Source organism: Aedes aegypti, chromosome 3, assembly GCF_002204515.2.
Source record: "Aedes aegypti strain LVP_AGWG chromosome 3, AaegL5.0 Primary Assembly, whole genome shotgun sequence".
NCBI classification, from domain to species: domain Eukaryota; kingdom Metazoa; phylum Arthropoda; class Insecta; order Diptera; family Culicidae; genus Aedes; species Aedes aegypti.
In genome coordinates this window covers 373,934,692-374,071,942 of record NC_035109.1, presented here as the reverse complement: position 1 = coordinate 374,071,942, position 137,251 = coordinate 373,934,692, and the positions used below count along the sequence as shown (strand labels likewise).

At 38.9% G+C, this 137,251-nt stretch overlaps 3 protein-coding genes and 2 long non-coding RNA genes across 6 annotated transcripts in view; 3 read left to right on the top strand and 2 right to left on the bottom strand.

Annotated features, from left to right (window-relative positions):
* The window catches only part of LOC5574198, a 17,031-nt gene extending 2,272 nt beyond the window's left edge, over positions 1 to 14,759 (top strand). For both annotated transcript variants that reach the window (XM_021851908.1, XM_001661205.2), the window contains 2 exons: positions 2,947 to 3,244; positions 13,340 to 14,759. In XM_021851908.1, the coding sequence (XP_021707600.1) occupies positions 2,947 to 3,244; positions 13,340 to 14,684 (1,643 nt within the window). In that variant the 3' untranslated portion in view covers positions 14,685 to 14,759. The remainder of the gene's footprint in view (positions 1 to 2,946; positions 3,245 to 13,339) is intronic.
* A 4,643-nt stretch (positions 14,760 to 19,402) lies between these two features.
* On the bottom strand, positions 19,403 to 29,316 carry LOC5574200. The gene is made up of 4 exons (XM_001661207.2): positions 29,050 to 29,316; positions 28,539 to 28,990; positions 19,737 to 21,088; positions 19,403 to 19,668 (listed from the first exon to the last, which is right to left on the bottom strand). Exons 1-4 carry the CDS (start codon positions 29,200 to 29,202, stop codon positions 19,634 to 19,636), a joined length of 1,992 nt encoding a protein of 663 aa, XP_001661257.2. The 5' UTR covers positions 29,203 to 29,316; the 3' UTR covers positions 19,403 to 19,633.
* Positions 29,317 to 31,145: 1,829 nt separating this feature from the next.
* Positions 31,146 to 76,440, top strand: LOC5574201 (titin). Its single transcript, XM_021851618.1, has 4 exons — positions 31,146 to 31,390; positions 31,529 to 31,696; positions 51,295 to 56,284; positions 75,875 to 76,440. The coding sequence occupies exons 1-4, from the start codon at positions 31,348 to 31,350 to the stop codon at positions 76,101 to 76,103; spliced, it is 5,430 nt and encodes a 1,809-aa protein (XP_021707310.1). The 5' UTR covers positions 31,146 to 31,347; the 3' UTR covers positions 76,104 to 76,440.
* On the bottom strand, positions 45,834 to 46,359 carry LOC110678583. Its single transcript, XR_002501757.1, has 2 exons — positions 46,100 to 46,359; positions 45,834 to 46,041 (listed from the first exon to the last, which is right to left on the bottom strand). It is a non-coding gene; the product is annotated as an uncharacterized LOC110678583 (long non-coding RNA).
* On the top strand, positions 68,887 to 69,511 carry LOC5574202. Its single transcript, XR_002501756.1, has 2 exons — positions 68,887 to 69,012; positions 69,090 to 69,511. It is a non-coding gene; the product is annotated as an uncharacterized LOC5574202 (long non-coding RNA).
* Positions 76,441 to 137,251: the final 60,811 nt, after the last annotated feature.

The following is a 137,251-nucleotide window of genomic DNA, read 5'->3' as shown; positions in this document are numbered from 1 at the left end:
GTTCTTTAAGTTTTGCTTTTACTCTAGACTTCCCCTACACGTATGAATGATGCAAGGTCGAAAGAACATGAATCAGTCATACATATAACGGTAGTGAAGTGTTTTGCCTAAGGATATGTGAAAGGAGGGATTTTGTGTGGTGTTTTGTAAATCGCTCTGTGGAACAAATTTGTTATTAGTTAAATAATAAGTTCATTTGATTTACCTTTCAATTAGTATTCAATGATTTCAGAAACTTTATACTTAACAAAGGCGTGGAGTGCAGCAAGCTAGGTAGGCGGATCAAGTGCGTATCGATTTGGCGAGCGTAGGGCAGAACCGATGATGGAGAGATGCGACCGCAAACCGACGTTTTCTCGGCCATTACGCTGCCATGATAAGGATGCCTTTCCTCTTCGATGAATTATTCCTCGAAGCGGGTTAGATATGAAAACAAGGATAAAGAGTGACTGTTAGTGATTGTTACATGCTTTATGGCAGTATTGGCGTACATTGAAGTCATACAAAATTCGCTCTTTGGATTCCCACGATAACAATCCCTGAAACTAATGATAAACAACAACAAAATGAATCCGAAAGAGCGAGAACCTTGATGTTTCAATGTATGACAATCCAGCTTTATTGCATGTGAGAAGTTCTTGGTGATATTCTCACAACGGCCATTCAGAATGGTTCGATGGATGTAGATAAAAGATCATTATGATAAAATTAACGCGACGACATGTTAGTAAGCTCAAAACGATTATTATATTTGCAACTGTTAATTTAAATAGTTAAGCTAAGGGTAGGTTATTGCATATAACTTTATAGATAAGCAGAAGTAAAGCACGAACGTGAATCCATCCCATCTTCAAATGCACAACACTTCATTCTGGAACTTTAGAACGTCCATGTTGTAACTTGTTCACACAAGAAATCTGCCTCGACCGAGTTGGCAGAACGCGCCCATACCCCTTTCTGAACCAAAGGACAGGGAACTAACTATGATACCTTAACTACAAATACAAAAGCTACTTCTATGTTATTTCCACTACTACGCTCGCGATAATTATGTTATGATCGTTAGAATAAAAACGATAGAGGTTACTACTACATAACAGAAATACTACCCAAAGAACGCTAATGTCGCCAGTGTTGGTGTAATGAATGCAAAGTAGTGCAAAAATGCGTAGAGAATTAAATAAGGTGTAAATTACAGCATTTTGTTCAATAATATTATATTATATTATAAAAGATATTTAAAAATGAAACATTTCAGTAACAACAGCGTCATCAGTTTTCTAATTATTATACATATATCAGTAACACTACTAAACTATCTCTAATACCGCTACAACCTACCTTGCTAAATAACGCAATACCGTAAAATGCCGTAATTCAAAACCTAATATTTTTACCTTCAAAACTTATTCAAAACCTAATAATATTGGAATATTTCTCAAAAATCGTAAATTATTGTTAATGATAATTTTAATTGGAATTATGATGCATTACCAGCATATACAAATAGCGGTATGGGCAAATTTCAAAATTGTTCTTAAATTTTGACTAATTTTGGACCAAATACGCGGATTTAGGCGATGCGCTGAATTGCGGCACTTTACGGTATTACTAAGGTAATAATTACTACATTGTTAGTAAACCTTACATAAATGTCTATTTTCAATGACCTGTGAGACGCAGAGACCACCCGCACCCACTCTTGCGCCTCGTGGTCTACTCAAAAAGATTTATGTATATTGAACTAATACTACTATTAGAAATAGTGCTACTGAAGAAGGTGATCGTTGGTTTCCCAGTCTTGTTAGTGATTTGAGTGTTAGTAGAGACTGATAGTAGGCCCTGCCGGTCCCTCCAGCATTACGCGTAGTTATCTGGTGTTAGATCATGCGACAGTAACTAAACTCATGCTGAAGGTGTGATAAATCAAGTGTAAAATATATTTAAGCATTGAAACACAGCTCATTATTTAACTTAAAACTATTCGACTAGCTTACATTTCATAAGTTATAATTACGATTATTTTCGCGATCAATATATTAGCATTAGAGTAATTTTTCACAACATCAACAATATGTAATCGCTTGATAAATCACCGTCAATCCCATCACCTAAGGGCAGGGGAAATTGTAGCAACAAGTTTTTAATAACAATATTTTTAATAAAAATGTACCTATGCGGGGTGACTTGCAACACTTTATTTCCAAGCAATTTAGAGTTTTATAAAAGTGAAAAACTTTTGTGTTAGGTCTACTTTATAATCAAAAGAGTAATAATTCATCAATCAGCAACAAACACTCATTAAAAATATTATTCAGTTAAGGTATTCGACCTTGATGATTTAACACATATTTTTCCCATACAAAAGTAGCTCAATTATTTTCTTACAAAAAGTTATTCAAAATGCTGTTGTACTGTTTCCAATGCTTTAAATACATGAATAACAATACTTAACAAGTGTGACAAATAAAAAATACAAACATTTTGTTGGCAAAGAGTAAATTAGCATTGAGTGTTGCAAGTCACCCCGCATAAGGACATTTAAAAAAATTCACCTTTTTGATGACTTTTGATCTGACAAAATAATTCGATTCAATCTTCTGTCATCCCATTCTGTAGGTGGGCCGGCCATTAAAAGTTCTAAAAGGAATTCATATTTTTATATGATGTTTAGATCATGGTTTTGGTTGATTGAAGTTGAAAAGTGTTGCAAGTCACCCCGTTTGACGGTACTAGGCTGATTTATTTTTTTTTTCTCTTTGGCAAAGTATATGACACATAAAGAAGCTACGCAATCCTAAGCATCTCTGTTGGTCATGAAATTTAAGAAAATTAATCAGAAATCCGCAAAAATCGCGATTTTCAGGATGTGTCATCCGCAAGAGCCAGATTTTGTGTAACTTTATTTAAGAGAGAATATTAGTTTGAATCACTGTATTTCGACAGCTAATAACGATAACGTGGAAATCATTGAAGAACAGCGCGCACAACCGGACAGTGCCTCGACCGCCTGCGACAAGTTCGGCGGCATATTCGATATAATGACATACTGCGAGGACAGTGTGGCGCCAGGGGAGCATCGGATGTTTTTCGATGGATACGTCTACCGGTGTGAAAGTCTACTCGTTTGGCGCTGCGAACTGGCCATCTGTCCGTGTCAGTTGATCGTGCAACACGATTACAGGCATTTCATCGTCTACAGAACTCACAGCCATGGAAAAATTCCCCTGGATAATGACAAGCGGTAAGTGTGGATGTTACGACTTAATTTCTTATTCGCACAGGACATTGTTTTCACATGAAGTTGGTAAAAAACTATCAAATCACCCAAAGATTCTAAATTATTTTATCAATAACTAAGGCCATAGGTGTCATCTAATATTCGACAATCACAAACGCTTTCTAGTTAGGTATTTTCATCTTTAGAATTAAAAAGTATTAAACTTGTGTCCAATGAATATTGGACCGATTGATTTTTTTTTCTAAAAGTTGTCAAATTTTATTTTTACAACAACCTTTCTTACCAATCTTACCATGGGGGGAGGGAGGATTGAAAAACACCGAAAATTGGTTTTCCACAAGATCGCGGACTCGCATTTGGATTTTATCAAGGCAAAGGCTTCACCAAAAGCAATCTGGCCTACATTGGAGCGAATCATCGAGAAGAAAGGTGTTGCTGGTATATTCTATTATACGTGGCGCGAAAAATTCTTGCGCCGACTATCTTAAAAAAACGCTTGTAGATCGCCGCAGGTACTTCCAATCGTTTTGGTGTCTTCTGCGCGATCATGCCTTAGACAATCAGGAATAATTGCGTAGAAGACACCAAAACGATTTGTAGTACCTGCGGCACACATTTTAAGAAGTTTTCAAGTTCACCGTCGCGATAAACAATCGCGCAATGCACAGTATCTATTGAAGCAAATGTCGGTCATGAGGTACGATGAATCTCGCCCCCTGGAAAAAACATGTCGTTGCCTTCGAGAAGAACGTTCGTGACTTGGAGTCGGTTTGTGTTAAATTCGACGAGAAGGTACACTGAGGCAAAAAAAAACTTAATAATTTCTTAAGTAATAATTATAATTTGGCGCCACAACGATTCTTGTTAAAATTTTTAGGTTTTACTTATGATTTTGGTGAAGAATTTCAGTAATAAAATTCATAAGTCAATCAATGAAAAACGGTAATAAGCGCAATGATAATATCTCAATTCGAATTATCAATCGATAACATTGTTCGCCTTTTATTTCAGGCGAGCTCAAAAATTGACATGTTCTGATAACATGTGATCTGCTTTCGATTAAGTTTTACCCAACATCGAAAGCGGAGTAGTTCTTCTAGCGATTGCTATGATCATTATTTCAAGTAATTGTTGTTAAAGAATTCAAAGCTCTCACTTATGAAACTTATGATCCCATTTTCGAAATGTTTAACCGTGCAATGAAACCATAATTTGGCTGGTTCGTAAGTCAAGATTTATGGAAAACCTAAGTATTTTTGCCTCAGTGTAATAGTCTTCAACCTGCTGTAATCGATGCCCAAGTCCTACGAGCAGCTGATAACGGTGCTGGAGACCTTGTCAGTGGAACAATGTTCTTTGGAATTTGTGAAGACAAGACTACTGAGTGAAGGTATCAAGCGACAACTGGTTGAAGTACGTTCGGAATCCGACAGGGCGTTTTCTGAACAAAAAAAAAACGGAAAATTTAATTTCAATGGATCATTGAAGGTAGTTTTCGCGGTCATGCACAAATTACGTCACGCTCCGAGGGGGGGAAGGGGGTCAAGCCAAGCGTGACAAGCTTTACAAAAAAATTGGAGGACTCATACAAAAAACGTGACAAAGGGGGGGGGGGGAGGGGGTCAAAATAGTTGAAATTTAGCGTGACATAATTTTTGTACCATCCCCAAGTGCTCACCGCATCAACACAAAGGCGCCACTGTATATGGGATTTAACATTGTGACAGCATTGCTGTTCTGTCAAACACACAAGACTACGGTGGCGCTATCTATGCTTTCCATAGCGGCCGTTTTGGTTAGGGATGGTACACAAATTATGTCACGCTAAATTTCAACTTTTTTGACCTTTTTCATACCTGGGATTTGATAGATCTTCCAGATAGATACCGAGCAATGCCGTGTAAATGGGTGTTCAAGATCAAATACAACGACGATAATTCGATTAGCCGATACAAAGCACGGCTGGTCGCAAAACGCTGCTCGCAGCGATACGGAATGGACTATCGGGAAACATATGCTCCGGTGGTTCGAATGAGTACCGTCCGTTGCTGTTCAAAGGAATTTGCATCTACACCAAATGGACGTACGAACTGCATTTTTGAACGGTAACTTGAAGGAAACTGTTTTTATGAAGCAACCGCCAGGAAGAAGGGGAAGATGGTCTGCAAACTCAACAAATCGCTATACGGTTTGGCGCCTCGGAGCTGGAATGAGCGGGTCCACAAATTTATGGTGAAACTTGGATTTCAACGTTCGAAGTACGATAGCTGCCTCTACACGTATACCGGAGAAAAAGTCCGCATCTACGTTGTTCTATACGTGGATGATATTATTCTGGCATCCCATTCCTTGGAACAGTTATCATACATCAAGAAGAGCTTGGCCACTGAATTCGACATGGTTGATTTTCAAGATCTGAATCATTTTTTGGGTCTGCGCATTGAACACAACAGAAACCATGGTACCGTGCCAGTACCATATTATAGACAGCGCCATATTCTGAACGGTCCGTTCCTTATGTTGAACATTCATTGTTTTTACATCCAAAATAGTAAACTGTCAGTTCGAAACATGATTCATTGTAACATTTCAAAACTAAAATACATGGTTAAGTTGTTTTTTCAACAAATATTCTACATAAAGTTCGTTTGCTGTTCATAATAAGGAGCAATGTGTGTTCATAATTAGGACCATTGATGTATATGGCGTCCATAATTAGGAACATGCATGCGTCAGACTAACATATGATTTTTTAAATAATTGATAATTGATGGACGTTTTGTTTTAATCTATACGTTTAGTTAGATATTAGACAAATCCAACGGCAAGACAAACCAATATCCCAGCTGTTGAAATCTTTAATAATTTTAGTTATTCAAATTGTATTTTCTTAACTGTTCAGAATATGGTGCTTGCACGGTACATTATGCATCAATCAAACTAAATATGTTTTCGATCTGTTGAAGCGATTTGGGATGGAATCATGCAAACCGGTTTCTTCGCCGCTGGAGCCAAATGCCAAGATGATACAGCTGCAAGGTGATCAGGAATCATACAGATGTCCCTATCGAAAATTGACGGGTTGCCTTACGAACCTAATGTTGTCATTGCGTCCAAATATATGTGCGGCGGTGAATGTCCTCAGTCGTTTCCAGAATACACCATCAGAAGAACATTGAAAAGCCCTCAAACGAGTTGTACGATACCTTCAAGGAACGAAAGACATCTCGTTCGTCTACCATCGGAGCAAGGACGTCCCACTCATTGGATTTGCGGATGCAGATTGGGGCAGCGATGTAAATAACAGAAGATCAACATCTGGTTTCTGCTTCAAAATGTCAGGCAACGCAATAACATTGGTTACACGCAAGCAATCAACGGTGTCGCTATCCTCAACCGAGGCTATCCTCACTGAGCCAAGCAACATGTGAAGCGGTTTGACTTCGTATTCTCGTTACGGAGTTTGGAGTTCAGCTGGATTCGCCTTTAATCATCTACGAAGTCTACAACCAGTCCTGTATTCAAATAGCAAAAGAATAAAGGGACCAGAAACGACTCAAGCACATTGTCATTCGTTATAACTTCGAGGTGCTGTACATTCCAACCGGGGACCATGTCGCCGATCTATTTACCAAAGGTTTACCGACGGATGTATTCAAGAAGCATCGCCATACACTAGGTTTGGAAGGGGGTGTTAAGAAGCAAACCCTAGATTAGTAGGCTATGAATAAGCTAGTTAGTTAATAAAAGCTATGTTCTGTTATCACTTGCCAATAAACCGTTGAACCATTAACATCACTCTGCTCATCGCTAATCCCAACGGATCGTAGATGCTCATAACCAAGCGCAGCATTTCCTTTTTAGTTGGACTCATGGCCTCCTCCAGCAGGTTATGCACTTTCTACCAACCTGTAGAGAAAATGTGAATACATCATCTTCTTGCATCCACGCCATACCCAGCACTCGCTCAAATGCCACTTGAACTTCCTATGAAGTATCAAAACTATAATCATCAACGTAGTATCGTTTTTTGATTGTCACTGCACCTCGTGAAAATTCCGCTTCTTGTTCGTCAGCATTCAGATTCTTGATATAGCGCGTGAGCGGGTGAGCGCCTTGCTCCGAATATCGCCACGTCGGATACCATGGTGCTCATCAGCAGCTCTGGAGAGTCCCTGTATGGAAACAGCAGCGCACCGGATCAATATTTGTAGAAATATTTAACTGATGTCTGCGGAAATTGCTACTTGTCGCTCCCGGTACAGAAACAGAATGGACATTAGCGGCGTTAGAAGGGGCCTATGCATTGTACACTTTGGCAGACTGCCACTCACCGTCCATCCAATTCGTGTCTTAGTCACAATAGTATCACTCAATTTGCACTCACGCAGCTTCAACGTGCGAATTACTGCCCAATCAAGATTCCCGGTACAGCGGAGCGGAAACTCTTCACTGGCAGTTTGCCGAGGTGTGCAAATCGCGTTGAAAGCTCAGCGTAATCCGTAGTCTGTTGTGGAAAGCCAAGATTGTCTACTCTGACAACCTATACTTTTTTCTGCCTCCTGCTTTGGAAGTCTCTATCATGACGACTTCTATCCCAGCAAATGTTCTGGTTACTGCCTCCAGTCCATTCGATACGCAACGTCTCCATGTCTCCTCTGGCTCCAAGAGCATCTGTAATTGACTGTTCCACGAGAATCACCGACGATCCATCATCTAGGAAGGCGTAGGTATCCAGCTGCCCTTTGCATCCATACAAAGTGACTGGAAGAATACGAAAAAGAGTTGACGATGAACTGTTATAACCGCATTGGTCGTCTTAGCCGCCACTGGTGGATCGAAATTGAGTAGACGGTGATGTCGCTTTGGGCAGTTGTTGATTACACAAACCTCCCCTTTGTAGGGCCAACGTGCGCGTGATGTAAGGCATCGAGCACATAGTCTATGCGACTTCACTGCTTTCCATTTCCCATCCAAATCTAGACCTTTGAACGATGTGCAGCTCTCGATCCGGTGATTGTCGACGTTCAAAACGGCGTACGAAATACTGTTGCTTTTGTTGGATTCGCCAGATGCCGCTCTAGACCAACTGGTTTCAGGTACTCACAAAGATTTTGGACTACTAGTCCAAAGCTGAACAGTGCTTCCTACCCGAACCTTTGCGATCATGTTTTTCACGATCTGTTAAGGGCAGCCGTACAGTTGCTGCAATGTAGACCTGACCTGGGGTACTGCTGACGGGTGGAGTAAAAAGCTGCTGACGAAGTCCTTCGCACTACTTCTAAGACTGCGCTGCAGCCGCAAAAGTTTCTCCGAGTTGCTGTACCCACAAGTTTCCGTTGAATGTGTTGTTAGCTACTTATAAACAGCGGCCAATCGATCGGATCCCCAGAGATAATTAAAAGCTCTTTGGTCACCACCTGTTGAGATTTAATTTATTTATTCTAATTTATTTATTTGGAGCAGGGAAAAGCCCTTGGGAGTGAAGATCAAGTGTATCCACATATATATATATAACTTTCGGATGGTGGGTAAAGAATACGCGTCCGCAACTTGAATAAATTTAAATAAATCAAAACGTGTGGCCTTTTCATGATTCTTATTCCGGACGCTCCCTCACTTTTGCCTCATATTCCGGACGCTTTGATTCGAATTACGGACAGCTCATGATAATCATTAATGAAACAGTCAAATCATCAATTGAAATCGTTCAACGACTTAAGAGACGTCTAAGGTAGTTGGGCATTATTAATTTGCAATGATATTCATGGAAAAAAACCTAATAAAACGAGCCTCGAAAATGAGAACTTTTGGACGGCGAAAATTGAAACATTTCGTGTGAAATGTTTCCCATACAAACGAGAGTGTCCGGAATTTGAAGCTGTCCGTAATATGAATTAAAACGGTATAAACTTTATATAAATTGAATTAGGTAGGATGAGCTGTTGACTATGTGCCGTTGAAATGATGTCTCGCTGATAACGAGTGTGGAGGGAGTGTCAGAGACTGACGTAAGGGTCCTAAATTACTCCCCTGAGAAACTCCAACTGTAATTTCTCTCTTAGAACTAGTTGCACCATTGACTGATACGTATTGTGGTCTTGCGGTTAGATAGCTCCTGAACAATGCGTTAGCAGTACCACGAATTCCATAGTACTCTAATTTTCTCAATAGTACGTCATGGTCAATGGTATCGAAGGCTTTTTTCAAATCCAGGAACAAGACTCCGGCAATACAACGACTATCCATTGCCCGATAGATATCTTCAACAAGCTCACTCGCAGCCGTCCAGGTACTTGAACCAGCTCTAAAACCGAATTGGTGATCGTAGATTACCCTTTGTTCGTCCAAAAAACTGGAAACTCTGTTGGCTAAGAGTTGCTCGAGAAGTTTACTTAAAACCGATAGGATCGATATCGGTCGATAGTTATTTACTTCCGATTCATTGCCTGATTTGTGAATTGGAACAACACGTGCAACCTTCAGATGTTCGGGGAAAATTCCTGAGGAAATAGATTCGTTGAACGTGTCTGCTACTAAAGAAGCAAATATGGCGTGGTGCGTCTTTATGAAGGAGGCTGGGATCTCGTCATGGCCGGGACTTTTATTGATATTTAATTTGATAATCTTGACGATTACTTCTTGTATTGAGGTGGGCCGAAAAAAAATAGACTGCCTGACTGTTTGTAATGTTCCAAACTTGTTAATATCGCGGTTACTGGAAATAGAGGAGGCAAGCTGGGGTCCGATCGCACTGAAGAATTAGTTTAACTTGTCTGCAACCGTAGATTCGTGACTCGTCAAATCGCCGTCAACAGTCAGTTTTATGCAGTCATTAATTCCTTGTTTACGGCCTAACACTTGATCGAGGTTTCGCCATACGCTTTTTTGGTTCGAGTTCTCGAATAATCTAGTGTAATAGAAGCTTTTAGAACGATGCTTCTCCAGTTGAACTTTACTTGAGATTCAACAAGTGCGAGCAGTTCCCTTAATCGTACATCATCTGGTCTTCTCCGGCTTCTCCTTAGGACATTATTTTTTATTCGCATCAACTTCCAGAGATCAAAGCTCATCCATGGACATTGACCATTAACCCGAGCATTGATTGATATGACCTTAGAAAAACGTTGCTTATACGTACGGTATGATTCCACAGCATAATTCATTTTTTCACGAGCCGAATCACCAACAGGATTTTGCATGGCCATTAAGAACGCCTCATTGAGTCTTGTGTGATTCACAATGGTTTTCTGAAGCTGAATAAGTTGTATTGGATGGTCGAGTCGGAATGTAGAAAGAATAGCACAATGATCTCTGATTTCCCACGGCATTGTTTCGTTGACTACACAGTCCATTGTATTTTCCGAGCAAACTACGTGATCCAAAATGTTAGCGCTAGCAGGTCTCGTTGGAATTGTATTTGTTACTGCGAAGTTATAACAATTCAGTAAGTCCAAGTATTCGCGTACGACTCTGGATTCGGTTTGATTGGCTGGATTTTTTACGTCCCCTACAATAACGCAAGAACTATCATTCTTTATACACGAGCAAATTCCTTCCAGCTTTTCGTTGAACAGAGATTGTTGAAAACAGGGTGGTCTGTATACAGCATGCACATCAAACGCAGAACTCCGCAGGTTTAGACAAACATGAATATGATAGAAACCGCATTCATTGGTGTTGGTCAATACTTCGGCGTTGATCCCGTTCCGAACATATACGGCCAATCCACCGCCGGCCATGTCATCACGGCAGGAAAACGTTGCACTGTACCCCTCTAGCCAAAACAGTTGTATCCGATCCGCCTTCAACCAAGTTTCTCCAATTACCAACACATCAATAGGCCCCGTGTACAAATCAATAAATTCCTTCAAAGAATCGAACTTGTTGGGATTGTTCATCCCCCTTATATTAAATTGCAATATTCGCAAGGAACAATAATTATTCATTCGACCATAGTTTTTATTTAAAAATTCAACGTTATCAACATATAAATTCTCCATTTCATTAATTATAAATCAGGATACAAATAATGGAAATTCACTTTGAACGAGTGCGTTTATTGAATTGCTGAATCTGCGGCGACGTCCGAGGTGAAGCCAATGGCGAAGAATCCATTGAGTGCACTCCGCCAATTGAAGCATCGAGCGGGTGTTTTGAAGATGTGCTTGTAAGCAGTTTTAGATCTTGCTTGGTTCCAATTTGCTCTACTTTGCCCCCATCCTGACGTCTAATGAGCACCTTGCCATTTCTTCCAGGCCAAACGTACTTGAAGCCCAGCGACAATTGAACCTCTTTGGTGTAACGCAGTAGCTCACGTCCGAAAGCAGTCATTTCATCCCGAACCGATACTCGATTAGTCGACCCTTTGAACGCTTCTGAAACAATCGATGCTTCCAGTACTCCGTGTTTCCGTTTATGGTCGAAAAAATCCTGCTTCAGCTTTTCTTCACGAAATGTTACCAGTATGGGAGCACCTTCTTTGTTCGCGGAATTTCCCGAGAGCCTCCTAGCTGCTGTAACTGCCGTGTCCTCGAGTGAGAATCCAATAGCACGACATACTTGGAAGATAAGTCCTCTGGTATTCTCACATTCCATTGAAGGGAGACCTAATACGACAGCATTCTTGGCCAACAGTTGTCGATTAGCTTTGTCTAGTTCCAGCTCTAAATCAGCTTCTTTGCCATTCGCCGACTTCGTTCTCTGTCTTAATCGTGTCCATATCCAACTTGAATTGACGAAAGTCAGACTGAAGGGTGTCGAATTGATTCGATAAAAACTGCTGGGATTCTTCAATTTTTCCGCTGGTCTTCACCAAGGCTGCTAGCTGTAACCGAGATTGCTCCACAACGTATCGCAACTGAGATGCCTCTTTCTTCGACTCACTCATTCCTTGCAATTCCTCAGCAACAACAGCATCAAAACTTACAGTTTTCTGATTGGTATGCGAGTTCATCTCCGAGCATTCAACAGAGCATAAGTAAGGATTTTTCTTCACTTTGGTAATCACATTCCCAAATAGCTTCTTGCATCGAAAATGCGCAAACCTTCCACAGTATGCACAACTTATGAGACGAGCCAGGTTTGGCTCCACTTTCTCACAAACATAACAAACAGCTTCATTCTCCAACTCTGACATCGTATTACTGTAGATATAAACAACGTAGAGATAATATTCTCAATCAAGACCACAAGTCAGCTCAGGTAGGACCAATCGAACGACCGTTAGCACCAGTCATTTAGAGACTTATAACACCACTACACGAATGATTTGGATGTGGGTTAAAAGATGTCGATAGCCTCCTTCGATTGTGAACTCATAAAATGCGTATAAATAATGTTATACTTATGCTTCCGGTGCGATCAAGTCACAGACCCGAGCGAAATTTATTGCCATCCAAAGTATCACTGGTATTAACTTTTTAGATGTAATTTTACAACCAATAAACAGATAATTAGAACGGAGCTTAACCACCTAGTTTTGGCTGATACAGTATTTCCAGAAACTGATAACTACTGAGGCGAAGGGCCGAGGCTGCTTGTATAAGGAAGCACCACAAACTGAGACGACAGTTGCGAAGGCATATTTCTCGCATACTCTGAGATAACGCCCTAAAAGCCATTGGTAGCCACGTGTGTAGCTTGTTGTTTCTGAGCAAAAGAAAGAATAAGCATCCAAACCAACTTCACGGGCAGGTAGATAATGATCCTTTCTTCCCCATAGCGTTGCTAAATAGCATGAAAATCCATTCAAATGCTCAGAAACAACGAGCTACACACATGGTTACCAATGGCTTTTAGGGCGAGATCAGAAGTTATGCGAGATTTGACCCTGAAGGAAACATATTTGAACCACTAGTGGAAGATATTTCTGTGCCCAGCGTGTTTGGTTCCAACCACGACGCTGGGGACAGAAGTAACGAACCCACTGTCCGTTGACCGTAAATAATTCAAAAGAATAATGTATGACACCCATGTCTTTTGTTATTGATAAAGTAGATTTAAATTTCAAAATTGAATGATATAATAGATTTTTTAGCAACTTGTGGTTACAAGGCTTGTTTGAAGATATTGAGAATTTTCTACGTCAATTTATAGGAAGTACGAGAAGATGAATCAACGAATCTGTGCGTTTCTGAACAAACTGAGCGCTCAAATTGATGGTTCTAGTGAGAAAAGTTTGGAAGCAGGTCCAGCATCATCCAGCGGTCATTCAAAGTCCCTCTCAAACGCATGTGCACCTGTTCGCCCGACGCAGAACAGAGCCAACATTTACTACTCTACAAAGGGCGACCGACCTTCAATCGTTGTCAATGGCTATCGATTTCATAAGGAAAAAGCCTTGAGCGTTACTTTTCCATCGCAAATTTATTGGCGTTGCAGCGCAAAGAATTGTCTTGGAATGATCGTAACTACAGCTGATTTGCATCGCTTCCGGATGCACAAAAACCATAATCATGGATCGACTGTTAAGGAACCTCCGGAGGAAGACTTTTCCTTGATGGTAATTGCTTTGCCAATGATGGATCAAACTCCACAAATTGTGTCTAATGCTCCCAAACCAGCGCTGCCTAACAAGCTCAACATCGCCAATATGCAAGTTTCACTTGAGTCAATTCCTACACAGTTTTCAGTTATGCCTGTGAGCTCTTCTTCGGAGCGAGGAGATCCATCTGAAGCATCAAAAACGAACGGAATCATCACAATGGATCCATACCCTCCAGCTCAACTACCGCTAATCACAATGGTGACCTCAGGGTCGTCAAACATAAACGCCTTGACAAACACTCAAACATCTAAGGAACATTCACCTCAAGTGATCAAAATAAGGCCGCTACTAGACAAACCTAAAACTTCTAATTCAGCTCTACTTAACACAACTTCAAGTGTCCCATCTGCATCAGCCAAGGATCCTCCCGTGGCATCAATCGTACCGGTGGTAACCTCTACAGAGAATGCTGTTCCTAGCCGCGCCACACCGACCAAACGAAAAGCGAATCCGTCCGGATCGCCTAAACCGAAGCAAAAACCGAAGAAACCCCCAAAAACGCCCACTTTCTACAAGCCACCGCTTATGTCACAAATCGGATTTTATCGGTGTCCAAACACCGACGGAATCTGTTTGATCCATAAAGAGTTCGTTTACAGCTCACGCCCCACCATCAGATACATCACCTGGCAGTGCAAAACAGCAAAATGTGGCGCCCGGGTTCGCAGCGGATGGCAGCTCGAGTACCTGGCAATGTATACCGACCACAACCACGAACCGTCCGGGGAGGTCGTTGTCGACGTGGAACAACATCTCTCGGTACCGGATGCTCTCAGTGCTCTAACCGAACTGAAGACATCGGTTGATCGATGGCCAAAGTCCAGGGGAAAAGAACGTGCAAAATCTATCTCTCGTTCGACCCACCCGATGCTGGGACCGTTTCCATCAGATTGATACCACTTTTTAATATCAAACGTTATTGTTAATCTTTATCTTTTTATGTCTGAAATCAATAAATAATTTTGGTAAGTTGTTGATTTATGCAAATAACAAATGGTATTTTGTTGGGAAAAATGAAAGAAATTACTATTCACAGAAATGATATATTAAGTGGCGAACTCGCCAAGGGCGAAAAGCCACTCAAATAAAGATAAATAATAGAAATGATATTAGGTACCTACCTACGCTTTTTTTACATTTCCTACTCGATAATTGCACAAGGCGCGCATTTTGTTCCAATCAATGCATTCTTACATTTTCTATTTTCTTCCTAATGGTCAATTCGTTTCGTCTCTGACGGATCAAATTTCAGCAACATTCAATTTCTAAGATAAAGAACCTTTCGTAAAATTTTGATATCTGCCGTCGTTATTGTATGACCCTCTGTAAATACATGTTCTGCTACCTTAGATTTGAAATCGTGATTCATCCCCTTGTTTAACGTCATCTAAACTTTTCCTGTTTCCGCTAAGTGTTCCTTGAATCTAACATCGAGAGACCGTTTCGTTTGACCAACGTAGACCTTGCTGCAGGGAGAACAACTGCTTTTGTAAACGCCAGCCTGGTTCAGTGTGTCAACCGGATCCTTGGTAGAGCCTAACAAAATTTTAAGTTGGTTGTCTCTGCTGAAAAACCCAAATCGATTCCGAAATTCCTTCGCTTTGAGCGGAGCTGATTGCTGATGTGTCTGTCGAATGCCCAATGATCGGGCTCCATATAAAGGGGCGGCCAAAACTACCAAAACTTTTTTGAGATTTTTATGATTTTTTCTATTTTAAAATACACCTCATGTGTTACATTATTATGATCCTTAATTGAAATTGATCTAAAATTCAAATTTATATGACTTTTATGACGGCAAACTGGCTGAAGTCATAAAATTGAAAAATGTAACAATAAAATAAAGCACCAAATTTATAATTTCGGAATGCAATATTTCCCCAAAGTTACCCACTATCTGAAAACTTATGGTTCAACACTTGTATCGAGCATGACGATGGAAAAAAATATTTGGTTGAAGTTTTAATACTATTCAATATTACACTTTAGTAATTTTGATGATTTTGAACATGAAAAACAACTCTTGTCGCGTCATGTCGCCGCCGTTTTGAATATTGCACATCATAAAACATCCTTAGATCTTACAAAAAACCTTTAAATTTTTTGCAGAAATTTGCTGATTTGCAAGTTAGAGCCATTTGAATAATTCAATATTATATGTAGCTCCAGAGGAACTTCGGAAGAATAACTAGCAGAACTCCGAAAGAATGTATAGAAAAATTCCTGGAGAAACTCTGGAGGAATTTCCAGATCAATTCTGGAGGAATGGATCTTTAAAATAAACACAATTAACCAAACTTCGAGTGGTTCTTCAAGGAATATTATCAGACATTTTTCCATCGTGTCTATTGGAGATTTTTTCAAGGATTCCTGGAATTCAATTTTTCCATCAACTCATTCTTCGATATCCTCATGAGATTTCTTGTTTCAAACATTTTTCAACACCTCTCTGAAGAATTTGTTGGATAATTTGAGAAGAATTGAATTGAAAATTACATGTATTCCTCTAAATATATCTGGATAAAATCCCGTTTGAATTTGTTGACGATTACCCTGGTTTTATAAGAGAACCTGAGAGATTCCTGTTGTAATCCCTAGATAAATTTCAACACGAATACCTCAGTAAATATCAGGATGAATTTTGTAAGCACTTTTAAATGAATTTCACTACAAATTTGGTGAGGGTTACCATGAACAATTTCTTAAAGAGCTGAAAAATTCATAGTAGAGTTTATTTGACAATTCCTCGGTGTAGACACTCAAAATGTCTGGATGGCATCCCTGAATTAATTTCTCGAGATATTCTTGAATAGTTAATAGGGCTGGGGAAACTTCCAGCAAAGTTTCTAGGTTATTTTTTAATGAATCATTAAACAATGTGATTCCTGGCGTTAACAGTTGAATGAGATTCACAGTAAAACAGGGACTGGGATACACTCAAAGCTTTTAAGTATCGTAAGCATGTTACTGCTTTCAAATGTTTAGCAGCATCCTTGCAGTCTTTGGAACATTGCACTGAGCCTTCAAATAAACTGATATGAATCAACCTGATAAACATTTTCTGAATGTTCAACGTTGTTTCATTAATACTGTTATGCAGTACTTTGAAACATTAACTCTACGAGCAATGACAATTATTGCTTACAATTCAGATCAATCATCAACAGAAAAATAACAAACCGATCAATGTTTTTCTACACTCCTTCAACATTTTGAAAAGTTGATTTCCATCGGACAAAAACGATTTATTTTAAGTTTCACACAGCATGCAAAAGAACGCACAGCAGCGTGTGCCTAATCATACGCGCCAAGCTGTTGTTGTTGTCTAAACCAACACAGTGGGGTGAAATGAACTGTTACCTGTTGCGTTTACGGACCAAATTTTATGACCCAAAGTGGTGTGTTCAAATCAAAATTGCAAGAGAACGCGTAGAGATAGCAGTTTGGTGTTAAAGAGCGAATTGTAGAGCAGCTTGAAGCACACAACTTTGCTTAAGACAAGCATGAAATTTATTACGCATTTTTTAAAGTAAACTGACAAAAACAAGAGAAAAATCACTACCTTTGAACTTATTTGCTCTTAAAAATGAATTTATTTGCAAAACCCATTAGATGTAAAGTTGTCAGTAGATTGGAAATTTAATTAGCTTTCAAATGGAAGTAAGATAATTGAGATTCGTTGAACTATTCCAAAGTTATAACCACTTAAAGACAAACATATCCTAAAACATTAAATGTTCAATAACTCGGTAACAGTTAAGAATTGACCATATCCGTAGAACGATTTTTTTCATCTAACATGGTCCTCTATCACCCCTTAATATGTCTGCACTCATGAACCTAACACCCTGTATTTTGACGATTTATTTCATACAAAGTTTATTTAAAATAAATTTTATCACTATTCATACACATTTTGATCAAATTCAATCAAATATAAACAAAACTTGTACTTTCAGCCCAGTTTGATAACAATTTTAATTTTAAAAAAATCTTTTTTTTTTTAAGTTACGTAATTTGTGAATAACCCCTTGTGAAACAACAAAAACGCCAAATAACATATTCAGATTACATATTTCATCGATTAAGGCGATAAAAATAGTTTTGACCAAACTTCACTTTTTTCCGACCATTGTGGAATGGGATGGAGATTGTCTTCATGGGTTCGGTGATAGGTGTGAGGGTTGTCAAAGCACTCTTATCGTCCTTTCCTTGTATCCGTTGATCTTTGCCGTCTCAAAAATAAAGTGCAGTTCTATAGTCTTTCCGTCTTCGCTGAGGGACAGAGTCTGCATCCTGTGGACCATGTGATGAAACGCTGCCATCTTATGTTGGAACGAATGATTCGATGTGTAGGGAATGACTCGCTGGGTGTTTGTAGGCTTCCTATAGATTTCGAAGTTGAACGATGAACTTTCTTCCCTGATGACAAGTAGAGCTTGAGCTTGAGCTTGAGCTTGATCGGCCACCCGTGGATGCTACTCCAGTATCGCCAGATCAGCTGCACTTACACAAGGAACCAACAATAGAAATATTAGTAGTAGAACGCTAATGGCACTGTTCTCACAAAACTGAATTAGTTTATTATCACCATTAACTGTATCTTTTCATTGTTTGTTCGATGCCATGTTGTAGTGGACGGTTTTAAAATTTATTTGACACTTTGAGGACCGGTACGCAAGCTGTCAGCGCGTGGCAAACTAGATGTTGGTAACACGAACAGCAGCGACATAAGCATTCTTAGGTTAATGCTTCTACTGAACCAACCGAATGACTGCTTGGGACTAACAGGCATCCTCAGTGTATAAGTGCTGGTGATCTGCTATTTTTAGACGACAATGGTGCCTGTCACGTCAGAATGCAGACCAATGTGGGGAAGGGGGAGGAATTGATGATGCATTATACTGGCTCCCACGTAGACCGTATATACCACTGCATCTACGCCAGTACATGCGAGAGTGTATGGATGGGGGGAAAGGCATGGCAGAGAGGTTTGCTTTTGTGGTTAGCAGACTGCCTATGAATCAGGCGTAAGGAAAGGCATGCGCGTGGAAGAACGGGAGAGTTAGGGAAATGGTTTCTTGTCCGTCACTGGTTCTAGCGTTTGCTATGAACGAATAGTTTGAGTGTGATAGATTTAGAATGGATGATAGAAGCAAGTGAGAGATATACAACTAAAAGTAGGAGGAAAGGGACGGGCTTGGGATTGAACCCATGACCTTCTGCTTATGAAGCAGAAGCGGTAGCCATCAGACCACCAACCCCGTCATCCCTGATGACAAGTAGATCCCACAAACGGTAGTTTTCCCTCCTTCTCATTGTTGATATCCTTGTGTATTCTATTAATTGTATCCAAAATCCTAGATAGATCTTACCGTTTGATAACGCTGAAAATGTCGTCTACGTATCTCCACTATTTATCCGGTAATAAGTCGTTTTTTTTCTTTGAATTTTTCTCAAGATTCGCAATGAGTACCTCGCACAAAAACGGGGAGAGAGGTCTGGAGAATCTGACAACAGTTCGCATTGAAAATCGATTTGTACGCTGCTAGAAATGCTCTTTAGGGTGAAATTACGTGAAAGTAGAGAATTAAATTGTACACTTTAACATATATGTTTGCATTGTCAATTTTATCTTTCAAGAGATAACGTAGTTTATTGAAAGCTCCTTTGTCTTAGAATAAATATTTTATAACTTTAATATATGAACTTAAAGATAATTCAACTGAACTTGTCAAGGCTTCTTACTGATCATAGTTAATAGAACCTTATCGATGACGATGAAATGTGATTCCAATGGACTAACAAATCGACAAGGGCGAGAAGTTTGCTTCGGGAGCTCGTTAGGTCTCAGTCGCTACACTTGACGAAGCATTGTCTGAAACGAAACCAATAAGATTTAGTATCAAAACAGGTTGTTATGTTTGTGATTGCTAGATTCGTTACCGCTCAGCAATGCAATAGAGGAGTTTTGAGACCTATTTTGGAGATCACTCAGTATCTGAAGGGCATCCTGGACCGTTATGCGATGCTCAGCATCAACGGTTTGCTCCGAAGGTGCGTCATGGTTGTGTATGGCTTTTGATACCAGATACTCTAATTCAATACCACTATGGATACAACCGGAACAGTTGGCAGTCTTACACTGCCAAATAAAGAAGGCAGAGGGTAAATGTCTCAGATGTAAACTGTAGGAGAATTTGTTGTACAGTAGACAAAGGCCATAGGTCGTGGGACACCGATAGAACTCAATGTCCGGAACGACGGGAAGGTTCTGCAATGCTTCCGATGACGTTACCAGTGTGAGGCGTTCCACATTGCCTCTGACTAGATCATGGTTGTGGCTCGAACCGGAAGAATGTGCCTTGTTAGCGAAAACCGTTATTGTTGCGGGACAACTCTTGATAATGCATCGCCAAAGGACGCCCAATCCAGGCGTGTTTTCAGTTCGGGAAACGTCTTTGAAGTAGAAACGTTGTCGGTATCGCATATAGTAGGTATCGGTATGGTTGCTGTAGAAAACCATGGCAGAACTGGACGAAGCCTTTGCACTGGAAGACGGTGTCGGATTGACCGATATTGTAGCAGTCATTTTCGGTTTCTTGTTGTTTGCTTTGAGCGGTTTGGCCTTATGTTTTCTTGATTCTTTCTTCGGTTGTTTAGCACTTTTGGTAGATGTTACCATCGATGAAGCGTCGTCTTGTGGAGAATCACATGTTGGAGTGGATTGAAGGTTCAACAAAGCTTTGTGTAAAATTGGTGGTGGTTGAGTTGGACAGGATCCCTTTGAATCCATCCAATTTAGTCCAGTCTTCTGTTGCAACGTAGAATTATTCGGAGCGACAGATAGCTGTGGAGGTTTGGGCTCTTGCATATCTGCTATGATAATAGGTTTTAGCGCCGTAGAGACGGAATCCGGAATCCGGCTCATCAAAGCCAAATCAGCTACTCGCACGAAGTTGCGATCCGATTTCAGTGCATGGTTATGGCTCTTGAGCATCCTGGAACCGCGGAGATCACTCGCAGTTGTAACCAATCCCAGACAGTTTTTCTCGCTGCACCGCCAGTGGATTTGTGATGGCTTGGATATGTTCGTAGTTGCTTCCTTGTAGTACCATTGACCATTCATAAGAATTATAGGTCGATCTCGTTCAGTGTAATATAGAATGTTGGCTGCATCCAGCTGTTGTCCGTTTGACGATCCCCATACTGCCGATCCTTGCTCATTTGTTCGTACAACTTGATCACGTAATTTGGTCAAAAAATCATAAATGCTTCGATTCATTTTTTCAAATTTCCTGTAATACGTGTCCCGGAATTCTTAATACATTCTACAGAAATATTCCTGATATACCTACTCCCGTGTAAAAGTTTAGGGTCAATCAAAAAAGAAAGCATGCCAGAGTCATTTGTCTACCATCTCTATGATTACACGTCTGATTGAAACCTTTTATGGCTCATTGGAAAGGTTATCAGTTGACCTATTTCGTAGGTATTTTGATCGAAATATTTTAGAAACTATTGCATAGAAATCATCTGATTCGGGTTGTCTGAATTAATGGAGGCTTTTAATACTGAAATTAATAAAATCGATTCGTGCCCGGCAACGCCTTTTGAATGAATATTCTAAAAATTTCGTATGAGCCATAACACCGGGAGGACACCTACCCACCCGCTTCAGCGTTATGAAATTAGTGAACAAGCCCTAATGTGGCATTATTGGAATCGTCTTTTTGCAGTGTCTTGCAAAACGGACTAACCACAATCGGAGTTTATTGGAGTACGAGTTTGTAGAGCTCCCATTCAGAAAGGTTTGACCAGAAATAGGAAAAAAAAAACTACGTGGACTCTTCCATGATTTAGCTCGGCATGGGGAGTTTTTCTCGATCGAATTGCCTGAAGCTAAGGGGGCTTGGTGGTATTATGGCTTTTACATCTGTTTGGTATGCAGAAGATAAGGGGTTCAATCCCAGGCCAGTAGGTAGACTACTTTGTAAAAGTGCTTTTTAGTCTGATAGTGATATAGGCAAAATATACCGGAGTGTGTCCATATAGCATAAGGTCATTTAGCATAGAGTTGTTTGGAATAAACAAATTTGACATAATGCATTGAATTATCCAATGTACTCAGTGTTTTTTTTTTGTTTTTACAAGGGGAAAATCTGCAAACAGATCCCCTGAGAAGGTAACTCAGGGAATGCTGGGAATAACGCACCACCGACGACTCGCTAAAACCAGCCCAAGCACTGTACTTGAGAAATTCTTTTAGAATTGCTCAAGTGGTGTACAGTGCATTGACATTACCCTTGGCCTCAGATCTCCCCGGAACCACCTTACGGTATTTCTTCGGGGAGAAGCCAGTGCATATAACACAACACGAGTAGCAGAAGTAGCCTTGGCAAACTGCTTCTCCTAGCCGACTTAAACAATGTTACAAGGGACCAGCCTCGGCAGGGGTAATCCTTTGCAGCCAACTCTTGGTCGGCGAGCCATAGGCGCTGCCATCCTAACATAATGTGAGTGACAGCCGTGGTTACTGCATGCCAGCACTCGGCATCCGTACACATTCCCTCTATAATATTGTCGAGGGACGTATCCTCTCCGCATGTAGCAACCATGCGACCTCTCACAACAATGAAACTAGGGCAATCGAACACGACATGCTCCACTGTTTCCTTCACATCAGCACAATTGGAGCACGCAGGAGATTCTGAGCGCCGAACCTATGCAGGTACTGTCTATAGCAACCATGTCCTGACAGAAACTGCGTCAGGTGGAAATTCACTTCCCCATGGTTTCTTCCATACCAATCTGACACATTTGGTATTAGCTGATGATACTCTTCTGATACCTCTTTGGTTGAAGCATTGAACATCTTCCTTGATGATTCAAGGATGTCGATGGGTGTCATCCCGACTATGATGCATACGGCCTCTTTAGATACCGTCCGGTATACACTTGCTACTCTTAAGCACATTATTCTGTACGTGCTTTCCAAATGCTTTAGGTTTCTGCTCGTTCTAAGCGCTTTTGACCAGATTGGTCCTCCATACCTTAGTATGAATAGCGCCACGCTTGCCAGGAGCTTGCGTTTGCAGAGCTGTTAGACATCATCCTCGAAAGCGTCGCTATAGCCGTAGATGCCCTTATACATGTATATTAAACGTCGCTAGCGAAGCTGAGCTTGTCATCAATCATTACCCCAAGATGCCGCTTGGACTCTATGGTGCAATCACCTACCGAGACAAGCGCCCGTTGCTCGAACTTGCGGTTGTTGACCACCACCACCTCAGTCTTGTGACGGGCCAGTCCTAGTTTCCTAGACTCATTCCTCAACAATGGAAATAGAGTGCGCTGCTGTCAACTCTCCTTCCTCTATCGATTCACCATAGACCACTAGGATGATATCGTCGGCGAAGCCATCAATCTTAAGGTGAAACATATCGGAATCCAAAGATGGCCGTCTTGTGACCCTACTCGCGTTTTCAAAGGCACAAAACTGGAGAAATAGTAGACAAACGTTCCTGATCTTCTTATTTTAAGCTTTTTGCTAGTTCACAAAGCCAAAATAAAAAGTTCTCTCTTGTTGTCCTTCGCGAGTTTAGTGCCTTAGAAGTTTTAGTGCAATCTTAGAAATTGATTCCTAACTGTTTCACCTTAACACCCGTCGGAAGGGACAGCCTTAGTACGCATTCCAAAACAGCGGACCCAGGATTGAACCTTGAGGTACTCCCGCGGTAACATACAGTGTCATACAGTAGAATCCTACCATCAAAATAGCTTTTATGAAGCTTACCAGGCTTCCGAATTCTCACTCACTCTTGAGGCGGTGAAGTGCGTGTGCTATTGCTTCCCAGCTTGCGCTGTTGAACGCAATCTTCACATCCAGAGTGACAACCACGCAGTAACGGATGCCGCTCCTTTCATGCTCGATTGCCACCTCAGCTGTCTGAACGACTGTCTGGATAGCGTCCAGAGTATATTTACCTTTACTGAATTCAAACTGGTTCATGGACAGGCCGTCCGCACCTTCCGTGTACGGTACTAGCCTGTTGAGGATCAACCTCTCCAATAACTTGCCTGTCGTATCTAGTAGAAAGAGAGGTCTATATGCCGACGAGTCACCTGGTAGCACCAATGTCTGTCGCTTCCATACATCCGGGAATATTCCTTGGTCTATGCAGGGTTGCATCGTGGTTCTGAACATCTCCGAATCCGCATTTACTGCCGCTTTTAAGGCGACATTAGGGATACCATCGGGTCCCGGTGCCTTGTTTGACGCGAATGATTTCACGACTTCTGCCAGCTCTTCGTTCGTCACTTTCGCCACTTCTTCTCCTTCATCTGCCGCATACGGCGCTGGTAGCCATGGGCTTGTGGGATGGTGCGGGAAGAATACATCGATTATCGATAGCAGCAACTCGGGCGACTTCTCTTGGGGCGCTATGGCACCTTTGGTCTTAGCTATTACTACTCTGTAGGCGTCACCCCATGGACTCGAATTAGCACTCTCGCAATAGACTATCAAAGCATGCCCGTTTTCGACGCTCGATTTCCTTTTTGAGAGCCAACTTTGCCTCTCTGAATGCTGCACCGCGTTCTTCTCTTTGTGCTTCTTGTGCAGATTGCTCGAAGATTTGCAACTGATTCGCACCACCAGTACACCGACGGCCTGTTCTCTCTAGGAGGGGCTCTTCTCGGCATGGAAGCATCACACGCTCGTGATATCACAGCAACTAGCTCTTCACCGTTTAGGACCAGAGTGTTCCGTTCGCGTCTCAGGGCTTCAGTGAATACTTCGCCGTCGAAGCGCGCTGTTTTCCAACCTCGGGCTTGGGTCAAGTTACATTGCGCTGCGTTCCGCCCGCCTGGTATTATACTATAGCGAATCGATTGATGATCGCTTTGAGTATAACCGTCATCAACGCGCCAGTTCATGGTACCTAAAAGGTTAGGACTACAAAACGTCACGTCGATAATCGATTCTGCACCATTTCTGCGGAAGGTACTCACTGTACCCACATTTGCAAGCTCTACATTTAATGCGGCCAGGGATCCCAACAATAGCTGGCCTCTTTGGTTGGTGCAGCGGCTACCCCACTCCACTGACCATGCATCAAAGTCACCAGCTATCACTACTGGCTGTCGATTAGCTAGTTCTGCTATCATCATGTCGACCATGTGGGAAAATTCCTCAATCGACCACCTTGGGGGCGCATAACAACTGCAATAGAACACGCCGTTGATTTTTGCTATCGCAAAACCGTCATTTGAGCTAGAGACTACTTCTTGGATTGGGTATCGTCGTGTCGTCCCTATAGCTGCTAGCTGTTGAGACCAATCCGCCACCCAGTTCCCGTTGTTGGCTGGTATGCGGTATAGGTCCGATAGTAACACCACGTCAGACTTCGTTTCCGAGACTGACTACCAAAACAGCTGCTGGGCTGCATAACAGTGGTTCAAATTTAACTGTGTTACTTCTTACTTGGCTGCTTTGAAACTCCGCTTGTGTGTTGTCTGCTCTGTCGACACATATTAGGCACTTAGCGATTTGCTTACAATCGCGCATTTCTGCACATCTTACTTTTGGCGGGACCATTGAAATTTCACGACTTATGACCCTTCCCGAAACACTGGAGGCAAACTTCAGGAGGCTGTTGTATTCTCAGCCGGCAAACCGACCAGCCTACCTTGAATATGCCCAAGTTCTTCGCTTTGTTGGCCTCTGCGACCGGCAGTCTGCTGGACCTTTTTTGAGGTGGATGGCCTCACTGGTTACGTCGATGTCACAGTGCTCTTTGAGAGCAGCCGAGATCTCCGCTGCGTCGGTGACCTCATCCAGATTTTTACACTGGAGAGTCGCTTCCGCAGTAAGGGATCTTACATCAACCTCGTCGCCAACACTGAACGAAAACTCCGGTCGCACATTGAATGATTTGTAATTCACAGGATCATAAAACTTCATATTCCTCATTTTGAATGACTTTGAAGGAATATGATGTATCCACTGTATGTTGAACAAAAATCATCCAATTCAGAGATGAACTTTAGATCATAATAGAATGGTATTAGGCAGCTAATTGAACAATGGTAACACGAATGAATAGTATGCAACTTATGACGGATTTTAATATCTCCCTTGTCCCAAACCGAAAATCATTCAATTACTGTCTGAAGTATCAGATGAAAAGGGGATGGTCAAATGTCAAAACAATCTTCCAAATCTAAACGTAAACATGGTGACGGCAGCGTGGTTTTCCAAGCGTTTCTGGGTGAATTTTACAGGTAATTGCACTTGGAATCCTACATTAGCATCTTTTGTATCATTTATTTAACACTTCTTAATGGTATCTACCAATCACAGGTCGCAAATCTACAAGTATTTGGAGTTCATACAATGTATTCGGTAGGTTGGCATCTGTTCCTGAAGACTGGTAAATAATATATTTGATAACCTCGTTAAGGAAATAAATAACAATGTACATTCACCAACAATGCTCTGAAGTTGTTTATTTTTTATTTGAATTCTTTTAAATTATTAACTACAATGGAATAGGGTTGCTTACATGCATGTATGATGATCATTCAATTTGAGGCATCTATTCGAAGGATAAAAATCATTCCAAGACTGGATGATTTTTATTCGGAGTGATTTGTAAACAGATGATTTTCGCGCAGATGAAAATCATCTTGATTGTGTTTGAAAATAGGTATGGGGCTCGGATGAGTCAATGATCATTCAATGTGCGACCGGAGTTTTCGTTCAGTGAAGTACTTTTTGTGCCAGTTGCTTATAGACTGCACCCTTTTTTAAGACTAGGATCATTTCACATCGCCTTCAGAACCTCGGTACTTCGCCTCCACCGTTTTGATAACGAGGGCTTCGCCTAAATTCCTACGTTTCGCTGTTTTCGGTTTAGCGCTCTCCTTGGGCTCCGTTTTCGGTTTCCTCTGTTTTTTCTTATTTCCAACTCGTATCTACCAGTTGCTGTTGCTTTGCGCTCGTGGTTCCTGTGGATGCGCTGCCTGATTCGGGTTATCTCGTGGCTTCTTTTTCGTGGCTTTCTTGGCCTTAGGTTTGGTGTTGTCCTCTTCTTTGTTGCCATGTCCTCTTGATCGCGGAGTTTGGCTCGTGCCAGCTTTTCCGCTCTGGAGGACGACCGCGTAGGTCACTTTTCCCTTAGCAACCATACGTCTTTTCGCCACGTATTCATCCTCGGAAGGTCCCCTCTTTCGCATGGCGTATCGAATAATATCATCAGATATATTCGCGTTGCTTGTGAAGGAAAACACTTCGGTCTGACACGACTTAGTGTTTCGTTTGCCTTCTACCTTGCCAAGTTGTTCCTTGGCTTTCTCATATTCCTGCTTTGCATCTAGGACTGATTGTCGCAATTTCAGTAGACTTGTTTTCAAGTCTTTGCTGATATTGCTTTTGGTCTTAACAAACTCGATGATGACATCAGCAAGCTGCATTTTAGGGAGGTACTCCCTATTGCGATCCATGGGCTCGATCAGTCCTGAGCCATCGGTCACCTCACATATTGCACTGGAGCGGCCAGTTCCTGCCGTCGTCACAGTGTCTAGGCGTTTGCACCCACTGTTCTAACTTAAGTTGATGTTGGTCGCCTGCTTTCTTGGCGGGAACCTTAGCCAATTACTGATAGGTCCAGAAGCCTCTCCTTCACATTCCGCTAGTTGTTTGTTCATCTTTTATGGGTCCTCCTAAGAGCCGCTATCCAACTGGAATAGTCGCCTTTATGATCCCATGGTTATCTATGCAAGCAGGGAGGCCATGCTAGGGTTGACATAGTCCTTTATGGGGTACTATGTTCAGAGCCGGATCTGCGTAAGTTAGGTAATGGCATCTGAGCCTACTCCTGCCCAGTTGGAACAACCAGGCAACGGATTTGGAACGTACTATAAGGCCTGCCACGGTTTTACGGGACGGGGCAGCCTGCGCCATTAGCCCCGCCGTTTCGGGCCAGTGTCACCCGACCCTACTAAGGGAGTAGAATGTCGCCGCTGTCAGCCTCAACGCATATTATCCAGTACATATACCGTTACTTATCCTTAGCCGTGCGCTGCCAGCAGGGCTGCCAGATGTACAGATTTCTCTGTATTACACAGATATTTTTATTCTCACACAGATTCAATTTGTATGGAACACAGATTTTCTTTCAACAATTTTTGTATGGACACAAATTTTTTTGTATGGGACACAGATTTTTTAACCTCGTGGATACAGATTTTCTATCAAACCTTCTGGCAGCTCTGGCTGCCAGTATACATAATTGGGGCCGTACTAACGTTGGTCCCAATGTGCCCGAAGCACTCCTACTCGTAATTCCATTCCGTTAAGCGCCAGCACTTTCGTCTATGCTGCCACGACAGTTAATAACTGTGGAAGTGCTCATTGAGCACTAAGTTGAGAAGCTTTGTCCCAGTTCGCAGTGATGACGTAATGCCAAGAAGAAGACTTTGGTTAAATGAATGAATAAATTGCAAATTACAAATCGATCCAGTGCTGAGAAAAGAAGCTGTTTTCTAGTACAAGCTTTAGAATATGCCATATTCTTAAGTAAAAATTAGGTAAACAAAATTAAAAAAATACTTCGATCTACGAAGTAAGATCAAGTCATAGACTTTCCATCAAACGCGTTTTACCGATATATAGACAAAAAGAATCTTTGCTTTGTTTTAAAGGGTGACCCCAAACTATTGCACGGGAGTTTAAGTTATACTTACCGATCTTCTCTATTGAGAGGTATTTGGTCATGATTATGCGTGTCGTAGATCCAGAACTTGCCGTAGTCCTGCTGCACTAGCAGCTGACACGGACAGAAGGCCACTTCACATCGCCATACCAGTAAACTTTCCCTTCTATAAACGCATCCATCGAATAGCAATCGATACTCCCCCGGAACGGCTAGATCTGCGCAGTATTCCATTGAATCAAAACTACCACCAAACTCAGGACTGGCTGTGTCGACACTTACTTCATCTTGGACATCAAGGCAAGAATCCTCAGTCACTTGAACGATTCCCGCCGATTGGTACGCTTGATTTTGGCGGGAAGCTCGAATCTGCCGAATCTGTTCGTCGCTATCTTTGCAACGCTGTCGGAAGGAATCAAAGTCTTCCAGCTGATGTAGGCACCGGGAGCAAATGTGGGAGTTCAGCTCTTCCATTGGGACAATCTGTAACGATCACCCGTTAGAACGTATCTCAAATAAGGCGCAGACCGTAAAGCACTTACAATGATTTCCGCCAGCAAACAGATCTTGGTGAGGAGCATCGAATTGTCCTCAGGAGCTTCTGTCGGGAAAAGCGCGTGCAGCTCGTAAACGCTGCACATGCACAACCGGCAGAAGTCCTCCTGCTCAAAGCGAGATGACACTTCGAAATTCATCTTTTTGTCCGCAGTGATATGAATAACGGAATAAATCACAATTTTCTCCGATAAAAAAAACTACGCCACCAAGCAAGAGCGGACAGAATGCAACAAAACAAACAGTTTGTTTTGTTTTCTCGCTAAATGCACACGGTGGTTCGCGAATACCCTTTAATGGGTGAAAATTTACCCATTTTTAAATAGCACACACTTCTGTCAAAAAACGGGTAAATTCAAAAATGAAAAACGGGTAAATAAACACCCATTATGTTTTGGCCATTGCAGTTTAAAAATGGGTATTTAAAAACTCATTTATGGGTGAAAAAATAGTTAAAGCAAACATTCCATAAATGCAGCTGTGTTGTGTGAAGTTGCGAAGATTAAGTATAATTATAAATCTTTAAGTTCATCTTTCTTTTATTTTGTAAATACAGCCTTCAAAGAAGAGGTAAGTTTTTGACTTATATAGTAATGTAAAATGTATATTGATCTCAAACTACACAGACATTTCAGATTTCCCTGTTATTCCTGCCTCGGTTCCAGCCGGCTGCAGCAACATTCCAACAATTGACAGATTAATTCAGCTCATGTGTGAACAATGTTGAATGTTCTTATTAATTATACATATAAAATAATGATTATTGTTTGTAATAAAGAAGTATTTATATTGCAATTTCATTTCAAAATCCATTATTAAAGTTGAGGTTATGTTAATTTGCATTCCCCTTCTAAAAATGGGTAAATTTTTACCCTTTTTATGCCGCAAGCGAAATTTACAAAAAGGGTAAAAATTTACCCATCATGTGACAGAAACCGCTTTTACCCGTTAAAGAGTAAACCGTGTTTACTCTTTAAATGTGGAGAGGCACTTCTAGCGGAAATGGGTAAATTTTTACCCATTAAAGGGTATTCTCAAACGACCGTGCAAGGTATTATGACAAAAGGTGCTACATTGTGTCAAAAGGCCTTTTTATGAAATGTTTCATATGATGGGGGTTAATAATTCGAGAGGGATTCGCGGTAAGGGCCTATCTGACAAATCAATAACAATGAGAAAATAACCAATGAAATTTTCATGTGCAATTTTTAATCCCAATTGGAGAAAATATACTCCAAATTTAACTATTTCACTTTAATACACATTTCATAAACCTAGTTTCAAAATCCTCTTCAATACTATACACATCTCCTTCAATTTTCTTAGCTATTTCGTAATAATAATTTTTTATACCTTCAACCGCAAATCTATTGGTATTCTCTTTGTTCATCACGAATTTAGAAAGAGCTGCATCTAATCCAACGGGGGTACTATGGCCAGCTATGGCCCAATAGGCCAAATTTCGGTAAAGGGTTTATTCACAAATTTCATAACGCCAAAAATGGCCATTTTAGACACCCACCCACCCCCTCATAACACTTTTTGTTTGAACATTTTACAAATTTTGCATGAGCCGTAACAGCACGAGGACACCCACCCACCCCCTTCAGCGTTATGAAATTTGTGAATGGGCCCAAAAATGTGCAAAAACTTGACTAAGCATTACTCAAACAACAAACAACGCTTGTAACTTTGACAAAATCTTTGCAGTGTCAAACATTTGTTTGGTTCTGTAGACAAATATTTGTCACAGTGTACTGATAGGTTAACTGGTTGACCGGGTTCCCGGTCCCCCCCCAACCAGTCAGCAAGTTTCGATAGCGATCGATACCGATTCGTTTCGAATCGTTGGCGATCGTCATCGTTGGACAAAGATCTATAAATAAATCGGAGGACTGGTTGGTCGGGTTCGAACAAGCTCCATTTTCCTGCGTGCATGCACCACATCAAGTTCTACCTTAAAAGCCCCTTCAGAAAGCGCTCTCTTTCGGACCTGATGGAAACACGGACACCCCTAAGCGCGTCCCTTTCGCGCGCAAACACTCGCCGCCTGACAGCTGGTCGTTGTTTGTCTCGCAAAGGGCACTCAATCCATTTTGGATGGCATTTCGTAAACAACACCGCGAGAAGCTCGCGTTTGTTTTCGCATCAGCGATTATTATTTTGGCAAATTCCCCCTGAAAATCGGTAAAATTTCGCGGAAAACGACGATAATGTGAACCGCAATTGTCGGAGGATTGTGAGGAGCGTAAAAATTGCCGCTGCAGCTACCAAATAGTGAGACAATGGAGATTATTCCCAACTCGTACATTGCTCGCGTCGTTTTGGGTGAGTATTTTTAATTAGGCGGGCGTAACATTGGAAAAGATCCTGCAATTGGAATGTGATGGAATTCGAAGAGGGTTTTTTTTTATTTTGGTTTTCCAATTGGCGAGGTTTGTTAATCGGTTTGTTTCCTTATTGCAGCCTATCTATACGAGGAGAAGTTGAATCAGGCGGCGATCGAGTTTTGCAAGGCTAGTCCTTATCTGCGGGAGGAACGAGATTTCGTAAAACGAGGATTTCGTCCGGCCACTTGTATCAGCTTGAAGCTGACGGCGCTTTTCCGGGAGTATGGCGAGATTCAGCAAAAAGGTGAGGATTTTCGTTTCAGGGGGAAAGGCCCAGGGCCGCAGGTCTCTTAGAAAAATAGAAAAAAAAAAAAAATTAATGCTATTCTAAGAAGTCTCAATTTTTAGTTAAAGTTTTTACATTAATCAAGATGGTCTCCGAAGGGGTTTTTTAAGCTATTGTGAGGAATAGCTTCAGGAATTCTGCCTTAGTGATTTCTTTAGAGATTTCTTCTGGCACACCTTCAAAGACTCCTTCAGAGATTTCTCCAATAAAAAAAAAACGGAAGTTTGCCTCTGTCGGGGATTATTCTGAACAGCCATCGCTATGGGAATTTTCCCAAACATTCTAACCAGATTTTTTCAGTGATTTCCTCTAGTCATTCTACTTTGCAGTTTTTAGGGGGTCCTTGGTTTATACTAGGGAAGCCACCAGAAATTCTTCCTGGAATTCTACCAGGATTTTTGCCAATAATTCCTCTAGAAATTTATCTACACATTCATCCAGAAATTCCTCCGGAGCAAATCATCTAGAATACCTCCTGGAATCCATCCAGGCATTCTTCCAGAGATTCCTTCAAAGGTTTCTCTAAACATAATTTAGGATTTTCTCCATTGATTTCTTCGAAGATCAATCCAAAAAGTTCCTCAAGTGATTTCTTCAGTAATTAAGTAATACATTTATTCCAAGGTTGGCTTCAAGAATTCCTCCAGAGATTTCTTCAAAGATTTCTTCAGGAATTTATCTAGAACTTAGTTCCAGGATCCCATCAAGAATTACTCCAGGAATAACACCACACCATCAATTCTTTCAGAAACTTACCCAGGGATTCCTTAAGAAATTCATCACTAGAAATTCCCCAGCTATTTTCCCCGGATGTTGTTAATGGCTTTTTCCAGAGCTCCCTTCTTAAATTCCACCAGGAATTCAATCAGAAATTCTACCAAGAACTTCTGCAGCATTTATTTTTAGCAATTTCTCTACATATATTTCTAATGCTTCCTTCGATAATTTCACAAAAAAAACCTCTAGAGATTTATTTAAGATTTCCTCCAGCGATAACTTCAAGAATTCCTTAACTGATTCTTTCGAGATTCTTTTTCTGCGATTCCACTAGAAATTGCTAAAATGGGATCCCTCTTTCAAGAAACTACAACAGGGATTTTAGATTTTTTTTTCTTATCAAAAATCTTCCAGTGGTTTTTCTAGTTATTCTCCTACGGATTCCCTTCAGATTTCTCCAGAAAACCTTTCAGCGATTTACACAAGCATTCTTCCAGGGATTACCACCAGAGACTACAAACGGATTTCTATAGAAATTCCTCAAGAAATACCTGCGGAGATTTATTCCAGGAATTCTTACAGTGATTCTACTCAGAATTTCTCCAATGATTAATCAAGGAATTCCTGCATGAATTCCATCGAGAATTCCTCTAAGGATTTCACTAGGAAGCCTTCAGGGATTACACAAGAATTTACCAAAACTTCCTCCTTGGGATTCCACTAGGAATCCATTTAGAGATTCGGCTTGCAATTCTTTGAGATTCTTCTAGGGAATCTTCAATAAATTCTTTTATAAATTTCTCAGGAGTTTTCTCCAAAAATTTCTCCTGGTGTGCCTGAAGAAACCCTACAAGGCATTAATCCTGGAATTTCTTCAGGAATTATTTCAAGAATCTACCAGAAATTCATCTGAAAATTCCTAAAGGAATTCATCCATAAATTCCTCCAGGAATTCCTTTTTAATCCCTGGAGGAGTTCCAAGTGGAATCTCCGAAGAAACTTCTGTAATATCTAGAGGAACTCCTTATGAAATCACTGGAAGAATTCATGACAAAAATCCTAATGGAACTCCTGATGGAATCCCCGGAGGAACTCCTTATAACATCCCTAGAAGAAATTTCGATTGAATTCCTTGAGGAACTCCTAATATTATTTCTGGAGGAACTCCTAATATAATCTCTGGAGGAATTCTAGGTGTAATCCCTGAAAGAACTCATGCTGGAATGCCTGGATAAACTCCTGATGAAATCCCCAGAAGAACTCCTGCTGAAATCCCTACTGATAGAATTCTTATGCGAATTCCTCATGGAATCCTTGAAGGAATTGCTACATATATTCCTGATGGAACTCCCAATGAAATCCCTAGAGGAATGCCTGATGGAATCCCCTGGAAAAATTCCATGTGGAACACCTAATTGAATTCCACGAGAAACTTCTGATGGGATTGCTAGAGGAACTCCTGGTGGAATCCCTAGGGCAGTTCCAGGTGGAATCCCTGTAGGAACTTCTGGTGTAATCCCCAGAATTACTCTTGATGGAATCCTTAGAGGAACTCCCGATGTAATCCGTAGAGGGACTCCTGATCGAAACCCTGAAAGAACTTCTAATGGAATCATTCGTGGAATTCATGATAGAATCTTTAAAAATACTCGTGATGGAATTCCTTGTCGAACTGGTGTTAAATCCTTAGAATAACTCCTGATTTCTAGAGGAACTACTGATGGAATCCTTGCAGGAATTCCTGATAGAATCCTTGAAGGAACTTTTGATTGAGTTCCTGGTGGAATCTCTGAATCCTTACAAGAACGTTTGACAGAAGCTTTTAAAATTTTCCTGATGGAATCTCTGGAAGAACTCTTAAAGGAATCTTTAGAGGAACTTCTAATGGAATCCCTTAGGAAACTCCAGATGGAACCTCATGAGGAATTCCAGGTGAAATTTAGGAAGAAATTCCTAACGGATTCCTTACATGAATTCGTAGTTAAATCACGGAACAAAATTTTGATTAAACTTCTGGGGGAACATCTAGTGAATTAAGGGTGGAATTACCAATAAAATCAATGAAGAAATTTTGATAGAATTGCTGAAGAAATTCCTGGAGCATTACCTGGAGTAATTCCTAGTGAAATTTCTGATGAAATCTCAGTAGGAATTCCTGGTACAATCCCAGTAGAAATTCCTTGTTGAACTTTTGATGGAATCACAGGTATCCTTGCGTTTGAAAAAAGTTCTGTCACGAATTCTTCGAAGTGTCTTGAGATAACAGATACGTTTTGAGTTTCAGATGATTGACAGATTCTTCGAAAGATCTATTGTGAAATGTTTAAAAAACCTTCGAATGATTTCTGATAAGATCTTTGGTAGTGGTCTGATTTTTAATTGGGCTCTTAAACATTGTCCAAAAAGATTATCTTGACAAAATGTTCACCTTTGTAGCAATAACTTTAAATATGTTTGCATCTGAGTTCTTTCTGCATATACCCATGCTTTTTGGTTCTCCTTCAGAGATATGTATGAATGCATGTATGTATGTATTGTGATTTAGAGCCACCACCAGTGCAGGGCTTGCCATGTCGTACGGTTCCTCTTAATTGATATGAAGATTTCCGTCTGGTGGTTTCACTTTCAGATGATCGCCGTGGGCTGTTGGGGAAGAATGAATGAAAGATATCGGTTTATACGGATTGTACAACAAGATACATACCTACAAAGTATTCCAACTACGGACGGAGCCTGGGATTGAACCCATGACCTTCTGTTTACCAAGCAGAAGCGGTAGCCACTGAGCTTCCTTATTTTGGGTCTTCTTCAGAGATATCTCCAGAAATTCCTCAAGTGATTCCATCGCCGATTCTCCTATAAAATTCCTCGAACGATGTTTCAAGCGATGCCTAGAAATTTATTCAGAATTTGTTCCAGGAATTTCTCGAGCAATGCAACGTTGTAATTTCCCATAGATTATCTCTGGATTTCCTTTAGACATTTTATGACTAATTCTTCTACCGATTTCCTCAGTTATCATTACAGGAAATATTCCAAAGATTCCTACAGGAGTTCTTCCAAAAAAAAAAATCAAAAGGTTATTTCAGAGTTTTTGAAGAAATTCATTTTGGAGTTTTTACAGGAAGATCTACAAAAATTCCTAAGCTAATTTCTCCAGTTCTCATTTCAGGCATTTTCATAGGGTTTTCATCAAGAATTCATCCACATTTACTCCATGAATTACTCCAAAAATGCCTCCAGGGTTCATCCGAGGAAATTTATTTAATAAGCACTTTTCCAGAAATTCGTCAATAAATCCGACCTGGAATTCCTCATGATGTTCCTCCAGAACTTACTCTAGCGATTTTCCCAACATTTTTCGCGTAACAAATCTCTTATTGTTACATAGGTTCTTTTGAATAGTTATGCGAGATTACATTCAAATATTACTTCAGCATAGCAGTTCTTCCATACAGTCTGTCGATTGATTTCTAGGATAAAATCTCCATGGACTGCTAAAAAATTGAGGTTTGAGTTTTCACATCAGCTAATACTACAGTGATTCTTTCGAACATTTCTACACGAATTTCTTCGGGGTCTCGATCTTAATAAGAGTCTAAATAGTCTCTATTTTCAATGGAAGGTCTCTGAAGTATCTATTTTGTCTTCTGTAAGTCTATTTATAGCCTTCACCAAAGTAACTTGTTCCTCGATGTAATTGTTAAAATAAAAACAAAATAATCTCAAAGGCATGTTTACAAGGTTTAAAATACAGTTCTGGACAGAATAAAGTACGCATTGGCCGTTTTTCCATACAAAATGGTCAAGTTTGGAGATCTGAATCTCAGCTTTAAGTGGTCCGATTGATCCGAAATTTTCACCACAGCCTAGATATAACATAGATTTTACTCAATTAAAATATCACTGCATTTGAAACAAAATTATTGAAAATCTCTCAATTAGCGAAAAATTGTAAAATTTAATTTTGAAAATATTTTGAAAACAATCAGTTTTACCGAAAAATTATGTTCTGCAAACTTGTGTGTCTTATCAAATTGTACATTTTTACAGAAGGACATATTGCTCTTAGTATTTTCATTTAAACATTATTTTTACTTTAAAATTTTGTCATTTTTATCAAAATTTGAGATTTGCGATAACTTAAAAGTTCTTTAATGAAAAACTATGAATTTCTAGCCTTGCAAATTTGAGGTTACTTTCAAGCTACGGTGAAAATTTTAGGTAATTCGGACAACTAGAAACCGAGATATAATTGGAGTCTTGATCATTTTGTATGAAAAAACGACCAATGCGTACTTTTTTCTGTCCAGTACTGTATATGTCGGACTCGATTATCCGGAGTGTGAAAACTTCAAATATGCACTAAAAGAACTTAATGTTATCTTTTCTCGTTGTTTTATTTATATGTTGCAGTGGACTAGCCAGAAATTATATCTAGGAGCATTGGAGTTCTTGAGAAGAAAAAAATAATTTTGAAAACCCTTTTTCAAACCCAGAAACGGGGGTTTACGTACGTCCAAAACTTCTAAACAAATTAGCTCAAATTTATGCATAAAACTGAAAAACAAGAACATAACAAGCTCCGGATAATCGAGTCTAAAATTCCGGATCCCTGATAATCGAGTCCGACCTGGACTATCTTTGACAATTTTGCAACTCCAACAGCGTGTTGATAGTTCTGCTGAATTCTTGTAAGATACTTTGAATGATCTATTAGACAGTAACTACTGCGAAAATCGGTAGAAAACTGAAGTAATTCCTGATGGAATTTCAGAGGTAACTTCTGTGGTTATTGTTATCCTTAAAAAGATTTCTGAGAGCATCTAACACGAAACTCTTGAAGGGATTCTTTAGGAAGTTCGTAAAAGTTTATACCTTAATGAAAACAATAACACTCTAAAAAAGGTAGTTTTGAGATTTTTTGGGAAATCTCTGATCAGATTTCATGGGAAATCAAGCTGTTACTACTGATTCTTGCTACGTTTAATGTGTTATTTTTTGTTTTCTTGATTTTGGTCTATGTTTGTTATCTTTTCTGTTCGTGTTCGGTCTCTTTTTGTTTTTTTTTTACCAAGGTTGATGGTCGAATGACTATCGCTTCTGCTTTACATGCAGATGGTCATGGGTTCAATCCCAGTCCCGTGCCTTTCCTTGTACTCTCTAGTTGCATCTAACAATTGCTTCAGATGCGCGTCCACGTTTAGAACCATGAGTAGGACAAACGTTGGCAAATATTTTGTGCAACGCCGGAAAAAGAGACATAAAGGAAACCCTAACGAAGCCGAAATAATACCAAACAGGAATCAAGATAACAAAACGAAACCTAATAGGAGCCTGGAGATAAGATATTCATGATACCATCAGAGCAGATATTTATCGAAGATCTAACATATTTTTTTTAAGAATTCCTCGTGACAATACGACAAGTATTACTGTATGTGTTTTTTATGATCTTCTTTAGGAATTTTATCAGAAACGATTCCAGGTATGTTTAGAGGGTACTCTGGAAATTTCTAAAGTAGCATATTTAGTTATTATTTTCCAAGGATTTTGTTTAGTTGTTGGAAAATCCCCCAAGATTCTAGGTCAAACTATCTTCTACAATCAAATCAATAACTTCTTCAGAAATGCAACCAGGAATTCCTAGGGGTCTCCTATGCAATTATCTTTCAGGATTTATGTAGAGATTTCTCTGAAGCAATTACCTTCAGCAATTGCCCCAGACATTCCTATTAAAATTTCTACAAAATTTTCTCCACTTATTCTATAAGATTTTCTCAAGTAAAGGTTTTTCTTGATGATTTTTTTTTCAGGCATTCTTCTAGGAATGTTTCAGGGGAACGTAAAGATTTTTTTCTGTAAAATAAATCCATGGAGTATTTCTAAAAAATACTATGTAAATTTTGAAGTCATCCTTAATAAACAAGGATTTCTGAAAGAACACATGGACTTTCGAGGAAGTTTTTGAAGACTTCATACATAAATCGAATCTCGGGATAGTATACCGCAGGATTTGCTAAAGGAATTTCTCGGAAAATATTGGACAGAATCTTTGAAGAAATGTGTGCAGGAATGATCGGAGAAATTATTGAAAAATATGCTGTAATATTAACTGGGGTAAAACTTAAATAAACTTTTGAAGATCGCATGAGCATTACTTGAGAAACGTTTTAGGAAATGTTTGGAAAAACTGCAACAGTAATACTTGGATAAAATGCTAGAGAAATTCTCAGATTTGTTCGAAAAACCCCTCAAGGAATTTTGTGTATCTGGGAGTAAACGTGAATAATGAACTGGCAGACGAACTCTTGCAAAAAAAAAAAAAACCCTAAGCTATTTTTTCAAAAACTCTGTAATAAACCTTTGTGGATTTTATTGTGGGAAATTCTTCTAAGCATTTATTCTATTCTAGTGCTTGCACAGCCAATAATGAAAAGCATCCTCGAAATATCAGATTAAAATGGAATTAAAATGGACTAATGGAGTTGAAGATAATTCAAAAATTAACGGCAATCAGATTACTCACGTTAATCATGCTATTCATGCATGATTAACGAGATTTTTTGAATTTGGTGGCAGAAGAAACGGGGACAACCGCGCCAATCGCTTAAGTTTTGGGAAATGGGAATTTGCTTAAAGCACATTTCTTAAAGCTCACTCCAATGGGTCCGAATGTATTTTCTCTTAGGATCAGGCTTTGCAGAATTCGCTCTCATTTGAGTATGAAGCACGATCAAAGCAAGCAAAGAAAAACATCCCATCTGTTGCGGTCCACGATCGTCATTGTATCGCAAGGTGTAACAAGTCTGATAAATGGAAGCAGTGAGCGAGAGCCCCAAAGAGAGAGCGATGATAAAACCCATTTACTCGCTTGTTTACCGTTGGGGAATTTTAGACAAACATCCTTGAGGAATAGTTTGTTTTCGAGTATTGGTGCTTCGACTTTCGTTCCTTCCTTGGCCAACATGTCTGCAACATCATTACCGGCGAGCTGGATGTGGCTTGGTACCCACTGAATTGTAACTTTCCATCTTTTAGCTACCTGTAGTATTTCTGCGATAACTGTTTCTCCTTCACCACTATCTACTCCATTTTCGAGAATTTGGCAGGATGACCTAGAGTCGGTTAGTATAACGTAGTGCATCAGTTGATCTTTCTCAACTATTTGCATAGCCAGCCAGATAGCTGTGAGTTCTGCTGATGTGATGCTAGTGTTGTGTAGTAACCGATAGTAGTAGCGTGCTTTGTTGCCTTCTACGAATATTCCGATTCCGCATTTCTCTCCGTCTTTAGATGCATCAGTCCAAATTCTACCTCTGCCCCTGTATTTCCCGTTGATCATACCAAGGGAAAGCTGTTTCAGTTTTACTTGACTGACATGGTCTTTTTTAGGATTTTCGTCGTTCAAATATGGATTTATTTCAACTTCGTGTACATCTACAATCTGTTCGGTCTGCATAAGAACATCGAATGTAGTTCTATTTCGCAGATAGATTTGCTCCATGTAAGAGAACTTTTCCTGTCCATGTTCTTCCTCATCTTCTATATTTTTTAATTGTTTTCCAAGAACGTTATCTCTTGATAGACATCGAGCAATTTCCCGACAAGTGACCATCTCCTGTCTAAAATTCAATGGCGGTTGACCGCTAATCGCAGATAGAGTGTTTAGCGGCGTAGACTTTGTGGATCCAGTGACTTTCCTTAAGCTTTGATTGTTTATCACTTCTATGATCCTTCTTGTTGTTTTGCTAGCATTATTGTGTGCAGAACAACCATATTCCATAATACTCCGGATAAGGGCTTGGTATACTTTCAGCATTGTGTCTGGATGTGTTCCTGTCCTGGCGCCATTCAGAACCTTCAGCATGCATAATCTCTCCTGGACTTTTTCTCGAACAAGCCTAATATGAGCCCCAAATGTCAAGAACCGATCGATTGTGATCCCTAGATAATTTTGTTTCTGGACCATTTCAACCACATTGCCATTGATTTTAATATTCAGGGATCTGCTACTTGCACTCATCACCATTACGCTAGATTTTTCGGAGTTTATTTCAAAATTTAGCTCATTGCAGGTTTCCACGAATTTATCCATGTATTGCTGCGCTCTGATGCCCAGCGTTTCCCAGTTGTTAGCTGTCACGATAATCTCAAAGTCATCCGCATATTGGACCAATGTCACTCATTCTATGCGTATACTGTGTAATACTGCGGTGTAGATATTGAACAACGTTGGGGATAAAACATCTCCTTGTGGTAGCCCATTTGAGATTCTTCTTGAAATTGAACCGTTGCGTTGATTCAAAACTATCCTCCTGTTCTTAAGGAATGACGATATCCACGTTACGACCTCTACAGTAACTCTCATACGAGCTAACGTTTCTACCAGAATGTCCGTACGAACAGCATTGAACGCATTGGACAAATCCACGCAAATCAATGCCGTTAATAGTTTTTCTCTTTTATTTCTTTTTATTTCGTTTATTACAAAACAAATCGCTGTCGAGGTTGAAGTACCCCTCCTAAAACCAAAAGATTTTTCTGGTAGGATTTGGTTTTGATGAAGATGGCTTTGAAGGATGTCTAACACCGCTGTATTCATAATCTTGGTCATTGTGGGTACAAGAGAAATCGGTCTTTTTCCTTCTGGCGATGATTGATTTCTACCTGGCTTAGGTATCGCAACTATTTTAATAGTTTTGAGTTCATCTGTGAGCGAACCACGAATCCACATCCTGTTGAGATCCTCCAACACATTCCGTATCACTACTGGACTCAGTTGTCGTAGGGCTTCATATGTAATACCGTCTTCCCCTGGTGCAGATCTTTTCTTCTTTTTACCAATGATTGCTTCCCATTTTGAAAAATCTAGTAAATTATACGATGCTACTGGTACTGGTTCGATCCAGTCCTCTGCGTCATTCGGCCCAAAGTGCTTGTCCAGAAATTGGTTTGCTGCATTGGAGTCATCTAATAGCGTGTTGTTTTCGATACGTTTTATTCTCTTTCCAGTGAGTCTACCTACTTTGTTCCACAATTCTTTGGAACTAGTTTGTGGTCCAATTTCAGAAGAAAACTCTTCAAATTGGTTTCTAATTTCTGCACGCTTCAATTTCTGGAAGATGGCCGCTTTACGTTTGAATTCAATTAGATTTTCAACAGAGGATTCTCTGTTGAAAACCCGCCTTGCCTCCGTTTTTTCCTTCCATGCTTGGTCAACAGTATCCGACCACCAAAACTTAGGTGTTCTATTGTCTTTCCTCCTATTACACTTTCTAATACGGTTCAATGCTGACTTTGAATCCTCTACATTGCGTATTTTTGTCGGCTCCAGATTTGCAATTGAAGTCGCAATTTTTTTGTTATCATAGCAATACTTCGGACGTTCATCTAGTTTGTTGCTTATTGTAATCTCGATCGCCAAGTGGTGACTGCCAATTCCGTACGCTAATGTTCGCCACTGAGCCTTTGAATGAATCTGCGGGGAACACATGGTCAAGTCAATTGCGGAAGACCTACATCCTAACCGTACTGGAACAAATGTAGCGGATCCATCATTCAAAAGAAGGCAGCTCGAGTCATTAATCATGTCCGCAAGTATGTCTCCTTTCCTGTCCATATTTTCATCTCCCCAGTCTCCGTGATGGGCATTAAAATCCCCTCCTATAATTACGTTCTCAAACTGTCTCACAGTGTCGAACAAAATCTGCAGATCTTCCTTGAAGTCGGGTACGCTGATCGATGGGCTCACATACACAGAAAACAAGACTAATTTCATCGATAACACTGAAATCGCTACAGCTTGTGTTTTATTGGACAGGGCGGGTAGATTTATTTTAGTATAGCTATGGTTGTTCCGCAAGAGGATTGCGCTACCTCCGTAGCCATCATCTCTTGAACAGGCAATTAGGTGGCATCCAGCGATACGATATTTTTTAGAAGTTTCAAGAGTTGCATTTGTCCATGTCTCTGATAAGAAACTTGCATCGAAGCCTTCACCGAAAAAAACCCTGTGGATCTCTGCCTTATTTTTATCGAGACTCTGCACGTTACACTGTAATATTTTTATTTTACTTAACTCCCCGAATTTTAAATTGGTATGAGGTAGAGGCTAATTTTATTTATTTTCATCTTGTACTGGTTAAGAGCTATCATAATGAAGAAGTGCTTACCTTATTTTGTGTCGCAGTGGTGTATTACTGACTTTGCTAAGTTGAAGTGCCTTTTGGTGCACGTCATAAATTTTTCTTTGGTGGTTTCGTCATTATCCAACTGAGCGATAAAGTCTGCGTAGAAAGTCATCAGAAGATTATGCTGCTCCTTCTGCACTCGTTCCATGATTTGCCTTGACATGTTCTCCCATCTTTCCTTTTCGTCGACGCGGTGATTGTTGATTAGAGCCACTCCGTTTGTAGCCGCAGCTGCTTCCTTTCCAAGGATGTGATTTCGCTTCTCGGTTGTCTTGTCCGTGTTCGTGGTTGTTTTCCTCTTCCTGTTCGGCTGTTTGTCTGGGGACTTCCCAATGTTCACTGCAGCTTGCATTTTTACCCTCTCGTTGTTGGCCTGCATCCATTGTTCTCGCAGCGGGTCCTTCCAACGGAAATTGCCGCGTGTCATATCCGCAAAGGATTCCGCCGGAGTCGGAAAATCCTCAGCATCATACAGGGTTTCGTACAAATTTTGATTTGCAATCGGAATCTGCTCTTTCGCTTCGGCGTATGTTAGGTTCCTCTTTGCCATCAGCTTTTTGATTTTATCCTGTCGTTTGATTTCGGGGCACTTCTTACCCTTTTCACATCTGTCGTACTCATGAATGTCATCGTGACGTTCTGAGCATCGCTGGCAGCGTTTAGCACTTCGACAATTTGCAGTGCGATGATTTGTACGAAGGCAGTTTAGGCAAATGACTACTTTTTGCACGAATGGTTGCACACGACTTGAGCAGCAGAACAATCTGACCTTGTCAGGTAGACTGTCCGTTCTGAACGTTACACTGCACTATGGTCCAGGAATCAGTTTTACGCGGAAAGATGCATTTTGAGCTTTAGAATGAAACATTAGACAAAAACGGCCTTCTACAAAGTTGTTTGTATTAGTTAAGCCCTTTGTTTGGTTTTATTGAAAATTAGGGTGGACCACATTTTCATAGAAATTGTGTAACTAACTTTCTTATTTGTAGAAATTATATTATACATGCTTCAGCAAAGCTGTAGACCATTCAATTTCAAGCAACTTTGCCAAAAAAAGTTATTTTCTCGTCAAAGCGGTCTATGAACGACTTTAAGAACTTAACAAAACGCAAATTTTCATGCAAAAATATTGATGATATCTATTTTAGTTCAAAAGTTATTGAAGTTTTTCTGCTTAAAATCCTTTGTTTTTCAAGGCATTTCATTAGAGTTACAAAAATAACACATCTGTAATTTTCTGATATAATATACAATTTTATTTTGTCTTTTGAATGCCGTTAAAAGATATTTTTTATGTTTGCCCCAATCAGAGATATTCACAGTCAAAGTAGGCATGTTTTTGAGAGAAAAACAACAATAACTCCTAAACGGAAGGAGATAGCGAGTTTCTTCACTCACCAAATTACGCATTTTTTAAAGCTCTAAAAGTGTTTCATAGACTACTTTGATGAGAAATTTGAATTGAAAACTCTAGAGCCAGAAAACCAGTTTTGCTCGGACCACCCTATGTCACCGTAGGAAAAAAGCTCTAAATCGGTCAATTTAAGAGATACAAAAAAACTTTTTTTGGCAAAGTTGCTTGAAATTGAATGGTCTACAACTTTGCTGAAGCATGTATAATATAATTTCTACAAATAAGAAAGTTAGTTACACAATTTTTATGAAAATGTGGTCCACCCTAATTTTCAATAAAACCAAACAAAGGGCTTAACTAATACAAACAACTTTGTAGAAGACCGTTTTTGTCTAATGTTTCATTCTAAAGCTCAAAATGCATCTTTCCGCGTAAAACTGATTCCTGGACCACTGTGCACTGACGCGATTGGTTGGAATCTTCACTCCATCGATGAATCGCGTGAGCCGGCGAACACCCACGATTGGCACATCACATTCCAAATCATCCTCGATTTGCTCGATCGGAATTTCTGCAGGGATCCCGGCGATAACACCTGTAACACATACGAGGTGTTGCGGAACGTACGCTGTTGGGAACCACTGGACCAACATAGTGATCAACCGATAGCTACCACCACTATCGCTACTATGCTCACTGGTAGCAGCTAGACTGCTACCCGTAGATGCGGGAATAGTAAACAACAACAACTGTGCAGCCATTGTTATAGTCCGCGCGCTTCCCGCGATTACATGTGTACTTTTAGTTAGTCATTTTAATAAAGTTTTTAGCATGTTATTCTTGTACGTTCGCGTCTAATTAATGTGTTAGTATGCACACGACCACCCCGCCGGCGCGTACGTAACATACGCTCTGTAGATACTGTTCGACTCGTTGATGCTTTTGACCAGTTGATTCGCTTTCACATAGCTGTTCAGGAAGACCAGGATTTTCTGTCTTCCTGCATACTTCATGTCGACGATGTGACGTTTGAACGTGTCGTTGCTACGCAGTGTTGAGCCCAGCCCAAACTTGTTGATTTTCTTCGCTCCATTTTCGTCATTCCTCAATTCAAAATACACTCTGTACGGTGCGGCGTCTCTGTGGGTGTAGATCACATCCTCTCGTTTTGCTTTGTTGTCATGTTGAATTCCGTTGCGTACTACGGCGGCTGCCGCCTCTCCGTCTTGTCCCCAGTCCAGTCGATTTGATGTACATCCCCCACCGTCTGGTGGGTCGTCCTCCGCTCCCATTCCGACGCTAACCTAACTTTTTCCTTCTACCGATGAGATCACAGATTTTTGGCTTTCTTTCGTAATATTCTCCACAAAACCACTTTTGTCCGGTAGTACTTAACTTTATTCTTGCTTTACACCGCTTGTTTGTAACTTTTTAACAATATTTGCACCGATATTTCAGTTTTTCACCAAGCCGAAAACGTGTCAACTTTCGCTCGCTTCAACGCGTCGCACTCCTCTCTGAATTTTACATCAGGATTCAAAACAAGCAGAATAAAAAAGACACCTGTCATTACACACTTAGAAAATATCACCGACTCCGGTAATTTTTTTACCGAAATATAAACCGCTGAGCGCTCGGTAATGCTTTCGGTAATGTTAAGAATTACCGAACAGTCTGTAATTTAAATCAAAACGCAGCTGTCAAAAAATTACAATATGTTCGTGAATTATTACCGAGCGAATTGTTTAATAAATTACTGAACGGATTGTTCGTAACAGCAGGCAGTCGGAATAGAATAAGATGATCGCAAAAAAAAAAACAATGAATCTTATCTTGATATCAAATTAATCGATTTTATTCGTGTTTCCATTTTTTAGTCGATAAGACATGTTTGAGAAGTGTTACTGCTTGCCTGTTGGTGAAACATCACCAACAACTCTAACGCGCGCTTAACTTATAAGAAGACAATCCTGGCTCATTTGCAGCTGTTCTCCACTCACGAACAAAACCGGAGCCAGCAATTCCCGTAATGGGTGATACTACAACGAAAACATTTTATTACATTTCAAAAATAAGCTTTCAATAGGTTGTACTTACGGAAAAGAAGTACCAGACGCTGATTCCCTGCTGCTGTAGTCTTTTTCAAAAACAGTGTTCACGGCCTCAAAAACAGAAAACCTATTAGACAGTATCGGATGCAATAAAATCGTGTTGACAAGCACTTCGAAACAAATATGGCGGCAACAGAAATTTCAAGTTACCATTTGTTCGGTAAAGCATTGTAGCCAGTCTTGGGAACTGTGACCACAATTCACCACAGTTCATCGATTCTGCCATTCCACCAAAACACAAAGCAGCAGCAGCATCAATACCATCAGGCGTTGCGCTGCCAACGGTTCACACACTGCTTGACTGTTTTTGTCTCTCCACTATGACCATTTTCGGGCAGCCATTCCAAGCTGAATGATTGAAAAAAGTGTTAAATCATTCAATCGCTAATATTTCGCTTGTGTTTAAAACTAATTAAAATCTATTAGCTCTAACAGAAAGACCACAATCATTCCGTTACGATACATATAAACAAGTTCAATTTCATACTGCCTTTATCGAGCAAAAATGCAAAACCCCGAAAACCGCAAAAATCGTGTCACCACTGTGCTCGAGTCATTTCGCATTCGGGGTTGAAAAACGTTAGGAAGAAGAAGATTACATTTTTTGAAGAGCCGTGACATTTTTTGTTTTGAACCGTCATGGTTTGCTTTGGATTTTGATGGTCGTGTAGAAAGATGTAAATGTAGAGGCGGTAAATGTTTGCTCCAGTACTTTTCTCATCCCTGATTGTAGCACTTTGAACTGAAGTACGGTAAAAAATTACAGTCTACGGCGATTCTAAACGATTTACCGTTTTTCGGTACATAAAACCACGATTTCGGTAAAAGTTGTTTTGAAATTTTAATTTTTTTAAGGTTGTTCGGTAAATCTCGTATGTAATACCGAAACATCAGTAAAATATTTATTTACAGTACGCTTCCGGTAAAATTAATTACCGAACAACGAGAAAAAATCTAAGTGTGTACTTCAACAATTCTCAAAAAAAAAAATCGTTCAGATCGTACAAGGTTGGTCGTAGATACCTATATTTAAGAAACCTTTCATTGATTCATTCAGAAATGCCATATGGGATTGCTCCATTTGTTTTCTAACGGTTAAAGAAGTTTCTTGTTAACAATTCTTACAGTTTCCTAAGGTTTTCACTACAAATATCATCAATCATTCTTCACACTAGTCAGAACTTTTTAGGGGTCATGCACAAACCATGCCACGCTTCTCTAGGCATAAGAAAACCATGAAAACCCTTATTAACGTGTATTCCAGTCATCAAGTTTGTATGTATATTGTACGGATTACTATTTATCAATAGTTTAATATTTTTTGCAAGCTTTCTGCTATCGTGGGTAGGACAATTCTCTAACTATCCTATCCAGGTACTTTTGTGCGTAGCACATGTCCTACCTACTTCCCGCGCCACTGAATTGCTTCTATCTTCCACTCTCAATCCTTTACTTGCACAATTCGTTCATAGAAATCGCTAGAACCAGAAGAGGCAAGAAACCGTTTCCACGCTTCCATTCTTCCATAATTATAGTACGCCTGATACATAGCCAGTCTGCTAACAAAAAGCAAGCCTCTCTGCCATACAATTACCTTACCCCCGAGTGCGGCTCAAACAGCGTCTGTTCTGGTATCCAGCGGCTGAGTAAGAAATGCTGAATCGCGCACAGCTAAATCCAAGGTGGTAGCCCCATCAGCGCGATCGCCCTAGTGTTAGTTGGGACGTTAAACAGAGCTGGCACGATGGCGCTCCGGCGAGACAGGAGTGTTGGCGTAGGCCCAATAAGCCACCCGTAAAAAACCTTATTGCGAATAACATAGGAGATAATACGACCCGGAACAATCGGCAAAGACCCACGCGACGAAATAAGGATTACGATTGGAAACTTGGAACATGGAACTGCAAGTCACTTGGTTTCGCAGGTTGCGACAGGATAATCTATGACGAACTACATCCCCGTAACTTCGATATCGTAGCGCTGCAGGAACTTTGTTGGACTGGACAGAAGGTGTGGAAAAGCGGGCATCGAGCGGCTACCTTCTACCAAAGCTGTGGCACCACAAATGAGCTAGGAACTGGCTTCATAGTGTTGGGCAAGATGCGACAACGCGTTATCGGGTGGCAGCCGATCAACGCAAGGATGTGCAAGATGAGGATAAAAGGCCGTTTCTTCAACTACAGCATCATCAACGTACACTGCCCACACGAAGGGAGACCCGACGACGAGAAGGAGACGTTTTACGCGCAGCTGGAGCAGATTTATGACGGATGCTCTCCGCGTGACGTGAAACTCGTTGTTGGTGACATGAACGCACAGGTAGGACGAGAGGAGATGTACAGACCGGTGATCGGGCGGAACAGTCTGCATGCCGTATCTAACGACAACGGCCAACGATGCGTCAACTTTGCAGCCTCTCGTGGTATGGTAGTCCGAAGCACCTTCTTCCTCCGCAAAGATATCCATAAGACCACCTGGAGATCACCCGATAACCTAACCGAGAACCAAATCGACCACGTTCTAATCGACGGAAAATTCTTCTCTGACATTACCAATGTTCGCACATACCGCAGTGCGAATATAGATTCGGATCACTATCTAGTTGCTGTATGTATGCGCTCAAAACTTTCGACGGTGAACAACTCGCGTCGAAGCCAAACGCTGCGGCTCAACATCGAGCGGCTACGGGACTCAGAAGTAGCCCAAGAATACGCGCAGCAGTTGGAAGTGGCCCTACCAACGGAAGAGCAGCTTGGCGCCGCCACTCTTGAAGATGGCTGGAGGCACATAAGATCCGCCATATGTAGCACCGCAACAGCAGCACTAGGTCCAGCGGCCCCGAATCAGAGAAACGACTGGTACGACGGCGAATGCGAGCAGTTGAAGAATGAGAAGAATGCAGCATGGGCGAGAATGCTGCAACACCGCACGAAAGCGAACGAGGCACGGTATAAACAGGCGCGCAACAGACAAAACTCGATCTTCCGAAGAAAAAAGCGCCATCTAGAAGAACGAGATCGCGAAGCGATGGAAGAGCTGTTCCGCGCTAAAGACACACGGAAGATCTACGAGAAGCTTAACCGTTCGCGCAAAGGCTTTGTGCCACAAGCCGACATGTGCAGAGACTTTGACGGAAATCTTCTCACGAACGAACGTGAGGTGGTCGAAAGGTGGCGGCAGCACTACGACGAGCACCTTAATGGTGATGTGGCCAGTACCGGAGGTTGCACGGAAATAACTTTGGGAGCACGCGCGGACGACGAAAGACTTCCGCCTCCAGATCTCCAAGAGGTAGAAACGGAGATTAGACGGTTGAAAAACAACAAAGCCGCTGGAGTGGACCAACTTCCTAGCGAGTTGCTAAAATACGGTGGTGATGCACTGGCAAGAGCGCTGCACTGGGTTATTTCCAAGATTTGGGAGGAGGAAGTATTGCCGGAGGAGTGGATGGAAGGTGTCGTGTGTCCCATCTACAAAAAGGGCGACAAGTTGGATTGCGCCAATTATCGTGCGATCACAATTTTGAGCGCCGCTTACAAGGTACTCTCCCAAATTCTATGCCGCCGTCTATCACCAATTGCTAGAGAATTCGTTGGACAATATCAGGCAGGATTTATGGGCGAACGAGCAACAACGGACCAGATATTCGCCATCCGCCAGGTGTTGCAGAAATGCCGCGAATACAATGTACCCACACATCATTTATTCATCGATTTTAAATCGGCCTATGATACAATCGATCGAGAACAGCTATGGCAGATTATGCACGAATACGGTTTCCCGGACAAACTGATAAGATTGATCAAGGCGACGATGGAGCGAGTGATGTGCGTAGTCCGAGTATCAGGGACACTCTCGAGTCCCTTCGAATCTCGCAGAGGGTTACGGCAAGGTGATGGCCTTTCGTGTTTACTGTTCAACATTGCTTTAGAGGGTGTGATAAGAAGAGCGGGGATAGACACGAGTGGCACGATTTTCAGAAAGTCCGTTCAGTTACTTGGTTTCGCCGACGACATTGATATTGTTGCACGCAACTTTGAGACGATGGCGGACACGTACATCCGACTAAGGGCTGAAGCTAGGCGAATCGGGCTGAACATCAATGTGTCAAAGACGAAGTACATGATAGCGAGGGGCTCAAGAGAAGACACGGCACGCCCCCCACCTCGAGTTCATATTGACGGTGATGAAATCGAGGTTGTCGAAGATTTCGTGTACTTGGGCTCACTGGTGACCGCCGACAACGACACCAGCAGAGAAATCCAGAGACGCATCGTTGCTGGAAATCGTGCCTACTTTGGACTCCGCAGAACGCTCCGATCGAGCAAAGTTCGTCATCGCACGAAGTTGACCACCTACAAGACGCTGATTAGACCGGTACTCCTCTATGGGCACGAAACATGGACCCTACGTGCAGAGGATCAACGCGCCCTTGGTGTTTTCGAACGGAAGGTGTTGCGGACCATCTACGGCGGAGTGCAGATGGAAGACGGAACGTGGAGAAGGCGGATGAACCATGAATTGCACCAGCTGCTGGGAGAACCAACCATTGTCCACCTCGCAAAAATTGGGAGGCTGCGGTGGGCCGGGCATGTCACCAGAATGTCGGATACCAACCCGGTGAAAATGGTTCTCGAAAACAATCCGACCGGCACAAGACGACGTGGTGCGCAGCGAGCAAGATGGGTCGATCAAGTTGAGGACGATCTGCGGACCCTTCGCAGAATGCGTGGCTGGCGACGGGCAGCCATGGACCGAGTCGAATGGAGACGTCTCCTACGTACAGCAGAGGCCACCCAGGCCTTAGCCTGACTGGTAAGGTAAGTAATACCTTCCCGCACGAACTGGCGTAGTTGGGGGGATATATCCGGTGTACATGGGCCAGTTTTTAATGCAACATCAATTCCTCTCCCTTCCACTCATTGGTCAGCAAGCAGGCGTCATTGTTGCCTACAAATAGAAGATCACCAACACTCATACACTGAAGGTGGCTGTTAGTCCCAAGCAGTCGCCTCGGTGGGTTTCTTGTGTAAGTGCAGCTGAATGGTACTGGAGTGGTATCCACGGGCGTCCAATCAAACTTAAGCTCAAGCTCACTTTTTGGTCTATTTTTTAAGCATAAGATCAGCCCTGAATTGGTGATTGATTGATATTGATTGATATGTTTTCTCTGTTTTCTAGTGGACAGCTTCGTGGAGAAGCACGGCGTGGAGTTGGACATCCAGCAGGACCTGCCGCTGGTGAAGAAGGTGGACGTGGTTTTGGCCCTTTTGAAGCAGTTACGCTTCCGAAGGAAAAGCGTTGATGATGTGGGAGTGAGTGTTACAAAGAAGGAAGTTAGGAAATCGGCAGTGGGTTGTAAGCGGAAAAGGGCAGCGCCTTCGCCTCATCCGTCGATGTCCAGCAGCACCCCGGAGGTGGGCGAACCCCAGAAGAAGCGAGTTTGTACCAATCCGGCTTCGTTCATAGTGTTGAATGATAGCGGGAGGAATTTATCGAATTTGTCGCATATTTCTCCGATCGGAGACGACAGTACGCAGGAATCGTGCCGGGAAGACTATGAAGGGGTGAACGAAGGCCAAGGAAAGGGGACGGAGGAAGATGATGAACCGCTGGACGTGAGGAAATTTCCTTCGATTGATTTGTTCTCTCAGACACTGCTGGAGAATGAGAATTATCCGGAAAAGATAGCGGATTTGATTAACAAGGGGCTGGAGTCATCGATGAGTACCCAAACTGACCCGAAGGAAGGTCCCAGTGGGATACGAGAGGAAACAATCAAAGAAGTGGTGACGGAAAGCGAGCCCAAGGCTCAAGATTGTCAATCGTTTAATTTTAACTTTGACGAGTTGATCTCGAATATAGTGAAAAGTGCCGTTAAGGATCCAGTCTTCGATGATATTCTGGACGATATCAGCAGTAAGGCAGTCAAAACCCAGAATGGTAATGAGGAGTACGAAACGACGACGACGCCTCCACCGGAAACGCCGTTGAAGGATAGGTTAAGAAAGACCGATCGGAAGAACTACAACCCGACATCGGTTAAGCGATCTACGAAGAAAGTTAAGGTCATTTCGGATGTTCCGTACTATGGAGGAATCCCGGAAGGGATCGACGTTGAGAAATCTCAGCCGGCTGCGATAACCGTTGTGAAAATGGAACCATCTGCGCCAGTTTCGGAAAGTTTGAATATACTGCCGGAAGGGACTGTTGTTCCTTCGGCTGTCTTGCCAACTCCCACAGCTGATCAACCGGTCCCTGTATCTACAACCCAGTTTTATGTGATTCAACCAGACAACACTACAAAGCTAGTAGACATCAATCAACTTCAGTTTCCCACCCAGCAATCAGCAATTAATTTAGCGGATCCTTACGGTACGGCGCCACCATCAAGTACTTTGGTTCCCATCACCGGAGCGGGCATTCCGGATAATACCTACTTCATTAATGTCCCGAATTGTTGTCTAGAGGCGAATAACCAGCTTCCGGTATATTACAACACTTACCCTCCTTCGGGACTTGAACAATCCGTGAGTAATGCGGCCATCACTGTTATACCCGAACCTAGTCCAGACAAGTTCCTTATTTTCCCATCCTCGACCTCTGGCACCTCAACCATCAGTACTACGGCTAATGCTTTCGCCACCACATCCGTCGTGAGTAGTTCCTGTACGCCAACCGTATCTGCCGCCGCCATCAACCGAATCTGTTCGCAATTCGTCCCTCTGGTTCCCAAATCGGAAGTCAAATCTACCACTCTTCAGAGCGCTGTTACAGAGGAAATCCCCAAAGTGGAAATCAGGTTTACCCCACAAGACGCTGTCGAGATGGTTCCCAAAGAAGAAGTCAAATCCACGCCGCAGAACTTCATTCTGAACACTAAAGTGCGCAGCAACTCAACTCCCAGCCGCAAAGCGTCGCACATCCGAATTCTCAACTTTCACACACCGGCAAAGCAGTCCCCCTTAGCAGCGGGCACTTCCGACAGGATACAAACTCCAGGCTCCGCCCCACCGTCTGTCGATCCGAGGCCCAGTCGTATCCCCACGCTGGTCGAACGGATGGAACCTATCATGGAGACCAGCATCAAACAGGAACCATCCAAGACCCCCGAGAAGCTTACCGACGAAATCGTACCCATTTCCGGTCCCGCCCTAAATCCGAACTCCGTCTCCAACACGCCCCGAGTCGCTAAAGATCCCCGCACTTGCGTCCGTGTGCTGTCCCGATCGACCAGCGAGGAAGCCGTCGTCGAGCCCCAGAAACCGATGGTCGAAATCCCTGCCAAAGCCATCGTCGAAGCCCCAAAACCTATGGTAGAAATCCCCGCCAAAGCCGTCGAGGAGGTCCAGAAGAAGATCCCCCCGCCAAGGATCCTGATCAACGATTCCGAAATGGAAGAATGGCGTCGGATCCGATCGGTGTCCAAGTCCAACTTCGACCAGCACCTGCGACTCATGGAGGAACAACGACTCAAGACCACCGCCCGGACACCGATGCTCAAGAAGCGCAAAAAACTCAACAAGAAGGCAGCTAAACGGAAGACACCCTCTGTGGCCGCTTCCCCGGAAGATCCGATCGAAACTCCGATCAAGGCGGACGATTCGCTGGAGTCGATGGACAGGACAGACAACAGCATTACCGACGTTCACGCCAAAATGCTGGAGGATGCTTTGGCCTCGGCGAAGAAACCGGAAAGCGAGAAATCATCAGGAAAAACTCCGCCCAAAGCCAAAACTCCGGCCAAGGAGCCGGAACCGGAACCAGAAGAAGAACAGGCGAGTAAAATCTACGTAAAAATCGCTACCCCTCGAAAGAAGACCCCGTTGAAGGCGAGTCCGAAACGGAGGCTATCCAAAGGCGACAAATCGGTGAAGAAACGGCGCACCAGTAGTCCCCGGAAGCGGGAGGTGGTTCAGAAGGTGGTCCAGGAAGTCCAACAAACGGAAGTGGTGACCGTGGTGGAGCAGAACGAGGTGGTGGTTGAAGTCGTTCAAAAAACCACGGTAGAGGTGAAGCAAAGCGAGGTGGCTGTGGTCGCGCCCGAACCGGAACCGGAAACACCAGTTAAGGTGGAAGAAAGTTCGTTATCGCAGGTGGAAGAGACGCCTCCTGAACCGCCAAAGCCAGTGAAGGATCACCCAAAACTGTTAGCCAAGAAATCGAGCGCGGAATATGTCCGCAAGGAGCAAGAGGAATCAGCATCTGCGGCCAACACAAGTTCCTGCAGTCAGGAAACTCCACCAGAAAAACCCCCCTCCGTTCCGATCGATTGCTCGTTTGGAACTTCCCTGTTCCTCGAAACCCCGTTCAAATCGGATTTGGGAAGCATTCCCATCACGCCTCGTTTTCTGATGCCGAATCAGATCGAGAACACGCCCATGTTGAAGTTAATCCGGGAGGGCATCGAGGCGAATTCCTCGATGAAAAAGTCCGGGGACATCCATACGCCCAATTTCCCGATCACCCCGGGGCTGGTCAGCACACCCAAATCGATCAATTCGGTAAGTCCGCACAGCGCGGGTGGAACCGGGGGCTTCAACTCTCGTCGAACGGATTACTCCTCCGGAAGTTCTTACTACAAACCGGATGAATCCGAAGATCTGGATAAGAATCTTGAGGCCATGCTGCTTGGCGAACGAACGAAGCGAAAGGTGGAACCAACCGGTGATCTCTCGCTGGAAAAGGAAACAGTCGATGAGCCACTTCCGCCACCGGAAGTCAATCCCATCCTCGAGACGAGCCCGCAAAAACCGGAAGAGTATCGGGGGAATATCAGTGCTTCTTCGTCCGATTCCTCCAGCACTTCCGGGTCGTCATCCTCCGGTTCCTCCAGCTCCAGTGACGCAAGCTCTCCGGAAAACACTCCGACCAAAGGACAGCAGGAACATCCTTTGCCTAGTCCAATAAAACCGTCCACGTTGTACATCAACGCCTTGGAAGCTCGGCGCCAGCAGCAGGCGGAACTAGAAGCCAAAAAGCAGCGAACAATCGCCCGTATGAAGAACGCAAAACCTGCTCCCTTGAAAAAGACGGAACGGAAGTTCATCGCTCCACCCGGTTTCAAGTCCCGGAAGGTGGTCGTCGCTCGGAAGGATCCCCCTCCGAAGGCAGCTCCACCTCCGATACCAACGACTCGCGTAGCCCCATCCGCTTCCTCCAAGCGCAAGAATCCCACCCCCCGCAAAGTGGTCCTCTTGGAAAAGATCCTCCCGGTAATCTCCAAAAAGCACTCTCCCAAACGGAGATCACAAGAAGCAAACCGGAAGTCGCCCCGTTCGTCGCTTCCAATCACCGAGCAGGACGTCAAACGGATCCTGACCCCTCGGAAAGATCAAATCATCGAGGGAACTTACGAAAATGAGAACCTGGCCCATCTTCGATGCACTCCGGACATTCCGGATCTGGAGACCGACAAGAAACCCGTGTACGCCTTCCAGAGCCCGGAACGGGTCGTCGTCGAACCGGACCAGTCCAAGGGAACACCCGACTCCAACAAGGAGAACCAATCTCTGGAAGAACCAAAAGCACCCACCTCCAAACCGGAAGTAACGGTTGAGAGCAGCGAGGAGGACGAAGACTTCGCTTACAACGAGTGTTCGTTAGGTTCCTGCTTCGATGACAGCGCGTGCAAATCGTACATCCGGTTGGTTCACAACGAGAAGAAGCCCACTGCCGTCGGTGTGCGTTCCGCGGAAATCCCACCCATCAAACGGATGAACATTGTGATGGATGGATACAAAATCTGCCTCGAATCGCAGGACCCAGTTGTGCTGTTTGAAAAATCACCCAAGAAGCTCCCAGCTTCGACCGTCACTCCCCACAAAAAGGATGGCCCCAGTAAGGCCAACCGAGGAGGCCCAACGAAAAAATCATCCAAACCAGTGGCGAAACCATCAAACCCGGTCCCGGTTCCGACCGGAAGCTCGACATCTTCCATAAAGGCGAAAATCACGTTGGTATCGGCCGTGCGGGAATCGTCCCTACCGAAAAGCAAGTTAAAGACGGCAGAACGGCTCCAGGCCGCAAAACAGCAACGTCGCCAGCAGGAAGTGCTGGCAGCTGCTTCGAAGAAGCAGAAACCTGATCCGCTTGCGGCGGATAAGGCCAGGACAAAGCAGCCTCCGGCACCGGTGGAGGATCTTAGCGTTGCTTCCAGCAAAGAACTACCGTAAGTTTGGCAACACTGTTAACCTTTGCGTACCCAACGTCTCTTTTTAGGGATTTCTAAATCTTTAATCAAGTAATTTTCCCACCGATTTTTTCTAAGTTAATGGCATCCGATTCAGATATCTCTATTTGCAAGGGTCACGTTATAAAACCGATTGACTCAACGGTTTCGGAGTTATTCCGAATTCGCTTGGGGCCCAAACCTGCTGAAATACGATTTGTCAAAAGATTGTGAATCTTTTAACTTAAGGCCCAAACGCAATGATAGCGGAACGGCAACGGAAAGCGGTACCGGTTTGCCAGCATGAATCACACCATTTCGACTGAGCTGTCAACAAATTAAAGTGAACCAACGCTGAGTCGACAAGCATGTTATATTTCATACTGGCGAACCGGTTCCGCTTTCCGTTGCCGTTTCGCTATCATTGCGTTTGGGGCTTTATTATATTCGATAATTTTACACTCAAAATAATCCAAGCGTCTTTGTTACGTGAAAACATACGTGTTTTTTTTCCATCGCACTTTTCACGTAGCTCTTACGTGAATCATAGGTAGCCCAGAATGAACGCATGAACTTTTGAACTTCGTCCATTCCGCCGGCGCTACTCGTAAGAGCTACGTGGATTTTCCGGTAGCCTTTACAAAGCGTTTCAATAGGACCTAGATGGTTTTGCTTTAAATTAACTAGAATAAAGACCAGCCTTATTTCTAATAGGCTTTGGAAGAAAACTAATTCCTAATTGAAAAATGTAAAGAAGCTTAAAATATGATGATATTTTTATATTCAATCTGAGCATTTTGAATCCTGTTTCGCAAATTTTGTGAGTTGGATCTGCCTTGTTGTAGCCTTCGCGTGCTATAATTGATAGAGGTTATAAATCAGTTATAAAACATGAAGCAATACAGGAATTCTTCGGTATTCAAAGCATATTTACCTTGAAATCAATCTTACACAGGGTTGAAAGTTCAGCAGCTACTGAATTTCTTCAAAAATCAAGCGGGCGCTATAGGCCTTTTCATGTGACAGATCCGTCTATGCATTTGTTTACATCGGTGGAGGACCGTTGCTAACACGGGCCTGTCATTTTCATAGAAGAACTGTCAAAGTGCTTCCCGATCAGCTGATTTGAGACGTCATGTGAATAGGCCTATCTTAGGATTTGAGCTTAAAGCCCCAAACACAATGTGAGCGGCAGCACGGTAAAACGGCAAAACGGCAAGCCCATCTTGAGCTACACTCTACTTGTCAAGTCAATGTTGAAAAGGATTTAATCAACATGGGATTGATAAGTAAAGTGTAGATCAAGATGGGCATGCCGTTTTGCCGTTGTACCGCGTTGCCGTTCACATTGTGCTAGGGGCTTAACACCGAATGTACGTACAATATAAAGATGTCAAAATGAACTTAGACACCTACGTGAATTTCACGTAAGTGTGATAGGTAACCTCAGTAACAATTACCGAGTCACTATTTGGTGGTTATGAATGGCTTAGTGATCTTTATCTTAAGGCCCAAACGCAATGATAGCGGAACGGCAACGGAATGCGGAACCGGTTCGCCAGCATGAACTACAACATGCTTGTCGACTTGGTGTTGATTCACTTTCATTCGTTGATGGGTCAGTCGAGATAGTGTGGTTCATGCTAGCGAACCGGTTCCGCATTCCGTTGCCGTTCCGCTATCATTGCGTTTGAGCCTTTAGTCACACTCAAAAAAATCCAAACGTCGTTACTACGTGAAAACATAAGTAGTTTATTTTTCATCGCACTTTTCACGTAGCACTTACGTGAATCGTAGGTGACCAAGAATGAACTAATGATCTTTCTCTCCGCCGCTGTTCTCCGTAATAGCTACGTGATTTTCCCGCACCTTTCATACATAGGGGTCGTAGAACTTAGATGAAGTTCCAGTGAACTTTATCGGAGCTTGCAATGAAGAGTACTTGAAATGACGATAATTTAGATCTGCAACTTTCATATACTTTATGTTTTTCGAAATAAGTTATTCCAAGAACGGAGATATTTCTTATATTAGCGTTTATTGTAAAATATGATTACACATTTTTTCAACTTCCGTAACTGGGATACCGCATAAATTCTGGTCAGAGAGTTGGTAAATCCTGTTGCTTGTGATTTCGGCATACGGAACTACCTATACGTAAGCAAGCCAAAGCGGTCAATGATTAAATATTTGACTCCAGTAGCATTCCAAATCCAAATAACACTGCGGCACTGTTAAAATGACAAAAATTAATATAATGTCATTATTTGACAAACGTGTTTACCTACCAATGTTTACCTTGAGAAAAGTGATGCTGAATTCCGTGTGACTTCAAGTATATATCGATTAGAGCCATATTCTTTGAATATTTAAAGTAATGAATGTTCCACGCAATATTTTGCTAGATCTGAATCCGAATCTGTACACATTTTGGCCTTTTGAACGCATAATAAACGCTGTAAAATGATTGGAAATGGTAGCACCCATTACACACGACACTGATGTATCACTCAATGAACTCCAACTGTAGCTGTCAAAATGAACTCGAGTAGGTACGGGATTTTCACGTCAGTGTTACGGGTTGGCGTGATGAATGCTACAAGCATTCTATTTCATATTTATCCATTGTCAGATAATTATTACCTTTGAAAGATAAATTCAAGTGAATGAACCTTTTTAGGGACCTACGTGATTTTCCACGTAGGAATGACGTGTGGATTATTTTGAGTGCAGGTGAAGTGGAGGTAAAATGAATTTGGAATGATCTACGTGATTTTTCACGTAGAAATATCGTTTGGATTATTGTGAGTGTACATATTAAACATTATCGATCATATAGAGATAAGTGTATGAACCTGTCCACAGAGGACATATTCTGTTTATTTGCACCTGAAATGTTCAGAGAGTTCCGAGAGAAGAATTCTTGCGACACTTAATCGCAAGGTTCTATTAGAATCGGTCATTTGGCAAATTTGAAACAGCAGATCTCGAAGTTTGTAGTTGTACCTCTTGCTTCTATTCTCCATTCTTAATTAGGGTGTCTACTATCTGAAAAAACCTGGAAAACCTGAAATTATCAGGGAATTTTATTCAACCTGGAATTCTAGGGAATTTCAATCACAATCAGGGAAATTATTTTGAGGCAGTAATTCATAATATAATATGTTCACGACAAAGGGTTTTTGGGTCATAACCCAGAGCTACCATTATTTGCCAGAAAACTCTCTTCATTCAAAAAAAAAAAAAAAATCGTCTGCACCGCTCTGAAAACACTATATGAGCTGTTCACTGAGGATCCTTTCAAGTATCATATTTTATCAGCTTACCAAACCATGATGATGTTTTTAATGTCTCTATATTTATTTAGTAAAGGATTAACATATCTAGGGCTGGTAGCAGGTTTGTTTCTAGAATTCTAGATACAATTTATATGCAGGTCTCTGAAAAGCAGCTTTTTTGATAAAAGGTTTTTGAAGTCTCTATTTTAATCAAAATAGTCTCTAAAGCAAATCTCGCGTAACAGTTCTAAAGGGCCAATGATCAAATTGTAAACAAATCGGGTTTTGATACCATTCGATAGCATCTCCCAACACCCACAAACTATGCAAACATTGTCAACATAATCATAAAACTTACCGTTATAAACTCGGTTTTCAAAGCGGCCAATAACCGCTTTTTTTCCAAATCATTCATTGGCCCCCACTCGAAAAGGCCAATGATTGGTTCTCGCTCCATCAAGAGGGCCTACAATCGGAAAATTTCGCAAACTGTCATTGGCCTTAGCATGGTGAGAGGCCAATGACTCTCTCTTGCTCATTCATTGAAAACCGAAAAGGCCTAGCCTTGGGCCAAGCACTCTAATAAAATTCTATTTTGGCCAATAAAAAAGGCCCATGCCTTGACGAAAACCGAAAATGGGCCAAGCATTTAAACTTATCATTTTTTCCACATTTTTGTCAGTTTTCAGAATACAATCAATTATTAGCATGTAGTAATAGTAAATCGTCACTCAACTAGCAAGAAATCACATTGATTGAATTGAATACTGAAAAATAGGAATTGAAAATGTGGTGAATAATATTCAAATCGAATTTTCTCAGAGTCAACGATCTGAGGATTGGCCCTTTTGAATTGTTACGCGAGAAATATATTATATTAACAGTATGGTTCACTTCCACTTATCCCGTACACAAATTTGGCGACCCGTTTAGCATTGCCAACAGCACCATCTGTTGACGAAAAAGGTGACTAAACCTTGCTTTGGTTAATTCCTTTTGATCGTGTACACTGGTTTGACGTCCCTCGGTGACATTTCTCATTGTTTTGATTTTAGACTTGCAGAGGTCGAGCCTAACATTTGAGAACGTACCGTAAAAACACCGTGCGCAACCAACATCATAAACGGAAATAAAAGATTGATTAAACTTATGATAACGTGAAAAGTAAGGCGCTTTATGTCTTTCAATTAGGACATGGCTGTTGAATAACTGTCATAATCTTAGCTATTATTGCTTTTCCCATAAATGTAAATGATGTATGACAGTGACAGTGCATCATCACTTCTATATATTTAGACACGAGCTAGTTTCAACGGTGGCATACTTCACTTTATTAAAAGCCAAGTAACTCGTCTTTCTTTTCAATGGACCGATGAATAAAGAGCGTTAGTAATATAATCAATTTGATATAAATGATTCTTCATTAATTTTTGACAGCATGAGCACGTGCAAGTGATTGTACATCAAAATTGAGTGTGAGTCTACCAACACTGGCTTCCATACCAAATTCACTGTTTGTCCTATATTGCCAGATGTAATACTTTTCAAAATCATTAAAAAATAGCTGTTAAGTAACGATATTTAAAAATCTTAGTTGTTTCGTATACTTTAACGCCTAAAAACAGATTTCTGCAGTACATTAGTCACATAAATCAGCCTACAAGCTGGAAAACTTACAAAGTTTTCTAAAATCGACACATAATGCTGTCGACCTTTTTGATAAAGGCAATTGATTCAGCGACCTTCCGCTGAGCAATCAATGCAAAGGATTCGATCATAATACTTACGCCTTCATTTACAAACTTTTATGAAGCACAGTGTATAAATTACGTAGTATTTAATTTGACTGTTCATTTGTCCCTTTTTCAAAGTCTGTGAATGTTCAAGCAAATAATTTTGTTAGCAATACAGAATGGTCTTCTATCGTATGTGAACAAATTATTTGAAAAAGTTCATTCAGATTTTAGCTTGATACTTTTCATATGTTACGCTGGATATGATATGAAGTGTCACTAGTGTCACTTTGATAAGCTCGAATGTTTAGAGTGTATTGATTGCCACGTTTGCCTTGTGTGGCGCTACAATCACAGAAAAGGGGGTCGCCAGAAATATATGAGAGTGACTCATATTGTTAATATAATATATTTGCTCTAAAGTCTTTTTTTTTATCTTGCTTGCAGATAATTAAGATGCAATATTTCTTCTCATATTCCTCTAGAACAGTTTCAGAAATTATTCTTGTGGTTGCTCCAGAGATTTTATCAAGAATTCTTCAAGAAATTCCACTACCAAGTTCTTCAGCAATTTTTCATAGGATGCTTACCGGAATTCCTCCAGAATTACTTTGAACACAGTCTATCCCAGGACTTCCTCCAGATAGTTTTTCACTGACTTTTCAACCGAATTCCACAGACTTTAATCTAAGAGATATCCAAAGTTTCCCACAGAATTTCTTTCAAGAAAACCCGACAAAAATGTCAACGCCATGTCATCTACGGATATTCCAAAGAATAGCACCAAAAGTTCCTCGAGGGGTTATTCGAGTGAATCTATTAAAAACATTACAAATAATTCAGTTGACAACCGCTCGTCGTGCGCGACAGACGTACAGAATAACGCTCTCGATTATCTTGTTTCCCGAATTCTTGTTGCGAAAGAATCCTGCATTAATGCAAGATGTCTTCGCACAGGAAAAACACACTAGTCGTTGATTTTAGTGTTCTGCCAAAACGACCCATCTTGGAACAAGTGGAGGAGTTCCTTAGAGACATTATTAAACTCGATCTAGCTGATGTGAAGAACATTCAGCTGCATAACATCAAAAACTGCGTCTTCATCGAAATGAATGACGCAGGTGTAGCACCCCGGCTACAGCAGCAACACCATCTACGGCACTTTTTTGAGTATCAAGGAGTAAGATACTTCATACCAGTGTACGTCGATGGTCCTACAACCACCGTGAGAATTCACGACCTTCCACCACAAATGTGTAACAATGTCATCTCCAATCATCTGCAGCAGTACGGGAAGGTCATTTCCATACAAAATGAGGTATGGAAGAATTACTTCTCCGGCATACCGAACGGTGTAAGAGTTGTTCGACTGAAAGTGGATAAACAAATACCGTCGTACATTGTTGTGAACAACCATGGCACATATGTTAGCTATTCCAAAAAAAGCGATCAATCGACAGCTAGTGACGCCGAAAAGCTGAAACAAAAAGCACCATCCAACTCGATCAAACAGAAAAGGAACAACGAGAAGCAAAGTGATACAGTGGACACTCCAGCGCAAGCGTCTCCAACCGAGACCGACAACGACGACGACGACGACAATGATAACGGAAGTAACAACAATAACGACAGAGCATGTGAAAACGAAACAGCGACGGACTTTGATACTACGAAGCGGCGGTTGTCAACCGAATCGAACGGTACGAGAGAGGAATATACAGCAAAGCGATCATGCAATCAGGGCACCCAAAAATGCGATCAAGAATGGAAAGTGATGACCAGATCGAAGAAGAAAACAATGAATTAGTTCTGCATATTGTACATACTATTGAAATAAAAGTCAACTTACATGACACGACACGAATGCACCTCTGGTGTAAAGTGTCGCTAATAAAAAAAAAAAAAAAAAAAAATTACAAATAATTCCCTCAATTCGACCTGTGTTTCATTATTAAATTCCTTTAGATCTTTTTCTAGAAATTTCTCCAGCGTCCAAGGAATTTTGGAGTTCATCCAAACGTTTTCGATCAATTTCTCAAAAAATCCCCATGGAATATTGAAAAGTTCAATAAGGTTCCAGACCAGCATTTTTTAATGAGATTTTACGATTTTAGTAATAATTTTTACTGCAAATTTTTTTTTTTTAATTTCGTCCTGAGTATCCTACACAGTATCCTGCAAGATATGATTTTATTCTTTTATATTTTTCAATTATCTTAGCAATCATTCAGCAATAGTCTTCGAAACCTTCTAAAAGTTCTTCAAGAGTGAGTCTTGCTGAAAATCCTCTTTCATCAATGGTGACTTAAGAAATTACATAAGTAACTGTAACAGAAGGTATCCTAAAATTTGCTTTAGGAATACGTCACGATTTTTTTCTGAACAATTTCTCAGCTTCCTGGAAAATTTCATTTAAATTTCCTTGAAGAAAACTCCTGGAACAATGCTCAAGAAAAAAAGTTTCGAAAACTTCCTTGAGAAGTCTCTTAGAATTAATGGAGAAATTTCCGAAGAAATCTTAGGAGCAATCTTTGGAGTAATTCCTGAAGGTATCCGCAGAGAAATTTGCAGTTAAAATCTTAAAAAAAATCTGAAGAACAATTTTGTAGAAAATCCTAAGAAATCCTTGGAGACATCTGGAAAAGTTTCTAGATGAATATTATAACATGTTTTAAACGGGAGTCTTGGAGGATGTTCTAGAAAAACTGATTGGAGAATCACCGGATAAAATCCTAGAGGACTAAGGGCTTTTTCGAAAAATTTCTGAAATAATATATGGGTATTTCTGATGGAAGCTCTGAGGTATTGTTTGTGATATTTTTTGGAAAAATCCTGGTTCTTTTTTGAGATATCCAAAACAAAATTTTTGGAGGAATTTCTTAGGAAATTCTCGGAGAGTAAAAATCTCAAATAACGTCGTCATAATACATCAAAGAATGTTTGTCCTTTACTGGCATATACCAGATTTGTTGGTATGTCGTCGTAGTGTAACGAAAAATTTGAAAAAAAGTTAAAAATATTCCTTGAAATAATCTCAGAGAAATGTTTGGTCTGATCAAATTATTTCATCCTGGTTCCTGTTAGGTTTCGTTTTGTTTTTTGATCACTGTTTCATCTCGTTTTGATTACTTTTTAGTCTCTTTTTTCTGGAAAGAGGTTTCTAAATTTCCTATTTTTAAAGAAACTCAGTCATCACCAGCCAGGCTTCTTCCTTGTTCTTAACTTACAGAGACTCAATTTCATTTTCGTACGGGGCACTGTTTTCATATCAAGTTGAAGTTGGTATAAAACTATTAAATGGTGCATGGACTTCGATATACTTTATCAATAACAAATGTCATAGGTGTCATCTATTGTTTGGCAATGACAAACCGTATTCATTTGCTTAAATCTTTGGAATAATGGAAAAGTATTGAGATTGTGTCTATATTGACCCAATTCCATATTCGTACACCTAACAAAAAAGAAATATACAGCATTCAAAACTAATTTTAATGGACTAGATGATTACTTAAGCTCTTCGTTGTGTTGTTCAGATGCAGTAGAATACATTTGGAAAATTAATAAGCGGACATATTTGAAACTTAAGTAAATTTAAGAAAAATACCAGTTTTTCCATGTTTTTTGCTAAAATATTCGGTAAATCGAACAATAAATTGCATGTTTTTCAACATCACTTCCTTAAGAATGATAACTGCGAATATTGCACAAGTTTCAAAAAATTATAATCAGTTTTAGAGTAGCTAGGAGTGGATATCGACAACTTATACTTTTGAATCTTAGCTAATATAACATTTATAACAAATCCAAAACCAAAAATTTTAGTCAATTTCTTTATGTTTGGCTCCTAAATGTATATACATAATCCATAGTTAATGTTCCTATCAAAACATTGCGTAATTATCATTTTTAATTCACATTTTACTACCAAACATGATTATATAGATTTATAGAATAAATATTATTGCCATAACCGCATCACTAACGTTTTTTAAAATGATGAAAACAACAGAATATATTCTATTAAATAGTATATCAATGCTCTCTGCTCATTCAAGTTATTTTGTATTTTTCTTATAAAATCAATAAATTGCAAAATAGGGTGCTATTTTGAATATAATTTGAACATTATTTCGAAGATAATTGAATATTACGATGACATCAATTATGTGAAGGTATGTACAGCGTAGTTTAGGGTACTTTATTGTAAAACGAAGTTCGTAGTTCAAATTATTTTTACAGACAAATTCAAAATTAACATTTAACTGTTGTTTTGAATGAAAATTTGGTTTACATTGATTAAAAATATCATTTTAGAAGAGTTTTGAGCTTATGGCACAACAATTTCCTGAACTCAAAAGGGATAAAAACTGTTTATGATTTCTGTAAACTGTATATATTTCAACTAAATTTCTATCAGAGCTTACAAGTATAAACTATAGATTGGATTCAATGACAAAAATAAACGTTATTGTTCGAATTATTGGATGTTATAGCAAAAATCATTGGAAAACTAGCATTTCTCATAGTTTTACCTAAATTTAATATATGTCCACTAATAAATTGTCCAAATGTATTTCACTACATCTGAACATCATAATAAAGCACTTCAGTAATCAAATAGAGCTTCTAAATTTAGTTTTGAACGTTGTGCGTTTGAATTTTGGTAGGTGTACGAATATGGAATTGGGTGAATTTTAGACATCAATTCAATACTTTTCTATTAATCCAAAGATGAATGTAAATGGAAACATTTTGTGATTGCCAAACAATAGATGACACCTATTACCTTCAATGTGGATAAAGTATTTGTAGCTCAATACTTCATTTAATAGTTTTTTACTAACTTGATGTGAAAACAGTATCCCGTACGAATATGAAATTGGGCCACTGTATCCTCTTTCTCCCCCTTTTAATGATCAACTACAAAAGAGAAGCGATTTTACCCACACACAAACTGAGCGTACGAGCTCTGCGGGATGAAGAGTTTACACGTTTGTGTTTGTTTATTTTCATTCCCACAGTGGTAAAGAGTTTGTTTTGACAACCTCAGTGCTTAAAAGAGAAAGAGATTATTTTCTCCCTTTCTCAGTTAGGAGGAGAGCATTTTTTTCCCATTTCTCAGTTCGGGGAAGAGCATTTCCAGACAGCTCTTCGTTGTCTCTTTGTAGCTCTTTGCCCAAAAGCGCAAAGAGGAAAGCGAAATCATGCTCTTGCGTTGACGCAGAAACCAACCTCAGTTCATCCCAAAAGCAGTGATGATGTGTTTGCAGAGCTTCGCAGTAAGCTAGAGCTGTCAAATGGAAGATGTGCGTTTGGATGGAGCCAACGTTTCTCTCCACTCTCTCAGCCACGGATTATACAACCAACATCGAATGCTGACTCATAATTGTTGTGACCGTACGAAGTCGCTCCATCTATCAGATATCAAGATGAGCAAAATGAAGCCTGCCACCATCTCTGCTTCATGCACAATTTTAAAATTATTGGAAAATATTTGATTTCAGAACAAATGATTTTCGATATTATTTTTAGAATTTGAACATCTTTGGATTCAAAACTTCGTAACAATCATGATTAATTCAGAGCTTTTTCGAAGGAAAGTCAAAAATCATATTATTAATTATAATCCGCGTTTCTATTATCCGAAAAAAATTGATCGGGATCCAAAAGTTTTACGGATTATTTGTATTAATTTTGATGGGTATAATATATCTACTTAAATATGTAGCAGATGACCATTATCACGATTGATTCAATTTGAGATATTTTAAAGAATTTGGCTTTTATGAAGGTCAGTATCTATTACTTGCTTACTTGCTAATACATCGATAAATACTAATATTGCCACAAATCCAAATAAAGTTTTACTTTTGCGCCCAGCTGTCTTAGTTATCCAAACGACCGATGGAAATGAATGGTGCATAATCTGTATTAAAAATACTTTCAAGCAGAAGCATACTGATGTACTTAAGAATTCCGTTCAGTTTACAGAGCTCTTACAAACGAAATAGAAGACATCATCATTGACAAATACAATTCATTTGAATAAAACTACAGCTTTGGTATTGTTAGCATCTTCATAGTGTAATAATGGATATTGGAATAGCTTCAGCATGCTTAAAATAATGTATAGAAGTGTATAAATAGCTATTAAATTGAAAACATTTTAAAATTTGTCACCTTCGCTTAAGCCTAAACTAAACGTGGTTTAGTATAATTATACTAAATTTAATACCTAAGTAGGGGGTGAAGAAATCGGCCCTTAGATATACAGTTAAACCTCCATGAGTCGATGTCCCATGACTCGATATCGACTCATGGAACCATACTAGAAACAATATATCATGGTTACTATGATGGTCCCTTGAAACAGCATTCCAAGGGATTTCTGTTCCATGACTCGATATTTTCATGAGTTGATGGTCCCTTCAATATCGACATATGGAGGTTTCACTGTATAAACTTAGAGTATTTCTTGACCCTTGGATTTTTTTGTAATACCTGGAAGAAACCTGGAAATATCAGGGAATTTAATTTCGGTAAACGAGTAGACACCCTGTTAATCTATCACGCGCAGTGCTGTAAACATTCGACATTTCTCGCGACGTTCGTTTCGCTTCCATGGTTAGCATCCGATTTTTTTTTATTAGTATCATTCCAAACATTACATTCATTATTTCTTATATTTGATGTTCTGTGTTATTAGACAACACTATCATCCTAATTTGGTAACACAAATCTAAGATTTTATTTTGTTAACATTTTGTTAACAACATATTACATTTCATTTGCCGTAGCAGTTCAGATTTTTTACAGGTGAGTTGATTTCACCTGCTTATAAGAGAAAAAAAAACGTTTTTAATATACTTAACCTAACTTAACCTAAACATATAACGCATTAATCGTGGCAATAGAAGATTGTTACGATTTTTGCCTGAAATTATTGACTATTTTATTTGACATTTGTTCCAATGTTTCAATATTGGATATTCTATGTAACTCATTGGTACTACCCACATAGAAAAATACAGTTCACATTATATTTCAAACAGAAAGTTTCCTGTATCTGTTAATGTTAATGTTCCTCAAACAATCTCTTTAATGTCGAACAGAATGAAATCGACAGCTTCGGATAATAAAAAATGTTACGAGTACTACATTCCAAGTAGTGATAATTTATGAAAGGATTCAAAAATAGTTGAACAATTTGGAGCGAAAACTCGCTAGAAATAGTAACAATATAAATCCACCATCTGGCAAATGATTTTCGTTTCTGTTTATGCAACACACCTCCACAAGAGCATTTCACAATATATAACTTTTATTTCACAGTTTGGCGAATTGTACGAGCAATAATTCAATTTAATGCACGCTAAACATACAATTTGATGATAATAGCTACATACATTTCATATAGCGATGAATATATTTTGGTCTTTTCCACACAAGTATATAAAAAACATAATAATCCTTGGATGATCTCCTTTTTTAAATTGAATGTGCAAAAAGACCAAAAAACATTTAATCGGTTTGAAACTTTCACTTTCACTGTGCAGAGTATTTTTAGCGTGTTTGTCACCACGCATCTAAGATGTAAAAAAAGAAAAAAAAAACAAAGGAATTGAGTTTGCACTTTTCTGCTGCTTTTTGCGTCTTTTTGTTGTTGCGTTGAAAAAAATAAATATCTGATCTGGAACCGGAAACAAAATCACTGGTAAGTAATCTTTTCCTCAGTTTGTCCCGTCCATAGGTAAATATGTAAAATGCTACTAATTTCCTTTCTTTCAGAAGAATTGGGATGCAGTCAAACGAGCAAGAGGATTTCTGCGAGATCAGCCAAAAATGCTGTCGTCACTTCCACGGGCAAGACAAGCAACGAAAACGTTTAACACACCGGACACAACCTGAACTCAATGAGAAGGCAAGCGAAATCCGTCCTCCTTGCTTTGGTGACTGCTGCCTGACAATAACAAGAATCAGGTAAGCCGTGGATTCGTTTGATGACCTGCAGAAAATGTCCGGAACTCGTCCCATTCGGCTATCACCTACATGACGGACGCCTGTATCACTACGAAGAAGTTTGCGAAGCTGCCGGATTGGAATAATGGGCTCATTTTGCGGAAAATTTGGAAATAATATGATGAATACGGCTGAAGTGAATGTATGTAAAGTGTAAGAGAGTAAAATGTTCAATAATAACATTTAAAATTAAAGTGTACTTGTTCATTTATTTTATTTAAATTACAAGTAATGAAACAAGCTGCACGTGTGATCGAAAATCGCTTTCAAAAAATAGGCATCAATCGACATATCTGTATATTTTGATTGATATAATTTTGTTTCACACGATATGCTTGTTTTATTGCTTATGGATAATGGTATAATTCCATTGTAGTTAACTTATTGTATAAACATAACGGAACAGTTCAGCATAGGGTTAAAACACAATAAAGCATCATAAGCTTATAATTACACATATATTCTTTTTTATCGATAGATATATATGATTTAACAGTTTGCAAACTATTTGTCTTACAGCAATTTCGTCAGGAAATGGATGGTATAACCACCCTTTGGGAAACTATCCATTGCAAATTTTGTTCGAGAAAATCTACGTTTTTATATGGTTACATAACTTAACCGCCTATTCCCCACACTGTTATTTTCCCATTTACAATTAACCAAACTGTCAAAACCGTTCGCGGTAGTGTTGGTTTATTGTTATTTTGGATGGTATATGAAACTGGTTAGATATTGTCGTAAATGGCTGTGGATAGTTTGGTAAACTGTGTCAATATGGTTCCGGTTTATGCGGGTATACCAGGGAGGAAGCCTCAGAATCATTTTCAAAATTTTATTTTGAATTCTCTGCAGAGCTTTCTTCCTGGTATTACAACAGCTAGTCCATATTGGTACAGCATACAACATGGCTGGCCTGAAAATTTGTTTGAATATCAAGAGCTTGTTCTTAAGACAAAGTTTTGATTTTCTATTAATAAGGGGATAGAGACAATTTACATATTTGTTACATTTGGCTTGAATGCCCTCAATGTGATTTTTGAAAGTTAAATTCTTATCTAGCATGAGCCCTAGATACTTAACTTCATCTGACCAATTTATTGGGACCCCTCTCATCGTGACAACATGTCTACTTGAAGGTTTCAAATAAAGAGCTTTTGGTTTATGTGGGAATATTATTAGTTGAGTTTTGGAAGCATTAGGAGAAATCTTCCGTTTTTGCAAGTATGAAGAAAAAATATCCAAACTTTTTTGCAATCGGCTACAGATGACACGCAGACTTCGTCCTTTGGCGGAGATGCCTGTGTCATCCGCAAACAGGGATTTTTGACATCCCTGAGGTAACTCAGATAAGTCAGATGTGAAAATATTGTATAATATTGGTCCCAAAATGCTGCCTTGAGGAACACTAGCTCTTACAGGAAGTCTTTCAGATCTGGAGTTCTGATAATTAACCTGAAGAGTACGATTTGAAAGATAACTTTGAATTATTCTAACAATGTATGTTGGAAAATTAAAGTTTTTTAATTTTACAATCAAACCTTCATGCCAAACACTGTCTTTAGCAGTCGATTGATTTTCTACACTCATCCGCTATCGTCGTCACCTCTCACACAGCACGAACGGTAGAATGAACATCGAGAAACACCAAAACTTTGGAATGAATGTCGTCTGACACGATGACATTTTCAAAAATCACAAATTTTGCACATTTTTTTTTTTTAGATGTGTCCGATTATGAACAACAAAAACAGTTTAATCTTGCTTGTTACGTCCAATGTGACTCACATACAATGAAAGCAGCTTTTATTATGAAAACAAATAGAAATGACATGCATTCAATTAACTTTTTCCTCGTACGTTCGTTCGAACTACTCGTGTTGAGAATGTTGAAAGCAAAGGCTGTCGAATATCAATGAAAAACTGTCGATTATTCTTGTAATATAGAAAACGCAGTGGTTTGAAATTAAGGAACGGTAACGTTTATTGTAGTGATCTTGAGGAGAGTCAGATGAGGAATGATTACAAATTTTCATGTTAGGTGTAATAAACAGGTTGCTATGGTCCATCATTAAAACCAATGGTGGCTTTGATAACGATTACACCAATACCCCCTCTTAATCGGTCAATCCAAGGAGTTTACGGAATTCTTGAAAGTGAGTGGTATCGAGCGCCTTTGTGAATAGATCTGCTAACTGATTGTTTGACGGGATGGGTTCAATCTTCACTGTACCTTTGATAACGTGATCTCGCAGGAAATGATGCTTAACATCAATGTGTTTTGCTCTCTTACACTCTACATTTTTGGCCATTGAGATACATCCATGGTTGTCCTCAAAGATGGTGAATGATTCATCAAGCGGTAAAACTTTCAGATCTTCAAGAATTCCTTTGAGCCAAATACCTTCAGAAACAGCTAAACTTAATGCACTATATTCTGCTTCGCTGGATGATAGAGCAACTGTTTGCTGTTTTCTACTAGCCCATGAAACGGTATTTCCGAAAACTTGAAAAACGAAACCACTTACTGATTTTCTGTCAACTGCATCTGAGGCCCAGTCAGCATCGGCGAATCCTACCAAAATCGGGGAACTTCTTTTACAGGTGTATTCAAGTTTAAAATCCTTTGTTCCTTTTAAGTAACGAGCTGTCCTCTTCAAAGCTTGCCAATGAGAGTTACCAGGATTTTGCTGATATCTTCCAAGGTATCCAACGGAGTAACTAATATCGGGACGAACACATAACATTGTATACATAATGCTGCCTAGAAGCTCTCTGTACGGCTGATTTGTTGAATCTCGATCTTCGATTGGTAGTTGGCATCCCTTTTCCATTGGTGTTTTAACGTAATTGCAGTCTTGCAAACCGAACTTGGTTAAAATGCGATTGATTCCAGCTTCGTGTGAAAGACACAATCTTCCTTGAGCTCTGTCGTACTGAATCTTCATACCTAAGAAGCAGCTGACATCTCCGCAATCCGTCATTTGGAATTTTCTTGATAATATCGTTTTCGCTTCCAGTATTGCGTTCATTTGTTCTCCAAAAATAAGGACATCGTCAACGTATATAATAATGTAGACATTACCTTGTCTGTTGGTTTTGATATAAAGACAATAGTCGTGTTTCGAACGTGAAAATCCATTTTCAAGAAGTGTTTCATTGAGCTTGTTGTTCCAACAACTGGGACTTTGTTTCAATCCATATAACGATTTTTGTAATTTGCATACTAGGTTGGAAGCTGCTTCTACGCCATCCGGTACTGCCAGATAAACTGTTTCGTCCAGTTCGCCATATAAAAACGCTGTCTTAACGTCGAGTTGCTGGATATGCATCTTTTGTTGAACTGCTACAGCCAGGACGGTCCGAATGGTTGCCATTCTTGCTACTGGTGCATAGGTTTCACCATAATCCAGTCCGGGCTTCTGTTGAAATCCCTTGGCAACAAGGCGAGCCTTATAGCGGACAGGGTTTCCATTTTCATCTTCCTTGATACGAAACACCCATTTAGTTTTGATAGGTTTAATTTCCTTGGGACAAGCTTCCAGACGCCAAACCTCATTTTGCTTAAGGGAATCTAATTCATCCTTCACAGCTTGAAGCCAGAATTTTTCATCAGGGCGCCCAAATATATCTTGATATGTTTCAGGAACATCCAAGGAACTCGTAGGAATTGTTGTCACACCATCACGAATATTGATAGCATCTGTAGACGGAAATTGGACAGCAGAGAATATTCTTCCAGTAAGAAAATCTTTAAACTTACCGGGGAGCCTGCGCTCCCGTTCGCTATGCCTCGTGGTTTCCATGTCAAGGTTTGAACCATGTTCTTGTTGCGAAGGGAGCGCCACCGGTGTTGGAGAATATGCTTCAGTGTCATCTTCGGATTCGTCATCAGTCAAGATAGCTGCACCAGATCCGACAACGTGGCGTACATCCCCCTCTTGCTCGGATCGTGGTTCATTCAGTGTTTCGTGTTGGACTTCATCTTGGACTTCAACTTCTAGATCATACGGCACAACTATCAACGGAGAATCCGGTTGCTTTTTCTCAGCAAACGGAAATGACGATTCATCAAATTTAACGTCTCGAGATGTGAAAATTTGTCTGACTTCCATGTCCCATAGACGGTATCCGTTCGGTGCATAGCCAACCATGACTGCAGCTCTACTCTTCGGATCTATCTTCTTTCTCTGTTGCGACGGTATCCAAGCAAAAGCCTTGCATCCGAACACCCGAAGTTTGGACAAATCTGGTTTGTGCTTCATCCACAGTTCAGCAGGAGTATTTCGGTCAGATATGGCACGTGTTGGACTTCTATTAACCAAATAGACTGCAGCAAGTACCGCTTCGCCCCACATGAACTTCGGAGCGCTCGCCTCGACCAGCATCGTTCGAACCTTTTCGATGACCGTACGATTAAATCTCTCAGCCACCCCGTTCTGTTGAGGAGTGTAGGCAGTTGTAGGTTCTATTTGAATTCCCTTTTCTTCGTAATATCGCCTTTGCTCATTTGAACAGTATTCACGGCCTTGGTCAACTGTTAGCTTGGATATAGCGTGGCCCATCAATGCTGTTGCCATTGCCTCATAGCAGCGAAATTTGTCAAAAACCTCAGATTTCTTCTTGATTAAGTAAATTGCTGCAAAATGCGTGAAATCATCTACAAACGAGACGAAGTACCGTGAACCATCCCAGGCAGCAGGAGTGATCGGACCGCAAACATCAGAGTGTATCCTCTCCAACGGACGAGTGGTGTGTGGTCGGGTGCCGTTGAATGGTTCACGGCACTGCTTCCCGAAAACACAGGCATTGCAAAAATCTAAGCTACCACTCAATTTTGAAATACCTTTAGCCATATCGAACTTGACCAGTGCTTCCAGATTTTTGAAACCGATGTGGCCCAATCGACGATGCCAGAGATTGACGTTTTGATCAGCACACAAGTTGGCCGTACCGCTATTGGAATAGAACACATCCAGCTCGTAGAAATCGCCTCTCAACGGACAAATCGCAATCACCGAATTATTGAGCTTGATTTCTCCAACTTTTGGTCCAAAGTTTACCGTCACTCCAGTTCTGGTCATACGCTTCACCGATAGCAAGTTTGCTCGCAAGTCCGGGATAAACAGCACCTCATAAATGGTCATACTCACGCCTTGACGATTGACTCCGCAAATCGTACCTTTGTGCCACGCAACCATGGACTGGTCATCTTTTGCCACACCAATTACGACAGGTTGTTCGAGCTTCTCCAGTGTCTTGAATACCTTCTTATCGTTAACGAGATGGTGGCTAGCCCCGGAATCCAGCTTGAACGTCACTTTATCACACCTGGTATCCACAGCATTCCTGCGACCTACCATGAAAGCAACACCTTCGGTTTCAGCGACTACGTTGGCTTCACCTTTCAACTTGACACGGCAATCCTTTGCCATGTGGCCCTTCCTTTGGCATCTATTGCACTTCCCTGTGAATTTACGTTGCTTCTGCTTGAATCCAGCAAAGGCCGCAGGTTTCTCCTTACCCGTATCTGCCATTCTGTCGGACTTCTTCAGCTCTTCAGCCAGCAATCGCTCACGCACAATGTCCAGGGTTAGCTCTTTCGCACCAAGGTTCTCCAACGCCGTAACGAGTGGATCGTAGGATTCGGGCAATGTCACAAACAGTTGGGAAACCATATCAGCTTCTTCTAGCTTCGCGCCGGCCGACTTCAATTGTCTCACCAATTCATCGAACACCTTCAAATGATCCTTCACCGATTCTCCTTCTGTCATCTTGAGTCTTGCGAGCTGCTTCCGGACAAACGTTTGTGAAGATACCGACTTCTTCGTGTATACATTCTCCAAAGCGGTCCAGATTTCCTTTGCCGTAGTCTTCTCGCGAATCAGATCCAGAAGGTCATCATGGATGAAGGAAATAATTACGTTCGATGCCTTGTTGTCCATTTTCTGAAACTTTTCCAGGCCTTCCGCAGCAGCTGGTGGGTCCTTGGTAACCGCATCCAAAAGCTCAACGGACTTCAGGAATCTCTCCACTCGGAATTTCCAATTTTCGTACCCGGTTCCGGAGAACGGAATAATTCCGTGAACCGTTTCCTTTCGTGAGTCGCCCATAACCTCTTGTAATATAGAAAACGCAGTGGTTTGAAATTAAGGAACGGTAACGTTTATTGTAGTGATCTTGAGGAGAGTCAGATGAGGAATGATTACAAATTTTCATGTTAGGTGTAATAAACAGGTTGCTATGGTCCATCATTAAAACCAATGGTGGCTTTGATAACGATTACACCAATAATTATCGTGATTGCTGAAAAACACTGAACATTTCAGGCACAAGTAAACATACAATCGTGTCCACAGAGGTCTTGGATTCTTATTTCTATTATGATTGTCTTGGACAAATCTGGATCGGATGCCATTTATTTTAAATAAAATCGGTGGGAAAATGAATTATTCAACAGCTGATTGAATATTTGTAAATCCTCAAAAACAGACGTTGGGTACCTGAGCATAGGCTAATCGAACGAATTAATTTAAAACAAACCTTTAATTTTGCAGGGTGTCGCCTTCGCCGAAAATGCCTTTAAAGCTGGACATGAAAAAGAAGCAACAACAGCAGCAGCAGGACCGTCGACCCTCGGTGACGGAGCCCGACGCTAGCAACACTGAATCTGTAAAAGATGCACCAAAAGAGGAGACGAAAGAAGGTGCAGCGGCATCTGTGACAAAGCAAGTCGCAGGCGGAGAATTTGCAATCGACGCCGTTCTGACGCATATTCACGGCTAGAGAGAGACAGATGGAGGAGGAAGTTGTAGGAGACATTGTGTTTGAGTACAAATTTTGAGCTTTGCGACTAATTAAGAGGACAGTTGACTACGAAATCGTGTTTCTTGTAAGGAATAGTATTCGAGACTAGGCACATAGGGAGCTGAAGCTGTACATTTTCTGTTTGTATAGACGATGCGTTCTATATTTGACTATCGATGGATGTTAGTTCTATAACGCCGAGAATATCAAAAAACGCTTATGTTTAAATATATCTATGTATTTCTCTATATTTTTGACGTTAAACTACTTTTATACACTCAATAAACTGTAAGTAACTGGTACAGTAAGTAAGGTAGCGATCGACGATAATTTCATCCGAAACGGTCAAATTTCGTATGAAGTACTACTTTCAGGGATTACCCTCAAAATTTTACCAGAAATTATTCCAGAATCAACCTTTTTATCAAAAATTACTAAAATGTATTTATTTTTTCTTACTTTCATTAAACAAACAGTATTCACAGTGACAACATCACATTTCTAAATATCTAATCGCGTGTGGATAAGGGAGGCTCGACGCTATCATCTCCATTACTAACAAGCAGCTGGATGTTGGTGGTGTAAGAACTTAACACTTCAATCGTCGCGCTGTTGTTTTTTATACAACATTATCCCGCGTTCACAACAACAGCGCGGTGGTGCTGACGGTGGCAAACTGCGCGACGACTGGAACACTAAGGTAATGTACACTGTTTACTAATTCATATTCTTTATTTATCAAAAGCCATTGTAATTATCTACAGCTATAGGTAGTATTTTTGTATCAAAAGCCTTCGATCATCTATTTAATTATATATAATTATTTTTTTCTTTCTTTTTTTAATTCATTTTTCTTTCTAAAAGTTTAGTTTTATGGTTCAAAGCAGAGTAACGCGTATTATTAGATTACTATGAAACAAAACTGATGTTCTTTTATTGAGCAGAATACATCGACTGTTGTCAACCATAAAAGGTACAATAAATTAGTCGCACACGCCGCAAGGTTAACTAACTTGTTTAGTACCGTAAATTGTCGTGTCATATATATAATTTGACAAGCGTGCTTCTCGTCCATCAGATGATGTAGGTATGTAAAACAATTGAAATTAGCTCGAATCTCTATGATCGAATAGAATGTGCCCCATCTAGAATTGATTGCTAATGCTTATAACCTGATGTGTCAATCATAATTTAATAACCGTTCAAATGAACTACTTAGGTACCTCCATGATTCATTTCGACAAAAAGTATTTTTATCGTTCAAATTGTCTGAAAGTTTGCAGTAAGAAGCGACGCATATGGTGGCCAAATATGAGACCAACAGCTTCAGAAAAAAATTGCCGAAGTGAATCTAAAGGTCAATAATAGGTTACGGTTCCCTACCGTCAGAGCAACTCAAACCAGTGAAATCACTCAAGAGCTATAGTACATTCAACCGGTGATGACCGTGATTAGGTTACTGGCCGAAAGCTGAAATCGGAGAAAGGTTAAGTGACGACCAGACAATTAGCCATTTGTCATTGTGCCTGTCAGTTAGTTTCGTTTCACGAACAGACGTATTTCGATGCCTAATTGAATTTGAAATGGTTTTCAATTGAAAATGGAGTCACCTAAGAGGTCATAAACGCAGCACCGTTTTGCGACATCGTTATCATACTCTTTTCGGTCCAGTACGGAATTTTGAATGCAAAAAATCACGGCTAAAGATTTCTCGTTCTTCTGATCCACGATTTGTTTTTAAAGATAGTCTCAACTTAACCCGTATAGGCCTGCGTGAAAGCAAAAATACTAAAATAAGCCTTATCGTCAATGGAACGAGGAGACAATAAAATTTGGCGAATTACAAAAGCTCTAAAGAAATATAGTCCTCCTTTGCGCAATGGTGACAATTTGTGTGCCTCTCCACAAGAAAAAGCTAAATTGCTAGCTGATTGTTTTGCAAAAGCACAGGCGGCGTCCATTAATTACGTAACGCTAAAATTGGAAATTTTTGACCCACTCCCCCCCCCTCCGTAACGCTTTTTGTATGAAAAATTTCAAATTTTTGTATGAGCCGTAACGCTTGAGCATACTCCCCCCCTCCCCCTAGAGCGTTACGTAATTTGTGGATGCCGCCACACAACAATCAATCGGTTGTAGATAGGGAAACCACTGATGCAGTCAAGCGCTCCATTGACCTAATAGAGCAATCAGTTCCTGCGGCCGACAACTCCTGGATTGTTCGTCCAAAAGAAATCAGTAATATCATCCGCAGCTGGAAAGTGAAGAAAACGCCGAGTCACGACGGAATCAAAAATTGTTTGCTTAAACATCTTCCTCGAAAAGGGTTGGTGATCCTCGCTAAAATTTTTTCGGCGTGCCTTAAGCTATGCTACTTCCCTGACGAATGGAAACATGCTTTAGTTATTGCGATTCCGAAGACAAACAAAAATGCGACTATCCCTTCAAACTACAGACCAATAAGTCTTCTGCCAACTGTAAGTAAACTTTTCGAACGTGTTATTCTGACTCGCATCGAAAAGCACTTAGTCAATCATCGTATTATACCTGATGAACAGTTTGGCTTTCAGACAGGGCACTCTACAAGCCACCAGATAGTTCGTCTAGTGAAGGAGGCCAGGCGCAATCTGCAACTTGGTATCTCGTCAGGTCTGATACTACTTGATGTTGAAATGGCGTACGATTCAGTATGGCACCAAGCGATCCTACACAAAATGCTTCTCGGAAACTTCCCCATGATGCTGGTGAAAACTATAAGTAGTTTTCTGAAGGACCGGACTTTCCAAGTATCGGTAAACGGTTGTCTCTCCGATCGGATGCATGTACCGTTCGGTGTACCGCAGGGCTCTGTACTTAGTCCTGTTCTGTACAATATTTTCTCTGCCGATGTCATCAAAGTCGACGGAGTTCAATACTACTTCTTTGCCGACGACACAGGATTTCTAGTCTCCAATCGAGATCCCACAGTAGTAGTGGACAAACTGCAGCAAGCCCAAGATTCCATTCAAGAATACCACAGGAAATGGAAGGTAAAAGTGAACCCCGCTAAGTCGCAAGCTATCTTCTTCACACGCCGTCGGAGTTGTAGGTACATACCTACCCCAGAGGCAATTTACTTGTAGTGGAGTTTTTTTGTTTTTTAATTAATTTATTAGTATCATTCCAAACATTACATTCATTTCTTATATCTAGGTGTTCTGTGTTATTAGACAACACTATCATCCTAATTTGGTAACACAAATCTAAGATTTTATTAACATTTTGTTAACAACATATTACATTTCATTTGCCGTAGCAGTTCAGTTTTTTACAGGTGAGTTGATTTCACCTGCTTATAAGAGAAAAAAAAAGTTTTTAATATACTTAACCTAACTTAACCTAAACATATAACGCATTAATCGTGGCAATAGAAGATTGTAACGATTTTTGCTTGAAATTATTTATTATTTTATTTGACATTTGTTCCAATGTTTCAACATTGGATATTCTATGTAACTCATTGGTACTATACCAGGGAGGAAGCCTCAGAATCATTTTCAAAATTTTATTTTGATTTCTCTGCAGAGCTTTCTTCCTGGTATTACAACAGCTAGTCCATATTGGTACAGCATACAACATGACTGGCTTGAAAATTTGTTTGAATATCAAAAGCTTGTTCTTAAGACAAAGTTTTGATTTTCTATTAATAAGGGGATAAAGACATTTTACATATTTATTACATTTGGCTTGAATGCCCTCAATGTGATTTTTGAAAGTTAAATTCTTATCAAGCATGAGCCCTAGATACTTAACTTCATCTGAACAATTTATTGGAATCCCTCTCATCGTGACAACATGTCTACTTGAAGGTTTCAATTAAAGAGCTTTTGGTTTATGTGGGAATATTATTAGTTGAGTTTTGGAAGCATTAGGACAAATCTTCCATTTTTGCAAGTATGAAGAAAAAATATCCAAACTTTTTTGCAATCGACTACAGATGACATGCAGGCTTCGACCTTTGGCGGAGAGGCCTGTGTCATCCGCAAACAAAGATTTTTGACATCCCTGAGGTAACTCAGGTAAGTCAGATGTGAAAATATTGTATAATATTGGTCCCAAAATGCTGCCTTGAGGAACACCAGCTCTTACAGGAAGTCTTTCAGATCTGGAGTTCTGATAATTAACCTGAAGTGTACGATTTGACAGATAACTTTGAATTATTCTAACAATGTATGTTGGAAAATTAAAGTTTTTTAATTTTACGATCAAACCTCCATGCCAAACACTGTCGAATGCTTTTTCTATGTCTAGAAGAGCAAGACCAATAGAATAGCCTTCAGATTTGTTGGAACGGATCAAATTTGTTACACGTAAAAGTTGATGAGTGGTCGAATGTCCATGGCGGAATCCGAACTCTTCATTGGCAAAAATTGAATTTTCGTTGATGTGGGCCATCATTCTGTTCAAAATAACCTTTTCAAAAAGTTTACTGATGGAGGAAAGCAAACTGATTGGACGATAGCTAGAAGCTTCTGCAGGATTTTTGTCTGGTTTTAAAATTGGAACAACCTTAGCATTTTTCCATTTGTCAGGAAAATATGCTAATTGAAAACATTTGTTAAATATATCAACTAGAAATGATAAGCTACTTTCTGGAAGTTTCTTGATGAGGATGTAGAAAATTCCATCATCGTCAGGAGCTTTCATATTTTTGATTTTTTTAATAATAGTTCTCACTTCTTCCAACTCAGTCTCCCAGGCATTTTCGAAAACGTTCTCTTGATTGAGCATATTTTCGAACTCCTGAGTAACTTCATTTTCAATTGGACTAGTAAGTGCTAAATTAAAATTGTGCGCACTTTCAAACTGCATAGCAAGTTTTTGAGCTTTTTCGCAATTAGTTAGTAATAATTTGTTTTCCTCTTTCAATGCCGGTATAGGCTTCTGAGGTTTTTTCAAGATTTTAGATAATTTCCAAAAGGGCTTAGAGCCAGGGTCCAATTGAGAAATTTTATTTTCAAAATTTTTGTTTCTTAATTGAGCAAAACGCTTTTTGATTTCTTTCTGCAAATCCTGCCATATAATTTTCATAGCAGGATCACGAGTGCGTTGAAATTGCATTCTCCTCACGTTTTTAAGACGGATCAAGAGTTTAAGATCATCGTCTATAATCACGGATTCAAATTTTACTTCACATTTTGGAATTGCAATGCTCCGGGCTTCAACAATGGAATTTGTTAAAGTTTCAAGAGCATTGTCAATATCAAGTTTAGTTTCTAAAGAAATGTTAACATCAAGATTAGAGTCAACATACGTTTTATATATATTCCAGTCGGCTCGTAAATAATTGAAAGCGGAGCTGATAGGATTTAGAATCGCTTCTTGGGATATTTGAAATGTAACAGGGACATGATCAGAATCAAAATCAGTATGAGTAACTAATTGGCTACAAAGATGACTAGAGTCGGTTAAGACCAAGTCAATCGTAGATGGATTTCTAGAAGAGGAAAAACATGTAGGGCTATCAGGGTATTGAATTGAGAAATATCCTGAAGAGCACTCATCAAATAAAATTCTGCCGTTGGAATTACTTTGAGAATTATTCCATGACCGATGTTTGGCATTAAAGTCACCAATGACAAAAAATTTTGACCTTTTGCGAGTCAATTTTCGCAAGTCAGTTTGGAGCAAACTAACTTGCTGTCCAGAGCATTGAAAAGGCAAATAGGCAGCTATGAAAGTATATTTACCAAACTGTGTTTCAACAGAAACACCTAAAGTTTCAAAAACTTTAGTTTCAAATGATGAAAACAGTTGATGTTTTATACGCCTATGAATGATGATTGCAACTCCCCCACATGCCCCATCAAGTCGATCATTACGATAAACAAAAAAGTTAGGATCTCTTTTGAGTTTAGATCCAGGTTTTAAATACGTTTCGGTAATAACTGCTATATGCACGTTATTAACCGTAAGAAATCAGCTCATCCTCTTTACCATTCAGAGAACGAGCATTCCAATTTAAAATATTTAAATTATTATTTTAATCCATTAGAAAAACGTAATCCAATAACAATTTGATTTGTAAATTTTACACCTACTTGGACTGCCTCAGTCATAGTGGTGGCTTTGAACATTGCATCAATCATTAGATTCAATTGTTCAGTTAGAAAATTAAAATCAGAGGCAGACATGTCATGTGATTTCCCATTAGAATTTCCGGTAGACGAAGAAGCGAAATTACCTGTGGCGGTAGGGTTTTTTCCATTTGATTTGAAACAAGTAGAATGGGTACCCATTGATCGAACAGGGGAGGAGTTCGAATTTCCTGCTACGATATCGGCAAAGGATTTACCGTGGGTAGATACATTCGAAATTGAAAGATTCGAACGGCTACCCGACGGATTAAAATTAGTTTGTGAATGAGCATGATTATGATCTTCCTGATGGGTATGATTCATGATCAAGCGATCGTTAACTGAAAAATGAGCATTGTTCGATACTCTACCAGGCAAATTGCGGAAACGACCGTTATCGTAACGGATATTATCTTTCATCTGCCTGGCACGAGCCTCAATGACCCTTTTGCGTGAAGGGCATTCCCAAAAGTTAGCTTTATGAGGGCCCTTGCAATTGGCGCATTCAAACTTTCTGGTATCTTCTTTCACAGGACAGACGTCCTTAGCGTGAGAAGAACCTCCGCAAATCATGCATTTAGCATCCATGCGACAATTTTTTGTACCATGACCCCACTTTTGGCACCGACGGCACTGAGTGGGGTTCTGGTAATTTCCTCCAGGTTTCTGGAAATGTTCCCATGTCACACGGACATCGAACATAAGTCTTGCTTTTTCTAAAGCTTTAATATTATTTAGTTCTTTTTTGTTAAAGTGAACTAAATAATATTCTTGAGAAAGCCCTTTCCGAACAATGCCAGATTGGGTTCTCTTTTTCATAATGATTACTTGGACTGGAGAAAATCCAAGTAAATCATTTATTCCATTTTTGATCTCTTCAGGTGACTTATAGTCACTTGAGAGACCTTTCAAGACGACTTTGAACAAACGTTTAGTTTTGTCGTCATAAGTAAAAAATTTGTGCTTCTTCTCTTCAAGATGTCTGAAAAGAAGTTCGCGATCTTTAAGAGTTTCCGGCAAAACGCGACAGTCTCCTTTCTTTGCGATTTGGAAGGAAACCTTGATTCCCCTAATGGAGTTCAAGATCTCCTGCCTAAATCCCCCAAATTCGGAACAACTGACCACGATAGGCGGCACTCTTTGCTTCCTCACTTGAATCAAAGAGCCTGGGCTAGAGGCTGCTTCGATTTGGTGTTCGGAAAATTTGTCTAGAGCATCGAACTGATTGCTCATTTCGATACAATTATTCATTTCACCCTTGGAAGAAACTTCGCATTCCGGGGAAGCGTCCTTTCTTCCATTCTTGCCACGTGTAGTGACAGTTTTAAAACCCACTTTTTTGGAAGGAAGTAGTGAATTCAGAGATTCACCCTTCCTTTTGTTAGTTGTTGATACCATATTTAGTTAATAAACGAGAAAGACGTGACCTTCGAGAGGTTTTTTCCCAAGACGGTGTCCAAGAAGGATTACCACCGCTAGCTTTCGCCAACGGGTCCAACGAAAAATCGAAGGCACGGGTCCAAACAAGGATCGTAAAGGGATCAATAGTAGAAAAAGTAGTACTGAAAAGTTCTGTTTATGTAGCACTGAAAAGTACTGATTTATTGCTTTAGGTAGTTTTTAAGAAAACTTCCAAGAGCAGAGAGAATTAGTGTACGCACAGCACGAAGGTACGATGCGCACTGATTGTAGTGGAGTTAATATTCCTTGGTCTCAATCTGTCGGATACCTCGGCGTGACCCTTTATAAGAAGCTGAACTTTGGCTGCCACGTGACAAACTGCATCCGGAAGTGTGACCAACTTATTAAAACGCTGTATCCGCTCGTTAAAAGCCGCTCTCGACTGGATCCCAGTATTAAGGTGCTTCTATACAAAACCGTTTTCCGGCCCACGGTGGCGTATGGGTTTCCCGCTTGGTACAACTGCGCAAAATCTCATCGAAAGAAAATACAAACCAAGCAAAATCGTTTGTTGAAGATGATGTTTGAAGCCCTTACCACCCGACAAATGATGTACACAGGCTTGCTGGCGTAGAGCTTATTGACGACTGGTTCCAGAGATTGATCCCCAAGTTTCTACTAAGTTGCTCTTCCTCTCCAAACCATCTTATACAAGAATTGGCCGCATAGAAATGTGATATTAGATATTAAGCTTTCTTTCCTATCTCATTTTCCCTAAAGTTACTTCGAAGGTTTTTTTTTTTGCATTTTTCCTTCTTTGATAAATTGTTGTTTGTCTCTCATTATCATTAAATGTTAGTTCTTGTCCAATTGAATTGCTGTAAGGAATCTCATATCACAATATTAAAAATCTAGAAACACAAACTGTATCAGATAAATTCTCAAAAATAAAATAAATAAATAAATAAATAAATAAAATACTAAAACCCTCACCGCTCAGCGAATACTTAACGGATTCAAATAATTTTTGGTCAGTATACTGGCCCACATATCTTGTTCCTAAAAGTGGCCAAGGGATCTCGGGAATGTTCCTGTGGTCGGAGATATTCTGGTGGGTCACTGGGTCAGGTCGAGTAAAGAAGGGCTATTTTTTGGGACACGCCAAGTTTTTATTTGCAATGGCAATCATTTTGATTTGCATAAATCATTAAGATCTGATATTCAACATTATAAATGAAGAGGTAAGCACCAAATTTATTATAAATTATTCGGGTTGGACTAAATGCAGAATTTGATAGCTTATTTTGACCACATTCAATAAGCCCTTTTCTTTTAGTGCAATGTGTGAATACATCGCGAATCGTCAAGCGTTCTCACCAGGGGGCCGGCATGATGGCCATATTTTGTTGCCTCTTATCGAACGCAAGCAGTGCTCACCAATACTATTACGCTATAAGCAATGCAGCTGGTGTGAATGTGGGAAAATGAACCTAGGCACACAAAATCTACGTATATTGTTCGTTATTATTTCCATTCCAAAGTAAGTTTCATTTCTATTATCGTGAAAAGCACAATGAAGTGTTGTTTTCCTTCTTGCAGTGTCGATTTTCATAATCAGAAGAACAATTATCACGATGATAACATTTCGCATCATAAGTTTCCAACACAAACCGATGCGAGGGATCGATGGCTAAATGCCATTGCTAACGCGGATAAAACCACTTATAAGAAAACCGAAGACTTGCAATGCACATTCTCACATACCAGCTTTGCGCAGTTTTTGTCTTGTTTGGCGCATTTTGTCCCATTTTCACTCATACGGAAGGTAAACATTCAACAATTATATAAGTGTGCGTGAGAATTGCAACTGGAGTATAAATTTATGCTCCCGATAAGAAGGCACAACAAGACCTGTCAAATACCATATTGAAAAACTATGATGTCATCCCTTTGGTTCTCACGTTTCACCAAAAGTATGAGTATTTTAACGGGTGAGCACGAAGTCGTCATCCAAGATATATCAAACATCTCAGGTATACCTTATAAGGTACTGTCGCGAAAAATATATAATGTCAAAAATGATGTATAAGCAAGAAATCTATCTAACTTTTTCCTATTATTATTATTATTATAATCTTTATTAACGAGACTTTCAGCCTGATGCTGGTTCATCTCGGAAGTTTTTCCTATTATTTTTCAGGAAAAACAAGGAAAATAGTTACAAAAAGCGTTATAATAGTTACCTGCGGATGTAGATACTTTGGTCGTCATCAATGAAACAAATGTGCGGTTGTATTAGTGAGTAAGATTGCTTGTTTGCGGAATGCGAGGAATCTCACGAAAGCTTTCAACTTTTTCAGCGTTTCTCAGCACATCGCCGCCATCATCCCTTCTTATTTTTCTTTTCTCGCGGTCGCGTCGCGGCCAGGCAGTTTTTCCGTTCCATCTTTTTCGTCCGCTTGCTTTTCTGTACCCGCTGGTTGTTAACCATCGCTAGCGGTACCGGTCGAACGATGAGCCACAGGGGACGCCGGGTGCCCTCCATTCTTTAGCTTTGCGCAGTGGCGATATCGTAACCAATGAGGTACAACCGAGGTGCGATTATTGCTAGTTGAAAACTAATACCAATACCCCGCCTTGAGGACGTGAAATACCGTCCGCTATGGCAATTTTTGCAAGCTTCGAAAGAGGCGCCTAATCTTTAATTAAACTATGGCTCTAGTCGAGATAGACAAGGAATAAAATTTATCTTCATCTTCGTTTCGTACAGAAAATCACTCTCTGTGATGGTAGTGTATGATGATACGTTTTCTGTTTATTTCTTACAGTTTTAAATTTACATTCAATAATACACCATTTATAATTTGGATAACAGTTTTCCTACCTAAATAAATTTAAAATTATATAAATGTAAAGTTGGTTGGTGATAATCAGAAACGCTTACCGTGAATTATGATAGATGGAATGTATAAAATTCGAGAGAAATCTCACGTGCTCTCTCTATGATGATATGCCGATGAGAAGTGAGCATCCGCCGAAAGTTTCATTTCTCATGTTTCACTTTGCCGGGTAAACAATCATCTCACTGAACGATTCCGCCTCCGCTTCGCTAGCTGTCTTGTGTGTTTATAACGGCGTGTATACACGCAAAGGTTTATTACAAATATCACTTGACATTACATATGTTATTAAAAAACCGAAAGCTCCAGAACAACTTTTTTTTCCATATACAGTGATTCAATTTCAATTTCGTACGGGGCACTGCTTTCGTATCAAGTTGGTATAAAACTATTAAATGATGCATAGACTTCGATATACTTCATACATAACGAAGGTCATAGGTGTCATCTACTGTTTGGCAATGACAAACTGAATTCACTTGCTTAAATCTTTGGAATAACGGAAAAGTATTGAGTATGTGTCTATGATTGACCCAATTCCATATTCGTACACCTTACAAAAAAGAAAGATACAACATTCAAAACTTATTTTTAATGGACTAGATGATTGCTTAAGTTCTCCGTTGTGTTATTCCGATGTAGTAGAGGACATTTGGAAAATTTATAGGCGGACATATTTGAAACTTAAGTAAATTTAAGAAAAATACCACTTGTGCCATGTGTTTTGCCAAAATATTCGGTAAGTCAAACAATAACTCACATTTTTTTCAACATCACTTCCTCAAGAATGATTGCTGCGAATATTGCACAAGTTTCAAAAAATTATAATCATTTTTAGAGTAGCTAGGAGTGGATATCGACAACCTATACTCTTGCATCTTAGGTAATATAACATTTATAACAAATCCAAAACCAAAAATTATAGTCAATTTAACTTAGTTTTACTCCTAAACGGATATACATAATCCATAGTTAATGTTCCTATCAAAACATTGCGTAATTATTGTTTTTAATTTACATTTTACTACCAAACATGATTATAGAGATTTATAAAATAAATATTATTACCGTAACCGCAACATAAACGTTTTTTAAAATGATGAAAACAACAGGATATATTCTAGTAAAAAGTGTATCAATGCTCTCTGCTCATTCAAGTTATTTTGTATTTTTCTTATAAAATCAATAAATTGCAAAATAGGGTGCATTTTTGAATATAATTTGAATATTTATTCAAAGATAACTGCATATTGCGATAACATCAATTATGTTGAGGTATGTACAGCGTAGTTTGGGGTACTTTATTGTAAAACGAAGTTCGTAGTTCAAATTCTTTTTACAGACAATTTCAAAATTGACCTTTACCTGTTGTTTAGAATGAAAATTTGGTTTACATTGATTAAAAATATCATTTTAGAAGAGTTTTGAAAGTATGGTACAACAATTTTCTGAACTCAAAAGAGATAAAAACTGTTTATGATTTCTGTAAACTGTTAACGACTCAACTTAATTTCTATCAGAGCTTACGAATATAATGATTTGTAATTGGAATTGGATTCCATGACAAAAATGAACGTTATTGTTCGAATTATTGGATTTGATAGCAAAATTCATTGGAAAACTAGCATTTCTCATAATTTTACCTAAATTTCATATATGTGCGCTAATAAATTGTCCAAACGTACTTCACTACATCTGAACATCATAATAAAGCACTTCAGCAATCAAATAGAGCTTTTAAATTTAGTTTTGAATGTTGTACGTTTGAATTTTGGTAGGTGTACGAATATGGAATTGGGTGAATTTTAGACATAAATTCAATACTTTAACATTTATCCAAAGATGAATGTAAATGGAAACATTTTGTGATTGGCAAATAATAGATGACACCTATTACCTTCAATGTGGAAAAAAAATTCTAAACTCAATACGTCATTTAATAGATTTTTACTAGCTTGATGTCACAACAGTATCCTGTACGAATATGAAATTGGGCCACTGTAAATGGTCTTCGGGTGTCAAATTTTATTTAATTTTTTAACTGTGTTGATCTACCATTAACGGAACAGAACTAGGGTTACACAGCCTATTAAAAAAGGGACCTTCCTTAGCCGAGTGGTTAGAGTCCGCGGCTACAAAGCAAAGCCATGCTGAAGGTGTCTGGGTTCGAATCCCGGTCGGTCCAGGATCTTTTTGTAATGGAAATTTCCTTGACTTCCCTGGGCATAGAGTATAATCGTACCTGCCACACGATACATGAATGCGAAAATGACAACTTTGGCAAAGAAAGCTCTCAGTTAATAACTGTGGAACAAGGGGGTGGCAAAAACCAATAATTACCAACCTAACAAAAACTCAACATGGCGTCCAGTGTTCTTGTTTTGATTATTTTGGGATGGACAAAACAAAGTTTTTATGGGTAGGAGACATCAATGATAACTCGCTGATGCGTAATATAATAAACAAAATGATGAACAAATGAAAAGCGTATTAAAATACGACGATTTAATGCGATATGTTTGATTGCCAGAATCTAGCACTAGCAGCGTATGAGCCGTATACTCGATAATCAGGAGCAAGGTTAGGGCAAACCGATCAGAAAGTGGGTACCAAAACGCGAAGTACCAAAACGATGTGAGGAAGAGCCGAAATGTATGCAGGATGACAGTTGTGTCAGTCCCCTGCTGTGGAAGTGCTCATAGGAACACTAAGCTGAGAAGCAGGCTTTGTCCCAGTGAGGACGTTAATGCCAAGACAGGGTGTCTACTACCTGGAAAAACCGGGAATTATCAGGGAATTTTATTCTACCTGGAAAAACCTGGAATTCTCAGGGAACTTCGACTCCACTCAGGGAAATTATTTTGAAACAGTAATAGATGGTATAATATGTCGTTGTTGTGACAAAAAATCTCCTCAATTAAAAACATTTTCGGCTGCGCTGCTATCAAAACGCTAGTAGACAACGATTTTTAATTAATCAGCATAAAACATGTTTAGACAAGCACACTTAAGATTGCCAAATATGTAAAGGCAAGAATAGCTCCAATTAGGTGTCGTTCATAAGCAGTTAATAAGTTGAAAACATTCAAAAAAAAAAAAAAAAAAAAAAAAATAGGAATGTTTTTTGTCTATTATACCAAAATAATAAACTTTGTAAGAAAAGAGCAAAAATTAAAACAGAAACGAAAAATAGTACATTTTTCATATAAGCAAATTTTCTTTAAGAGACTATTTTATCACTATTTTAATGCAAGTCTCTATTATTGGTTATGGTCTAGTCTAGTTTAATAAAAAATATCTCTAAAGTCCCTTTTTTAATTTGCTTTTAAAGCGCTTTAAAGCGACTATTCCATATTATTAGGCGACTATTCCACAAGTTCTTAGGCGACTGTTCCACAAGTTCTTAATGATATTTCTTAGATCTCGCGAGGAATGCTTCAGTCATTCTACTAATTTCTCCAGTGATTTCTTCTTGAATACTTTCAGAAATGTCTCCCCAGATACTACCAGCGATTTCAAAGAATGCTTAGAGGCATTTCTTCAGAATTTGGTCCAAAAATCCTAGAGCATTTCAACGCTTCCTCAAAGTCTATTCCAGAGAAAATTCTAAAATAATTCCTAAGCCGATTTTTTCAATTGTTTCATAAGGATTTTATCAAATATTCATCCACTATTACACTCAGGAATTCGTATTATCTCCTATGTTATTCGCAATAAGGTTTTTTTTTACGGGTGGCTTATTGGGCCTACGCCAACACTCCTGTCTCGCCGGAGCGCCATCGTGCCAGCTCTGTTTAACGTCCCAACTAACACTAGGACGATCGCGCTGATGGGGCTACCACCTTGGATTTAGCTGTGCGCGATTCAGCATTTCTTACTCAGCCGCTGGATACCAGAACAGACGCTGTTTGAGCCGCACCTCCTGGTGAACAGACGCTCGAGACGTACCTCCTCAATCTAGCTGATGTCAGAAGGACAACAGTGCCCAGGCTGCACTACCAGCTAAGTACGCAATCCTTAGCTGGCGGTCTTTGTCATCGTTTGACCCGTGGAAGCGTGAGGTAGGAACTTGTGAGGACCAGAGCTGTGTTGAACGTTCCTTCCTAGTTGTCGACTCACCGTTTTGCAGCCCAGTTCATATTGACGGTGTGAAATCGAGGTTGTCGAAGAATTCGTGTACTTGGGCTCACTGGTGACCGCCGACAACGACACCAGCAGAGAAATCCAGAGACGCATCGTTGCTGGAAATTGTGCCTACTTTGGACTCCGTAGAACGCTCCGATCGAGCAAAGTTCGCCATCGCACGAAGTTGACCATCTACAAGACGCTGATTCGACCGATACTCCTCTATGGGCACGAAACATGGACCCTACGTGCAGAGGATCAACGCGCCCTTGGTGTTTTCGAACGGAAGGTGTTGCGGACCATCTACGACGGAGTGCAGATGGAAGACGGAACGTGGAGAAGGTGGATGAACCATGAATTGCACCAGCTGCTGGGAGAACCAACCATTGTCCACCTCGCAAAAATTGGAAGGCTGCGGTGGGCCGGGCATGTCACCAGAATGTCGGATACCAACCCGGTGAAAATGGTTCTCGAAAACAATCCGACCGGCACAAGACGACGTGGTGCGCAGCGAGCAAGATGGGTCGATCAAGTTGAGGACGATCTGCGGACCCTTCGCAGAATGCGTGGCTGGCGACGGGCAGCCATGGACCGAGTCGAATGGAGACGTCTCCTACGTACAGCAGAGGCCACCCAGGCCTTAGCCTGACTGGTAAGGTAAGTACTCTCAGGAATTGCTCCAAAAGTCCATCAGGCATTATTCGATGATATATATCATTAAGTTGCTCCAGAAACTTATCTTGGAAGGTCTCCAGCATATCATCAAAATATTGTTGCTGCGGTCCAAACACTTCTCTAATAATTTTTCAAATAAAATATCCATGGATTATTCAAAACTTTAGTGTAAGTGTCTAGTAAGTCGAGTCTAGTACACGACACTGAAGACGGAGAGTTCTTTTTGAACCTTTGACCTTGACGCTTGCTGCTGGGCAGTGCGTCAAGAAAGCCAAGTTTTTTTTCCTTTTCGGGTCGCGCGCCTTTTTTTTCTGTGTGCTTTTATATAGCCGAGCAAACGAGTAAGGCTGAGAGTGGATTGTGGCTGCACAGTGAAGGATAAAGGATCAATTGGTGAGCTCGTTTCATGCTACTATTTCTAATCTATAAAATATGTATGACTGCACATTTAATCGTTACAATTGTGGGACGTTAATAAGAATTTTCAACAAACTATGAATTGTTCGTCACTGTGAGTGTCGACACAAACTCTGATTCATGAATTATTTATGTTTCACATTTTTTTTTATTTTCAGAACACCCCTTTTTACCTTTATTTTTGTAATTAAAAAAAAAAAAACTTTGAATGGTTCGACACTACAAGTGTAGACTTGCGAAAAGTTCACTTTATTCAACAAACTTTGGATGGTTCGCCACTGTAAGTGTCGACATAAGAATAAGAGTGTTCTATGATGTTTCAACCAATCAAGTTTTTTGTTTCTTTTCAAATAAGTAAAATATAATAACACATGCTTTCGTCCTGACAGCTGTAGGAATGTTACATTTAGGTATTTGTTCAACAAACTTTGAATGGTTCGTCACCTCAAGTGTCGGCATAATTTTCCACTACATAGAAATTGTTCATATCAAATGAAAATATTATATTTACAAAAAAGGATGTATATATCTCACAAATCATTATTTATCATGGTCTAATCGCTTATCAAAGCGAATCCTGTGACCCAACGATCCTTCCCATTAACAAACATCCCTCCCAGTAACCTTTGTGGAGATGCAGAGGCAAACACGGTCTCCAAATAGCAAATGTTACACACTAACATTCCTTCCCCCAATCCCACCTGACTGCAAGGACGTGGCCGGCGCCGTTATTGACCCTGTATAAATAGAGGCACTGAATTATGCACATTGAAGAAGATTATGGCCAATCCCAGCCAAACTTCTAGTTGATTCTTTGTGCATTTTCACTGACTTCGGTCAATCACGGAATAGCAACCATTGATATGTGTAGTCAGTCTAAGCTAAGCTAAGCTAAGCTCTAGTACACGACACTGAAGACGGCCTTACATTTGAGGTCGAAATACGCGTATCTGTCAAAGGATACAAACTCTAGTGGAATTAAATGGTATAGTACTAAATTCGGTTTTTTCATCTACTTGTGGGACATTATTCAGGGTTGCGAATGATGTTTTAGTTATCTTAGCAATTTATTAAGAGCATCCTAAAAATAATTTCATCAAGAATCCAGGAGTTCTTTCCGAGATTGTCGTAGGAATTCATCAAGGCATCTTCAGAACTCACACAAGTTTCATCGGACATTACTCTTGGATTTCCTTTAAAAATTCCCTACGGATTCATGCAACTTTTTTTCCAAAGAATCCGAAAAAAATCCCCAACATTTCTCTTGAAACATCTTATGATGAAAAATTAGAAAAAAATATGCAAAAATTAAGAAAATTGAAGAATTTCATGTGAGAACTTTGAATTCTTGAAGATCCTCTAAACAAAAATGTTGCAGAAAGTCATAGGGAAATTCAAATTGAATTCATAAAGGTATAAAAAACAAAATTCTTGGAAGAATATCTTAGAAAGTTTGTGATTAATCTCAAATCATTTTCCCGAAGAGATCTTTGGAGTATTTAATATGTGAAAAAAAAAAATCTACAGCAAAACGAATAGTTATACTTAACGCAATTTTACGAGGAATTTCAAAAAAAAGTCTTAGAAATATTCTTATAGAAATGTTTGTTCTATTGAGGAATCAAACTATCATGTCGTGGTTCCTGTTAGCTTTCTCTTTGTTTGCTTGTTTTTCAGGTAAGAGATCTTTTACGATGTTATTTCCAAAACAGTCAGTCATTACCAGCCTTTATTTTCATTTTCATAGATGATATTATATTTTCATAGTAAACGACCTCCAGAAATTTTTTTTGGGTGCGTCGCTGATGTCCATAAATCTTAAATCTGAGTCCCATTCAGAGGGAAAGATTTTTTTCTTCAGGTCGAATATAGTATTTTCTTTATATCTGAATTTGATGATTAAAGGCATTTTCTGATCATCCGATAAGCATCCAATCAATTATGTCTTTTGGAGGGTTTGGAATTATTTTTTAAAACCCGGAAAAACCAGGAAATATCAGGGAATTTAATTTCTGTAAACTAGTAGACACTCTGTGAAAATTTGTACAACAATGATGATTATGATGACTGCCAAAATTAAGATCATGCTTCGGAAAATTTAAAAATTATCGCCCGTATAAAATTCCAGCAAATGTAAGTTCTTAAGATACGGTTTCTTCAGTATATTCGGCAAGTCGAAAACACAGGGTTTATTAATTTTAGAGATAATTTTCAGTTCTTCGATTGAAGAGAAAGCTACCACAGCTGTCACATTACTGATTGTTACAAAGCATCATCGATCGGCTGAAAACAAGGTATAATGACTATTGTTTCCTGCTAGTTTTCAAAGTCGTGGACTGTTTCAGCATAGTTTGATTAAATGGTTTCGTTCAATGATAAAATGATTTTCAAGCTTGCGATAGAACTTTGACAGCTGCGGAAGAACTTGGCGGCTACTGAAGAACGGAAAATGTTTCAAAAGAATCGCTATACAGTAATGTCCCGATTTTGTCAGCCCCATGCTGCATTTAGGTTTGACAAAATTAGGAAAGAGCTAAAATCGGGAAAAAAAAAGTTCGACAGGTTTTAGGTTTTTATTTTTATTTAAGGGCTTCGTTCTATGATTTTGTTAATATAAACATTTTTTTACTTCCATTTTGTATGTACCGTAATCCAAGGTAACATTGATCAGTTTCTTGGATAATTATGAAAAAAAAATCACATTACAAATTTCGATCTTTAGATGATTGTATAGACGTGGCCAAGGTCATAATCGACTTTATGCGCCCAATATTTCTAGTATAGACTCTGATTAAAATAAATATAAATTTTAGGCTGACAAAATCTGGAAAAAGGATGCTAAAATCGGGAGTAGACAAAATCGGGTCAGAAAGGGTGCTAAAATCGGGGGTAGATAAAATCGGGGGTAGACAATGTCGGGGGCTGACAAAATTGGGTCATTACTGTATATACCTAATCAATATTTATTTTGCTAACGCATATTCTCATGTTGCTGTTTTTTCAAGCACCATTCGACTTTTTGTAATATTATTTCAAAATTAGGTTCTGGTCATTAACCACGGTCTACGCAAATATTTTTTTTGTATGGACCACGACAAAAGAAAATCGTAATAAAAATAATCATATGGTTTATAAACATCATCATAAGATAATTTTTGTGCTCCCGAAATTAAATTTTAGGTTCTACTTTAGACTGATGCAAATTTTGAAGTTTTTGCTCCCCTATGCTTAAACGATGTCAATTATGATGAAAATCATTCTCCCAAAATTTGAAGTGATTCGGAAGAAATTTAACTGTGCAAAGCCATTTGAAGTTTATATGGAGATTACTATGGAAAATGCCAATCTTTTGTGTTCAGCCTTCTATCTCTTCGTTATAACATTTTATGTAAAAGTGAACACACTCATCTAATGTGAAAACTTCCCAGCTACAACTTTGCCGAAGACCACACTTTAATGGGATGTAAGGATAATTTGTTATTATTGATAACAAAGTCTATATCATGCTGAGATGATCATTCAATTACTTTCAGAGCAACACTGCTTTTTTGCTGTAGAACATAGTAGCCTGGATTACTCTGATCTATTCTTCCCGCCAGGAGTACCACTGTTGCCTGCCGAACAGTTGGTGAAGCATGCTACATGCAAACCAAGTTTACGATGATGAATAACAATTTATCCTGACGTCCAATCAAAAAGTGGTCTTCGGCAAAGTTGTAGCTGGGAAATTTTCAAATAGGATGAGTGTGTTCACTTTTCCATAAAATGTGATGACGAAGAGATGGAGGACTGAACACAGAAGATTGGCGTTTTCCATAGTAATCTCCATATAAACTTCAAAAGGCGTGTGCAGAACTGTAATCTGAACTGAATTGAGAATTAAAGAAACGGTTTCCTCCATTATATGTACATTTTAAAATATATGAAAACTCACAGCCGTTCTATTTTCAAATTAAAACATCTGTGTTTTTATTTTTTTCGATTTCTCGATAATTATGAATTATTCATTTTTGAAATTCACTCCAATTTTACTGGGGCTCTAACTTATAGTTCCTAACATACATGAAACAAACCAGAAGTAATCATTTACAATTGAAGACATACCGCCCTTAGCAGTAAACGAGCAGTTATTCAGCAAGGCCAAGCCGAGAATCGTAGGTTTGAATCCCACCGGTCACGGATTTGTTGGTAGCACAGAGTAACAAAAATGACATTTTTGCGTGTCTCAAGAATCAAATTATGAGTCTCTAGTAGATTTGGGGTTTCTGAATCTGATGCCGTTCTCAGAAATGTTCCAGCACGTCACAATTTTTAGCTACAGGTCGCCAAAGTTGTATAAAACACTGGTTTCATTGATGTTTACATAAAATTTAAACATTGATTTATCAAAAAATATTATGATCTAACCTACCAAGCATGCAAAATAGGACTGTAACTTTCATTTCAGATATAATTTGATTGGAATTGCACGATTGAATAGAGGTTAAATCAACATGCTTGCAGTCTCCATACGTAGTTCTTCGTTTTTTTTTTATATGGCAAAATACAATACTTTTCTAAACCAACAAAAAATAACTTTTTAACATCGACAGTTTTATGAACTTTGTTGATAAGTATTATTATACACATGAAGTTTGAGTTCTGAGGCAAATTAAGCAAATAAATTGCCATACAAGCTGGAAAACTTGCATGCAAGTTGGCTGAAATAGTCATATTTAGCCTTTTCAACAGCCAATATCTCAAAAACTAGACGTGCAATGATATTTCTGTAAATGACAATAAATTCAGCAACCCTTAATTAAGTAATTAGCTGTATTTTCACACTCAATCTCAGTTTGGCTGTTCTTTAAATTTTCTTACGGTTCTTAAACCGTAAATTACGAAAATAACTGAATTTTCAGCTGTTCTGATTTTAATCACTGATAATTTTCATTTTACTGAAATCGGTAATGGTCGTTACTGATAGTTCAGCTATTTTAAAGCTTTACCGAATAGGCACAGTAAAATAATAAAGTCAGTAAAAAGCTAGTACCGACTTTCAGTATCGATAAATTGGTAGCTGAGGTTTTCGGTAAAACAAAAAGAGAACAAATCTCCATGCGGTTGATTGTCAAATAACAACTGTATAGCAGCAGAAATAATTGCAAAGATGATGAACTCCAGTTTTACATAATTAATTAAATTTATCGTGGATGTTTCTTGTGCCTTCTTTGAATGGTAAGTAATCGAATATTGGCAACTGATTATTATAAAATATCGAATCTGATTCTACATATTTTGATTATCCAAGACAAATTCAGACAATGGAACTTATACTATGGTCCAATCATATTGAGGTTAGGGCTGCATTGTTTTCAGAATGTTTCCAAGAAGATAGCATCATATTCAAGCAGCCACGGAAAAAAAGTAGTTTTTTGGAGACGAAATGTTTGTTGCCAATTTTCGATTGTCTAGATTTGAAATTTTAAACAAACCCCTCTATTTCATGATTACATTTTTATGATCTTGGAAATTGTTTAAGTGGGAAATTTCCGGATGGGAACTGGGAGGGCCCCTCTTGAAACTGAAAATTCAGTAAAAAAAGTAAACAAAATATTTACCGACAAACCCAGTAAAACATGTACACCAATCATTACTGACTAAATGGTTGTTTTTTGACAACTGGGAGAGCTTTTGGATTTACGGAGTTTTCGGTACATATCAGAATTACTGAGTTAACTCTGCTGTTCAAAAACCCAGTAAAATTTTACCGACTTCGGTAATAGAATCTTAGTGTGTTGGTGCTTGAGACAAAATCGTGTTCCGCAGTGTAATGGAAGTTTTGTCGACTTCCCAGGGCATAGTGCAGGCCTGCCCAACCTTTTAGAACCCGCGGGCAAAATCGCGCTTTTGGAGAAGTAGCAAATAACATTGTGCTGGATTTTGTGAAAGTCTTTTTCGAAATCATGCAATAATCTAGGATATTTTGAGGAATCCACCCCATTTTTGTACCTCGTGGGAATAAAGCTCATGATTTAAAAAAAACATACTCAGAATTTTGTCAGAGTTCCCCCTAGTATTATTCGAAATCCTGCCGGGATATTTTGAGAGTCATGACCCGGAATGTGTGATAATCCTTGATTAGAGAAAATCTTGTTCAGAATTAAATGAAAATTCTGTCCAGAATTTCACAAGAATTGTGCCTAGATTTCCTCCAAAATGTCGCCCAGTATTATATTCGAAATCCTACCTTGAAATATTTCAAAATTCAGCCTGAGATTTAAAAACAAACCTGCTCATAGTTCTAATACAAATTTATTCATAATTATGTCAATAGCTCACCTAGGTTTATATTGTAAGCGCGCCCAGGATTTTTTTTAATAAAACTGCGTGTTGCATCCAATAAAAGCCCTGGCTGTCCTGTTGAAGATTCTGTGAGAATACTGCCCATGGTATACGTGGAAGAGTTGTTCAATATTTGTTGAGAATGCTGTCAAATATTTTGTGATAAGCATGTCTATTTTTTATAATCCAGCCAAAATATCTGTATAAATCAGAAAAGTTGGTAAGCTTCATTTTCTGTATTCTGTGAGAATATTAGTCTATGACTAGGTCCATGATTCAGTGAAATTATATTAGAATATGATTCTTATGGCAATGATTTTTGTTCAGGCTTCATTGATCGAATGTTGGAGGAATTTCACGAAGCAGGGATTGTATTTTGAGAAAATTGAGAGTATATCTCGCTTAGCACTCGTTGTAGCAAGGGGTCATGCACAAATTACGTCACGCTCCAAGGGGGGGAGGTGATCAAGCCAAGCGTGACAAGCCTTACAAAATTTTCGAAAGACTCATACAAAAAACGTTACAAAGGGGGGGGGGGAGGGGGTCGAAAAAGTCGAAATTTAGCGTGACATAATTTGTGTACCATCCCCAATCATGATCCGCAGCACATCATGAGAGTCTGTTTATCATCTTCTGCTACAGCTCAGATTAGATCAGATTTTCGAATGCCGAAAGATTTGACAATTCCATTTTTTGTGATAAAATGGTTCTACCAGACACGCCGTGATGTTATGACCGATGGCATGTTGTGAAGGCAGTAAAATGTTAATCCACCTTAGTGGACGTTTCTTTGAATGCACTCGTGTTGCATCAGATGCATTTGGTTACAATCGTTGCTGTCTCGTGATGATGACGCTGATTGCCGAGTGACGACGAGGTGCGCTTCTTGGCTCGATCGTCGCCTGCTTAGTTGATGAAAGTCGTTCATCTCCGTATCAAACGGATCTCGAAACGACGATGAATCACGATAGCCATGAAAGAATGAATGATTGTCGTTTGAAAAGTCCAACATATCACATGAGATAACCTAATAAAAACAAAATCGGATAAACATTTGTGCGATCTCCATGCTGTCCTTCTGTCGGTTTTATGCTGCCTTTCTTGTCTGACTATAGGATCACTGATTCTATGCTGTTTATGCTTATTATGTTGTCTTATTTTGCACATGCTTCGAATTTTTTCGATTGGTCGGTGGTCGTAGTGCAACATTGCACCCCAATCAATGCGTCTGTGAGTGTGCGTGAATAAGGCTGTTGTTTTTGTTTCTCCGTCGATGGGATGCAGGCAGGCAGCCTTCCTTCCCTAATCTCTGGCATGGACGGGACCGACAAACAGACAAGCATCAAAACACACGAGGGACGAAACCGAAAACGTGCTCGCCGGCACGTTGAAGTGCGTAAACATCGATGGAAACAGTGTCAATTTTCCCTCTATTTGTCCACGCTGTCCTACGGTTCAATGTTGGTATGTATTGCTCTATCGGATTCTCGGAAGGACATCCTGAGCTAAGTCGGAATGGTGATGCAGAACAAGGAATTTGGATTTGATCAGACTGGAGAACAACGGTAGTGAGCTTGAGCTTGAGTACTATTTGTTTCACTTATCTTTTTGTATTTTACTCCTTTCGCTGCAATGCTTCAACGGATATTCTATGTATTATTATTATTAGTATTTATTTTTAATCAAAAATTTTGAATGAGGGAAAAACCCCTTTGAGTGATTTCTTTTTGGAAATCTTTCTCAAAGAGGCACAAAACCTCTTTATCTTTTCACAAAACGTTATAAAACATAGTTAAAACTAAAAACTCACACGGTAACGAACCATAACAGAGCCATTGTCTTGAAAGGGACGTCAATTAGGTATGAATAAGGGCATCAATTCAGTCGAATAAAAACCAGTTGGGGAACGAAGCACAACCTTATTGATATCTGAAAATAAATTGAAAAGTAAAAAGCAACAACGAAGTATCAAACAAAATATGAGATTTCATTCAAGAAATTGAACAATAATTTTAAAATTGGATAACATTTTCCACCTAGTATGTCACGCACAGACACAGGAACTGAGAGACCAAAATTAGTTATGCTGTTCAATAATTTGTTTCTTTGAGAAATATATTTGTCACAATGAAATACTATATGATCAATGTCTTCATAGGATTTCCCACAGTCGCACAAATTGGAATCTGTCATGTTGATACGATACAAATGGCTGTTGCAAGTGTAATGATTTGACATTAACCTCGAAAATGAGCAAATAAAATTTCTACTAACTGACATATTATTAAACCATGGAAAGTGACTTACTTTAGGACAAATCGAATGACACCAACGTCCTTTATCACTAGAGTTCCAACAATTTTGCCAATTGGAAAGAGATATTTATTTTTAAATTTTGAATAATATTTAGAAGGCGAAATATCACGATTGAAAATTACGTCACGATTCACACCTAATTTAGCTAAAGAATCAGCCTATTCATTTCCATAAATATTACAATGAGCTGGTACCCATATGAATTTTATGACGAATCCTTGAGAGTTGAGATCAAATAGTATTTTTTTAATCATAAAAATGATATGATGAGTTTTAAAATTAAAATTGATTGTATGCAATGCATGAAGACAGCTCAAACTATCAGAACAAACAATAAGGTACAGTGGGGGAAGTGTATCAGTGGGGTAAGTGGATCATTTGTCAATATAAAGCATAAATGCTTGAATATGTTGAATGTTTTCGCACCATTTCTTCGTTTTAGGTTATATTCTTATGCCCGCACTGATACTATTGCAAAACTGGTACTACACGCACACTAACACAAGCAAACTTGTTAGCTGCAAAAAGTAATTAATTTCAAAATTGTTTTCCATCAATCAAAAATCCATTGTATCTCTGTCTAAAATCGAATTCTATTATTTTTTTCGACACATGGTAAGCATTTCAGTTTTAATTGAATGATTCACAATGAAAAATATGTAATTTATGTAAATAAATACAAATATATTGGACATGGTACACTTACCCCTACTTTTTAATGGGGTGGGGTAAGTGGATCAAGAATTATTATCATTTATTGGCAGACTGCTTACGAGAATTTTAATAAGATTTAATATCCGCAAATGTTGTTTTCCTTTATTTTCTTCCATTCCCAGCTTGAATTTGTCAAATTGACCATAGAAAATTTGAATTAATCCACCTAAAAGTTTTTTTAACCTTTCTGGCATAGAAAAAAAAATTAAAAGAATGATAATTTCAAAATGTACACGAAACTTTTCGTGTTTTATCTAAGTTGAGTTGTAAAAGAGCAAAATATACTGATCTTCCAATTGAACGCTTAGTATCATACCTTATTTGACCATAGAAATTGTTCTAGACAGATGATACACATGTTCATAAATAAAATAGAAGTATTTCAGTTTGTTATTCCAAAGTAAAAGTAACTAATATTTTTAAACTAAGAGTGTTTTTCGAAAATAGAATAATCCAACAATACTTCTGTATAACTTATGCGTATAAATGGATGAATTTTTTCCAAATTTTTCTAGAGTCAATGTTTTTTTTTTTGTTGGATTTAGTATGAACTAATATATACATACTTTTTATTATATTTTGATTAAATAACGGAACTTTTTTTAATTTTAAAGTATTATAATGTAACATTACTAGCGCTAATAATAAGAACGAGAGTAATATCATTTTTATTATACATAATCACACCACATTTGTTTCGAGAACAGATTTTTTTAATTGGTGATCCACTTACCCCACCATGGTGGGACAAGTGGATCATTTGGCACAAATTTTTAAGTCTCTCATACTCAATACATAACAATCAGAAAAATAAAAATAAATGACGATTTGAAGTATAATAGTCCCTCATTTGTTATCTACAGAAAAAAGTTAGAATTATATTATTCACGTTAGCTGTACATAACAATGAAGTTAATGATTGATTTTTCTGTATCCACTTACCCCACGGTACCTTATATATATTTGGAGTACAATCTTTGATCAAGATGCATGCAAAATATAAGGCAATCAGCTCTGCTATGAAAATAGAACAGGGAGATTGTAATTTAAAAAAGTGAGCTGAAAATAAATTGTACACACCGAAGCCAGAATCATCATGCATCAAAGAACCATCTGTATAATAAAATTGAGCAGGAGAGATTCCATTGAATTTCCGCTCGAATAAAAATTTAGAAATATTAGAATGTTGAATTTTTGGAACTTGTTTCAATTCATAAAATGGAGACAAGTCAATGAATGGTTGATAAGTATGAATGCTGATATTAGAATTATAAAATGCATTCCAAGGAATTGAAACAATATTTTCAACAGAACAATGATTAAAGGAGTCTAATATTTTGCTCGTGTGGTTAATTTCAAATGAAGACCTTAAAATATTAGTAATCGGATGATTGTTAGAAAAACAATTAATCATAAATTTACAGTTCAATTCTTGAAAACGAATTTTAAGTGGAATAACACCTGCCAAAACTTCAATTGATTGAGTATGAGTTGAATTCATAAGTTTTAAACAAATTCTCAAGCAACGAAATTGTATCTTTTCAAGTTTGACAAAATATGTTTGTGCAGCACTACCAAATGTAAAACAACCATATTCCATAAATGAACGAATAGTAGTTTTGTAAAGTGTTATTAAATCAGAAGGATTTGCTCCCCACCAAGTACCAGTGATTGCTCGTAGAAAATTTATTCGTTTTGCACAAACTTTTTGAATATATTTGATGTGAGTGTTCCAATACAATTTAGAATCAAACCATATACCAAGATATTTGTAAATATCAACTTCTTCAATTTCAAGTCCATTAAGATATAAATTTATATTTGTGGAAGAATATTTTCGTTAAAAACAATATATTTTGTTTTTTGAACAGAAAAAGAAAAACCGTTTTCATGTGCCCACATATTAATATTATCTAAGGCACATTGCATAAAATGTCTAATGATCTCTCTATTTTTGCCGCTAATAGAAATCACATTATCATCAGCAAATTGTAGTAAGTAACAACCATTAGGAATAATGGAAGCAATGTCACTTGTGAATAAATTGTACAAAAAAGGACTTAAACAAGACCCTTGTGGAAGGCCAAAATAACTATAACGAATAGTTTTGGAACATACATCATGGAAAAAAATCATAATTTTGAAAGAAAACAAATTACATAAAAAATTTGAAATCAAATTTGGAATTTTTTAATTGCTCATTTTATTGAACAATAAATCAATTAAAACAATTATTGAACAATAAATCAATATGCTCCAGAAACATCCAAGAAAGTTGAAACAACATCCTGCTTTTTATTGAAGGAAAGTTGAATTTGTGAAGCCAAAAGTGAAACATAATCACGGGTACCACGACCTCTTCTAAAACCAAATTGAGAAGATGGAAAAATTTTGTTATCTTCAGCCCATAATTCAAGGCGGTTTAAAATCATTCGTTCAAACAGTTTACGAAAACATGACAGCAAACTAATTGGTCTTCTACTATCTGCAAATGAAGGATCTCTACCAGGTTTCACAATACTAATAACTTTAATGGAACGCCATTCAAGAGGTACAATGTTCTGATATAAGAAAGAATTATAAATTGAAAGTAAATGAAGTTTTCCTTCATCTGGCAAATTCTTTAATACAATAAATTTAATATTATCAATTCCAAGAGCAGTATTTTTGGTAATGGATAACGCCATATTAAATTCAGCCAATGAAGAAGGATTGCAAAGTTCCGGAAAATAATTAAAAGAATTTGCCTTGAAATGTATTGGAGAAGGTACAAAATCAGGATATATTTTTGAAGAAAAATCATCTATCCATTTTTCCGAATATTCCAAAACAGTGGGAAGAGACGATTTATAATTTCTTAAATTACGAGCTACAGACCATAACTTCGATAAAGAAGTCTCTCTGTCAAGATTTTCAACAAAATGTTTCCAATAATTTCTCTTTTTAAATTTTGTAATTCTTGTAAACAGTGCTTCAGCTTTACAATATAATAAATAATGATTTCTGGAACCAGATCTGCGAAATAATTTGAAAGCATCTGATTTATTCTTTAAAGAAATGGAACACTCATCATCCCACCAAAAAGAAGGAAGATTTTTCTTTACAGTACCAGACACTAATTTCCTGTTCTGTGAATTCCGTAAACAGTTATTCAATAACTTTGAAAAAGTATTATAGTTTTCAATTTGTGAATCAGAATTAACTATATTTATCAATGAATCAGATGTAAGGTCAGAAAATTTGGTCCAATTGACATTTCTACAGAGATCAGGAACACATGGTTCATTTAATATATTATTGTATTTAGATGTTTGAATTTCAATTAAAATAGGCAAATGATCACTACCATTTGGATCATCAATAATTTTCCAAGAAGATTGCTTTGATAAATTATTTGAACAAAGGGATAAGTCAACACATGAATGATTATTGGGAGGCACAGCAACCCTAGTAATCGATCCATCATGAAGAATATTTAAATTAAAATCATCAATCAAATACATAATTAGAGAACCCCTACCATCCGTTTTTTCACTACCCCAGGCAAAATTGTGTGCCTTAAAATCGCCCAATACATAATGGAGATGGAATTTCATTCAAAATACATTTTATTTGAGACAACGAAAAACTTGCAATTGGAGGAATATAAAAACAAACAATAGAAAACTCACATTTTTCTTTTCTAATAGATACAGCAACGTATTCTATTTGTGATTGAAAAGATAAAACTAAATGTTTGAATTCAATATTTTCACGAACACCAATTAATACTCCTCCAAATGATGAATCCCTATCTTTCCTTATTAAGTTAAATTGTGGAATACGGAAAAATTTTGATGTTCCTAACCATGTTTCATTCAAGCAAAATACATCTACATTAAAATTTGTAATTAATGCTTTCAACCGATCAATTTTGGGATAACGCTGCGGCAATTCCATTGTAAAATGTTCAAATTATTGCAATTTTTTGAAGCCATTAAAAAGAAAATAATGAGGCAATGAAGGGAACAAATGAATTCAATTTATTCAAAAGAGTGGCCAAAAATGGTAAAACCATTTTAATGATTTTTCTCCAAAAATCACTTAATCCCAAAAAGTCAACAATTTCTTCAAGAATTCTCAAAATTGACTGACTGGAATTTTCGTTATTTTGTTCTTTAGAATTAGTCTTGGACTGCTCATTAGGCTTGGATGAATCAGAATCAAATCTTTCAAAACCTGGAATATTTTTGTGAGGTGCAGATGCCTTGAGGGGAGGAAAATTCATATCAAAAGAAGTTGATGGTTGAGATTCATCAGAAATATTATTTTGTTTGTTCGAAGAAATATTAACAGTTCTTCTCCTTTTATTAGGAGGTTTGTAAACAAAATTATTGAAATTATCAAATGATTCAACTCCATCATCTTTGGGTAAAATTTCAAAAACATTAGCTTTCATTAGCTTCATTAGATTTCATTACTTCAGCATATGATGAATTGTTCTTATTTCTTATTTTTTGATTTAATTTGGATTGATGATCAATGTAAACAGCACAATCTTTCAAAGATTTGTGCTTCTGTTTACAATAAATACAAAGGTCCGAATTTTTATTACATTCAGACGAAGAATGTGCTTCGCCACACTTCGAACATTTTTGTTTATTGGAGCAAAAACTGGAAGTGTGACCATAAAGGAGACATTTGTCACAATGCATGCATGAGCTTTGGGTAGTAAAGCCTCACGCGAAATTTTACATTATCAATAATTACGAAGTCTGGCAGGACTGAACCAGAAAACGTAATTTTGATGCAATTCGAATGCATATATTTGGAATCATTTCCAACAAAATATTGTTTTTACAAACGAACACAATCCAGGACTCCAACAGGAGAAAGGGATTGGTTCTCAAAAATTCCTGAAACATGGTTTCCAACATCTTCGCAATCCAAAAATTCATCATAAATAATTCCGTTTATTTCGCATGCGTCACAAGGAGCATACGCGCGATAGGAATTAGAAAACATTTTGGATTCCAAAAGAGAGTTGGCATCATCTATTGATCCAAAAATTACTCTCAACTTATCGAGAGAAATTTTTTTTATTTCTTTCACCGATTTGTACTTTTTATAAAATTCATATGAAATCAATAAAACGTTAATCGGATTTTCTTTCTTACGAAAAAACACTACAAATAGACCGGAAAAACTGGAAGGATAAACCTTCACACGAAAAGGTTTATTCAAAGAGGTTTCAATTGATTGAAGATTATCTTTTGACCCCCCTTCACCCTCGTCAGTTTCCATAACAGAAACTCAACGAGGGTAAAGATGTGAATTTGTTTGAGAAAGTAATAAAAATAGTAAAGTGAAGAAATAAAATTTAAAATACTTATACTTATGTTGGAAGTTCAACAACAAACGAAATTACAAAATGAACTTGAATCACCAAACTTCAACGACGAACTTGAATGAAAGGCAAAACACTTGAATGCTTGAAAACACTGCAACTCTTGAATAAAACACTTGAAGAAATAGTCCCTGCAAATCCACTGAATCGCAAGACAAAGCCTCGTAGGAATGGTCCAAGCGAAACCACGAAATCGCAAACCAAAGCCTCGTAGGTATGGTCCCGGCAAATCCACTGAATCGCAATCCAAAGCCTCGTAGGAATGGTCCCAGGAAATCCACGAATTCGCAATCCAAAAACTCGGAAGTAATTTGTAGGGTGATGTGCTAGTATCCATCGTATTAAGCATTGATCAGTGAGAACTGCAATTTTCCCAGTTTTGCAGTGAATGATGCTGATACAAACCGATGCCAAACAATTCTTTCTCAAAACGACTTTAGCATTGTACAATAACATTTTGATAAATCTTGATCTCTTTTTGGAAATAATGCAAAGAAATTGCATCTCACCGTATTCTCAGTCCGTCGTATCGTTTTCAACTCCGTCGCAATCAGTTTCCAGATTCGTCTCACAACTTATACGGCTCACTGTGTGTATTGAATGGTTAAAACACAACATATCAACGATATAATAAAATGTTTTACTAGAATATATAGATCTACGGGCATCTCCCTCCATTCCTTCAGCATTATGGAATATACTAATTTCCTTGAAAATTCATTGTTCGTCATCAAAATTCAGCCCAAACATATGAACACAATTCCTTTTGACCGTACAATTATGGCATTTGCTCACAGTACAGCGAAAACAACACAATCAAAGGATCCGTATTTTTACATCGAGCGTCGCGCACACATTGATGCGCACAAGCTTTTTTTTTCTCAGTACGACGGATTGAACTTTGTTTACATTCTCAATTATACGCGGCGGTTGAGGAAATTTCGTGAAATTTGGTGATTATTGAAGTTTTACGACGTGTGATTGGAATGTAATCCTTCAGTGAAGAAGTACGAAGGTTTTCCATAGTGAAAATAAGTGCCCGACGAAGTAAGTCACCCACGGGAGCGGGAAGAAACTTGTGTTGGAAAGTGGTGTGGCTCAGTCGATCGCTAAGCATTTTTCTCAAATCGTGTTCGTCCATGCGATTTCGGTGAAAAAGTGCAAAGTGGATAATTGAACTGAAGTTATTTACCGAAATACAGTAGTTTTATTGCATTTTTGGTGTACAAGTGTACATACCATAACAGCTTTCACAAAATTACACTTGGATAATGAATCTATGTTGCAGGTAAGTTTGAATATCCGCCGTAGTGAAACATTTAAAGTTTGATAAGACGAATAGTAGCGCTTACGACGAAGAAGAACAAAACCCTATCTGAAAAGAACAAAACAATTTGACAAGCAGAGAAAAAAACCCTGCCTGGTCAAGGTCTACTTACCGAGTAAGGAATATTCTATGTAATTCATCAGTACTACACCATGGGGACAGTTTCAAAATCATTTTCAAAATTTTATTTTGAATCTGTAGTTTTACAACGGCTATTCTATATTGGTACAGCATACAATATGGCAGAACTGAAAATTTGATTGAAGTTCAAAAAATTGTTCTTAAGACAAAGTTTTGATTTTCTATTCATAAGTAGATACTGACATTTAGAAGAAATCTTGCATATTTTGCAAATATTAATATGACTATTTAAACTTTTTTGTAATCTATTTCAGTCGATACGCAGCGTTTGCCATTCGGCGGAGAGGCCTTTGCTAACAGCAAACAAAGATTTTTGCATTCTTGAGGTAACTCAGTTAAGTTAGATATGAAAATATTGTACAATCCCAGAATGCTGCTTTGAGGAACACCAGGTCTTACAGGTAGCCTGCCAAATTTGGAGTTCTAATAATTGACCTAAAATGTACAATTCGACAGATAAATTTGCATTATTTTAACAATGTATGTTGGAAAATAAAAGTTTTTTGTTTTCACAATTGAACTTGTATGCCATACACTGTTGAATGCTTTTTATATGTCTAGAACCAGTTGAATAGTCTGCAGATTTGTTCAAACGAGTATACAGTAATACCTCGATATAACGTAACTCGATTTTTATTTTCATTACGTTATATCGAGGTTACGTTATATCGAAGCAAAATATTTTGTTTTCTAAATTTCATTCAACATGTATCGTTTGATGAGAAAATAGGTCTTACGTTTTCGATATTTTTCCATGTTGATTTTTAAATATATTTCTCCTTATTCACATTTTTTATTTTTACGTCAATATTGCAGTAATCTTGAAGAAATGTATGTTTATTCAAGCTCATGGTAAAACTTTTGAAAAAATCCTTTTGTAATTTCTTGACAGAATTATAGAATGAATGTCCCAAGAATTCTTGGAAATTTTTTATTCAGAATTCATGAAGAAATCACTAGAAAATTCCTTTAAAAACAAAAACTATCCTTGAGGGATTTTCTATGAAAAAGTTTTTGAACTTGGTTGGATTATCGGCAGTATTCTAGGAGAGCTATATGGAACTTGCTCAGTTTTTGAACGAATCCCTGAATTTATTTTTGTAATAAAAAACATTGGCAAATTTATAGACGATAACATCAAGATTAATCCTAGACTCTGGAATTATTTGGAAACAGTTCTCGGACAAATTCCGTAGAAATTCATAAAGAAATATTTGAACCTGTTTTTTGGTGGAATGAGAACTTTTTGATGAAATTTCTCAAGGAATAATTCAGACAGGTGTTCGTTAAGACAATACTGATCAAATGTTCCTATAATCTCTTTGACGAATCTCTGAAATCGATTAAAAAAAATCTGGTTCCATCTCGGAAGAAAATCTCAAAGTTTTTTAATTATGAATACCTTCCTGATATTAACTAGTGTAATTCCTGAGAGATGCCTGTTGGAATTATTTTAAGGATATGTTTTAAGTTTAACACATGAATATTATAAAAGTTTAAGATGAGTCCGTGAAGAAATTATTGGAGGAGTCTCTGGAGGCATCCTCCGAATGATTTTTCAACTAGAATCCATGGAAAAACTCCAGGAAAAATAACGAATTCTTGGAGAAATCATTTGAAGAACATCTGTAAGAATTCCTAAAGCAATAACTAAATTTACAAATTTGAGTTTAATCTTGTCTTTTTGAACGCTAAGTCTTAATCAATAATAATTGAAGTTTTCATTAAAAATGAAGTGATTAGCAAGCTTGGTGGCAGTGGCAGCGTAAATGCAACAAAAATAAAGAAGAATGATGTATACAAATGTACAGCAATGACAAAATGCCGGTTTTAACATTGAGCTCATAACTCACTCGATATCCATTTATGGCTGTTTTCAGTTATAGTAAACCCTTGTATTGCTTTAATTTAGTATTTGTTGTAGTTTGAATCTTGAAAAATATTTATTGTAGTTCAAAAATCATGTTTCTAATGAAAATTGGAAAAATAAATGGGAGCCAAAAAAAAGTTACGTTATATCGAGGTAAAAATTACGTTATATCGAGTTACGTTATAAAGAGGTTACGTTATAACGAGGTTACGTTATATCGAGGTATTACTGTAATTCGTTACACGTCATCCGAACTGTTCGTTGCCAAAAATTATAAATGTTCGTTGATGTGATTGTGAAAAAATAACTTAACTTTATTAAAAAGTTCAGCTACTTTCTAAAAGTTTCTTGATGAGGTTGTAACAAATTTCATCATTGCATTGGGCTTTCATATTTGATATTTTGTTTAATTGACAACATAGTTTTCAATTTCTTTTTGCAGATCCTGCCATATGTATTCCAGTTAGCACTTAAATAATTGAAAGTACAATTGATTGGATTGAGAATTGTTTCACAAGAAATTTGAAATGTAGCAAGTACATGATCAAAATCACAGTCAGCGTGAGTAATCAGTTGACTACAAAGCTGAAGTAAACTGTGAAATGATTATAAATAAGTGACATTCCAAGAGGTTTTTTTTTACGCACAACACGACAGTACAATGCGTTTTGAATATTTTCCCTCATTTCTCGATTTTTAGTGTGTAACAATAGCAAATTTATCCACCAGAAAATAGGAATAATATCCAAACACAAAGTTTTCAATTTTTCAATTTACCTAACGTATTAATGATGCAACCTTAAAACTTTTCTTTCTAATACACAACAATAAAATATCGTATCTTAGTTTTTATTGTGGACTTCGTGCTCGTGCGGTTAGTGTTACCAAGCATTTAGCTGCATCGAGTCAAGGGTTCGATTCCCGCTTCAGTCGGGAACGTATTACGACTGTGCACGGTGTGCTGGAACACAGATATTATCAGATTTGCATGAACCTCCGATCGTCTTGGTAGACAAAAAAAGCATGCGGCATATTAAAAAATCTTTCATCGGCAAAAATTTGAAAAAAGTCGATTTAGTGTTTTTGTCCTCTCCTCACATATGGGGCTCATAGAACAATAATAGAGTTACACTAATTTCGATGAATTTCAACACTAAAAGACCAATTGACACACCATGAATTTACTGACTTTTTCGGTAGTTGCAAAACCCAGTAAAATTTTACCGACCCCAGTAATTTAATCTAAGTGTGTGTTGCGTTTCCCACGACTCAAGAAGATTCATCGCAGTTGCGCGAAAGTTGCACTAAACTAGATGTTTGACAGCTAAAAGTTTGTTTGTTTCAATTAGGTTGCAATGTATTTTGCAACAAATAAGAAATTTAATCATAACATGGGATATCAACTGAGAGCTTTCTTTGCCAAAATTGCCACTTTCGCATTCGTATATCGTGTGGCAGGTACGATGATACTTCATGCCCAGGGAAGTCAAGGAAATTTCCATTACGAAAAGATTTTGGACCGACCGGGCATCGAACCCAGGCTCCTGCAGAATGGCTTTGCTTTGTAGTCGCGGACTCTAACCACTCGGCTAAGGAATACCCCAGATCACATTGATAATTTCTCAATAATATTATTTGATATTTTCAAAATATATTCACAGAACCTTCAAGCTCGCTTTTCTAGAAATGTGTAAATTGTTAGATAGGTTTTTTTGAGAAGTTACGCGAGAAATATTTGAAATATTTCCTGAAGGAATCTCTGCAAAGGTTCCCGGATTGCGCTATTGAGACGTATTTTAGCTTCTCAATGTCCTTGACTTGTCCGCAAAGCCTCTCCTGACTACCACGCATATCCTTCTTGATGCGCCTGTCGCTATCATCTGATGAACTTTACGACGACGATATTGCCCACAAGAAAAGAAAACAATTTTCTACGAAATTAATTCCTTTCATGTACGCCTGTTGGTATGTCCGTCTGTCTAGTTTCACCCTACCGTTCCTGAGTTGTATGTCAAAAAGATTAAAATCTAATTTAGGAGTCTTTTCATCATCTTTCGGTTGTCCGCCAAGACCGTGTGCTCACTTGAGCCGAGATTTGCCAACTACAAACTTCTACGACCAACCTACGTGTCTACCTTGCGCAAGAAAAGGGGGTAAGTCTGGGTAATTGCTCAAGAGAATAGACGGAGGACATTTCTTCTAGTATTCTTGCTCCTTTTTTTTCGCGCCATACTCCCAGACGCGGAAACCATCAGCAAACGAGGGGACGAAACACGAGATTGTCTTCCTGTTTGGTCTGGGCGACTCCCTTTCGGTAAACAACAACAGTTACGATGCATAATAATATAGGAGCCTTGACATGATTCAATCTTGGGCGAACACAGCGCCAGAAAAGTGCGGAAGATTCTCGTCCTAATCTTCGTCTTGAGTTTTTCTTCTTTTTATCGTGAACCATGCTCGATAGAAAAAAAAAGAAGTAAAGAAGTTGACCCTCTTTCTTCGCTGCTACCATTGTGTAATTAATTTTATTTAAGTTTCAATAGACACTGTTTCAGATTTTATGGCTCATTCGTGCGACATAGGGTTGTAGAGTCGTTTTCTGCAACAAAAAATCTTCAATTTCCATTTTTTATTTTTTTTTTACATTTTTTTCACAAGTTGCTAGATTTTTCTGACAATGTCTGCAGTTTTTCTTTTGATTAGAAAAACACGTTTTATTCAAACCTTTTCCTTCATATTTGTAGAGCCATTCTCGCCAAAAAAGTTTTCAAACATCCTAAATTTTTAAAAAATATTCTACATTTTCCTTGAGATTTTTCTGACAATATCTGCAAAGATTTTTCTTTTGATAGAAAAGTTGTAAACGTCTTATTCAAATCTTTCTTTTTTTATGTCAATGACTTTAAAAGGAATACTTCTCTGCCAAAAAAGCTCTACATCGCTTTTTTCGGCAGAGAAGTTTTCCGATTTTCAATTTTTAGATATTATTTTACATTTTTCTCTGACAAATTTTGCCACCTCACACCCTATTCATTGGCGATGAAGGACAATGACGATGACGCGGCAAAGCTTAAGATCTAACCTCAAAATGCTATGTAGTGGATTCTAACAACAGCTTTGGGTGGAAATTATGCTTTCATTGTGGACGAACGGACGGACGAGGTCGTTCTTGGCTACTTCACCGCCGTCATTGTTCATCGATTAGAATATCGTCGCCGTCGTCGTGCGTCTGATTGCATCATGCTGCTGTCCCGGTTTGTCATAAAAATGTGAATTAATTGGACACCGGGCTTTATGATGCGTGCGGGGTTCGGTTCTGTTCTTGGCCCGGTACTTTGGCAGTTGATGGGAAAAGGTCACCCGGGATCAAATGGAAGCAATCAGCCGTATTGTGGTTGATGGATGTTTGACGGGGGACAATGGCTGCGATCCGGGTGACGCTTACCAGAAATAAAGATGTTTCAGGATGGGTAAATTGGTGACCGTTAAGGATTATCATGATTAACAAGGATTACCTTGAAAATATCACCCAGAAGGGAAAATATGCAGAAGGGTTAGTGAAGATCATTGTTTGGAAACAATAATAGAAACAGATTTAATCGGAAAACGAAAAACGGAAATCGTAAATCAGAAATCAGAAATCAGAAACACAGAAATACAAAAGCACAGATATAACACAATAAAACAGAAACACAGAAACACAAAAATACAGAAACATAGAAACACAGACACAGATATACAAAAACACAGAAACACGGAAACACAGAAATCAGAACAATAAATCCGTTACCAGAAATTTATCAGAAATTAGAAACTCAAAATCAAAAGCTTGAAATTCGAAATCCGAAGTTTGAAATCTTTAATCTGAAATCAGAAATCGGAAATCGGAAATCTGATATACGAAATCCAAAATCAGGAATCAGAAATCTTCTTTTTCTTCTTCTTGGCATGACGTCCTCACTGGGACCGAGCATGCTTCTCAGCTTGGTGTTCAATGAGCACTTTCACAGTTATTAACTGAGAGCTTTCTTTGCCAAAGTGGCCATTTTCGCTTTCGTATATCGTGTGGCAGGTACGATGATACTCTGTGCCCAGGGAAGTCAAAGACATTTCCATTACGAAAAGATCCTGGACCGACCGGGAATCGAACCCAGGCACCTGGCTTTGCTCTGTAGCTGCTGACTCTAACTACTCGGCCAAGGAAGGCCCCTTGAATCAGACATCCTTGAACCGAAATCCAAGATCTAAAATCCAAAATCCAAAATTCAATATCCAAAATCCAAAATTCAAAATCTAAAATCCAGAAACCAGAAATCAGAAACCAGAAACCAGAAGCTTGAAATCAGAAATCAGAAATCAAAACCAGAAGCCAAAAACCAGAAATCAGAAACCAGAAACCAAAAACCAGAAACTAAAAGCCAGAAGCTAGAAACCAGAAACCAAAAACCAAAAACCAGAAACTAAAAGCCAGAAACTATAAGCCAGAAACTAGAAATCAGAAATCAGAAATCGGAACTGAAATTTGAAATTCAAAATCCTAAATCCGAAATCCTAATTTAAAATCCAAAATCCAAAATTAGAAACATAGAAACACCAAACATAGAAACACCAAACATTGAAACACAATAACACAGAAACACTAATACAAATAAACACTGAAACACAGAATCACTGAAACATAGAACTAGAAATCAGAAGCAGAAACTAAAAATCCGGAGACAGAAATCAAACTCAGGAATTCGAAATATTATTATTTTTATTATTATATTTAAGAGGTTTAAAAAAATTCGAAATAATCTCCAAAAATAATCCAAAACCAAAACACCGAAATCTGAAATCCAAAATCCGAAATCTCAAATGCACACAAAACTACAAACACACAAACGAAGAAACTCTGAAACACATAAACACAGAATCACTGAAACAAAAAAAAAAACAAAAAAAAAGTGCAGAAACAAAAAAAACACACAAAATAGGAATCAGAATCAGGGGCCTTCCTTAGCCGAGTGGTTAGAGTCCGCGGCTACAAAGCAAAGCCATGCTGAAGGTGTCTGGGTTCGATTCCCGGTCGGTCCAGGATCTTTTCGTAATGGAAATGTCTTTGACTTCCCTGGGCATAGAGTATAATCGTACCTGCCACACGATATACGAATGCGAAAATGGCAACTTTGGCAAAGAAAGCTCTCAGTTAACAACTGTGGAAGTGCTTATAAGAACACTAAGCTGAGAAGCAGGCTCTGTCCCAGTGAGGACGTTAATGCCAAGAAGAAGAAGAAGGAATCAGAAATCAAAAGCCGAAACTAAGAATCCGGAATCAGAATTAAGAAAACCGGAATAATCGAAAATCTGAAATCAGAAATCAGAAAGAAAATCGAAAATCGAATATCGAAAACCGAAAACCAAAAATCGAAAAAGGGGGTAAGTCCGGGATGAAAATCGAAAATCGAAAATCGAAAATCGAAAACCGAAAATCGAAAACCGAAAATCGAAAACTAAACACTGAAAACTGAAAACTAAAGAACTAAAAAATTCAAAATCGAAAATCGAAAACTAAAAATCGAAAATCAAAAAACCGAAAATTGAAAACTGAATACTGAAAATTGAAAATTGAAAACTGAAAACTGAAAACTGAAACCCGCAAATCCAAAATCGAAAATCGAAAATCGAAAATCGAAAATCGAAAACTGAAAACTGAAAACTGAAAAATCGAAAATTAAAAACAGAAAATTCAAAACTGAAAATTGAAAACTGAAAACTAAAAATTGAAAACTGAAAACTGAAACCCGAAAATCGAAAACCGAAAATCGAAAGTCCTAAATCCCTAATACTACAGTGAAACCTCCATGAGTCGATATTGGAAGGACTCATGGAAATATCGAGTCATGGAACAGCAATCCTTTGGAAAGCTGCTTCTAGGGACCATCATAGTAACCATGAAATTTTGTTCCATGAGTCGATATCGAGTCATGGAACATCGACTCATGGAGGTATCACTGTAAATCGAAAATCGAAAATCGAAAATCTAAAATCGAATTTCGAAAATCGAAAATCGAAAATCGAAAATCGAAAATCGAAAATCGAAAATCGAAAATCGAAAATCGAAAATCGAAAATCGAAAATCGAAAATCGAAAATCGAAAATCGAAAATTGAAAATCGAAAATCGAAAATCGAAAATCGAAAATCGAAAATCGAAAATCGAAAATCGAAAATCGAAAATCGAAAATCGAAAATCGAAAATCGAAAATCGAAAATCGAAAATCGAAAATCGAAAATCGAAAATCGAATATCGAAAATCGAAAATCGAAAATCGAATATCGAAAACCAAAAACCAAAAACGGAAAATTGAATCATTCATTCTATTTATCTGTCAATCTTTGTGTGATTTTATCGCTTTTTATTCTAGCATTGATTTATCTGTTTGCTTAGCTTTTTGTCTGTATGATTCAATTCGTTCATTATATTTTTATGTTTTATCCTGTTAATCTTTATTCTGTCTGATTGTCTTAAACTTTCTTAACTTTCTGTGTTTATATTGTTGTCTTTCTGATTTCATTTTACCGTTTAGACATTTTTGTTTGATTTATATCCGAGTTTGTTTGTCTTCCTTTTCTAATATGTCTATCATTCTATCTGTCTATTTATTTATTTATGGTTTTCCAATCCGATTAAGTGTGGTTTCAACATATTTTTTTCATTCTTGTTTTGATAGTATCTGTTTCTGTCTATCTATCTGACTTTCTGGTTCAATGTATTTATGCAATTCTATCTGACTGTAGGTATTATTCTTGTAGTCTATCTTTCTGTTTACTACAGTCTGTCTGGCTACCTCTATCTTTCTTGTCTTTGTTTAAAATAATTTTGTTTGATTTTATTCATGTCTATATATTTCTATGTTTATTTTTTATTTTGTTCGTTATAATTCAATCTGTTCATCGTTTTGTCTAAGGTGTTATTTGTCTGTTTTGTCTCTAAGGTGTGATTTCATAGTATTTTTCTCATTCTGGCTTTGACTAATTCTGACTGTTTTATTGTGTCTTTCTGACTGATATGGTAGGTCTGTCTGGGCTAATATTTCTCGTCTCTCTTTTTTACTGTTGTCGTCTTCTGTTTGTCTAACTTTTTTTTATGTTTCATTTTGTCCATGTCTTTCTGTTTATTTCTGATTTCGTTTGTGCGTAATTGAATCTGTTTCTTATTTTATCTCCCTGTTTATCGTTGTGTTTGATTGAGTGTTATTTTATCGCATATTTTAGTCTGTCTCTCTGATATCCATTTTTGTCAGTCAGGCAGGCATGCTTGAATACATTTTTCCAATACTATCTGACCGTTTTATTATGTCAAACTATCTTTCTATATGGTATGGTTTTTATTTCTGGATTTATATTTATTATCTGTTTTCATCTTTATTGTTGCTCTCTTTTTTTCTATCTGTTTTTATTTTATATTTGCCTTTATCACTATGCATCTCTTTACTTCAAAAGTACATTTAAAAGCTAGTGAAAACGTTTCACTACAAAGTTTAATTGAATTTTGACTACAAAACATTATAGATTTTAAGCAAAATTAAGACTCAAGTTTGGCACTTGTTTTCACATTTCTATTTCGATTTCTGCATATCAGATTATTTCCAATAATATTGCATCCAGGGTTGCCACATATACAGATTTATCTGTATTTTACAGATTTTCTCGATTATTTTGTGACCAAGTATCTGTATATACAGATTACAGATATTTTGGAAAAATACAGATATACAGATTCTGTATACAGAATTTTGGCAAAATTATACAGATTTTTTTAGCATCAATGAAAATAAATACTTTTGAAAACATTAAAATTCAAGCTGAGTACTACTCAGTGAGTAGTGACTATTCACAATTGCACTTACAAATGATTTGTATTTTCTTGAATTTCTTGTTATATTCTCATGACTATATCAATTTATAGAGATACAGATTTAAAATACAGATAGGTGCAGAACCACTTGGGCACTTCCATGATTCACTTTGGCATGGGGGGTTATCTTCTGTTCGTTTCTGACTTTGTCTGTCTGCCATATTTAATCTGTTTTAGTTGCTCTATCTGCATGATTCATTCAGTGTGTAGGTATTGTTGTGTCTGCTGTTCTGATTCTGTCAGTACATTTCTAACTAACTATCTTTCTGTCTGTTTCTCATTAGTTCTTCTGTCTGATTCAGCGTAATTTTATCTGTTTCTATCTATTTTTCTGCTTGTCTGATACTATATGATCTTCTATATCTGTTTATATTTCTGCTGTCATCCTTCTTTTTGTTTTTGTGATATTGTATTTTTATTTGATTCTGTCAATGATTCGTTTTTTTTGTATGTTTCAGTCTGTCTGTTTCTATATCTGATTTGCTGTCTGACTTCTGTCTTACTGCTCGATTCTGGCTATGTTTTACCTTGTTTCTGATTTTGCCAATCTGTTCGTCTGATATGGTTTTTCAGTCTGTCTTGAGATCTCTTATCTGTATCTGTTACTGTTGCTGTCTTTCTGTTTTTCTATCTGATTTTATCTCTCTAATTGATTATGTCTATAGTCTTCCTTTTTTATTCTAATTCTGTTCGGTTGTCTATTGAACTTTTCTGATCCGGCATGCATGTATTATTATGTCTGTTTTTCTACTACCGTATGTCTAATCCTATCTGCTTTTCCATGTCTCTGTTGTTGTTTGGCGTATCCGTCTGATTTAGTGTGATGAATAACATTTCTGTCTCATTCTGTTTTTTTTTTTATTTTCCATCTGCCTTCCTAAGCCATTGTGTTCTTCTAATTGTATAAAGCTATTGTGTTTTCCTCTTGGTCAAGTTTTATGTTTGTTTTAATCTTTATTATCTGTTTCCCTTTTTGTTGCTATTATTTTATTTGTCTATCTGATTTTGTCTTTTAATTTGATTCTGTCGATGTGTCCCTTTATATATGATTTCGTCTGTGTATTCTATATAGTATGTTTCTTTCTGTCTATCCTTATATCTGATTCGGTATGCCTTGTTCTGTCTCGTTGGTTTTGTTTTGATTTTACTGTTCATCTGAATCTATTTTAAGATCAGATTCTGCATATATGTTCCTTAGTTTCTGATTATGTTTCTTGTTCTGTCTATATGCATGCCACTTTTTCGATTGTGACTTCTGTATGTTCGCCAATCGTTTAGTTTCATATTTTTCCAAATTTGATGTGAGCACTCCTTTTGCTAGACACACTCCCGTCTGTAACACCAACCACGGTTTCGGAAGCGGAGTAACAAATCACAGGAAAACATATTACCACTAGCTACTCGAACAGCGAAGTGCACTTTTCCTCAAACGATAAATCCCAATTCCGCACCCGGCAAAAGCAGACTTTCTGGACAACCATCCCGGGCCAGTATGGTCCCCAGTTTTGCAGTGGCAGTGGCTGTCGTCGTGAGCAAACATGAGGCGATAGATCAGAAGAGTCGCAGTCGCTTGCAGTCAGAGATCTGCTTGTTGGAAACGTGCCCACCGTTCAATTGAATATATAAATATCATCAAACCAACTGGGCTTACAGAAGTGGATCCCCCCATCTCGGCCCTCGATGGCAGACCATCGCAGCACAGTGGCGCATGGCTGGACAAAATCTGTGTTCTCAGAATCACCTGTTAGGTGAATGGTAGGTACCCTATCGGGGATGGATTATCAATTAGTGAACTCATTTCATGCTTTTATTTCAAATGAGTTAAATATGTCTTCACTTCTCTTTCTATAGTTGTAAAAAAAAATAAAAATTGAAGTATCGAGGATGTTGTTATAGACTTCTTGAGGATTATTTTATTTCATGTCCCATAAATCGAATCACTTGAACTACGAAACACGTTTTTGTCTCAAGCACAAAAATATCGTTATATAATGAATCCTTTGCCGTTTTCAAAACTTAGCACCATCAAAGGCAGTTTTTGAGATATTGGCTGTTCAAAATGAAAAATTCGATTATTTAAGATGGCTTGCATGCAAGTTAGCCAGCTTGTACGGCAATTTATTTGCCTTATTTGCCACAGAACTCAAGCTTCATGTGTATAACATTAATTATCAACAAAATTCATAATACAAAAAAATCGATTTGATCTAAATTCAATCGTGCAAATTCAACCAAGTTATATCTGAAAAGAAAGTTAGAGTCCTATTTTACATGCTGGATGGGTTGAACATGAACATGGGTGGAATCATTGATGTCTACCAGTGTTTAACACAACTTCAACGACATGTAGCTAAAAATTGTGATGTGCTGAATCATGTCTGAGAACGACATAAGATTTAGCAACCCCAAATCTAGTAGAAACACATAATTTGGTCATTGAGACACGCAAAAATGTAATTTTTGTTACGCTGTGTTACAAAAGCTTGTTCCCGTCACAATCATGAAGATGTATAGCTATATATTTGGTTTTTATTAACAATGGATGTCAAACTAACACTCCTTCCCTTCCTTGATTATCGTAAGGACGTGGCCGGCGCTTTTATTGATTTTATAAACTTTGGAATCCTTGAAATTATACACTTAAGATGTTAAGCTATTTTCGAGCTCCGTCTGTTGGTTCTTTGTGCAATTTCAATTATACTGGTCAATCATGGAGTAGCAACTACGAATTGTAGGTCATCAATGCTTATTCTCAGCTCATGCTCAGTTTATTATTTTACAGCCATTTATGTTATAACAGCCTTTTTATCTGATTGGATGAACAACTTAAGGCCAATCGCAAGAAAATCGAAAAACGGAGTGATTTTCAATCTAGTATTCATTAAACATTTGTTCTATGTCTCGATCTCTCCCTATCTCAATGGTCCCTTCGCTATCGAGATGTGGAGAGTCGACTGTATATTAGACTGATGCAAATTTTGAAATTTTTGCTCCCTTATGCTTAAACGATGTCAATTATGATGAAAATGATCCTCCCAAAATTTGAAGTGACTCGGAAGAAATTTGGTTGTGCACACACTATTTGAAGTTTATATGGAAATTAGTATGGAAAAGGCAAACCTTTTGTATTCAGTCCTCTAACTGCTCGTCATATTAATCTATGCAAAAGTGAACACAGTCATCTCATATAAAAACTTTCCAGCTACATTTTACTGGGACGTAAGCATAATTTGTTATTATTGATTACAAAGTCTAAACCATGCTTAGATGATCATTCAATTACTTTCAGAGCTGCTGTAGAACATAGTAGCCTGGATTACTTCGATCTATTCTTCCTGCCAGGAGCACCACTGTTGTCTGCTGAACAGTTGGCGAAGCATGCTACATGCAAGCCAACTTTATGATGATGAATAGGGGAAGTGGTGGTAAAATGAACACCGGGCCTTTTAGCTCTGAAGACTTGAGGTTTTTCAGTGAGGTGAATATCGTTATGATATGATGTCAAATCTGATACCTTTAGAATTCTTTTTGAATGGGTTACCATCTTTAATGGATGTATTTTCGGTGGGGCAATGAAAATTTTCAGAAATATTTGTTTTGCTCACGTTTTTTGCATGGTGTTCATTTTACCACACACAGCTGTTCATTTTACCCACATAGTGCAGGTAAAATGAACATTTGCATCGCTTTTTGATAGCGATGAAAATATGTGAAAATTTATCTATTTTAGTTTGAATCCATGTCGCTGCTATAGATTACATCCCTATTTTTGATATTGTGCGAAAGAACTATACAAATTCCTCGTTTTTCTATCAGAAACGAGATGATATCCTTAAGGTGTTCATTTTACCACCCCTTCCCCTAACAATTTATCCTGACGTCTAATCGAGAAGTGGTCTTCGGCATAGTTGTAGCTGGGAGGATTTCACATTAGAAGAGTTTGCTTACTTTTTCATAAAATATTATGACGAAGAGATAGAGAGCTGAACACATAAGATTGGCGTTTTCCATAGTAATCTCCATATAAACTTCAAATGGCGTGTGCACAGTCAAATTTCTTCCGAATCAATTCAAACTTTGGGAGGATGCTATTTACCATAATTAAAATCGTTTAAGTATAGGGGAGCCAAAATTTCAAAATTTTGCATCACTCTACTGTATATCCTGTATATAAAATTGTTAATAAATTATCATTGTCGATCGATTTCGTACACATTTTAGGTTTTGTCCTACCTTCGTATAAAACCGCGCCACTATCCATTGCAAGAAGTCAGGAAAATGCGGGTTGACGCGGATTTGGTCACGTGCGTGCGGCGGCACAAGACGCAAAAGATGTCGGACAAACAGCTGCAGGCAGAAGGGGAAATTGAGATAGGGTCGCGAGGTCTATTTTAGGCAGATTGCTTCTCGAATTGTTATTGGACAGTCAACAAGTCTATAATTTTGAATGTAGGCGCTCATAAATTCTCCTAATGTCGAATGGAAGCGAGCCGCCCTAATCGAGGGACAAAGACGACGACGACGGCACAATATACTTCCGAATGATTGATATTGGAAGGCCAACTGCGGCTTGTACGTGATCTAATAAACACCCATTTCATTGGGGGGGCCCGGACGGAAAGCCATCTTTTTCATTATGCGTACAATGTGCTCGGAGTGATAAAGCATGGGTCGTTACTTTAAGCCGTAGGTTTGGGAATGGCTGAATCCGCTTCTAATGTTTAACCATCCTAATGCATTTAGAAGAATTGAGCTACACGTTATGCATTACGGTTCAAAATATGTCAATAATTTTGAAACGTTCCCAAAAATCAATTTTTGATCGACTTTCACCTTCAAACGATATTTCGTCGGTCTATTGACCGACCCTAAAATGGAACCCGGAAAACTTTTTGTAAGTTTGGCCATTCTGGTTACACCTGTGGCCTGGAACCTATTTCAGACGGAACTTGCTCATGCCAAATTTTTAGACATTGTATTCCAATTTACAATAGCATCAAATCATAGCCGATTAGATCCAGGAACAACAGAGCTAAAATCTACGACCAATAACATTAGAGCTATCAGATTCCAATAATATTTTCTGATTTTTTTTTTCTGGTAATAGTCCAGGAAATCCACCAATCCCTTCAGGAATTCTGACAGAACTCACTTAAGATACCTTCAGGAATTTCACCACGTTTTTCTCCAGGGATTCGTCCAGGAATTCCATCAGTGATTTGTCCAACAATTCATCCTGAGTATTCGCTGGGAATTCTTCAACGTATTCCAACATTTTTTTTTCCAAGGTTTCCTCCAGGAATTCCTTCAATGTTTTCTATAGGAGTCATTCCAGGGAATCTCCAGGGATGCTTCCAGGGAGATTCTATCCAATTACCATACTATCCTTACTTTACTTTTGCTGGCTCTACGTCCTTCAAGACATGACCTGCGCCACAATGTTACGCCAACTAACTCGGTCCATGGCTGCTAACCTCCAATTCCTCGATCGCCCCACACTTCCAAGATCCTGCTCCACTTGGTCAAACCACCTAGCTCGTTGCGCTCCTTTTCGTCTTGTACCGGCCGGATTTGAGTTGAACACCATTTTTGCGGGATTGTTGTTCGGCATTTTCACAACGTGTCCCGCCCATCGTACCCTTCCAGCTTTGGCGACTTTCGTGATACTGGGTTCACCGTAGAGTTGCACAAGCTCTTGGTTCATTCTTCTCCTCCATACGCCGTTCTCACATACTCCGCCGAAGATCGTCCTAAGCACACGTCGTTCAAAAACTCCTAGCGCTTGCAGGTCCTCTTCGAGCATTGTCCACGTCTCATGCCCAAAGAGGACTACCGGTCTTATCAGCGTCTTGTACATGGTACACTTAGCACGGAAGTGAAGTTTACCAGACCGCAAGGTCTTGTGGAGTCCATAGTAAGCACGACTTCTGGAAATGATACGTCTTCGAACTTCTCTGCTGCAGTTGTTATCCGACGTTATCAATGATCTGAGGTAGACAAATTCGACCACCACCTCGAACTCATCCCCGTCGATCGTCACGCGTGTGCCTATGCGAGCTCTATCGCGCTCGGTTCCTCCAGCCTGCAGATATTTCGTCTTCGACGTATTTACTTCAATCCAACCCGATCTGCTTCACGTTTCTGCTTGTTATACTGTTCAGCAACCACCTGGAACGTTCTTCCGACAATGTCCACGTCGTCAGCGAAACAAATGAACTGGCTGGATTTATTGAAGATCGTGCCCCGCATGTCCGTTTCATAACACCTTCTAGCGCAATATTGAACAGGAGGCAGGAAAGACCATCGCCTTTTCGAAGTCCTTTGCGTGGGTCCGATAATGCACCCGATATCTTCACACAGCACTGTACACTATCCATCGTTGCTTTGAACAGTCTAGTCAGTTTCCCGGGAAAACCATTCTCGTCCATAATCTTCCATAGCTATTCGCGGTCCATGGTATCATAGGCCGCTTTGAAATCGATGAATAGGTGGTGCGTAGGGACTTGATATTCGCGACACTTTTGGAGGATCTGCCGCAACATAAAGATTTGGTCTTTCGTCGATCGCCCGTCCACAAATCCGGCTTGATAACTTCCAACAAATCTGCTTGCCAGTGGTGATAGACGGCGGAAGATGATCTGGGAAAGCACTTTATAGGCTGCATTAAGAATGGAATGGTGATCGCTCGATAGTTCTCACATTCTAACTTGTCACCCTTTTTGTATATTGGGTATATTATTCCCTCCTTCCACTCCTCCGGTAGCTGTTCTGTATCCCAGATTCTGGCTATCAATCGGTGCAGACAAGTGGCCAACCTGTCCGGGCCCATTTTAATAAGTTCCGCTCCAATACCATCCTTTCCAGCTGCTTTGTTGTTCTTGAGCTGTTTGATCCTTAACTTCACCTATTGTGGGAGTTGGCACGTCTCCCTCATCCGCCGTACTGATGAAGCCATTCCTTCTGCTGTCTTGATCTTCTTCCTCTGCGCCGTTTAGGTGTTCATCGTAATGCTGCTTCCACCTTTCAATCACCTCACGTTCGTCCGTCAAGATACCTCCATCCTTATCCCGGCACATTTCGGCTCGCGGCACAAAGCCTTTGCGGGATGCATTTAGTTTCTTGTAGAACTTACGTGTTTCTTGATACAACTACTCCATCTCTTCGCACTCCAACTCTTCCAGGCAGCGCTTTTTATCCCGGAATAGATGGGTTTGCTGTCTTCGCTTCTGTTTGTATCGTTCCACGTTTTGACGGGTGCCTTGCTGCAGCATCATCGCCCGCGCTGCATTCTTCTCGTCCAAAACCGTCTGACACTCCTCGTCGAACCAACCGTTCCGTCGATTTGCTTCCACGAACCCAATAGCTGCTTCGAGACTACTCCAGCAGTCCTCAAGAGGGGCTTCGGTGAGCTCTCCCTCTTCCGGCAACGCTGCTTCAAGGCTTTGCGCGTATTCAGTTGCGACTTCGGGTAGCTTGAGTCGTTCCAGATGTACCGTGGCGGGCGTCGGTACCGAATGTTGTTCACAACGGAGAGTCGTTGGCGCACTTTAACCGTCACTAGGTAGTGGTCCGAATCGATGTTTGCGCCGCGATAAGTTCTGACGTCGATAATGTCCGAGAAGCGTCTTCCATCAATCAAAACGTGGTCGATTTGCGATTCAGTTTGTTGGGGTGATCTCCAGGTGTACCGATACGGGAGGCTGTGCTGGAAGTAGGTACTACGTATGGCCATGCTTTGGAGGCGGCGAAATCAATCAGTCTAAGGCCGTTTTCGTTCGTAAGCTGGTGAGCGCTGAACTTCCCTATAATCGGTCTAAATTCCTCCTCCTGGCCAGCCTGAGCGTTGAGATCTCCGATAACGATTTTGACATCATGGCTTGGGCAGCCGTCGTATTCACGTTCCAGCTGCGCGTAGAAAGCGTCCTTGTCGTCATCGTCACTTGCTAGGTGAGGGCTGTACACGTTGATTATGCTGATATTGAAGAAACGGCCTTTGATCCTCAACTTGCACATTCTGTTGTCGATTGGCCACCACCCAATCACGCGCCTCTGCATTTCGCCCATCACGATAAAAGCTGTGCCCAGCTCATGTCTGTTGCCGCAGCTCTGGTAGATGGTGGTTATACCATCCCTAAACGTACACTCCCGTGCAAAAGTTTGGGTTCACCCCTTCAAAAACATACAAAAGTGTTCTGTCCATATCTCTGTGATTACACGTCCAATTGAAACTTTTTAAGCCGCATTCGAAAGGCAAAGAGTTATTCTTACTTCGTATGTATTTTTCAAAAAACATTTTTTGAATTTCGTATACTAATTTTGCACGATATACCATACTGAGGGGTGAACCCAAACTTTTGCACGATGACTTGACTGACTGTTTCATTGATTTTGAATACTTTTCAGATTTTTCCGCAAAAAATTCATGAGTGCTCTTCAAAGAATATAAGATTGCGATTCTAAAGACACCTTGTTTTAAAATTTTGGTCGATCAAATGCTGAGGAAATTAATAATGTTTTTTCAGTGTGTTTTTTGAAAAATGTCACAACTTTAAGTAAAAATTTAGTATACAAAGTTCAAAGAATGTTTTTGGAAAAATACATACGAAGTAAGAATAACTCTTTGCCTTTCGAATGCAACTAAGAGAGTTTCAATTGGACGTGTAATCACAGAGATATGGACAGAACACTTTTGCATGTTTTTTAGGGGGTGAACCCAAACTTATGCACGGGAGTGTTTGTACCGTCGACCCTTTCCAGCAAACCTCCTGCAGCACTACGATGTCGAACTTGCGGACCCTCAATAATTCGGAAAGAATGCGGATTAGAGTGGTTCAAAAAATCGTTTTTGCTCCTGCTTTGGGTGTCCTCCCAAAATTTGAACTCATTCGGATGAAAACTGAGTCTGCACAAGCCATTTAAAGTTTATATGGGAATTACTATGGGAGAAGCAAGCAATTCATTCAATCGGTCATAATGTTTGCCCATGTGCTCTTGGGGATTATAACTACGTTGATACTAAGAGATACATTTATCTGCTACAACTTTGCCGAAGACCGTTCTCAAATCGGACGTCTCAGTAATAAGTTATTGATTTAAATCCATTCACAAATTCTTAAGCAGTGCTCATTTAACTTCTGAACAGGCAACATTGCTGCACCTGGCGCGAAAGATAGCACGCACAAATCATGGCTACTATGTTTTACTGCATTTTTCAGTGATGCCTGCAGAACAGCCCAATAATTATAGCCAAAGTTTTACAACTCATTCAAAAATCAATAACTAATTACTGGGGCATTCGATTTGAAAACAGTCTTCGGCAAAGTTGTAGCAGATGAATGTATCTCACAGTATAAACGTAGCTCTAATCCGCAAGAGCACATGGGCAAACACTATGACCGATTGAATGAATTGCTTGCTTTTCCCATAGTAATTCCCATATAAACTTTGAAGAGCTTGTGCAGTCTCAGTTTTCATCCGAATGAGCTCAAATTTTGGAAGGACACTCAGAATTTGATCTAGAATCAAATGAGCGGTGTGGAGCAAAAACGATTTTTTGAACCACTCTAATGCGGGTACTTCCCAAGAAATTGAGAGACTTACAGTTCCATGATCCGAGTTTCCAATCGTTAGTCCGTTTTCGATGCCTGGGTCTATGCCGATTGTTCCGGTCCGAATTTACATTGTATGCTTCCTGTACTGATGATTTTTACGGCTGGCTTGTAAGGCCTGCACCAACTCCCTGTCTCGCCGGAGGATCATCGTGCACAGCACTGTTTAGAGTCCCACGCTGGCACTAGGACGATGATCAGCCGCTCCTAACATGGAGAACAGACGCTGTTTTGAGCCGCCCCTAACATGGAGAACAGACGCTCTGATAAGCTACACCCTCAGAAGAGAGGAGCCCCCTTCCCTGTCAGCATACGACTAAGGTTCCACCAGGGTTGGTTACCCGATCTTCCCTACGGTTACTCGTATCCCAGGCGGCACCACGGGGAGGTAGGGATAGGAGTTACTGGACAAGAGGCTAAGGACCACAAATGGGGTCTATTCTATTCCTGCAGGTACGCGAAGTACCAATGGTACGCATTGTCCAGTCATTTACCACCCACCATACTATCCATTATCCCGAATTCCATATCCCCGAATGTATCATTTCCCCGACTTCTTTTAGCTTTTAATGTCATGCATAGAGTGTCCATTTCCCGCTCATTTTGCTCGTCCCGGGAAATCCTGGGATCCCGGGATTTATCTAATTTTCAATAAAACTAGCATTTCAGATGAAATGAAAGTACATATTTAACAATACAACCCAAGTAACCAACTAGCACTATAATTCGCCCTGCGTGCTGATATAGTGCTATTATTAGGCTGACATGCTCTATATTAGCCGTATAATAGCTCTATAAGGCCAAAAAGGCGAATTAGCGGGCTAGTGGTTACTTGGGAATACCGCACATAACTGCACATTTTTAACATTCGACAAATGGGATACCAAGTTTGCATTTTATTGCAGTATGGGAGCAAACTAAAATTTCAAAACATCACTCAGTATTCAAAAGTGATTATTTGAGGCTGAAATTTTGTACAACTCATATCGCATATTGGGTGAATAGTAGGAAAATAATTCTGATAGAAATTTCGTTGCTACTGCATTATGGGGCTCATGTATAATCTCAATGAGACTGTTATGCGATTACAATTGAGAATGTGACAAAACAACTTGATTTTTTTTCAAATTTTCTAGAACAATTTCACTGATTTCAGTAAGTAGATTGAAAGTATTTGTCATTTCATGACTCTCCCCGGTATTAACTCGAAATTGTCAAAAGTGTTGAATGTGACAAATATGCAGCTATGGGCAGAATATGTTTTCAATTAAATAAACAGATAATGTAACTTTTCCAAACAAAAAGTTAATTATAGCAAATCACATTTCAGATAAGACTTTCTTATTCTGATGAAGTAACCTAACAAAAATCAAAACTTAGCTTGACTAATTACGGGTTTGCTATGGATTTTCTCTATAACACATATGAATGGAAGTATGATAAAAACTTAAGTCACAATTTTAAAGCATTTGAAAAGTCATAAAAACATTAGAACAAAAGAAACGATTAAAGATCATTGAAGGTATCGTAGATCATGCTAGAAGTTAATTACTGAAAATTATTGACTGAAGTTTACTGCTGTGAATCGCAAGTCAGTTCCATCTGCATTTTGGCCAAAATTGAGTTAATATCAGTTTTCATTATATCTTCTAATGATCTTTCAGCTGCACTAACGAGAAATCACTTTTTGTTCAGTAAAATTAGGAAAAACACCAAATCGAACTGTCCCATAATGAAAAGTAAACGCATGTTAGTCCCACTGCAGATTTTCGTATCGTGTAACACAAAAATGAATCGTTATTTGGTCATCTATATATTTTTCTTGAAAGGTTTAGAAAAGATTCATTGAGATCGAAACATGTTCCAATATTTTTAATATTTGTATGGAAAACGAGATTGAAAACTTCTCAGTCAATTACCGCAATGCCTACTTCTTACATATGGTACTGACTTGCGATTTGCGGCAGTTTAGGTGTACTTCCAATTTTTTATCTCAGCATAGGCTTATGAAAACGGCTAATGTGGGAAAGAAAAGCATTAAAACTTTGCAACTAGACAAATAAAAATATGTGTTTCTAACCTACAGACTGAACCAAGTGCTATTTTAATGGTTTTAGGAAAACGTACCCCAAGCGTCCAGAATAACAAAATATTCGCATTTTTTGCTATAATAATGGAACTTATCTGTTTGATGAAACATCTGTATCGAAATAGCATTGGAAAAATCAGAATCGGCGGAGTTCCTGGCTTATCTTTACAAGGCCAAAATATCATCTAGTCCGGTCTATCTGAACACTGACCAGTTGGTGAATTGATCTTTTCATGAAAATAATTATTCGTTCATTCCCATTTCCATTATGCTTTACTATTTTATCAAATAAGGTTGATAGTGAGGAAAAATGTCATTGTTTTTCATTGAAATTTTAGTGGCTTTCATCAAATTCTATGTACATTTCGGGAATCCCGGGATTCCCGGGATGTCAGAAATAAAATCCCGGGAAACGAGAAATCCCGAAATTTGTCAAATCCCGGGATTTCTTGTCCCGGGATGGACACTCTAGCATGTTTTTCATGTTTTTGATAATTTTTGACCGTTATTGATCGCATTTGTTTTATTCGCTATGACCTTTCTAGACTGTTTTTGATCGTTTTGAGCCATTTTTTTCATGTTATTTCACTGACTTTGTCTGTTTTAAACCATTTGTTTTAAACCATTTGTAATCCGATTTATTTATTTTTCTTAATAATTAATATTCATTCCATCAAGAACTATCGATAGTAGCTGCTGAAACGTATTAATCTAGTGCCTTAATTTACTGAAGTTAATTACGAGAAGATCCGGCAAAGCCGATCCCAGTTGATATTAGCTGACTGAAAGATAAGGCACAGATTGTTATTGCGCTATAAAATAGTAAGGTGAGGTGAATGAGTGTCGCATTTCACTTATAAACTTTTAATTTTAGCTATTCACCTTAATTGAGTTTATGAAGCTTCGATCTGTTCAAAGAAATTCAGCCTCCGGCAAGCAATCTTACCTCTTGGTAACTGATTCTGATGAGGATCCTGAGTGGATTCCGATAAGAATCTTGAGAGGATTCAGATTAGAATTCTGGGAAGATTCTGATTAGAAGCTTGAAAACAAATCTGATTAAAATCCTGAGAGAAATCCTATGAAAATGCTGAGAAGATTCCGATGATAATCCGAATAGTATCCATATGAGAATCCTGAAAGGACTGTGATGAGAATCCTGATGGGTTTCTGTTGAGAATATTGAGATGATTCCGATGATTATTCTGAGATAGGGTTACCAACCGTCCTGATTTAGCAGGACATGTCCTGATTTTGAGTTTCTTTTGAGGCGTCCTGAATTACTTTTCTTATTTTAAGATTTTTCCTGCTTTTCCAGATAGTACCAACCGGGATTTCCTATCTTCGTTTCAATATTTTGTAGCATCGCAAAGAGGGATTTCCTCCATATAACATCTCGTACTGCACTCCATGTCTAATCAAAGTTTCTGGAGAGATTGTTTACAAATGTTTCAGAGAATTGTGTATAAGAAAACTGTCGGTTCCCAAGAAATCTTTGACGGATTTATCCAAAAAACTTGGATTGATTTTTTGTAGGACTCTTCATGAATGGTGAGATGCTTAGCAAGTTCTTACGACTCCTTTATGGAAACTTAACTGAAGCTTCTTTGTGAAATTCTTAAAAAGATTCTTAGCATATTCTATATATAACCAGAATTCGAGGAATGCAACCGTTATTTCCTGGTATCATTATGTATTATAAATCTCCCAAATGGTTTTAGGTAGATTTCATATAAGTTTTTATTAGACTCTATGAAATATACTTGGCAGTTTTTGACATTCTTAGTTATAACCTAGCAAAATCTCTATCAGACACTAAACATTATTTTTTTGGAAAATCATTGGTAAGTTGCTGCAGTAAATTTCGTGGGATATCTAAATCAATATTCTGAGACCCTCGGCAGATTCCGAAAGGATTCTTATTGTCTTAGCAAAAGGCTACCATGTTGTATTTAATAATTTGTACGTGTACTCATACTTGCTAATCAGAAGTGTCGATTTTACATTTCAAGTGCTCATCATTATAAATTGCATGAGCATAAGCATGAGCCTTCCTTAGCCGAGTGGTTAGAGTCCGCGGCTATAAAGCAAAGCCATGCTGAAGGTGTCTGGGTTCGATTCCCGGTCGGTCCAGGATCTTTTCGTAATGGAAATTTCCTTGTCTTCCCTGGGCATAGAGTATCATCGTACCTGCCACACGATATACGAATGTAAAAATGGCAACACTAAGCTGAGTAGCCGGCTCTGTCCCAGTGAGGACGTTAATGCCAAGAAGAAGTAGATGAGCATGAGCATAGACGACCGTTTAATTCGTAGTTGCTACTCCGTGACTGACCTGAGCAATCGAAGTTGCACAGAGATGCAATGAATGGGGCTTGGATTAGCTTACCACTCTAAATGTGCACAAATCGAGAACTCAAATTGTAAAAGTCAATAACGGCGCCTGTCACGTCCTTATGGTCATCGGGGAAGGGAAGGAATGTTAGTTAGACAACCATTGTTACTAGAGACCGAAGAATCTTCTGCATCTCCACAGTTGTCATGGAAAGAATATTGGGTTAGTGGGATAAGGTAAGGATCTGGGAGTCACCTTTAGTTGGTGATGCGATACATGATATATTCACGCCGAACCGGATTTGCGACATCATACGATAAATGCATTGTACGCCGAACAAGTGTTCATCGTTCGCCCTCGATACGATACGATCAAAGGATCTAACACTTCTAACGCGATTTGCGATCAACAAAACTATTCCACCATGCAACGCACAGTATGGCCGGATCCTGAAAGCTACTGACCTCATATTATGTATCGTATTAAAGTGCTTCTTATTGAAAAGTTTCAGACAAATCGGCCGAGAAAAACCCTCAATGCACCCTAAGTTGTGAGAATTTCAAAATGTCCTGATTTTGATTCTTCAGGAGGTGGTCACCCTATTCTGAGAGGATTATGATGAGAACGCTGAAAGGATTCTGATGAGAATGGCATTCTGAGGATTCTGATAGGAACCCACGAGGGGAGTTAATTCCGATAAGAAAGCTAAAAGGATTCTTATGAGAATGGTGTTCCGAGAATTCTGGTGTAAATGGCATTCTAAGGATTCTGATGAGAATCCTGAGAGGTTTCTATTGAAGAGATGAGGGATTCAAACCATGAGATAAGTCTTTTGGGAATGCTGAGAGTATTCTGATGAAAATCCAAAAAGAACTTTGAACTGAGAGAACTCTCTCATGATTCCTAGATGAATTCTGAAGAATACCGTGGGCAGAATCCGGAGAGGATTCTGATGAGAATCCTGAAAAAAATCTGATGTGAATTCTAACAGGAATTTTTAGAATATTCTAATGAGCATCCTAAGCGTATACTTATTTTAATCTTGAGTAGATTCTGATGATGATCATGAAAAGATTTTCAAGAAAACCATGACGCGATTCTCAAGAGAGAAATCTGTAGAGGATCCTGATGAAGATACTGAGGTGGTTCTTATGAGAAACCTGAGAGGTTTTGGATGAGAAATCTTATTGGAATCGTGAAAGGGTTGTGAAGAGTGTTCTGGAAGAATTTTAACGAAAACCATGACGGTACTCTAAGAAGAATCCTGAACGGGTTCTGACGAAGATTGTGAAAAGATCGTGAGGAGAATTCATAATAGTTGTGGCTAGAATCTTGCAAGGATTTTGAAAGAAAAAAAAAATTATAAAAATTTGTTTAGTGAATCTTAGTTCTTTTCAGTTCAATTCCTTGTGGGATTGATGACGTGGTTTCTAAGAGTTAAAAATATTCTCGACATGTTGAAGGTGTCTGGGTTAAATTCCCAGTCGGTCCAGGATCTTTTCGTAATGGAAATTTCCTTGACTTCCCTGAGCATAATGTATCATCGTAACTGCCACACGATATACGGATGCGAAAATGGCAACTTAGGCATAGAAAGCTCTCAGTTAATAACTGTGGAAGTGCTCATTAGAACACTACGCTGAGTAGCCGGCTTTGTCTTAGTGGGGACGTTGATGCCAAGAAGAAAGAAAAACCTTATGAAGTTAGTAAAGCCAAATTTAATGACCATGATGCATAGGACTCTCTGGCTTCAGTACAATCTTAGATTATGTATTGTCTTCGTTTTCGCGCACTCGCTATCCTCCCGTTCGGATCAATAAGATAAGACAATCGTGTGCGTATCATCGTCATTCGGCCAAACAAAACATTTTGGCGCTTCGCGTGATAAACAGAAAAAGCGCGTCATCGCCGCCGCGTGTTGTCACACTCGCAATCTAGTGCTCCTAGTAGTCGCTGATACCGAGAGCTCCCCGCGCGCGACAATCGACCGTCCAAGATGGCACTGAACTGGCGTCGAATATCTGCCGCTCGCTGGTCGCGTCCTCCACGATAACAAACCTCCGGCGAGCTTCTGTTGTTGTTATTGTCGCCGCCGCGGCAGTTGAAGGGATTGGCTGCGGCCATGGGCGTAGCCAGGACCTCAAACATGCAAAAACGATCAATACAGTCAACTCTCCCTTACTCGATATTCGGTATCTTGACATCGAGTTTGAGAACCATAGTAAAAGTTGGTTTTCATGGCTACCTCGATAGTCCCTTGAATAGCATTTGCACTGGTTTTGTGTTCTATAATTCGATACCTCTACCTCTAACACATAACGATCAAACTCTTCAAAATTCTTGAGTTACACCCTCCCAAATTTGTTAATTCGGGCTCCCAGAAGCTACTGTGAAAATTTGAACTAAATCCGTCAACGCTACTAAGGCTAAACGAGCTTGATGTTTGTATGATTAAAATTGACCAAATATATGGGGAAACGATTCAAATTACATTTTCATCCATAGATGGCGCTGTAGTCAACATCCTTCAATCAATAGATAAGGGACTGTAACAAATCGGAAGTCTATCTGTTTAGAAACAAAAAACCAAAATTGCAAAAAAAAAACAAATTAGCAAATTACATTTATGAAAAAATCAAATTAAAAATAAAGAATCCGCTCGTTAGCTCAATAATTAAAATTGACAAATGTGCTATTTTCAACGTAAACCTTGGCTACGCCCATGGCTGCAGCTTATCAGTGGTCCGCGATTTTTCCGGGGGCTATCAGATTAGCATGGAATTTCTATCCGTCGTTCGAAGGTATTTTGAGTCCACTCCGTAGCAGGAAGCTCGTACTGCTCTCTTATTTTGGGCTTGGTAATGAAACCTGTTTGTTTGCCATAGGTTGAGTCATTTTCCTTCAAATTATTTTCGGGTGCGGAATTCTCGGAACTGGAATCGCAATCATCGTTTTATCGACCATACTATGACAGTACGAATTTTTTTGTCATTGAACGTCAATTATACCGGTCATTTCTCCGGTTGAGGTGTCTTGTCCACTCGCTCGGCGAAACGTTCATTAAGTCAATCAACACGGGTGTCCAACAAAGCAAGCGGGAAAGGTCAAGACCTTTCCGATATGGTTGATGCATTCCATGGCTTGCTACCACAAAAATCGTGAGAAAACAACAATCTTCTTCACGGTTGCCCCGAGGAGAGAAAAATAACTCACACCTATCTATGCATCTTCTTCTTCTTTCTGGCGTTACATCCCCACTGGGACAAAGCCTGCTTCTCAGCTTAGTGTTCCTATGAGCACTTCCACAGTTATTAACTGAGAGTTTGCTGTGCCAATGACCATTTTTGCATGCGTATATCGTGTGGTAGGTACGAAGATACTCTATGTTGCATACCATATTTGCCTTGTTGAGGTATTATTTTTATAGGTATTTTATCTTTTATGTAGGTATCTTTTATACCTCATTCAGGTTGTAAGTATTGGATATAATCTGGATTGGAATACCTTTGTTTGGTATTCAGTAGCAATTTCCTTCTGCTCAGGATGAAGAAAAGAGTCTCGCCGTGATGATTTCTCGTGGAAAAGGTCATACCCCTTTCTTTTCAATTTCATCAATTGAGTTCAATTGAATTTGATTTAGAGGCGATGATCATCGCTCTTGGGCTTGGGTCGCCTAGTCGACGGGTTCCTAATTAGAGACACGGGGCTTATGCTTATTAGTCCATTTATGATGGAAGCATGAAATCGAAGCACATTCCGATCTCCGATTGATTGGATGGTCACGTTTCGGTTGTTGATCCTAACGGGTTGATGCACGATGGTGTTTCTGGAATGTGGGCCTGTTGGGTAAAAGTGTCACTTCGTGAAAAAACTTACGGAATTTAGCTGTTGAGTTACACAATTTACTTTAGGGCAGTATGGGTAGCCTTTGTAATAATCAACATTACCCTTTCCATTTGAAGAACCAAATCTCATGTTTCATTCCATGTATCGATTTGAAAAGGTATCACTTTAATTCTTTTTTTTAATATCATTTCAAACATTCACTGAGCCAGAAATTGCGTACGAATTTCATAAGAGAACGCTTGTGAATTGATTTCTTGACTGGTTTTCTATCTTTCATAAGAATCTTATGAAACACAAAACGTCCGATATTCACAAGAAATTCTTGTCGTTATCATTAGAGATCTTATGAATATCTTTATTTTCCTAAATTCAAAGAGCGATTCTCTAAATACATAATGGTCCTAAAGAATTCCATAATTCAGGGTGGCCACCAAACCGGGAAAAGCGGGAAAAAGACGGGAATTTGAATCCACCGGGAAAAAGACGGGAAAAACCGGGAATTTGAGAAGATCACCGGGAAAATCGTTTTGAACAAACATCTTCAAGCTGTAATCTAAAAACTAACCTCCAAAATAAGTTATATAAAGTAGTCATGTTTAATGATACTGCCATGAAGTATTCTAAATTTTAAACAAATATCTTTCAAACTTTATTGATTAAATTTCTACTAAGCTACACCATATTCCTTAAAAATGTTTCACTCTTTTCTTAGCAATGTTTCAAAATGTTTTGAATTTTTGTTCTCGCATTGTCAGGGCTAATATGTTTTGGAATTTTCTCTAACTTTGTTTACTCGACGTTTTGAATCAAAGTTTAATTACTTATTGCAGATTGGTTTAGTACTCTTCTGTAATTGCTGAATATCACAACTAATCTTGGAAACAAGCCTTTATTTATAAAAGCTTTTGATATGTCGCTAGTTATCTAATCGATAAAGTTTTGAATAAGGGCTCATTTACGATTTTAATTACGATCAAGCTGTTGCAGCTCATATAAAATGTATAGAATATCTATCATGATATCTATACAAAAAGCATTACGAGAGGGTGGGTCAAAATGATAATTTTGGTGTTATGAGTGAGCCCTAAGTAAGTGCTTCTACATGTGTGGCCTTGTTTCATCCATACCATGGGCTTCATGGCCCTGCGGTTAGTGTTACCAAGCATTTAGCCGCATCGAGTCAAGGAATGTGGGTTCGATTCCCGCTTCAGTCCGGAAAACTTTTCGTCAAGAACGTATTTCGACTGTGCCACTGGGCGTTGCATGCTTGTCCATTGTCTAGTGTGGTGCTTCCTTCAAAGGACATAATCGTCCACTGGAACCATTAATGTGTCGGTGTCTTTTTAAACTTATTTGCTTTAGAGAACCCTATTTTATGAAGAAAATTCAAATGATTAAGGATTGAAATAATTTCAATTAAGGTAAGGAACTGTGGGAACCGATGGGCGTTTTTACCAGGACGAAATAAATGGAGAGACGGATTAGAAAATAAAACGCGTATTTATTTTTCTGGTCAGCAAAAACTAAATCAAACATGGCCGCGCTTACGTTTGCGGTTCGTACTCTTCAGGGTGGTATTCAGGGGTGCACGCATTGTTGGCAGAGTGCGCCACAGAACTACTTGGGCATCTTGATGATTT

Coding starts and splice junctions, on each gene's coding strand:
- LOC5574200 (XM_001661207.2), bottom strand. CDS start 29,202: ATGAATTTCGAAGTGTCATCTCGCTTTGAGCAGGAGGACTTCTGCCGG. Junction 21,089..28,538: donor CCTCTCAATAGAGAAGATCG/GTAAGTATAACT, acceptor CACGTATTACAG/GAAATTTGAAAAAATGAATC. Junction 19,669..19,736: donor CTCTATTGCATTGCTGAGCG/GTAACGAATCTA, acceptor GTTTCGTTTCAG/ACAATGCTTCGTCAAGTGTA.
- LOC5574201 (XM_021851618.1), top strand. CDS start 31,348: ATGGAGATTATTCCCAACTCGTACATTGCTCGCGTCGTTTTGG. Junction 31,391..31,528: donor CATTGCTCGCGTCGTTTTGG/GTGAGTATTTTT, acceptor TCCTTATTGCAG/CCTATCTATACGAGGAGAAG. Junction 31,697..51,294: donor TGGCGAGATTCAGCAAAAAG/GTGAGGATTTTC, acceptor TCTGTTTTCTAG/TGGACAGCTTCGTGGAGAAG.